Here is a 124588-nt window from a genome sequence, read left to right as displayed (position 1 = left end):
ATGTTTTGTATTGTATTTGGTTTATATGACACTTTGACAAAACATCAGAAATTTATGAAGAAGTTATTCGAATACGCGGTCGGCTGGTTAATAGCGAATGGCAAGCGTTTTATTAACGCTTTACTCCTATCTCTAAATATAATCGAAATAAAAGCTTGCACTTCCTTAAACAAATCTAAAGCGAAAGATGTTTGTTTCATCGAGAATCCAATTTCACAAAAATATTTTAGTTACTTCTCTTGTCCAAGTGTATTCTGGTTCTGATTATGCTACGAAACTGTTAATAAGGATCGTAGAAAACAAGGGATGACGTAGACTTACAATATTTTAAGTTTTACACGAAATTGGATTTGCCTTCAAAATAGAATCACACAATGGCGTTTTTTTTTTTGAGTGTTTATTAAACTGGGACTTTTTCTTTTTCTCCTTCTTCTTCATATGAACACGTTATGTTAAACAACTGTCTGAGTTGCACCGCTAAAGTGTGCACCAGATAGGTCTGGGGAAGTTCAAATAGAGTTTTGTATAAAAAAAAAAAAAGAAGAAAACAACAACTGCCGCAAACCGTTACTTTTCATATTTAATAGGATTTGTCTGGTTCTAGTGCAGCGCAAAGAATGATGAGCAAGGCATGCGTTACTGCATCATTCGAATTGCTTTCTCATTTGCCATATAATTGCTCGCGGCTTTAGATAATTCTCCATGTTGGCGACTCTTTCAGACTCACGGATTTTAATTCACCGCTACTAGACATGGATCGCGCACGGCGGGAAAGATATCGACCGTTCCTAATCGACTGATTTGATTTCTTTCTTTCATTTAATATCCGCATGAGTAGTCGAGTACGTAAGGGTCGCGATTTTAAACCTCATACCTCGTGATACCTAATACATGGTCGTAGGTCGTAGGCATAGTAAGTGCTTAGTCATTAAAAGCATACGCCTACCGATTGAGCATACATTCACTGGGGTGCAGACACTTACACTCTCTTCTTCTTTCCTCGGTCCTTTATGATTGCCACCTTGCTATGTCTTCTTCGTATGTCTAGTTGGAAGCTTATTAAACTCATGTCTGCTGCAAAGCGTCTCCTCCTTTTAAGGAAAACGACAAAAAAATATATGACAATATAAATAACATCATCCGAAAATATGAGTGGGCGGGGAGGATATGTTCATTTAAAACAGTACACTTTCATCGCGACGACCGCTGAATGGATTTGAGGCTCAGAGTGATGCGAAAAGTGTCAGTGTTTCTGCCTAAAAATTGAAAGTATGTGTTAAAGTTATTTATGTTTATTGTAACAAGTACGGCCGAAATAAGCAAAAGCACAAAATTAAACTAAAACATTATATCAATGTATCAAAACAGTTCCACTTGCAAATATGTTTTCGTATCGATGAGAAATTTCTCTCACCGTCGAAGAATAGTTTTTTTGTGGCCTATCCGTCTGTTACACTTACCAATTAAAAAAAAACCTGTATATATCTAAATATGTATGAATTCTACATCAGTTTAGCCGTCTGAGCGTAGCGCCAGTCAATCCGACTGTTATCTAATATTGGCACGTCAGTGGCTCTAAAAGTTAGCATCGAAGATAGAAACTTCTCTTAAGTTAACAGTTAAGAACTGGCTCTAAATCGATTAAAGCCTTCTTCTACTTGCTGCAATTATGAGTGATAAGCAAACCATTTACACCAATTATTGAGGTTTTTTCGGGCACGAATGAAAGAAAAAATTTAATAATGTAAACAATGCTTGCAGTGGGCACATGGACAGGAAACACATGATGAAATTAGTGCAAGATTCGTCTTTGCTGCATACGATCAAAATATCTAATAAGTGCCTGTGATATGGAAAAATACGCAAGAAATGAAAAGTCGGGAATGTTCACAACAACCATCTCATGGCAATTTTTAACTTCTATGTACAGTTTTCAGATCATTTTAGAGGTAGCTGCGACAGCATTCAGCTTCAGTGTCAACATCGTATTTAAAACTTTATAAAGTGCTGGCTGCGAAACTTAAAGCGATATCCGTATATATATGAAAAGACTTAGTTGTAAATGATCCTTCATGCAAAATGTAACTTTCCATCATTACATACCAGATCTTGTCTACACATTGTATTTATTTTCCAGTGCAGTGCACAGGTTGATGGGCGGCCTTTATTTCGTTTTACATAATATTTTTAATGAATATTTTTATCATTTCCTTAATTTTTATGAAAATCATTGGTTTACATTCAGTAAATGCATCACTAATGATAATTATCGATAATTATCGTGATATGTCAGAAGTAGATTTTAACAATAATTATGATGTTGATATGGACGGGTACGGGATACATGGATACACTTGTCGATAAAACTTATGCAATTTAATTTTCAGTTTATTTCGCAAAATGTAATTACGACACACACAGAGAGAGAGAGAGAGAGTGAGAGAGAGAGAAATTGTGACGCGAGGAGGGGACTATATAGGTAGCCGAAAGTGGTCGATCATCATTCAATTGAAAGCTCGTAATAATATAATAAAAAACAATCGAGAAATTATACTCGATACACCTATGCTTAATAAATTGTACCGTAACGAGAAAATTTGTTGGTAAATATTGCTTATACGCGATGAGAGTAAAATATTTGTTGATGTTCATGCGGAAGATTAGAATGATAACAGCGTCAGCTAAAACAGCGTCAGGTGCATCTGATATTTTTCTTTACGATCAATCAAGAAATTTCAAGAAGTAACATCTGACCTGCAAAATTTGGAAAGAGAAAAGGAAAAACAATCATTAGTAATGTTTTTATTTAAATAGTTAGACCTATTATAAGTCTGGTCATATATAATCTCTGCTCACATTGGCAGAAACTTGATGAACTGCTTTGGAAAATTGCATTGGTTTTGATGCGAGCTGAACGCCTGTTTACGTGTGTGCATGAGCGCAATTTTTAAAATGTCATTGCTCTGACATTTGCATTGGTTTTTAATTTCCAGTAAAATTGAGCAAAAGAGGAAAAAAAGAACTCAGCGCATTGCAATACGACAAGACCGACCAATAAATATTCTACTCTACGTTTAAAATAAGATATCAAAAATTGTAATTTGCCTCCACGTAAAGGCATATTTGTCATGCAATCTTCTATATGGGAAGGAAGGATCTCATAACTTGAACTGTTATGGCACGAATTTAGCGAAATTCGTTTAGTCCTAATGAGAAACTTTCCATATAACGTGACATAAATTAAGTTTTATATTCAATTAATTTTATTTTATATAATTTTCATTGTCAGATACCAGAAATTAGCTCTTTTATCCATGTAAAGGCTTACTTCATATAGGAACATTCACACGGGACGGAAATAAAAAAAATACTGTTATTTTTCAATTTTTGCGAAGAAATTTTCAAAACTGAAAAGTTCCATTTCATATCTTAAAACACAAAGGCCTTGAACTGGCAAACAGGCCGTAAAACTGATCCGATTCAATCCATCTGTAATAAGCGAGAGACAGCCTTTTTGCCAACACGTATCGGTCTAATAAATTTTGATAGACTATCTTAAAAAAAGTTACGAATTGTTTAGGTTCAACACAATAATTCGTGCAAACGTCATCAAACAGACAGATGGGCAGTCAGACAGTCAAACAAAATTAAATTCGGATAGACTTAATATGCTCAGCATTAAGAGTGATGAGAGAAGATATGAATAAAAAACAAATAATTAAGTGACTAAAAGTGAATAATTTAATCAAAACTATGAAATGTGAATTTTTTTTTTTTTTTTGGCCAATGGCGATGATTTTGTCTCTTTAATTCTTGTCAAGACGGTTTTCGTCCCATTCGTGAGATTAGATGTGGCCACTCAGTGTTAAGCACCACCAGTTGTCTTTGACAAATCTTCGATTCGAAAGTTATAGAAAACAAAATCATTATAAAGCGACAAAAATATTTTCGCTTATAACCTGACAACAACAAGTTCTCTTTCTATCAGCATACAATTTAGTGAAGTCAATATAATGTAAATAGAAAGCTACGAATTTAGAGTTAAATTCTTTTCGCAATGTTTTGGGGTCCGTGTGCTTTCTGTTTTTTGTGTTTTTTCCCTTTATTTTAAATTTTGAAAATTGATGTTTATCTGCAGCATTGCTTGACAAAAGATCAGCAAGAGAACAGCAAGTGTTTACATTTATTAGAAAACTAATGAAAGGTTCATATATGCGAGTTGAAGCTTACGCTTGGCTAAGTGGCATAGTGAATAAAGAAAATTGTCCATGCGGCGTAAAGAAAGATCACCTCTTGTTCGTGAAAGACGTACATGTCGGACAACCGTCAGAGAACAGAGAACACCACAAAAGCGTGATTTTTTTTCTCTAGGATCATGTATAAATCAATAGTTTATTTCAACAAATCACTCGCATGCTATAAATCAACTAAAAGTTACTCTATGCGAAAAAATGAATGAAATTTGAGGCTCTCGAATTAAATCTATAAAAAATCCAATGGCGACCATTTACACAAAATTATTATTAAATAACTTGAAAAAAAAAAAAACACTAAATTGGTCCACGGATAACCATTAAATATCATACATCATCTCATAATTATTGCAATAATGTCTTTTTAAAATAAGGCTTTATATGCGAAAGGATCGAAAAACTGCTCCAATCCGTACCATTTTCAATAACATTCGTCTTTGAGCAAAAACGCGTCAGTGTCACAGATTCATTCCACATTTCAAATGAAAAATGTATGGCCGCCATTTGATACTTCCCTTTAAGATAGTCAATTACGTTATGAGGAATTTTCAAGTGAGAGAGCTAATGATCGCGAATTATGTACGCATGCGAAATTATTATTTGCGAGAAGCTTTACGTTTGGTGTTGAAACCGAAAAGAAATGCTATGTAAATTATCAGTTTCTGCCGATAAATGATAACATGATGACATAATCCAAGGCAATGAAGAATGATCCTGCGCTGAATGTCTGTGGCTCTGCTTTAAAAAAAAGTCAAAAAAATGTTGTTCGTGTTAACTGGGTTTCAAAAGACCTGACTTTTGTAAATACATTTCCCAGCAGAACGAATTTCATCACTGTATTGATCAATATAGTTAAGGTTGATAAATTAGCATGTAATGTATGAAGCATGTCATGGTAGGTAGCAGGTGATGGTCATTGCTCTTAAACTTTTTGAATCAAATTTCTATTTTATAAGCACTTAAAATGCGGAAAAGTTGAACGCAAATTTCTTCAATTTCTGAGGACAACTTATTGAATATTCAATAAGCTCGGACGACCTCATCAACAAACTGGCAACTCGCAACGAAAATATTCTCTTTATTCCCCTCAATTCCTTATGTCACAGGTATTAAGACATTATGAAGAATCGGCGGTGACCAGAAATTTGTGAAGAAAGTCTACTTATTCGCCTATCACGAAGATAGCAGCAATCATACATTTTCGTTAACTGCATAAAATCAATCAAAAACATTTTTATACGTTACAGATATAGTTGAAGCGCGTACTATTACTCGATTAAAAGATAGGTTTTCACAACTTAAAACATGAAGAGAAACTAGGAGAAGAGAATGAAATGAAGACGAAGACACCGCATATATAGGTTCCAACACTCGCTTGCTCTTTCATTTTCATTATCTGAATGGGTTAATAGTTTCCTGATATGACGTTGCATTCTGTCAAACGCTTCCAAAGTAGATATATTTACAATTCTATGCTTTTAAGCGATTATGGGCTATGGTATGTACATATTAAGTGTGTATGTATGACAAAAATCAAATAAAGTATGCAGCCATATCTTTTTTACACGATCTTTTTTACACGACTTTGACATAGCATGATATGCTAATAAGACCAAATACACTTTTTTACACGACTTTTTTGTTGTAGCACGATTCACAAAAATAACAGAAAATTTTTTTTTTAATTCTAACTTTGCCAGTTTCTCACGAAAACCCATGTATACAGCAACAAAATATATTTGAAGAAATACTATGATCAGAAGTCAGTCGGTTTATGCCCTTATATGTATTAATGTCTATGTGTCAGTTAGAATTGGGTAAGTGATTTTAATTTCTAATCTTAATTTAAATTTTTGCATGCTGTGCTTATGGACCGAATTTACACTTTTGATAAAATTATGGAGAAAGCGAACGTTTGGTTTACCACCTACGTGGCAATTGCAGGGAGCATAGACGCCATTCACTTTAAGGTTCTTATTGGACAAAAATTCGAAATCCCTGGCCCATGCGACCATGCCAATTTAGAAGGCAGATTAAGTTGCATAGGTTAAAAGTATGGACTAGTTTTTAATATTTTATTTAGAACAACTCATGTGTGATAAAGAAAATTGGATAAAACATGTGAAACACTTATGCGTAAGCAAATGAAATTAATAAATATATAAACAAAATAAGTAAATTCGATAAACGATATTAAAAATTAAAAATTTCATCTTATTTCTCGATATGAAAATTTTCATTGAAATTTTCCAAAGCAGTTAGTTGGCAAGCAGAGAACTTAGTTAGAATTCCTTGATTCTTCCAAATAAACGATGAGAAGAAAACAAATTATATTTGCCACGTACAGATACGCTATTAGGTCTTGTTCATACATACGCGCTTATATGTATACCATAGCACATAATCGCTTAAAAACACAGAAGTGTAAATGGTTCTTCTGCTTTGCAAACGTTTGGGATAATTGAACGACTGCCATTGACAACAGATGCGCATAAAAAGCGCCTAAGTTCCTCCTAATCTCAATTTAGAATAAAATGAGAGAAGATCTATGTATGACGTTGTCTCTGATAATATAAACAAATCAAATTGCCAGAGATGCTGTGAAAACCTCTGTACACATGAGATGAAACATTTGAGAATATGTCGATCTTCAATAAATGTAATAAAGTGAAGTCTTCCTCTCTTTCTTTCTTTGCCACATTACGACTAATGCTGCGAGTGCCACTACTACTAATATTACTATTCCTACTACTACATGCCAATCATACATGGACGAGCCGGTCAAAGATTAGGTCATGGAGCCACTTACAGGCACCAATTTTTGCGTGAAAGCTGCACGCAAACTGGAAGCTGCAGGGAAAGCATATATGTATTTAATTAATATACTGTATCTGCCCTTTGTAGACTTATTTACACAAAGAGAAAGAACTGCTTACAGCTCTAGGGCCTATATTTTCCGCTGAGAAAAATTGCTTAATATGAAGAAGAAGAGAAATATGAAGGAAAATCGCGAAAACTGAATATCTTTTTTCCAACGCACTTAATTTTAATGTTTTTTAAATAACAACTGAAAAGTTTTAAAGCATTTTAATAAAATTAAAAGCTAAAAAAAATGAAATAAAATTAATTTATAATAAATAAATAATAACACAAAGATTTTAATAAACGTTTATGTTGATATGATTGGCAATTCAATGAAATTACATATGTGTGTATATGTATATATATATATATATATATATATATATATATATTATTTACATATGTATGTATTAGTATTCATACAAGTCCCTAATATTCACGCATATTTATATAGACATATATGTACATGATTACGTATGCGTGCATGTGTTTGTCTGTATGTGTTTGTGTTTCTGTACATATATGTGCATAAAAATGGAAGTGGGTGAGTGTGCGATAAACGCGATAAAAATTTAATTTCATTTTACGCTCTCTACACTTTTCACGTAATTATAATGGCGCACAAAAAAAAGAAACATACAAGAAGAGGCAAAAGCAAAATAAATTTTTATCGCGTTTATCGCACACTCACCCACTTCCATTTTTATGCACATATATGAAAAAAAACACAAAAACATACAGAGCAACAACGACAGCAACAGCAACAACAACAACGACATTATGTGCAACAAAAGCAATAACCATGAAAAACTTGTGACTAAAATACCAGTGAAAGAGAAAGAAAAGCACACAAAATTATTGCTCTCACAAAGTCGCATAGATCCTGCACACATCTGCATGCATAACATTTTCAAGCACAGAAAGTGAAAAAGTGAGTGAAAAACTAACTGAAGAACAAAAAACAAAGGCAAAAAAAAAAAGTGGAGAAAAATTGAAAGATTTTTATCAACATTTTGGTGAAAATAAAAAATAATAGAAATATAATGAAAAAAGCAAAGGGAAAAGAAAAAAGAATATGTATAAAATGTATGGAGAAAATGAAGAAAAAAAAAAGAAAAATTCTATTTGAGATGAGGGAAGAGTGAGTGCGAGACAAACCCCATAAACAAATGAAAAAGACTCCAAGCAAACGCAATAAACAAACAGCAGCACACGAATGTATTATAAAGTTTCCATCGAGAACGTGTAAATATATTTATGTAGACATTTACATAAGTGTGTGTGCAAGCATGACATTGTGTTTTACTTTTGCCTATATAAATGTATATATATATATATATATATTATATACAAGCTATATGTCTATGAATAGCTACGTATGTGTGCTTAAGCATACAAAATAGATTTGTGTTGGAGCTTAACTTTAGTACCAGTTTCTGGTTCTGCGTTATTTGGAGGACATGGGGGGACTTGTATTTCACTGGCAAGTGGAAATTAATTGAATTGAGAGTTTTGCTGATTCACACACCTAAACATAAACGTGCACACATAAACAAACCACCTATACATACACAAACACACAGGCGCGCGCAAACAAACCGATTCATGCAAATAATAACACAATAAATTAATATTATTTTTAATCTTACACCACAGCCTGACCCAGTACAAATCGTTCTGATATATATACATATATATACAAAATATATACATGTATACATACATTTGTATATATATATATATATATATATACATTAATTACATTTAGATATATACATATATATTTTGTATATATATACAGTATATATATATACAGTATGTATATATACAGTCATGTGCAGATAAATAGCACACTCTTTAACTTAAGAGTAAACGCAAAGGTTTCTTAATGGATTTGTGAAAAAGAAAATAAATAGTAGTAATAAAGTAAATAAAAGAATGCGAAAAAGTACATTTTCTTATGTTAAAGCATCCTTCGAACTAAAGGGTTTTTTTTTTTTTTTTGTTTAATCTTAGAACTTTTCAAGGAATAACTATCCTCCTTTTTTCACTATAAGAAAATTGTTTTTTGTCAGTCCAGATTAATGGGCGTTGACAGCCGAGTATGGAAAGACTGACTTTTCATAAGAATAATGAAACAATGATGTCATTAAAATTCGAATTTAGCGAAAAACTTATTTAGTGAAATTATTTAAAGAAGATGCTGATGTGACCTAACGTTAGAAAAGATTGATTATTTTCTCATTTGAGGAAACGAATGATCCTCAATTATGCTCGATTAACATAACTTCCTTCAAACAAGGAGTGGCTTCAATTGAGTTAGTTAAACATATCGGAAAGAAACTCAAAAAGGTATCTTCAATAAAATTTAACAAATAAAATAACGGTAAATGAATTCCTATAAACCAAATTTCGAATAATTGCAGCAAAAAAAGAAAACGCAATAAAAGCATAAAGTCCTCTGCTTACTAACGGTTTTTTTACTAAGAACTAATAATGAATAATTAAAAATTGTTTTTTAGTTTCAATATCAACAAATAAATTGAATACCGAGAGAAGTAGAATAGATAACGAGGAACTTTCTAGTAAAATACTTTGTCTTTAGCAGCGCGCTGCAGCGTTAAGTCTGGCTATCGACTAAGAAGAAATGTTCACAACTACAATCTCGTGGAAATGTTCTGATTAGAGTTTTGCTTTACGTTTTGCGCTATTTATGTGAGACTTCCTGTACGTACACATGTATATATATATATATACAATACACATACAATACACATGCATATGTTTGAATAATTATTTGAACATAATGAATATAAATCAGATAAGTAATAGAAAATTTTAAAGGCTACCAAATTAGAAAGCAATAGACCGAAGATATATATATTTTTCCGAAAAATTTGTAGTAATATTTCTTGGTATGCAACAAATATATATGGCAGAATTTATGAACTCACCAGAGGATCATAATTCATTTACGTACGTAGATTGGTGGATAAACGTACAGTGTTGGATGCGTAGCTGCTACTTATGTACATTGTATGACACTGAGTTATTATTATATTGAGAAGAGGAACAACACATAGTTAAACAAACGTGAGCAAACGTGAGTGTTCACAACCGTAAGCGAAGTCTCCATATGCACTCTAAAATGAATTCCTCCTGTGAAATACCGACATGCTAAAAAAATTAAAGCAGACCATCTTAATATGCATTTGTCTTTCTCTTCAAAATTGTACTTGTTTTCAGAAGATACTCATTACTATACACCTCACATAGTAAGGGCACTTGAGAGTTACCTATGTTTGTCGTTTTTATTATTATTATTATTATTATTATTATTATAATTAATTTACCCAAAAAACTAAATCCTAAGGCTCAAGTCTGAAAGCAGTCGTATATCTCAGACTATCAGATGCATTGAAAACTCTACCGCTCTTAAGATTTGGATCCATCATTGAATTCGTAGTCGAGATCCCTTGCCTACTAAGCCACTAGGCCGTTTATGTTTACCATGCAAAATTTTACAAATACGTTTAATATTAAAAAAAAAAAAAAGGAAAAAGCATTGGATTCGTCTGATCAAAAATCAATTTCAGGTAATCTTACATCGCGATTTGGTGACTGTAACCACAAAATTGCTTGTTCAAAGTGCTAAGAGGATTAAATGGAAAGATAAGTGTTTTCACTTCGATTGCGTTTTCAATGCTTTGTTGAGAACAGTTCTAAGAGAATATATCTTCAAAAGTACGAGAGTTCAGTGATCCTACAGAGGATCATTGTGGCACTATACACCCTTACACTTGCATTAATTCATTTTGTTCCGCAATTAATTGCAACAAAAATAACATCAAGTGAATAGTAGATATTAGATAATCAAAAAGGGAAAAATATGTGTGTAAATTATTCAACTCATTGTATAGTGTAAGGTGACAGTTACAACTAATAAAGGCTACAGTTGTAGTACAATCTGCTTAGAGTAAACAAATAAACTTTATGTTACATTCTCCGATGCCGCATGATTTAGCGCGATGTTCCACGATATAATTGCGATATCGCGAAATTGCGCATAATACGAGGCGATACACTTTTTCTTTTTTTTTTTTATGAACTCCAATCCAATCGCGAACACAAAATGAAGCATTTATCGGATATGTTCTTATTATAATATGTTCTCTAAGCTAATTTAGCTTATGCTCTCCATTTGTATTTCAAAAGACCTAAAGAGACAAAAAAGAGGCGCAATCACTGAAAAATCTTGGCTTAATACCGTAATGATATTATTACGCATCTCTTTCTTTTTTTCGACTTTATACTTTATAACCTTATACTACATACATATATATATATATATATATATACCGTACACTTCAGACTTTAGATACTATATCCCCCTTTAAACAGCTGTTTAGTTTAAATATCGAAAGTTTTTATTATCATCTTCGTGACCGCAGACATGAATTCATTTCATTTCAAATTCCACTCCTGTTTGTGATTGTCTTGAATCCACACAATTGTGCGGCAACAAGGATCAGAATTGCACTATTGGTAACGGAAAACATTTTTCGGTCACGAATGGGTTAATAAATTAAAACAACATCTTTTTAGGCGATCGCTTATGTAATAGATTATAAAAATTGAATTATGAAAAATACGGCAAAAAAAAAAAAAAAATGAAAATTGGTTATGTTGCGTGCCGGTTCGAAAAGTCATGTTTCGAGGCAGAAGCGTTGGAAGTTTTGAAATGTGTTATAGAACGGTTTGCTTACTCTACGCCACCTGCGTGTGCTAGTAGAGTATATTAAGTTTATGGTCCTAAAGGACTAGAAAGGTATCTATCTTCATTTTTAATACTGACCGATTTAGGATCGCTTTCTGCTTTCACACTTAATTTTATACCTCTCACCGGAGGATGAGGGATATATTCTTCTATATATATATTCTTAGTTAGCATTAAATTGAAAAATAAATTTAAGCATGCCCCTCTGTCCGTCTGTCCGTCTGAGCCATGTCTGCTGTAAGCATTTTCCTGAGCTATCGAATTCAAATTTGGCAAAAACATTGAAAGTTGTGGCAAGCAGATTGCTATTGAAAATGGGGCAATTCAGTTGAACAACACGCCTAGACAGAACTATGTGAACTCTGTTCTTCAAAAGGATTAAGAAATTGGTTTCTTGTTCGTTACACATAAACTACAGCAGATAACAGTCATATATCATAAAATCGTTGTTTTTTCAAAACTTTTACAACGCACTGATGATGCTATGTTCAAAAATCCCATAAAGTATATATATATTTTTGGTTTCGGAATACAATTAAGCATGTCCATCTGTAGATTTGTCCATCTGCCATTCTGCGCATATGTGTAGTATTTCTGGTAAATAATCTCGCGTTAGCGAAAATGAAGATGCCGCCTACAAATTTGCAAAAGAAATTTGAAAGTAACTTCAACTTTTCCAACGACACGCATACAGCGCCCGAATGCCTTTATTTTGAATATAATAAAATCAATCGCACCTACTCCATATTATAGAAGATGAAAATTTAGTTGTTTTACTTTTTTTGTCTTTTTAGGATAACGGTGATGGGTATAAAAGGGTATTCAGTCACGACCGAATATAATTTTCTTATTTGCTTTTTTTTCTTCTCTATTATGAATTCCGGGTTTGAGCTTTGTCACTGATAGAGTGATGCCAAGTCACGTTTACAATATTGACTTCTATTGCTTTTTCCTAGAATTATATTCGGGTAGCATATACTAATTCTGGCATTCCGTTTGTTACGTTAATAATCATTTAAGGGAATCGATATGAAGCGTATATTTACTGTTTCTCTTCGCAAATATACAAAAGTAAATTAAAACCAAATCATTTGTTACTATAATGGATGTTGACGTGCGAACTTATACGGGCGATGGAGGGCGTTTACGATTTATCTGAGGGAGATTACAATTTTTGCACCCACCAAATACAATGACGAATGGTCAAAATGTTCGCAATGACGGCTTCAAACCCTCTATAGAATACATGGATATTCTCCATTACTACCAAACTTTGAATCGGTTTAGATATATCCCTGCCTATGCAATGTCTTTTGATCGCAAAAAAAAAAAAAAAAAAATTATTACAAACATGGGAAGTGCTTGCACGCGGTTAGTATTGAAAGTGAACCATATCAGTTGGAACACGCGGCCACAGTGCGACGTGAAGTGAGTTCGGTCAGTTTTCAAAAACAAAAATAAATTATGCTTTTCGCGTCATTACTCATCAACTACAGCATTATAAAATATTCCACGTATATTCTATCGACGACCCTATAGTAACTCAATATAATACAATGAAGTATCGACATTTCATCTTTTCATTAAAACGTTTACAACGCCGAGAAAATAACTTGCAACATACTAGCAAGTATTCAGCAAATTCTGAATCGATCTAGACATATATGTTCGTATATCTGTCCATTTCTCCGACTACTCAACTATTGTCTGTATTGTCTGTAGCAGACATTCTTCCGGTCATTACAATGAAGATAGAGTGAGTAGCTTGAATGGGCTTGAAATCGATCAAAGGACATATTTACAACGCATATAATGTGAACTGACACGATCTCTGTTTTCGAGGTTTTTTGTTCATTACTCCCATAACCTACCGTAGACACACAATAAAAATTGTCACGTGTATTTCATAAAAAAAAAAAAGAAAAAAATCAACCACGCCTATCCAGTCTTGTATGACTATGGCTAATTTTTCTTTTTTTTTTTTTGAATCTCTTTTTGATAACAAGATGGTGTATATAGAAGATTCAGTTACAACCGAATATAATTTTCTAACTTGTGTTATGTTTAAAACTCGCTTATTTAAAAGAAAAAAATGAAGAAAAACGATAGTTGACGAGATTCATGCCAAAAAAGACAATTTGATAAATTTTTTGTTAATTACTTTTTTTAATTTCTCATTTTTAGCGCTGATAATTAGTTTTCGGTAGAATTGTGACTGGAATTTTTCCCAACATTTTTCGCGCAGAAAATCATAAAATGGACTTTTGTTAATTATCAAAATCGATTAAAGAAGCATTTAGAAGCGAAAATAATAAAATAAAAAACTTGTAAAGACAACTGGAATCGTTAACAACTAATCGCTATCACCAACGAATACTAATAAGTTCGATCCGTTAAATGATTTCCAAAAAATCAAAAAAAAATTGGCTTCCGCAAGCTTTCAAATCAACAAATAATCGTCCATGAAATGGAAGACTTAATCATCAGAGCGTCTTTAACAAAATTCCAATTACGTCGAGACAAAAGCAAGAAAAATTATTATAGCGAGCCACGGCTGCACATTCAAACAATTATTCGCACAACAATTTTTGCAAGGCGATGCGTTTATGTGGGAAGCGATCGAACAAGTGGTTCGATCCGAACTATTTTTGTTTTGTTCGTTTTTGGGCCAAAACACGTCAGTGTACCAAATTGTGACCAATAGGTTGAACGCAAGAAAACAAGACAGGCTGATACGCTTAAATCATATCAAAAAGTTATTCTGAATCGATAAGTATAATAAACTGTTGGTTCAGTTCAAGTCCGCGGAAACTTAATATACCCTTCTACAGCAAGTGATGTAAGGTAATATGACATATGACTATAAATTATAAAGTCAAATTTCGCAATAATGAATACTCGAACCCGAACAGATGACAAACAGTAGGCCAACCAAGCAGAACGCTTCGCTGATTAAGACTATATTATATAGCTTATGGAATTTCCTCGTATGTGTACATCTTGATGTTAGAAATCTGCGGCCGCTGTATAGCCATCCATATTGAAATAAGCTATTGACCTAATAAAAAACTCCGATCAAATTTAATCGATATCGACAGCAATTAGCCCCGGCCCATAGTTTAACATCATCCCATTGATAGTAAACATAAGCATAAGGACTTTTAATTATATATCACTTTGAAGATACTGGCAGAAGAAACCCATCGAGGATAAGGGCCACTTTTATTTGTATTTTTTCTTTATTCCAACGCATTAACAATGCTATGTAATATGCATTATTGATCCGTTTTCCCTCTTTAAGATAGATAGGCGATTAATATCCCAAATGCATGCGCATCCCAAAATTCAAAAATCAAATTCAAATTTCATATTTTTTTGTTGTTTTGAAATATAAAAAAGTTGTGTCACAACTAAAACTACATTAACTTATCGTTCTTAAACCGAAAATTAAAAAAAAAAAAGTAGAAAGAAAATTAAAACTCCCCGCCAAATGATCCTAATTGTAAGCTAAGCATCAACACGCCCGCAATCACTAAAAATTATATATAAATTTTATCAAATTAGGATCAAATTTCTTTACGTTCATCGTACAAATTATTATTGAAACTAAAAAGTTTTTTTCTTCAATGATTAGATATTTTATCATTAATGCAAATGAAGATTTGTATAAAAATATAAACAAAATATATGCGATAATAATCGATAGCATTAATATTGTATGCGATATTTGCATTCATATGATATAAAAAATTATTTAAATATGTCTGATACCTAAAGTAAGACAAGCAAAGATATCAATTCTATAACTTATAAAAGACAAGAAATTAAATAAAAATTAATATATATGTATATGTATATAAAAAGACTAAAAATATTGGATGCTTATATTTGTTACTGTCGAGAGATGGACAAGTCTTTGTCATATTTTTGACATAAACTTGAATTTTGAAAATTAAACGGAGCCAGTAACTCTTTGCCTCTTCATGGGTCACTTTTTCAGGAATGCTTCTTTGCGAAGCGATTCTTCTTCTTCTTCTTCTGTTATTCAGTAAATTAGCGACAACCGAAAATGCGCTGCGACATATGAAGAAGGCCTTCGTCTCGGCCTTAATAAAGTTGGGCTTAGACTTAGAATATAATATTATCATTTATTTATTTTAATGATTATTTGTTTAAAGGTTTTTTTTTTTTTTTTTTTTTTTTAAATTTTGCGTGTTATACATTTGCTACATAATTTTTCTTATAGTTTTTTTTGTTAAAATACACAAGAGAGCGAGAAGTAAATTCCGATGTATAACCGAAACGTATCGTGAATATAAAAACTTATATGAAGGAATTGATGGGTGTGAGAGCAAAAATTGTAAAAAAGAGTAGGTTCATAAATTGACTGACAAACAAAAGATTGAGACGTATGGTGTTAAACTACGAGATACTCAATTCGCGAAGTATGGAATGGCGAATAGCAGTGGTAACGCTCGGAAAGACAAATACGATATGATCAAGAGATTGTAAGACTCTACATGTGCATAAAGGAGTGTTTATTATGTTAATTTTGAATAGACGATCATTAGATTACATGTGATTGACCATCAGCCTGTTAATAAGACAAATAATGTCCCGTCTGAAACCGCCCAAGGGGCTTCATTTACTTGTAGATATAAAGTGTATAAATGGCGACCATAGGGTGAATTATCGCATCGCTGTTGCCAAGAAAGAACTGAATGCTTTTTGTCGATTGTCCTCTTATCTTCAGGAATCGCAGCACGATCATTATAATGAGATGGTCTGGATGATGCAATTTTATCGCGTTCTCACGTGACTGCGCTCCTACAGAAAGTGAAAACAAAATGTGTCAGATTTGAGGCTATAAAGTAAAAAATCTGATTTCTAATATGTAAGGGTGAGCTTGACTTAAGGGAAAGGATTGTAAAGCGGATAAGACAGATTTACCGTTTTATACTACAGAAATACACTGTCTTATGCTATACTATTCCAAAAGGATGTTTCTTTTGTTGTTGAGTACTAAACGGATGGTTTCTAGGATCGCAAAACATTCAACCGAAAATATAGTTCTACATGGGTGGTTTGAGAAGTGGGCTTCTATGTTACTATCTGGAAACGGTGCCGATCTTAGATATATCAGTAAAGATGAGTAAAAAATGTTTCCATTTGGTATTGACTAAGTTCGAGTATCGGTGGTGCGCCTCCGTCGGAGTAACTGTAGATTTTCGCAGGGGTAAGAATTTAGTTACAGGTCGAATATATTGAGAACAAGGAGGAGTCTTGAATAAGCTATATACATCAGTTCTTAGAATGCCAGGAATTATTAATTTTGCCAGGAGAGATATAAAGTTGTTAACGAAAGGTAAGGCCGAGTGATGTTCTGTAATTTTTGAATACGATCATAGACTTGAGTTAAGTTAGAGGAATTGATAGAATCAGTTATCATTTCGTGATCGGAATATTGTCGGCGATGAATGCCACAGACTCGGCATTGAGGCAATAGTCTCAGTGTCTGGACCTTTGATTGATGGTTAAGAAGTCGTAGAGGAGGCAACTTAGGGAAGCTCTCCAGAGAAATTGAAAAATTTGGATTATTTGGGTGTGTGAGCCCACAGACAAGAAGAGTAAATTTGTGGTTCGAGACGTTCTGCTGCGTCACTTTTTTCGATGTGGCACTGGTTAAATTTTGGAAATACAAAGGAGATCACTAATGCATTTTTTAGCGTTATGAGGACAGTTTGCGAAGCAATCGTGGCTTGTGCCACAGGAAGGGCAGAGTGGTTTTTGGCGTGAGCACACTTTATTAATGTGGCCGAAACGCCAATATTTATCTGATTGCAATATCGGCTCGACATATGGTTTAAATGGGTTGTTAATACCTTCCAAACAGATGTGGGAAGGCAGGGAAAACATTCCCCAAAAAACTTAGACAGGCTCAGTCTAGAGGCACACGAGAGTTAGAGAAATCAGATAATTCAAACGGTAGCCTCATCGGAAGAAATCTATTTAATTTTTTTGTTAGAGACGAAAAAAATCCCCAAGTTAGGGAAACCATGATATATAATCATGACCGGATATATACAGTGTACTCACTTCTCGTGTGGGCTTAAGCTCTGGCCTTGGGGATTTTAATGTCCCCACCTTCGAGGGAGATGGTGCGTCCTTGTGGCCAAACCATAATTCGCAGATTGAGTTTTGTAGATTTAAAGATAATAAAGCGTCGAATTATGAAATGCAATAGAGTCGAAGCATGTAGTGATGTTATTTGAATCAGATGAGCTCCGCAGTGGGACGTAACATCGTTCCTTTTCCTAAATTGCGATGTTTCACTTTTTCAGATATTTCCGTTGGTTGTCTGTCTTTCTTTTTTTTTTTTTATTTGGACATAATGCACTTTTCGTATCAGCTACAAACAGTTGTAGAAGCAGTGACTTGTTTTGCTTTTGTTTTCCCTCTTCAAGTGGTTTCGTATTGAATTTTAAATTTCAATTATCGATGCGTTACTAAGGTCTCATTTTCGCACACTTTCACAGAGTTTTTTTTTTTTATCACAGTTCAGCGCAATATTTAAAATAATCGTCACTCGACAGGATCGTTCTGATACGAGAAAAAAATTTTTTCAAAACAAAATTCTGAAGCAGCACGTAGTCGTCTTCTTCTCCTTCTTTTGTTATTCAGCAAATTCTTGTTCAACTGAAATTGGAATTTGTTACAACAAAAATCCTATCTGGTGTTTTAGAACATTCCTTGCTCTTATTTAATTTAATTACATTTCATTCTTTTAACCTTTGGAATATATTCACAACGTCTGGTGCTTGTAAAATTGGTTTATTACGCATACCTAAGCGATTCTGTTAGCGCCTTCAAATTGTTTATTCGTTTTCGTTTCTTTTTATCGTCTCCTGATGTTCATCGTACCGTTATGAAGAACGTTTTTACGTTCAATAATGAACTTTCCGATTCGTTTCTTCATCGTCTTCGTGGTAGACTCTCTCTCACGTCTTGATTATCTTTTCTAATTCTTTGCGCGCTCCCGTTGAATTCATTCATTCGTTCGTCATTCATTCTTTGTCAGGAATTTTGAAGTTTCCAAAGCATTATCGATTCCTCCCACGATTACATACATAATTTTGCCGCAATAGTTGCGTGAAAATTCAGGATAACACTAGTTCGAGTTGAACTTTTAAGAAACGCATCTTTTGCTGTATATTCCACTTCACATAGTGCGTCAGTTTTTTATTCAATTTCAAAAAATTTAGGAAACCCTTGACGAACACTTGCAAGACGCATATCTAATGCGCCCACCAACAGATGGATATTATCCAGTATTTTACAAGTTGCGATGCGATTAAATGATTCCAATGTATTGATATTATAAAAGGCAAAACCAATAATAAAATGATGATAGGTCCAGCATAAAGAAATCCATCGAATATAATCCATAAAGAATTCATTTTTAGAAATTACAAGCCGTTTGAAATTTCCAATAGTGACAAGAAAAAATAAAATATAAAATAAAAACAAACTCGAAAAGCAAAACAAACTTGACAACGCTTTTTAGTAAACTAAGATTTTCTACAAAATTCACACTTACCGGTATTTTATTAATCGCCCGAGGCATAAGACCTCCTTATTATATGATATCCACGAGGAATTTTTTTTCTACAAAATTATGCAATTACTTCTGTCTTACCGCTACGTTACTAATTCAATTAAGTAGAAGAAGACTTTTTCGAACTTTAATTAAAATAATTATTGATTACAGCGATCTGTCAATAATGTAAAATGAATTTTATTGCGGCATTCGAAAAGAAGGCGAGAAAAACCCATCTGCCCAACCATTAAATTGTGGGAAAAGCAACGGGCATCGCTTAGCTTCTAAAATGATGTGAAAGAATGCTATATTAGAAAGGATCATTGATTCTCACGGATAAGGGATTCGACTGAATGCCGTCGCTATTTAAGTGAACGAAAGATAAGAAAGAAAGGAGGATCACCGTACAACACTCTTGCATGGCAAGATTGCCTTAAATTGGATCCTTTTTAAAATGTGGATAATGCAGATTGCATGCATTAGCTCGATCTTCGTTTAAGCCACTTCAAGTTCTCTCTCTCTCTAGTAAGTACGCCCAGTATATTGCAAGAAACAATACCCGTTGTCTCTGCCGATGACATCGCTCAGATCGTTCAGATTTATTCGCAAGAATTTTATATATCTATGACCTAAATTTGTGAGAATGGAAGGCATCAAGCCATGACCCGCTTGTTATTCGATTGCCTGGGCAACGTAGCATAGCCATGGCTACAAATTGGCCACAGATTGATTTGTCTAATATTTATCCGAGCGGTGGTAGATTTCCTTTTTAGTTCGTACACTCTATGTAAGCTAATAGATAGTACGATAAAGAAACAAACAAGTTAATATCTATAGTAAATATGGGCATTATTTAACCGGCTCTAAATTTCCATTGTTGTTACTGATATGCGTAGGTAAAATAGAAGCTTCTCTGTAGACGTCTGCTCGCATTCGCCCTGGAGTTGCGCTTTTAAATTTTTATAGTTTATAAAACGTCTTTCACATGTCGATTACTGTTAAACAGGCACTGGTCGTTTAGATGACTTCCTGGATAGATTTTCGTTCGACGCATGACAAGGTGTTTTTTACTTACTGTTTTAATCTTCGCTCGAAAGCGGGACATTTTCATTGTTTTTTTTTTGGGTGAAAAACTATGCTTTGGGAGGGCATAGATATACCGAAACTCTCACCTCCCCGTGTTTAAGGCGTTGGACTATCAATAACTTTGGCGATAGGTATTATAGATCTTATGAGTACACTAGAAGAAGCTTTGCTTTGCGGACTTCTTTTCTCATGGATTATTGTTATGGAGAAAATACAGACCCGCTGTTGCAGGACTGGTTGGTTGTGTAAAGTACGTTGATGTACAAATAGTCGAATACATTCAGCAGGCCATGTCAGTTGTAGCGCCTAAAGCAAATATATCTTGAGAAAAGGTAGTCTGGTTTAGGCTAACCGAGATGTACTTCACTCTACAAAGAATATTACTTTCGTTTATTTGTACAAGAAGAATATTCGAAAAGAAAATGATATTCATTAGGTCCAAAATTCTCGTATGTGTGTATGTGAAAGAGATATTCGTTTTGGACCGTATGTTATGTTATATATCCATTACCAATAACTTTCATACGATATTTAATTGCGAAATGAAGCAAAAATCGATCATGTATTGTCAAATCATATTTTTTGCAGTATTTAGCAGCATTTCATAGATAATCATACAAACAAAATACTATATTTCCTTAGTGTATTCTATAGCGTGCGCAGCTTTTAGATAATTAAAGCTAAATTCTCGATCCACACATCGAAAAACCTCAAATGGAAAGGTTTACAATTTTGATGCGGTAACTTGGAAACACGAGGGAAAAATGTGTATAGTAATTTTGAATAGGCCTGCATGAGGTGACATTAGGTGACTTTTACAGTTAGAAAGAAGAAAAACACTAAAGACACTTTTATGGTTGAAGATAAAGGCTTTAAATCGTAATCTTATTACCAAGGTATGCACAGCTCGCAGACAGGCCGACAGTGACACACATGTATTACTCATGTTGATCACGTGTATGTAAACGTAATCGTGTCTTCAGGGTATATTTCTTTTATAAGTCTCCAAATATTTGGGAAATCCAATACACTCACTAAAGTGGGTAGCTTAAGTTTAGGATATAAAGTTAGCATTAAATTATAGTTAAAGAGCACATAAAACAATCGGTGGTTTCTTAATGTGATGAAAAAAATAAAAAAAATAATCTTCAAAATTATAACCGAATTTATTGGCATTAAAACAAAGTTATTTTCCTTACAAGAACACAAATTAATAGGATAGTTACATACATATCATCGTAACGGGTATACATAACTTTTACATACGCATATACGTGTGCATTCAAGGAAAACTCGAGTCGAGTGTCGAGTAAGTATTATAACCGCAACTTTATACACGCACGCATAAATACTTACATACAACCATAGAGTATTTTATATGCAATACATCCCTCTGCAATGACTATTGTCACGATTGTAAGAAAGGCAAAAGTGTTTTGGGGGCGAGCAAATGTTTCTCCGCTATATTCCTTTAAATAGCTAATAATCATCATAATTTTATACGTCTGCCAGGCAAAATGATAAACTGCACTCATACTCTTCGCACCGCATACGAAAAACCGATATGAAAATTTATTTGAGTTCTCGCTCTTTTTCTCATATGCACTCGACTATATACTTACTTACCACTTTAGTGATGAGTGCCGAAAATTTCCCAGTATTTTACATAAATAAACCACACCCTACGCAACATATGCTTGTGCCTCTGAAACACATATGAAGTTGAAATGTGTTATGTGTTCTTTCTTTCTCACAATCTTTAAATATCAATTTTGTCGTGCTTCTATAACTATTGTGTGAGGTTCTTGTGTAATTATTTTTTGAATTTTTTCTCTCTTTTTTTTTTTTTTTTTAATTTCATTTTCTTTATTTGTTGTTTATGTTTTTATGATGTTTTTGCTGTTATGGATTTTTTTCTTTTGTTTTTTTTTTTATTTTTTTTTTATTTTTGAAAGGATTATTTTAAGTGAAAATGTTTCTTTACTTGTGCTGTTCTTCGCATTTAACTGCCTTTACAGTTTATTTGCTTTGCTCTTGCATTGGTTATTGTTATCGCACACACCGCTCACTCTAATGATTTTCTATTACAATCACTCTGTTCTCACACTCTTGCTCTTGTCAGTTGTAATTAGTAAGAGAGCAAAGTAAGTTCAACTTTTCTTTGCTTATATTTCAATGAATTTGTGTTCGGATACGCAATCATATTGTAATACACTGGAAATGAAAGCAGAGTAAAAGATAATACGTAAAACTTATAACAATTGCTACATACATACTTGCTACCTAAAATCGACCTTTCTCAATGATTTACGGCTATTAGTTCCCTAAGCAGTTAATATTTGATTTTATTGGGGACAATACTGATAGGAGCTATTTTTGCTTTTGAAGCTAGCTGGTAACTGAATTAACATCTGTGCAATGCTTATTTATTTTATACACAGAACCAACTGTAGCTGGTTGTAGATTTACCTTTTAACTCGTTGCCCTATTGCTTACGTTCGATATATTCATGCTTTCGCAGATTGCCTCGAAACTATTCGTTGCTATAAAAAATTAAACTATCCTTCAATATATACTGATATCACTTGTTTTAAAAAATGACAATCGAATTACTTGCATTCGCACTCTGCGACAGATATTTTTTAACTAAGGGGTGGCAAATGCAGATTTTTAATTTGTGTTCTAAATAATACAATTAAAATTGAACGGGAATTACATATTCATGTTTTTATGTTTAGAAGACATTTAGACATTTTCTTTTATCTAAACGATCAATTAACTGAATATAAAACATTTAGTGTACGATTGTACATAAGTTCGCTTGCATTGCTATGTTTGTTGAATTCATGTTCGACTTAAGAAGAATTTATTTTGTTAAAGTGTACTCTCTGTTAATGACAGTAGTAGAATTTCTTACAGTGTATGAATCCGCATAGACAGCATATACTATAAAAGACACATGAAAAGCAATAAAAAAAAAAATACAGGTGGTAATGGAGTCAGTCGTTCTTGCTCCCTTACATTTAACGGCAATGCTAATAATGATGGTGGTTGATAATATTGATTCTATGCGTGTGTGTGAGTGGCAAAACACTTTAAATTTAATCAACTGAGTTGCTGCCTTCTGCCGGAGTTCGATGCTCTGCTACTGCGCTACAATGTTGACCTGTCATCCCTTTCTTTCGCACGTTAACTTTCAATCAGATGTGAATTCGTATAACTTGTAGCAATTTGTTGTTCTTTAATGGTATGAATAAACAACAGAGAGACAACATTGTGTGTATGTACGCAAAATAAAAAAGCGAAAAGAAGAAAAAAAATAAATATAAATAGAATACAATGGTACAGTGGGGTTTAACTGAGATAGTGAATGTTTGTATGTATATGTGGATACACCGAAGAGAGTGTTGCTTGTTAATTGCAACCATAAACGTTTGTTTTTTCCTTCCCTTTTTAAGAAAACAGCAACACTTGTGAGAGTTTCTCGTGCAAACACATCTCTACACATGCATGTATGAATTCATGAAGGAAGACTTCATACTCGACGTCCGGAGAATATGTTTGTATATAATTGTTGTTGTTAAGTTATTGGTTGCTGTGCAATGGGGAATGAACGTAATAAAGTAGCAATTGTGTGGTTGGCAAAAGTGGTTTCTGGTTTTCTGAACGCGCTTTGGCAAATATTTTCATACTTTTCTTGCTCTTTCTTTATTTGATTTTAGTTAAACTTCTACTGAGAGTATTAAGCGGAAACACTCATACATACATGCTTATTAAGAGGCGTTTTATTTTTTTTTTATTTTTGTGTTTTTCTTTATTTAGAGAATAACGGGTGGTATCAACATCATGATCATCAAGTCTCTGACTCGGTGACTGTGCAGTGAAAACCTTTAATTCTGACAAACATTATGTTTAGTTCGAAGTTGTTGTTAATAGACGGTAAAAACATCAAAGTGGTCTTTTCACTGTGCATGAATCAATGACTAAACGAGCGAGTGAGTGAATGAAAGTATACATATGTGTATCTATATACATATATATATATATATATATATATATACGAATGCTATGAACATATGTAGAGACAGAATACAAGAGTATTCGTGCATTGGATATGTGTGTACGCGTCTGTGTTTGTGTGTATTTACTGATTGTTTTCAAAGTGTAATTGTAATTCGAATCAATTTGTTATAAAACGAGGCAACATTGATAATACGAACAACGAGAGTGTTTTACACTGCCTTCCTTAACCACTAATGTCTGGATTATTACTATCATGACTTGAATGTACGTACGTAGCATTGTATACATATTTGTATAAATATATATATAAAATCTTTCAAACAATTTTATGTACATATTAAAAATGCAGTAACAGTTTCATATTGATTTCCTAAACCGAAAGAAAAATCTGAACGGTAATAAAAAATTCATTAAATTAAAAACAGCTGAGAGCGTATATTTTTAAAAAAATAAAAAACGAATAAAGAAGAAGACAATTAATTAACATATATATATATATTTTGTTTAACGTTCGCCCGGCTAATTTAGTGTTAAACAATTTCGCAATTCATTTTAAGTGAATTTTTTAATCAAAATTTTATTAAATAAATGAAAAATTTTCAACAACAAAAAAAAACAAAAAAATTGAAAAGTTCTTATCAACATGATCATGGATCAAATGGTGCGACACCACCTTCCAAGGAATTTAGCCAATTTAGCTGCCACTCCCTGCCACAATCCTTTAGTGTTATCTCCACCTCAGTCACAACAAACGAACTTGCTATCACCTAATGCATTTAATTTATACGCTGCTGCGGCGGCGGCGGCTGTTTCTCAATCGCGTGTACCTTCTTGGAGACCTCTTTTTCCGTTTGTGCAGCGCTCCTGGTTTATTAACTTGCGATAATAATTAATTTTTAATTTACCGTCAGCGTATATTGTCGGCTTCCGTCGCTCAAACTGCAGATACTGCGGTTTTGGCTGCCTGTGCTCCTGTAGGTGCTCTTGCTGCTCAGCATCATTTTTGCCACTTAGCCGCGTCTAATCATCTAATTTTGCCGGAATTGAATAACAAATCTTTAGCAAGTAGACCATCGGCCGCAACTACTGCTGCTGCCGCTTGCCGACAACAACAAAAAATCGATTTACAAAATAGTATTCTGCCACTGTGTGATGGAATAACGTCAAACTTACCAGCCAGTCCACAAACCGACGGTGATGAATCGAACGAGGGTAAGTGCTTTTGAACTGAAAGAATTTTATTATATAAAATAAATTGTGTTAAGAATCGTAATCGCAATGGTATAAACGAAGAGACATGGTAAACAATAAGGAACCAATGTAGAACATAAGGGAATTTTTAATTTGGATTTGTTTACAATTTATGACGGGATGATTTCAAGTTTAAGCGGCAAAGTTAGATTTTAGTAATAGATTTTTATATTTATCAATATAAATATAAATATATATCGATTCTGTGATTTTGTCGGCAAAAATTGCCTCCACTCAACCAAGTTCTTGTCCGTCTGTACTCAAAGATGAAATATTAATATCAACTTACTCCGATAACAAATAAATTTGCAATAGTTTGAAAATTAACTTATTTGCTCGATACTTTTTCAATAATCTGCATTTGCTAGCAGACATCAGCTGAAAATCGATTAAAGCAGGGAAACCGTTTCGATCAAGGTGAAGCAAGCATTTCTCAGAGATTACATTTTTTTTAATAGTATTATGCGTCTAATGTTTATCCGAAGACTTAAATAGATTGCCTTACGTTCATCCACGATACGCTAGTCATGTGCAAATAAACGCCTCCGATCACGCGATTCATTGAGATGAATCAATTTAGGCAGCACATGTCCCTTTGTTGTTTTTATGTTGCCTCACAATCGTAAAAGTTGAAACATATAGACTTGAGAGAAAACTCTTTTCAATATTAGCTACACTAGGATCTTTGGCAAACGAGCAGCTCTATGACAAATTGTTTAAAACAGCGTTTTTGTTGTCTGGTGATGTTTTATATGATTTCTTAGATGGAGCCTGTTTATCCGCTCTAAGCGTAATTCGATATAGTGTTAATGGGGAACCATAAACTGTTTAGTGATTTGGTCGCTTGAATCTGCGGGTCCTTGGAACTTTAGCGAAAATTGTTAGGATTTAGAGAATTAGAGAGGAGTTTACATATTATGGTTATTCGCAAATAGTAGTAAAATTAATAATAATAATCAAGTGATAACGGCAAGGACAACAGCAATAACGACATCTGTAATAAAAATTATATGGTTACAACAACAATAACAACAATATCAATAACAAAAATACTTGTGATAATAATAATATGAATTAGAATAATAATCATATCAAAATAAGTAGAACAACAACATCAAAAACAATAATATTAATAATAATAATAATAATAATATTAATAATATAAGTAACATTAACCAGTAGAGCAAGAAAATAATCGGATAATCGGATTCGAACTGCAATTGGAACACATCTGAATTGAAACAACTAAAGTAATAAATGCGACGTGATGCCGGTGTTGACATAAAAAGAGGACCATGAATAGTTGGTTAATTCGGTTCATCGACGATTTTATACAAATTTAGAAAAAAACAATAGAAAATGACAGACAGCACAATGATCAGTTGCGATCGCACCGCATATATCATGCAAATTAATATATTAATATATCACGGCCGACATAATAAACAATAATTGAAAAAAAAAAACAACAAATAAATTATTAATGGTAGATACGTTATTGCTAATAAAACAAGGTTGGGTGTATCTCCAATGAAAAATCAACAAATTATGTGAGTGTCACAGAAGGAATTAAACCGAGAAGTGAAGATAGCCCGCCTGCAAAACTAGCCCACCAAGACAGCCCACATTTTTTAAGGCTTGTGTCTTTGCTGACATTGTCTTTCCTAAGGTTCCGATTTATAGCGAACTAAAAAAAAAAAATTTTAAATTACAAAAACATTAGAAAGCATGCACATACTATAAACAAACTGTATATACTATACAAAAAAAAGAAAAACTAAGCCTTTAATTACGAAAGAAAATCTCAGCTATTGTTACTAACTTTCATGCACAATTAGAGTACAAACACTGAAATAATGCAACGTTCAAATCGAGTTGTAACAATTTTCACAGACATATATATCCTGTACATAGTAATGAAATTTAGCTTTTCTGATCTATTGCAGCGTCCTTTAAGACATTTCGAAACGAAGACCTGCAGTTGCTTAAATTCTCGGTATATTGTAACTTTTCGCCGACTATATACATACGCTATATGGTAAATAGTAATAATAAATGATTATTCAATTCTTTTATAACAGCATACATGAATTCATTTTTTATTCATGTTTGTATTTTTTTTTTTTTTTGTTTAGTTTAGTTCTGATTGGTTTTTTACTATTCTTTCAATATCTCTCAATTATAAATCGCCTTAGTAGAGACGCGAGCCAAGTGTGAAGATAGCTTACCTTTTAGCAAAGACAATAAAGCGGCGTACGTACGTAGTGGGCTAACTTCACGCCAATGAACTTAAGCAGAAGTGAAATATGTTTATAATGAAGATTAGAATACTAATCATGGGCGCACGATGAACGATAGACAAACGCTAGAAGCATCGACCACAACGCTAAATAATGATATTAGGATCAATAAATATATTATTATTATTGTTGTTATTATTATCAATTTAGTCCATAACAATATAATATAATAGCATTTTTAAGTTTTTAAAAATCTTATAGCTTATATTTCGGCGTTTAACATGCCTTTTTTTCATTTTAATCTCAAAGAAATAATAAAAGTCTGTTTGTATAGCGACGCCTAGTACTTAATGCACTACAATACTTATAAATAAGTCTAAGCTTCCCTCCCCCCCATCCTTTTCCCCTGTTGTAACAAACACGATTTCTTTTTTGCCAATTAATTTATATAGAATTTTATTACAAATTTCTGACCGATAAGCACTATAGTCTCTACACACAAAAATGTTCAATTTGTCATTAGTAGGTTTTGTTGCGCTTTTAAACGTGTTTTTAATCTGTCAAAAGTAGCTAAGAGTATACCTAATTTTTGCACCCTTCACTGAAGGATGAAAGGCATGTTCACTTTGTCAAAACGTTTGTAACGCCGGGAAGGCCCCACAAAGTATATATATTCCTAATCAGCATCAAATCGTAAATCGGTTTAACCACGTCCCTCTGTCCGTCTGTGTAATGTCTGTTGCAAATATTCTCCCGAACGCAAAAATGAAGCTATCGACTTTAAATTTGTATGGAATTTGTCTGTCTATGCAACCATGTACCGTTTGTGATAAACATTGATTCCGTTAGCGAAAATAAAGATATTGCTTACAGATTTGCGAGAGAATTTGGAACTGACTTCAACATTTATAAGGACACGCCTACAACGTTCCTACGCCTATGCGGCAATGCGCGCATACTCTTTCTCGTAGAGCAGGAAAATCTTCTTCTGTCGTTTCTTTTGTTTTTGTCCTTTTCAGGGTAAGATTCGTTCACGACCGAATATAATTTCCTTACTTGTTTTCTGTTATAATCCCTTTCTAAGTCCAAAACCGTCTAATAAAAAGAAAGGAGGCAACAAACACGACTAGCGGCTTAGCGGCTTGTATTTTTTTTTTTTTTTTTTTTTTTTTTTTTTTAGAATCGTTTGTACAGCAAAGTGTATGTTTTACAGTTACAAACGGAATGATAAGTCTACCTTAACTCTTTATCTTTGCGCGGCTGAAGTACACAACCATAAAAGAAATCAATTTAGCTTTTGCATCTAATTCAATAATAAAATCAAATAACGAAGGCCCCATTCGAAGCAAAAAATTTGATATGAGAAACAATGAACGATGATTTATTAATTTTAATTGCAGGGTGTGAGGGAACTCAGGAAACATCTGTTAGAGCAACAAAAATAAAATATTGTAAGAGCATTATAAACATATATATATTTGATATATATATATATATATATATATATATATAGGAAAACACACCTAATTAGAAAGTTGAACCGCATATCCGTTGCTAAAGATATACAGAGAGACAAAGAGCATAAAACGCATGCATATATATATATATATATATACATATATATATGTACAGATACAAACAGACTGACAAGCTAACAAAAGCATAAAATAGTAATCAGTTGCACAGTCTCAGAAAAATTAAGTTATTTCACCGCATCTAATGGAGGCGTGGACGCGTTCAATGTTCAGCTCATAAAAAAAAAAAAACAAAAACAAAACAAAAAAACATCACTTAAAAATAAAGAAACGTATCAATCTTACGCTTTTATATATCTGTGCATAGCCATGAACACATAAATAGCACACACTCATCATCAAAATAAGAACAAAAAAAATGAAAAAAAAAAAAAATTACATTTACTTTAAAATAATTTAATTCAATAAAAGCAATTTCGCGGTATGAGACCTCTTTGAACACACAGATGTAGCACAAAAAAATGAAAAGATCGGTTTCTAAGTGAACTATTCGTTGGTTTGTAAATCTCTTGTATGCTGAATTAATTATTAGTTTCGTTAGACGCTACAATGGGTAAAAGATTTTAGGTAATTTTTGACAAAAAGGAAAATATTTGTTTTTATGCTCGTGTGGAAGTGCGTGCCATTTATACGCTCATGGCTGTGTGCCGCGTATGAGCGTAAGGAGGATTTTTATTGTGGATTCTGAAACGGTTGTCAGTGGCAGAAAATCAAGAGTAATCGCTTCATTAATACCTGTTTTGTTTTCTTGCATAATCTTCGGTGTATCAAAACTCGCGTTAGAAGTTGAAATTGGTTTCTGAATTGCCGCAAAAACACATAATTATAATTTGTTCTTGTACCTTCCACATTCCGGGCACTAAATACATGAAATTGAATATTGAATAGCTGTGAAGAAAAATATAAAACTTATTTGGCCAGATTTGGTAGAAATCGAACGTTCGTTATACTTCCAAGTTAAGTTGTAAAGAAAAAGTGACGTTTAAGACAACGTTTAATTACATCATAGAGTTGGACTATAAACTTCGTTCTATAAGCTTCACTTCACTTCAGAGATCTTTACACAATGCAGTTGAAAGCCGAAAAAAAATAAAACAGAGCTGAAACAATTTGATGCAAGCAGCACTTCCGATTAGTTTTCAATCTGCACAATGCTTACTTTAGATAGATTCTCAATTTCCTCATTTAACTGTGTTATGAGATGGTGTTCGTCGCAATTTTCTATACGGTCTTTATATTGTATATGCGAGTGTTTTAAAACCAAGAGAGAGCAAGTCTTGAGTGTCTGCCCTACCATGCTATATGAATGATATCTTAAATAAGAACTCGATCTTTAAACTGGCGATTTTCCATGTTGTTATGTATTTCTTTAAGCTTTCAGGACTAAGGAGAAGGACGTAGCCATGTTAACAAAGCACCTAATACTGAGTTTGGTTTATTCGAGCTCAACATTGCAGGTCTCGGTCGTCTTGTGAACGAAATACCATCGTGTGATATCGTTTGGTATCGGCGAGGTGCCGTTGCGTGATATCGTTCGCTACCATACACCTGCGTGACTTTGACCCTGTCATCACTTAGAGCTCTATCTTATATCGTAAAACCTTCGCTGATTTAAATACTTTTTAATAAAATTTACCGAGAAGGAGAATTAATGGATTAAAGAAATGCAGATCCTTTTCGATCCTACGACTTACATGTATGTAAACAAACAATTATGATTCAATTTTATCCTAGCAATCAAAACTGTGTCTATGAACACTGAAAGTGTGCTTAAAGCGAGACTAAATTTCAAAAGTTTAATATGTTTTTTTGCCAAAAACAATCTTTTTTAGTGATCGGCGTAAAAAATTTCATTCAAAAGATTAATTTTAGAGCAAACGGAACTGTAAGCTATCCTAGGGTCCCAATTTACTGGGCGATCATGAGTCAATCACGCAACAGAAAGAAAAAGAAAGTAGACGTTGCTAGAATGGAAGACTTAAGTACTGAGATATATATATATATATAGAACTTTAAATTTAATTTCAACGAGATCCTTGAATATAAAGAATGCATTTCATATATGTATAGACATATTATGAATGTCACGAATCTTTTCATCTGCTAGGGAATGATCTAAAATTACAAATTTATAAAGAGAGCCGAATAGCCTTAATGGCAAACACCATAAGACCAAAAATTTTCATTTCTTCCTTTTGAATTTTTCACAAGTACTTTAATGCAGGATTCTTCACAATAATATGTAGCATGTTTTATTAATAAGGGATTGTTTGGGCTTTGGTTGAAAATTGAAGTTAACTTCAAGTCAATTATTCGCCAATCATACAAAAGTCAAAATTTTCACTATATCTCAGGTATTTCTGTAGCTTTGAAGTAATGAAAATGCGCTTTTTTATACCCTATACTGCTTTGGTACTGATCATATTAAGTTAAAGCGGACGTATGTAACACCCAGAAGGGCTTAAGATAGATCTACCTTTTATTGAACCGCTTGTTTCGGAATCATTTTCATAAATCGATCGATCAAAGCCTGTCCGTCTGATGTCCGTCCATATAATTTTGTGTTCAAGCTGTAGATCGCAAATTTTTGACATATTTCGGTGAAATTTGATATACGGAAGTACTTTGACCTAAGGATGAACGTTATTGAAAATAGTTCGGAACGGTCGATTTGTTTGGCCACTCCCCATATAACGTGATATTGTGAAAAGTCGTTATATGTAAAAAAATTGCAATTTTCAATATTTCTCGGCAAAGGCGGCTAAGCAGTAGTATTTCGGCATTCGAACTTGTTGTGAAAATTTTTGATCAGTTTGGGTAATTTTTTTGACCCCCTCCCATGACATATGAGAAAAACCCTTAACTGTTAATCTTTTTGTGATGAAAATTTTTTTCATGATAGTAATTAAATACAAAAATTAAGTGGACCTAATTTGAACCACGTGGCTCTATTTCGTTTCAGCAAAAAAATTAACGTTAGGAAATTTGGATCACATAGGTCTATTTCTTGCACCCCAGATATAAACACATATACATACATATATATAAATATAAATTTATATATTTGTATATAAAGTTATATATAAAAATATATATGCGGTATCACCAAACGCAAATTCTTCTTATATGGAGAGAAAATCTAACCTTTCATGCAGGCTTTTGTGAAAATTACGGCTTTGCATGAAAATAATGTGTATTTTTTGGTGTATTATTATCAAAACGAGCGAATAACTGTACTAGCCGAAGAGGTGTAGTGCATATAATAGTCGGCATTGATCGACTATAATGTTCTTAGTTGTTTATCTTAAATTCAAGTTTGCATGAGCTACGCTGGTTGCTGCAGAGTCCCTTACATTAAAGTGCACTTACTAGAAAGGTTCTGGTGTTGCCAACTTCCAATATTTTCACAAATTATTATTATTACTTTTTTTCAATTTGAATATACACTAAGTAAACTTTGTGATAGAATTTCCAAAGACTACCAAACAACATTTTATTAAACTGTTCCAGTCTCGGGGTTTCCCCATAACATTTTTGACCGTATACCGTTTGACTCTTGAACGTAAGCTTTCCTATATATAGTGCTATGCATACCTCAAAATCAATTTATCCAAGTGCACTGATTTCTTGCGATTTCTTAGTACAAATATCGTAACTTTTTTCTTTGTTTCTCACCAACCAATTAATTCGTTGTATTTTGCGACCATTTTGCACTGAGATCTACGAATTTCATTATATAGCTTTTGTAACATCAATGTCGGTCGAAAGGTATATTACCTTCTCCAAAAGTTATGTATAAAATCCTTTCTTTAATACCATATTCATAACTTTTTATATACAGGTAGATATTGTATATATTTATCTTAACGGATGGATATCTAAAATTTATTGTAAAGCTGATGTAGATTTTTGTCTTTCATTTTTGGTTTGATGTCTTTATAAAATTTTTTCGTTACTTTTTTGCTTTATTTGTTCGCTTTCATTCACTTAAGTAATTTGATTTGATTGAAAACAATTTGGCAAACTCTTGATATTTGGGTAAATGGTTAATCGTTTTGGCCAACGGCCATATCAACTAAGAAGATACGGTCAAGTTTCATTTGCAAAAACATTTATATGGCTATTCTTTACAACTTGCGGCTTACGTAAGATGTTTACGTTTTGTTGAAATTAAAAAACCAAACGTTAAGTTATTGATTGTCGTAAAGAAAATTATGTTACATTTTTTTTCTTTTTTCTTTGCTAATCAGAGTTTGAACGACAAGCTTAGTGTGCAGAAATTAGAGATTTTATCTTTTTACACTCTTTTAAATTAATGAAGTCTCTGTTCGAATATGTACGCTGTGTATGTACGCCATAGTGTTGTGGTGATTTTGGTATGCTCGATAACCAGCGGGGCCTGGCCACGCAACCGCCATTCGAAATTTAAATTTCGAGTGTCTCGTCCTACTATTTAAGCCTCACCGGCACTCGATGTCGCACTCGTCGACAAAATTTTAAAATATCTCTCTTAATAACACATTTGCTTGCAGTAAGATAAGTTTTCGGGATTATCTAATGTCCTAAATGAAACTTTTTCAATTATATTAACATTAGTTTGTTATCCGCAGATGGGAATAAAAAGCAGCCGTCCAAGTCTAAATCGTGGATGATCTTCTTACGCTGATCTTCTTACGTTGATTTATGACAGAGTTAAATGAGATGGCAGAGAATAGCTTCGCCTACTACATTTCATAGTCATTACTGAAGGATGGAAGGTAGACCTGTTTTGTCATAGTCTTTACAACACTTACAACACAGAGCAAGCTTCAGAGAGAACTCTAAAGTGTATACACTATTGTCAAGCATTAAATTCTGAATTGATTAAACCATGTCTGTCCGTCCATCTGTATACTTGTGTGTATCTGTTTGTTTTTGGATGGTGTGTGTTCCTGATACTCGTCTGGTCGCAAAAATGAAGATGTCGACTTCAAATTTGTTCGAAACATTGGAAGTTTTTGCACGCGGGCAGATAAGCATAAGCAGTGAAGTATAAGCTGAATGCAGCTTTGCTTTTATAAACAAAAATTTGTGCGTTTCTCCTCGTTACTTACAAATTATAAAAGAGAGAAGGCTGAAATTTTCCACATTTACTTTATGAAACACTGTAGTACCCCTTTAAAGGAAAAATCGACCCAAAAGTACCCAAAAATAGAAAAAATCGGACACACCCACATCAAGTTACAAGTGATTAAATTTCTAATCATAAGGTAAACAAGACAGATTGCTTAAAACTACTTTGCCCAATCCTCAAATGAAGATATATATATATATATATATTATATGCCTAAAAGTGGGTTGATTCTGAAATAAACAACAACTGGTGGAATTATTTTCTCTTAATAATACCTGCGATATTTGTATCAAACAAAAGGATTTGGCGAGGGGAAGGCGACAAGGTAAGTGCGTTAATTCTAAATTAATTATGATCGGTGTAGCGACGTACTGGATTAACTTTTTCATCATAATATCGTTGATATCGATATAGGTTAAAATGATTGGGAGAATAGAACGCGACAAGCTAAGTGTATTAACTCTAAATTAATTATGGTAAACACCACGACCTGGTGGATTAATATTTTCTTAGTACAACTTTTTAGGAAAGTAAAAGATGAAAGATAAATTTCATTCCACTCAGTTTTTTATGACAATTATTAAAAGCGTGGGCGCTATAGATTTCAGTGACGGTGGGTATTCTGGTAGACTGTGTTCTAGTCGAAATGACTTCTTTTTTCTTTTTTTTTTTTTTCTTAATTCTCTGAAAACTTATGGGAAGTAATTAATCAATTAAAGATTTTCAATTGATTCACCGAAAAAGCGATTTGGCGACATGTTCATTTTGATAACTCCTCCTTTCGAAGTTCGGGCGAGTTTCGTCCATCCTGAGATACGAACAGATTCAACTCTCTTTAATTCCTATCGGCCTCAATACATGTCCTTACAACGCTCAAGGACTACCGATATCACACCTAAGCAATACAATTAACTAATTAATTAAAAGTCATGTAGCATATGGCGTTAAATAATTGATTGATCAAGCTATGATACATTTGATATATGACCATTGTTGCCAAGCATTCCAGGTTCGGAACCAATAGTCATATGCTTTATCGACGTCGTATGAAATCGATGATACTTAATATAATCTTTCCTCTGTTTGAACAAAGGGAGTGATGGCAACCGCGAATGGCTTCTGTTAACATGTCAATCAAAACACAAAATATCGACGTTGCACATACTGCGCCGAATTAATATATACTGTGGCCTAAGCCGTACGATAATAAATTTGCCTAAGAGTGGTCACAGACTTTTTCTGAGATGAAATATATTTATACACATATCCACCTGAGTGGCCGATTAGGCAAGTGTCTCGACTAGCAACTTAGTGGTCGTGGGCTCAAATCTCAAGTGCGGTAGACTTTTTAATAAAGCCGACAGCCTTAGATGCTAGCGCTTTAAATCTTTGGTCTTAGAACTTACTCTCTAGCTAAATTAATAATAATAATAATAATTTTTTTTTATTTTAAATATTGCCAATAAATCAGAAAATGTCGTCCGCGTGTTACGTGTAATAGAGTGATGGTGGATGGAAAGGAGTGCGAAATAAGAACAAGAGGTACGGATCGGCCACAGGCTAGTGAGGTGTTATGCCTTTACCGATGGAGTGATGGTGGATGGAAAGCAGTGGGAAATTAGAACAAGAGGTACGGATCGGCCGCAGGCTAGTGAGGTGTTATGCCTTTCCCGACTGGGCACAGTCATTGTGGCTACGGTTAAGTATGGCGTCAAACCGGATTTGATAATACTTCAGAAAGTCTTGGTGATAATTAAATGTCTCTCTTGCATTTAGATGTATCGGCTTTTAGTCTACAACTCCATTTAAGCTTAGTGAAAGGAAAGTTGATAACGAACCTCCGTACAACACTACGAAAAATGTTTGCCAATTTGCCGATGCGAGACATAAGCAGATAAGTGTAAGTTGATAGAAATATTGAAGCAGGAGTTACTTCCTATTAAAGAAATCATCTGACTACATTGTTCCATATTACTAATGACAATTAGACCTAGAAACTAGAATAGTTTCAGAATGAATTCACCATCTAGTAACGCAAAGCCTTGAAAATAATTGACACTCGTAGCATAATTCAAAGATCAGCATATGCAACAATACTAAATAAAGCAAATAATAATTTTAAGAATAATTTAACGCCATTTCACTGGTAGGTTAGGTAGATAAAAACATGCGCGAGAGCATATATTTATCGTCTATCTTTTATTAAATTGAAGGCAATGAGCAGAAAAACACAAATTTTTGTTTATAAAAGCGGAGCGGGGCTCAGCTTGGGCTATATTGCGGGCTTGTGGTCTGCTCACTTTGGTTCATTTTCAATACCAAACCGCGTGCAAAAACTTTCAATATTTCTACCAAATTTGGAGTCGATCAGGAGAGTGCCAACAACAAACACCACACAGACATATAGACACACAGGTACGTATAGACATGATTTAATCAAATCAGAAATTCACGATGATCAACAACATACACTTTATAAGCTCTCTGAAGTTTCCTTTTGGGTGTTACATACATACATATTATGGAAAATCACAAAATGAGTATTCCCTCACCCTTCAGTGATGGGTACAAGAGAAAAAACATCACATTTGTTAATTAATTCGAACGGAGTTACATTTTAAATCAAATACATTTTGACTCAAATATCCTAAAAAGGTTATTGTATTTTGCAATCTCACTACGATTACAAGAGACAACGCTTCGCAGACTTCAGAGTGATGTTTTGTGAAAAGCCGTAGCAGGCAAACAGTTTGTTGGTTTCGGTTCTCCGAATTACAAAGTTCAGGACGTGTATTCTGGTCAACCGATTGTTGATAACGTTGATGAAATTCTTCAAAGAAATCTCTGAAAGAAAACTCTGAATCTTTTACGCTGTAACACGGACGGATAACGAACGGATTTGTGTCATCCAAGCGCCATATTATTAAGAATGAAAAACTTAATCGACCGAATGGATTTCCATATGCGAGTCATTCGCACTGTTGGAACGAAGCAGATTTAAAGCATTTTTGAAGAAAATCATAATGAACAATAAAGATTGACCGACCGCCATACGAAAAAAACGGGCAAAAAAGATCACGCACGCAGCCGCACAAACAGCGTCAAAAACCGAATTAACACATACAGTGCTTATGTCGGAAGACGTCGAGGCGTCGTGCCAGTCGATATTGTAGCAGATGAAATGAGACCCATCCACGAATGGCATCGCAGCAACAACAACCAGTCTCAAAAAGCGGCTGATCTCAATGCGGAAATGGTAATCGCAATGAGAAAGAACGAAAAATATATCCGAAATATGACGCGACGGATCTAAAGGCTCCAAGGGAAGGTCAACTATTATCGCGCTAAACTTCCGACCGCCAGGCTCGCAAAACTGCTTGAAATGCGCGTATACAGAAAAAGTTGTAGAGCACATCTACATTTCAATCCAGTAAGCTTGAGTACGATAGAACTCAAACAGGCCGCAATAGGATATTGCACAATATGACTGGCGGTCATGATGCCTGGACTACCATAGATGAATTTGCAAAGAAAGTGCTTCAAGAACTACGGCGCTTAGGAAAAAAGGCCCCGGGATGTAAAAAGAGAATTTGAAAGGCAACAGTGTATGCCACCATGACTATATCGCATAGAGCGCACTAATTACAAGCAGCCTCCGCGAAGCAATCTGATGATGTGTACATGGCAAGTAGTTTTAGTACATAGACGCGACGGATGGTGAAATGTCGATGCTGTTGACAGCGGCTAGTAATATCTTTGGAAGATTTATCTATCTCTAGTTCGCATAGCAAGAAAGCACACACACACACACACACACACATACAGGCGCACGTTTAATAATTTCGTACATATTGACAGAGTTTCGCTGGACAGCTTTGATTTGTTCGCTTTGCTCTCACACTTTTAATGTCAGAAAAATGATTTCAATCCCAAAAATTCCTTCGCTCATGGTATAACGGTTTTATTGAGAAAAATAAAAAAAAAAAGATTGGCCATTAAACTGTGCCGCTCTTCAAAGTCTGTTGCAAATGTAAGAAAAAATGGCTTTGAATTTTGGGGCAAACAATGCAATGCAATAACCATTTTGCCTAATCTATGTTTATCGTTGATACGAGAAGACGATTGCCAATTAAAAGGAAACAATTTCACCGCTAAGCACAACTATTCATACGCAAACTTTTCACCTAAATTTTCGCTTTCATTTGTTTTGTTCGATTAATTTTTTTGGTCTCTTTCTCGTGTTTTATGATTTATGCTTATATATATATATATAAGCTTCATTTTTCATTAATACCCTTCTTCCTGCAACCCCCTTTAGCCAGGTGGTTTTTCAAATTTGTTTTTAAAATGTAATTAATTTTTAACACGCATAGCGTTTATTTCCTTTTGTTAGACTAATTTATTTTTCATTTTTTTTTTACTTTTTATTTGTGTTGTTCTTAACTTGATATTATTGTGTATATAAACTAAATGTTAAATAAATTGTGAAAATTAATAAGAGAATGGCTGCAAACAACGTGAATACTTATCAAGTTATGCGATTAATTTTCATAACCGCCGATCAAAGATGAACGTCTACTAGGTTTGGCAATTCTCCTCTAATCTCCACAACTATACAACACGGAAATAATATAGGATGTATTAGGTTGGAAACTATGAAACGGGCGTTGAATGAAACTAAAGAAGCGAAAAGCGCAATTTTTCCCATTACATTATTATTATGTTTATTTGAAATAAATTTCATTGACATCTACGTCTTCTTGACGAATGATTTGGCAAATCATAAAATAATCGGTCGGTGAAATATCGGGTGAATATGGAGGATGTGGTAAAATTTCATATTGTAGAGAAGTTAATTAATTTGTCAACAGTAATTTTTGGAAGGTTTATATGGTCGTGCGTTATCATGCAGTTATATTGCGTCGTACCGATTGAGCAATGCTGGTTGGTTTTACGTAAGTTTATGAATCTATTTTTTTTTTTAGTTTATTTATTGCACGCAAATGTTTTAACACAGCTGTACGAGTAGTTCCTAGTTTAGACCCAAGTGTTCGACTAGTTGTATGTGAATCGAATTCCATAGTCGTTCTTAATTTCTCGTTATCAATATGGGCCGGTAGCCTTCCTTGAGGCTTATTGACGATAGTCAAATTGTCAGAAGAAAATTTTTGGAACCAACATCGAGTATTGCATTCCATTGATGGATCCATCTCCGAATGCCTGATTAATACTTCTTGAAGCTTGAGCTGCGGTGTGATTTAATTTAAACTCGTACAAGCAGAGTAGAAGTGAATCGTGTTTTGTTTCCATCTGGTTTAGGATAAAAATAAAATAAAAATGGGATACAAACACGAAAAAACGAAAGTTTTACAAAATGAGTAAGAAGAATGCCTTTAAGCTTTGCAAATAAAATAAAAAATCTCTCTCACTTGCAGCTGAACACAGGCTAAGCATATATATATATATATATATATACGTATAATTAATAGGTATGAGATTTTAAATCGATTTAACTGTGCCTCTCATAGATAATTTCTGCTTAAAATTTTTAAAGGTTTAAAAGCCAAAATAAGAAATACTCAGGTAAATCAATTTTCAATTAGATTGTTATGATAGCGAAATTAGTTGCAAATCGCTTGAAGAAACGAATTTATAATGTTTAACAAAGCGAAACAATCGCAAATAAAAAAATCAAAGTTTCCGCATACTTGAAAAATCTAAAAAATATTGAGCTTTCACAACGGATCAATAATAGTCATTCGTTAGCATTCATAATAAAGTTTAGCTAATACATTCAATCCTGAGAGAATCGATATTTTTCAATACCTACAACAAAAAAAAGCAAACCTTTATATTTGTTAAAGGAATATAAAGTTATAGAATAGGAATGTAACAACGTACATGTTTGTCGTCGTGTAATCGAAGTAATGTGAAGTAAAACAAAAAAGGGTAAATTTATTTGTTCCCTATACCCACGACTGAAGAATGGGTATATTTTGTTTTTTTTTTTTCATAATGCATGTAGCACTTAAAGGATAATCCTCAGAGACTCCATAAAGTATACATATTTGATCAGCGCGAATATCTGAATGGATTACGCCATGTCTGTCCATTTGCGTGTCAATATGTTGGCACTCTGCTGGTCGCAAAAACAAAGATATCGGCTTAAAATTTGGTGGAGACTGGGGGCTTGTGCGCGCAGTTTCGTATTGAAAATGGGCCCAGTTGGTCAGCGCAGAAGCCCGCATTGGAGCATAAACTGAACGCAACTCCGATTGTCTTAAGAACGAATGATGCGTTGCTGCTCGTTGCACAGAAATTATAAATAAGTTGCCTACACAAAGTTACAAGTCATTAAATTTTATTTTTAGGGTAGGTATGCAAAATTCGGCCTCCGCCGAATATAACTCTTTGTATGTTTTGTACTTGTATGTTTTCTTTTCTCAATATGACGAATCGTTCACGGCATGGTTCCTTATGCATATAACGCGTGATGATCAAACAGAAGCTGGGAAAAACACAAAGACAGAAGGAGTGGCCGAAGTCTGACGAGCATGTGCCAATTGGGTTAGTGTCGTGCCTTTGCGGACTGAACAATTACTACTACTACAATTAGATTTTTAACTTGTGATCCTTGACTTGGTAGCCGCGGCTCTTACCGATACCCCAATGCGGCAGCACAAATTTACAATGCTCTAACGCCATCTATGTCAGGATCTTTTTTAATTAACAAATACTCAGAACTAGCTTTTAATAAAGTTGCAATGAGAAAGGAGAAATGATTCGATTGCAAGCAATTTCAAATTTAATTAAATAATCAGACTGTAACGGTAACTTCATAAAAGAAGCAAAAGGATTTAAAGCCGCATATAGGCAGCATAATGTGGATGTAGCTTCACATGCAAGAAAATATTTTGAATTTATAATCTATTGGTGTAAAGCAGTAGCAGTAGCTTGAGCAGAACAGAAAAAATTAGTTTATAATTTTATTAAATTTTATCTATTGCAAGTGAAGAGTTAAAATCGATATAATTAAATTAGTTTAATTAGCTAGCCTTGTACACTAGCCTTGGATCGGGCTCGAACGTATATCATTAAGTTTTAAAAACTTTAGCTAAAAGGCATAAAACGTGCTTCTCAATAAGATTTAAGATTTAAGTATTCGAAAAACAATGCATTTAGTATTTGAAGGAATTAAGAAACATTTAATAATATTCAATAACATCAACTGTCGAGTCTGGCTCGATATAGGAGTTGATGTAAATAACATAATAATATCTCGACACGTAATCGACATGGATTGCAATTCGCCCTTGAATCAGGAGCTTCTAAGCGCCTCGGAAGGAATGGACTAGAACGCATTTGTATTTTCATTTGTATTGATGACGTTGGAATTTTCGGATTTGGCGCAACAGTGTCTCGAATTTGAACATTTTCCGATAGTCGGTTTATATACATTAAAATACCAAATCCAAAAAGAATTTGGTAAACATAGTTCTGGAGAGCCGACCTTAAATTTGTTTAGCTTATTTCCCTCTTAGCATTTATACGTTAAGCGGGAAATGGTAAACTATACTAACGAGCGATTCAAATCCATTCTTATATATATATATATATATATTGTGTATTGGTACGAAAAGTAATGAAAGCGATTAATGATGTTTGTCACTTTACTGACTAATCGAGATCACAAATTGAAGGTGCATTGCATTCAGCCGGAGTAGATGAAAAACTCGAGCTCGGCAATGGCAAAGAGTGTAAATTCAACCTGTCAGAGTATTAAAAAAAATTTTTAGAATAAAATTAAGTAGTATTTGTGGCCTGTTTTGAAAGTTTTATAAGCAAAGAGTTTGCTTGAATCGTAGTCTTGCAAGAAAGAAGTCGATCGAGTGCGTTCCCGCACTGTCTGGAGTGAAGTGTTGTAAAATGATAAATTTTTAAAAGCTGTAAACAAGTTAGTTCCTTTAAAACTTTATAAATAATTTTCTATAAATACCTTTTCTAATATTTTGAAAGTAAATTCTACGCTATTGTAAATTTTATCTACCGCATAGCCGCATAAAATCGCGGTTGCTAAGCAAATGTTCGTGGCTTCACATTTTTTGCGCTTTTTAACGTCATACTTAAGGTATAGTCATTGTGAGTGCACTCGTGGTCGATGTAAGGGCGTAACACTTAGTGATAGGCCACATCTCGCTCCACACTACACTACGGCCTACGATAATCTCTTTCTTCACTTCTTTCTAACCAACAGCGCGTTACACGGATAGGTGACATTGCCTGAATTATTGCTCATATCAGCAACCTATTCATAATCCATTGGTGTGAAGATGGTTTAAGAAACATCCGCAATGAGATTTAAGCAAAAGAAATTTTACGCAACATAATTATAGTATTATTAAACATTATTTGCAATGACACCCTTTGGGCGGTTTTAAGCTAGTCTCCGCTGTTTTCAATACATTTTTCAAAGGTCTGGAAACAGCTAAACTTAGCCAATGCTTAAGGGAGAAAATGCCCGAATTTAATTTTAATTTTATTAATTCCTAGACTGAATGAAGACTAAAAACTCATAAATTTCGCCTGAACGGCTGGACTTGTAAAGAACTAGTTCTTATAAATATTTTAATATATTGCACTCTTTATAGTATAAGGGTGTATTAAATTTGTGCTTATGTATTCAACACTGCGAAGGACTTGAGATAGATTCACCGAGATCAATCGATCTTAGTAAGCGATTTTAAAGCTCGTCCTTGCGTCCCCGCTCATCTTGGTTACATTTACCCAATCTACAGATCGCAATTTTTAAGTATATTCAAAAGCCATTACATGAATGATTTTAGGACGGCGTCCACCATTTTTACTTGCTATTTAATGTTGGTTTCAGAAAATGTCAATACAAAATTCCAATATCGGAAGTAATTTCTTTGATGATTTACAATAATGTTGTTTAAAAATTAGTTTCGCTTTAAGCATACGCTTCCTCTGGAGCACTTAATTAGTTTTGCGAGCATTAAAATTAATATTTTTAATAAATAATTTATTTATTTATTTATTTTTTTTTGTGTTCCTTTTTTGTTTGTATATTCGCAGAAATTTCAATAAAGTTTAATTATGGCTAAATACACATAAGCCCAGGGTTGCATTTGATATATATTTTTAATTTCACAATATTCATGCGTGTCTGTAAGTCCCGAGGCGACGAGAGAATACAAATAAAAACAAAATCTCTAACAAATAGAAAATAAATACATTTGTTGCACAGATTATATGTTTATTAAAAATACATTTACATAAACACACACGTATAGAACGAGTGACAGAGGGACGGCGATTTGGTCAGACATGCTTCTACATAATAAAAGGTAGGCATCAATATAATATATATATATATATATATATATATATGCATATATATGAACGTATATATATATATATATATTACACAAATAGTGTATTCATCGCCTGTGTAATAGAAAACTGTGTAATTTCTGAACTCTGAACAAAAATAAATTGAAAAAATTATTGAAAAGTCCATTAAAAGTGCGTTTAAACAACAACAACAGCAGCAGCAACACCGACAACCGAAATATCAATTTGCCGTTAAAGCATACATATTACAGTGAAAACGCAACGAAAGAGAGATATTTGCGGGAAATAATGCTATTGCGCGTCGGTGTAACTAAATGTAATAATCATTGAATGATAATTAAATGCAGAGAATGAAAGAATAAAAAAAAAAAAAAAAAAAAAAATGAAGTCAACTGAAATTACTGTAAAATTTTGTAAAATCCACTAACATACGCGTATACATAAAGCCATTAAATACCAGACTAAGTATATATGCATATGCATATATGACGTACGTACATACGCTCTCGTATCGATATACATTTATCTGTTCAATGAATGCACTTTGTTGTAGCTTTAGTGTTATTGTTGTCTCTGACTCGTTGTATTGTCGGTCTATTGTTATTAAATGACAATAAACAATAAAATTTTAGTCGACCAACAATAAATTTAAATAAAATGCACTGATTTTCAATTTACCAATAATGTTAAAATCGCTATTTTAATCAATTCGCAAATTAAAATCGCTACTGCGTATAGATGTTGTATGTATGTATATACATATACATGCGTATGTGCTCGTTCATGGCTGTGTAAACCATATTTATAGTTGAATGAGTATGAACGCAGAGACGTGTTGCCTTCATTCAACAACTCAACCAATTATATTGATAAGAAAATTGCAAATTTCCAATTTAGATATTTTTTTCTTTCTCTCTCTGTCTCGCTCTCTCTCTGCTTTTGTTTTCTGTCTCTTGCTCTTTTTTTTTTTTTGTTTCTTCAAAATGTCTCTAAGGCCTTTCTTCCGTAAATATTCTTAAAATCGTAAGCAATTCAAATCACAAAAACTGTTTATTACGTGTCTATCCGCCTATCTATACATCGCCCTCGTCATAGTTATCTTTAGATTTTGAGTATTTCCTGATATTGGGTCTCAAAGGTGAGTTAATTCGCTTCAGTCCACTCGGAGACCTCCACATCAGCACCTATTCGTTCCAGTGAATGTAACCCATTCTTCAGGGACAAAATTTGAAAAAATTTCACTTTTTTCTGCCATACAATCTCTTTTACCCCTGGACAGATTTTTACATGAATGCATAATACAAAGTGGGCTAAGCAATTGTCTAAGAAAACAACAGTAAATAGCAATATTCTTTCTCTTTCTCGCCCTCTCGCCCTCTCGCTTCCTCTATTCTATTCCTGCTGGTTGAGGCTAATGCAATCGATAAAAATGAAAAAAAAAAAAAAAATGATTTCGAGTTTCGAGTCTCGGTATATAGCATTTCTTTTTAGTGAGTACGGCTCTGTATTGCATAAATACGGGTAGATATGTATATTTATGTCCGTCTAGTATTTTTTTATCGCTCAAAGTAAAACATAAAAAAAGTAAATAAAACGTGTGTGTAATTAACTATGTGTCATAATAATGGTTTAATTAAAAATTGAATTTTAATTAAATTCAAAAAAGTTATTTTTGCCCTCAAAAAACCGAAAGAAATATAAAAAAAAAAAAAATGAAAAATTATTATAATAACGATTTAATAAAAATTTAAAAAATATAAAATAAAATAATAGACATGAAAGGATGACGAGGAAAGCATTAGGAAACCATTTAGATTTTTTTTTTTTTTTTTTTGTCATTTATATGTAAGTTAAAGTATAAATTTATTTATGGTGAAAAGTTATTAGGTTAAAGGATAGAAATTTTTTGAATTCTCTCTTACGATTGATAGTGTATTATATATGTATTATATATAAGTTGCATCAAGGAATCAAACGGTCGTGGCTTTTCTCCTAATAGATAATTTCTAAAGCTGTTAAACAATTTGAAAAAAAAACAAGCTCTGAAGTAATTAAAAAATCCATAAAAAACCACAAGATTACTGTGATTAGACCGATAACACTTCGCAGACTTTGTGGTCTTTATACAGCACTTTATCATCAGTGGAACTAGACATTGACCAAAAACTAGTTTTGTCCTTCTTGCAGAAGTCTCGATACAAAAAGGAAGCGTGACGTTTGATCAGCCTAAGAATTATTGCTGAAAAATTTAATCGAATATATTTCCATTTGCGAATCGTTACTGATACGCAACAGTGGCGAGCCATTTTTTAACGAGATTGACAGCGAAAATAAAAAAAAGCTCGATATCAAATGGACCCAGAGGTCTCATAAGCTAACGATTTCGATTTGATGGCATTCGTGCTAAATGGACTTTTGGTACCTTGCCAGAGGCTTAAGCCTATCTTCCACTTGTAACTGCAATTAATGCGATTAAAACATGCAACTGGGGTAAAGCGTTCTAAATTCGTCAATAACGAAAGGCTTCGTCTTTCTTCACGCCAATACTAGACTACATACCTATTGGCTCGACAAAAATTTAGAGAGAGAGAGAGAGAAACGAATTTGGTAACAACTTGTAGAGCAATAGACGGCCGATTAAAATAAATACGAAAAATTGCTTTCTATTTTAAAATGCAGTTCAAATTGTATTAGAGAAAAAAAATTGCGTATGTTTGAGTAATTAAAGCAAAGAAATCATTCAATCAATTCAAAATCCGTCTGAAGATGAGTAAATTTATGGAGGTGAGAGAAATCTCAACTGAATTGTAAATGTTGCGTATAACCGGACAAACATGATATACCCATATGGTATAGGGTATAATCGTGTGGGCTCGTTAATAATTATTCTACATCTACACGTCATCCTACGAATTTTGAATGATGTGTTGTCGATATTCGATACCGAAAGCAAAAAATAAGAAAATAACAGTAATTTTTCTAAAATATTATCTTTATTGCATCTAAAATATATTCTCGATTTTAGATTATATGTATGTGAACCCATGGCTGCACATAACTTTTAAACGTATTACTTTCGTTTTATGTACATACACATTTAAAATTAATTAATACAATTAATTACTTTTATTTAAATTTTCTAGATTAAACAAAACAACACTGTAAACTTATAATCATCATATATCTATATATATATAATTAACTTATTAAATAAACTTTAGTTTTTTGAAAAACGATCCAAGCCGATTACCTTATATTATTTTTTATTTCTATTCAACGCCAAGAAACGAAAGAAACGGAGCAAAGCACAGAATAAAAAAAAAAAAAAAATGGAAAAACAAAATCGCGGCAAATGAGGTAATTTAAGCATTCAATTTATTTCATATTATCGCTAAAATCTGAAAACTCCAACCCAGCGCATTTTTATTATTTGGAAAAAAAAATTAAAAAAAAACCCAAAACAAAAAAAAAAAAAAAAAAAAAAAAATTACTTAAGTAAGAAATCTTAACGAGTTAATCTAAAACGCTAAAGAGACGAAAAGGAAGAACAAAACCTAAAATGAAAATTGTTTATAACACATGTAGACGTACAGACGGAACAAAAGTGCGCATACTTATACATATTTATTTATAAAATGCCAAAAAAGATATGCTAGATTATACTTACTTTTGTACATGAATACATACATACATATAAATATATATAGATGCATATATATATATATATATATAGACATTTGTGGGTTCTTTATTAAATGTTTTCAATTTAAGTTCAGCCAACAAAAACGCCTATTTATGGCAGTTCGTCAAATTGTTAGTTAAGATAAACTAAAGAATAAAAAAATGAAAAGCAATAAAACCAAAAACAAACCCAACTCAACATATACCGGGGTTTGCATGTGTGTTCATTTATACGTGAGTTTTTATGTATTCCACACAAACTACTCTATCAAAATATCCAAAATTGCTTTAACGCCAAATCATAGACAATATGCTTCTCCTACTCATCACCTGAAGGTACACAAAATTTGTCCTTGAATACGTAATGCACGCTTCAGCGAATTTACCAGAGGTGCACACAAAAAAAAAAAAGAGAGGAGGCAATGTCTGTTTCTTTTTCTATGATGGCAACGTCAACAAAAAAGCTAAGTAAGAATTAACTTAAGTCAGATCAACTTAGAATTAAATTAGTTAATACGAATCGCGTCTACGAAGTTAGTGTTGTTCATGGGTTCTCAAATCCCGGTGCGATAGAGCATGCTTGGCTTCAATCGGTAAAGGCGTAAACTTTATCGACTTTGACATGCACCCACTAGGCCACTAGGCTACAACCTACTTTCTGAATTTCTTCCGCTCTTCCCGCGCACTTTTTTCTGACCGTCGCTCGTATAGACGACAACATTGCCTGAGTCATTTGTCGTAAAAAAAAAAAAATTAAAAAAAAAACTAGTTATCTACTGAATTAAAATGATCGAATTAGGGACGAGCGAATTATATACAGACAAGGAAAAGAAATCCAATCTTTCTCTAAATTAGTTCGCATAATCGATATCTAATTCTTTATTAGATACGACCGCCAATCCGAGATTTTTGTTAAATATTCATAATCACATAGGAATGGGAGGTTGTATACGATTTTGATTCCCCTTGAATAACGAAATCGTGCAAAGGTGATTGTTCTCTTTATACCCTATCACATTTGTAGTGCAAGGAAAGGACTTGAAAGAGACTCAAGTTTTATAAAATTGTGTATCTGTCTGCTCGTCTTGCGTTTTTCTGTTTAACGTACGGGTCGCAATTATTGAGATATTTTGATGCAATTTGCTTCAACAACATGGTTTGGCTCAGGAAGACACGCTAGTGAAAATGGTTCGGATTGAACCACTTTTTCAACCAAGTCGCATATAACAACTTATTTTGAATCGTCGTTATATGAATAATTGTGTTAAGTAGTAGTAACACATCGATAATGATAGAGTATGTAATGGTCGGCCGTAACATAACTATAATGCATGGACTTGTTTAATATTTTTGGGCGAGCAAAAGCAGGCAAAAGGTAAACTAATTCCTATAAGGCCGTTTATAAATTTTATGTTTCATATGAGAACCTAAATAACCTAAACTTACCTTCGCAAAAATTTAGGTGCCCTGGTCATGTTAAACTGTAATTGTCTCTGCAAATCGTTTTTTAAAAAACCGAAGAATCTTATCCATTCTGCAAAAAGAGGTTCGGTCTATCCTTTAACTCGGTTGTCTTTTTTAGAATACTATATTGAAACGTTGTTTAGTTTTTTCAAAACATATGTCCTTTCTTAAGTTATGAAAACAGGCAGATCTTGGTCGCAAATAAGCTAACAATGACGCAACAATTTCTCGGAAATCATCAATAGGGAATCGGTGGGATTTTTTGTAGGGATGCTCTGCATTTTTTTACTTGAATTATATAAACAATTGAAAACAAAAATTCAAATATGGAAATGTACACCTAACCATGTCCTTGTCACGTTACTCCAAAATATTGTTTGAAGTCTGTTTTTGAAATACCTTTAGATTGTTAGAAGAGCATAAGTAGCCCGGAATATCATGTGGCACAAACTTAATGAAATTAGCTATAACTACACGACAGAGCTTCTATATACCGGTTTTTTGTTTTATATCACGTTTACGTTACGCTCTTGTTTTTCAATCCTTTTTTCGATTGACAATAACGTCCACACTATCAACAACTATGTAAAATATCTTCACTTACATACTGACTGAAGGCATATATATGGAAAAGTTATCGTGAAAAGTAACCATGTAGTTAATGTAACTCAAAAATCAAAAGATTGTCTTCACTAATTCGTCCAGAATCTCAATTTAATCTAAGAAATAATTGATTTTTATTGAAAAGTATCAGTGGGACATGACCAACTATTAAATACCTAACATCATTATACAATCGTTCATATAACGACATTTCAAAATAAGAGGATCTACGGGAATCAGTCAAAAAACTAGTCCCGGCATTTGCTGTTGGACGAAAACGAGTCTGTATACCAGTGTACATATTTCATGAAAATATTTCAATAATTGAGGACTGGTTGAACACAAAGAAACAAGGCGGACAGGTGGACAGAGAAGATTTAACCGATTCACGAAATAATTTTAGTAATGATTCTCAATCAATCGGTGTAATGAAAGGTGGATCTATCTCAAAGGAATGAAAAAATAAAAATATAAACTTTTGTCATTTACAGAGACTTCATATGTTTTATAAAAGCGTCTTACGCCTACAAATATTTCGTGTTCATAATAAAAGAGAGAAGCCAAGACATGATCGGGACATAAAAAGTCGCCTTTGAAGTCGATTTTGAATTTTTCATTGGTTTGAAATGCAAGTGAAGACAGGCGGGAACCAAACTTGGAATTGATTTTTGCTAAAATTTCTGATGTAAAGGCGAAATTTAATCGAATTTTTTAGTTTTTCTGCTTTCGCACACTCTTATATGTATCGTTGTTGTAAGGACAGAGATTAACTTCTTTCGAAGCTCGCCCATGAAAAACAATTAAGGAAATAAGCTTCAAAATCATTATTTTACGGGTTTTAAATTCGGATTTTTATTGAGGCTATCGACCATGGAGAGGAGCAGCGGAGTTTGCATAATGAATCTTTACTTTTATTGTTGTTCAGGGCGTGACTTTTATTTAACGCTTATCTGAATTTACTTTCACTTTTGCGTTGTATGACACAAACAAAATGAAATCGTGTATATGTGGAAAAAAAATTCGCACAGATTGAACGGATTGGAAGCAATAAACGGATGGATGCATTGATATGTCATTGATAAACTAGGTAATTCGGGAGAAATGGGGATCTTATCCCACAAGCCTTCCACAGACGATTACACCAAAGTAATATATGTTCTGCAACCCTTACGACGACAAACGGAAGGACGAAACTTGCTTGCCGGACGGGGCCTTAGACGGCTCTATATCCTGCCCTGCGTGTGGTCTCCATCGGCCCATCGGATTTTATATAGGAGACTTCGATCGAATTTATATCCATTTTTACCACCACCACTCTTCCAGCCTTTCACTCATCGTTGCTGCCTTAATCAGCACGACATGCTACACTGTTGCGTTTGTAACAAATGTTACAACAACAAAATAAAATGTTACATTCGATCGAAAGAAAAACGTGAATTTGTTTATGAATTTCATTATAGTCATCAGTCACCGAAATCTTTTCCCGGGATGGCATTAAATCTTTTCCTCAATTCTAATTTTATCTCTTTAGTCGGCGCGCATATAAATTAGAGATAACAGGAAAGCTTGAAAAGAGTCTGGAATGGATAGAAAATATTTAGACTGATTTAGACTAAGGCGAAGAAGTAACTTGATTGACTATAGTAATCAACTAGGATGGCTAAGAATTGATTAGAAGAAGAAGGAGATATGTCGAAATGTCCGATTTTCATTAACATGGCACAAAAGCGTACAAAATTTGTATTTAACTTACTGCACCCGATTATTATTATTACTATAGACATAGTATTTATTTATATTCTTTAGCAATACTCGAATATTACTCAAGTAGTTTTATCGGAAGAACGTGATGGTTATCCACAAATGCTTTCTTTTCGTATAATTTTTATGTACGATTTTTATTATTCTATCAAAATGCTATATCAAAGTCGAATGTCACTTTTGTGTTATTCTAGCCGTCTACCTTCGTCGTCTTCCTTACCGGCTTTGCTTGGATGTAGTGTTGGTTGTCATTTTTAGTGCCTTCAAAGAAGAAAGCGAAATGTGATATAATGTTGCACACTCTTTCACAAATCTAAATAGTGTTATATTAGAAAAAGTCAGACACATATCTTATACATATATCCATATATTTATAATGTTTAGTTATAGCGTAATTGTCCGTATGCTTTTTATTTTGTGTGCCTGTAGTATAAATTTTTGTCTTCGCTATGAATAGCATGAAAAGCACACTTAACGCTAGGGCTGGCTAAGATGTTACGCCTTATTTCCCTTTTTATGTAAATGAAATTTTTTTTGTTTTTATAAAAATTTCTTGCCTTTTTTCCATCTACTTGCCGGTAAAGATTTCAATCAGTGTTTTAAATGTGTGTGTGTGTGTGTGTGTGTGTGTGTGAGCCTTTTTTAAAACAAGAGGAGTAACGAATTTCAAGATATGTTGAATGAATTGTTTTCTTTTTTATTATGATTTAATTTTCTCTTATTTTTTTTTTTTTTTTTATCGCTATTTAAGTTAATTAAAAGAGGTCGCAATTAAATCAGACAAAAGTTACAAATGAAGTCTAAAACAAAGTAAAGGTTCTTTGAAAGCAACGAAGAACAATTGGATAGAATAAGTCGAGCGAAAAATAAATATTAGTACGCATGTGAAATATAAGCATTTGAAAAACCCTTAAAGTTAAATAGAAAGAATCCTTGCCTTAAATTACTTCTATTACTTGGTTTTCAAAATTTTTACCAAACATGAAATTCCTGACTGATATAGTATGAGATAGTATTTCTACAAGGGATTAATAATCACTTTAAAGCCAATCACTAACATTTGCTTCAGTCAGTCAGTCAATCAGTCAGTCAGTCAGTCAAGTGAAAGAAAAGCGCTAGCAAGTATTCCCAGAAAATGCTCGAATCTTACCATATAAAGATTATAATTTGACCTCATACCTTAAAATGACAAAGACATTTACACTGAATGTGATTTAATTGATTTCGTGAAAAGATTGCCTTGAAGGCAGACGGACGGGCTTACATTGTATTCAAACGTATTAATTATTTAATTTTCAAAATTCTTTATTTACATACAACGATATTTGTTTACAAAGAAGAAAAGGGGAGAAAGGGAGTCAATTTAATGGATTTCAAAGTGATTTTGTTCAAATCATAACATTATCATGATTAACATTGCTATTTAGTATATGACGAAGATGGGATTGTTGTTTTTCAAATTGAAATCACGAAAATGCCCGAAATCACTGAAATCATTTTGAATGCAAAGGCTGCGTTATTTGAGGTAGAAATAATTTTAATAGTAGCGTGGTTAAGTACATTGACATTAAATTTGATTCAAAGAAAAAATATATAAATATTTTCAAGTGAAATTTCAATTTCTTGACTACGGCAGTGTCAGTGGACATACGGTAGGTGATAATGTTCAGCACGAAATCCAAAGCTTTCGATTCTTTATCTCTTACGACGAGGAAGAACAGACATGACCAGACACTTGCTGATGGCAATGTCTTTAATATACACATAGAAGCAAATTCTAGATCTAATAATGAAAACTTATTTTTATTCCAAAATTGAAAAATTTTTATTTTCTGATGAAGCCCCAAACCGAAATAAAGTCAATGAATGCTCTTTATTGGATATACTTCCATTAAGTGAATTCCTTCACTAAATTGCGAAAGTCTGCAAAATAGCCATTTGTGAATGCTTTATACGCCTGCTTTTCTTAAATATTAAATTTTCTTCACCCAAATACAAAAGCAGAGAAAAGGAGAAAGGATGTAAACGTGACATTACGACAATATTCATATTTTGAACGTCCAAGTTCTCCACACTATTAGAGCGTTTTATCAAACAGTTGCGTTTTGCAGTGAGTGAGAAGTAAATTTCTGCTGTTAGAGTCTAACTAAAGAGTCTGGCGGTCGGAGAGCCTTTCTAGTTATGCGCTTGATCCACAAGACTAACCAAGTCTTGGGCTTGTTAATTATCATCACTATTGCCCGCTGGAAAATATTAAACATACTTTAAAGATATTTCATGGGGTATAAGCTTTTGTATGCTTTCATCCATTTCTTAGAAGAAGCCTTACTTTACACTCACAATTATTGCATTAATTTAATGCAAAACTGATTGCTTATGCGAATGTATCGCAAATCTTCCACTCTCGGCTAACAGCGTCCCCTACGTTTAACTTAAAAATCCTTTAAATTACTTGATACGTTTTGTGAAATTATTAATCTCCGCTAACGAAGGTATATCCCTCGCAATTCGGAACGTACTATATGGGTATGTTTTGTTAATTGACCTCCCTCCACCACCCTGTACGTTGAAATTACGAGAATGATCTTAAAATCTTGTCGAAAATTTCACTAGCGACGCTTTAACCTTTTTGTACCCTACACGCCTTATAGCACAAGAGCGTGTCGAAGTTGTACAGATGTATTCAACACCCAAGAGAATTTGAGATAAACCCACTTTTAACATTACCGATCGATTCACTATCACTTGTTCGATCAATCTAGGCTTGTCTGTACGTTTGGTCCTTTGTATCTTTGTGTTTGTTTTGTTTTGTTGGATTCAAACTACAGGCCGTTTCATGAAACCTGATATACTGACGTGTTTTGGACGAAGAACTAGTGACGTGAACTTGGAACGGACTAGTTTTTCAACCAATGCTTATTCCAGAAAGGCTGTTGTGTGCATAATCGCAATAAGCTGAGCATGGTGTAAGCCATTTAATGGTGGACCACGGCCCACTACTTTTTTGTTTTTATTTGTTTCAATAGATTTTTATTTTTAAAATTTATATCAAACATCCACAAGCGATATAATTGATATCTGTTTGCTTTTGCTAATTTTTCCTTTGTCAAAAGTATGTTTATTTCGTTGCGTATTAAACATTCAAAAATCCCCCAATGAATGGCAATTACATGGTTATGCACAGAGATGGCCAATTCGTGAGATAAAGCTAAGCAATACATCAAGGCCACTTACACGTTGCCCCACTTGTGCGGATTTGTTTCGATTATTAAGTCTCTAAGGAGTAAAGAGAGCTAACACAACAGCTTGATATGTATTCAACATGAAATTATGTAAAACTTAAGTAAAAGATGAGCTCGTCAAGAGTTATGACACACAGGGGAATAGAAATGAAATAGAAAGAGAGTGAAATGTAACGAAACAAGAAAGATACAGCAACAGCAACAACAACAACAACAACAACAACAACAACAGAAAAGAGCAATAGCAATAGTAACAACAACCTAAGTAAAACACCCCCGTATGTATGTATTTAAAATAACTGAGAACTCTCAAACTTATAACTAAACTAAACTAAAGTAAACTATGCTAAGCAGGGCGAAGGAAGGAAAACTTAGCCGTGTATATGCTGGGCATAAACAAAAAGTTAACAACGTGTGGGGAGACCAATGAATGAGTATTAGAATGGCGGCAAAGGAAACAAAAATATATATACATATATATATATATGAGGGCAGAGAGAGAGTGAGAGAGAGAGAGAGAGAGAGAGAATGAGAGAAAGAGAGAGTGAGAGAGAGAATAAGAAAGAGAGCGGAAATAATCGTCCACAAGGATAACAATTTATGCTATGTTTTCCGTGTAATGAAACAGATTGCCAAGTTCTGAAATGTGTTGTTGTGGTTTACGTTATAACACTCTTGAACTGAAAGTGGAGAAACTAAATTATGGCAGAAACATTTTGGGTGTAAAATAAAAAGAAAACAAAACAAAAAAAAAAGGAACACATTAACCAGATTTTGAAGCGAAGTAGAGCGAGGAATTATTGAGACTATCCTTGGACGCCCCTCTTTTCCCCACAAAAGTACATACGTACATATGTACATACATGCAACTAAAGAGTTTCACGTGTTAAGTGTTGTGGTTGTCTATGCGGAAAATACAGTTTAAAGAGTGCATGTGTTTTGGACGACGTTGCTGTTTTTTTTTTCGCACCAGACAACTGGGAGTTGGGCAATTCTTCTTTTCTTTTAGTCACTTTCCGGATCAATGTACGCAAAAATTTCTTTCAAAAAAAAAAAAAAGAAAAAAAAAATGCAAATTGGCGCATGTCATGTTCTTTAGTATTTCATATGAACTTTCCGCCACACACACAAACAATGATTTGTTTTTACTTGTACACGCTAAGTAAGTAATTTGTTGCCTTGTCGGGCATTTATCCTTATTGTTGGCGACTTATTGTTAAGTGGGTGGCTAAAACTGGTAATAAGAAAAAGAAAGGGGAAAATAAATAATTTATATATATATATAGAAATTCTTTCGCACTTTAAAATTTTACGCTTCTTCAGTGTATTAGTTTCACGCGTGGGTTAGTGCAGCAAAGGGATATGGCTTGAGTAATTTGATATAAATAAATTTATTTTGTCAAGTGCTTTCATAAGTTGGATAAATTCATTCCTTTTTCCTTCGCGCGCAGAAGGCGTCTCACTTTAACGCTGTCTAAAGGGCCAATAAAGTCGCGTTCTTAACCTATAACAAATAACCACTGCTAGCCTGTCCAATCAGCTTGAAATCAGGTGCGCCCTTTATACCATATAGCATATAAATTTACGCATCTTTGAAAAGGTTTGTTGCGTAATTGTTGTACCCATTAGGTTCACATGTTCACGGTTCACGGTTGTCCTGTTAGTAGTTTCATAATATGAAGAGGGATAAAAAAAAAGAGCAAAAAGTTTTGAATAAAAAATTGGCGACAAGTGGAAAATGTTTCCCAGAAATGTGATGAATTGTCGAGAAATGATTAAAGCACCTCTTTCTAAGCAGGTAAAGATAAAGGACATTCTCAACCAAAGGAGTCAATCGCATTCATATTATTTTTATATTAACTTTCCTTTAATTAAAATCCGAGGAAGATAACTAACTTTTCTTACGCGAGAAAAAAAATGTTGAATAATCGCATCGGCGACTAAACGATTCCCAACAATTCAATATATGTTTTACGCAATTGTTAACGGATTAATATCCCTCATGGTCCGTAAATTATTTGTCAAAAAATTAATTAAAGCTTTTGGTTTCTTTCAAATTCTATTGAACTATCTGAAATAACGTAACGACGCTTTAAATGAAATCCTCCTATTACCACTACTGACAGACGCGATTTATTTAACGATAATCTCATAATCGAATTAAATACAATTATGGGAATCGAGTAGATGAAACGTCGTGCAAGCCGAGCACAAATTCATAGACGCACCCATTGGATCGAAAATGTCTTTCAATTATCAAAAACAATCCAAGTTACGTTAATTTTCATCGAAGCATAATACTCATTAGCGAAAATTGTCCTAGAAATCAAGAGAACATTTTAGCATAAATGATGCTTCACTGAAAAAGAAATATAAACGTTCCCCCTCGCATATATAAGGACAATATATATGGAAAAGCCGAGCAAATACACAACCAATTCTACTTATTTTATTACAGATGAAGGAAGAGAAACAAAAATGTGGATCAGAGTAAGAGATGAGATTGAAAAAATTGAAATGCGAAATGTGAAGACATTTTAATTGCCAGAACGCCGATATGCGATAAGTGCACATATATAGAAAATTTTTGATATCATCAGAAATAGAGCAGTTACTTACTACATTTTACTACTATTATTATGCTAGAGCGCAATAGTGGAGGGAAAGGGAGTCAAGTCAGAGGAACAGTGGAATTCATAAAGTAATGAAATGTCATTAAGGAATTATAACAGGTATTGGAAGAAGCTTTGTTTTACTTGCATTGTATTTAGCAGTCTATTGGCTATCAAAATAGCCCACGACATATATCATTTTTATTGCGTATAAATCTGACTCCAATAAGGGCAAAAAGTCTTATGAAACTTCAAAAGGCTTGAACCGATACTATCAAAGGAAAGCTGTTGGCGGGAGCGTGGGCGGGGGAGGGATGGGGGGGGGGGGGGGGGCTGTTCAGGCGATTAAGTCGAATTCTTACTTCAACTTTTATTTTATTTCAGTGGAACTCAGATTGTAACCCTGCTGAGGCGCTCAAAATTCGAGAAAAGAAAGCAATCCTAACAACTATTCCCTAAGAGAAATGCAGTTGGCTACGAAACGCACACAGACACACAGACACACAGACACAGACAGAACAATTAAATACGTTTTTGTCTTTCTTTTATGAGTATTTATCTCTAATCTTAACTATGTCTACGCGCTTTTTACAAACTTGTCTTCAGATACTCTTTAATGGTAGTATTCATATATGAAAGAGAGAAATCGAAATAATAGCATATAGCGGCAACCACTTAAGCATTAATATGTGTTTTTCTCAACTTACTGAAGGCATTAAGTCATGGAAAATCTCCCTCATAGTCAATTACGGAAGCAATTACTTAACCATTCATAGACAAAGGAACATAGCAGTGTTCAACATATATATATGTATATGTCATAGCCCCTACCTTAAAGAAAAGTATGGAAGGGCAGTAAGCCTTAATGTCTTCTTCATCGACTCTTGAACAAAAAAAGACAACTTTTGTCCAGCGAATAGGTGTTTGCGTAAATTTCAGTCATTGTTTCACTTGAAAAAGGCAATGATTGAGAAAAATTGGTACAACATATATTAATCATTAATCATTAGCTTCCATCATATTGTACACATTGTTGAGCACAAAAAATGCATGAGCGGACATCAGACGTGCAAGCAAACTTAAATCGAATCAGGAAATGATTATGAATCGATTGGCATAAGAAAACGTGGGTCTATCTCAGTTGTCACATGCGTCCGCACGAATTTAATATTCGTTTTACACGCACAATTGGTGTAGGGTATAAGAAGTATTTGATTTATTTGACTTTATGCCTCTTACATTGTTCGTTAAATATTTCTCTGAATGAAAATCGAAATCGTTTGTAGGAAATTTTGCGCGAATCATTGATGTTTTCGTAGAGGATCTTCAGTAAAAGTCAAAGAAGTCTACAACATACGCTGTTATGTTATCACTTTTTAGATGCAATTTATGCAATTTATGAAATTTGGGTTCATTTATTCGAAACGGGGCCAGGGACTGTGAATTTGAATTAAGTTATTTCGAGGGCGATTCTTTTTCGAAGCGTTACAAACGAAGCAACTCGGTCAGCACACCACTCGGACTCCTTGTTCAATTTGATTCTAAGGGCTGCAAATGTAGACTCCGAATTTCTTTTCACTTTTTTTTTTTAGCTCACCAAATTATTCTTACATTGAAGATATACGATAATCGCGGTAAACGTGCGGCTAACGTGCAAGCACTCCCACTGACTGCGAGGACTGTGATTTCTTCAATTACATTGAAAATTTCATTAAGACCGTATTATAAATTGGAAAATTATGATGATTTTTGTTGCCACTACATTGAAATGTATGTTCGTTCAATTGCTATTTGCTTTGTTTCGCCATTTTGCATTGCTTTCATTTCTTGTTCTCTGCTAAATACAGCAACATAAGCTACACGACGTTTACGACTTGTACGAGGAATCAAACATTCAAAAGTCTCTCTCTCTCTCTCTCTCTGCTTCTTGGCACAACCATGCCAGTGTCTGTGTATCAATTACTTTCTCTTCTCTTTCACTAGTTTATGGTGTTAAGGTGCTTTACGGTACATGCGAACAATATTTGCTCCAATATTATCTCCGCTCGCACTCTACGCCCAATAAACTTAAATTAACGCAATTTTGTGGCGCTGTTTTGGATTCATATAGCAACAATAAAATTGAATTTGGTTTCTTTTTCTGCGTCGTTCTGCTGTTGGGGAAGACTCATGGTATATATCACTAAGCAAATTTTTACAATGTATTTCTTAAAGATACTTGACATTAAAGTGACATAAATAATTATGTAATACATCTTATCTTGCCCACTATACACGACACGATTTGACAACATTGAACCGTTTTCATCTCTTCAGAGGTCAGAGGTATATGATATGCATATAAAAAACTGCGTGCTGGTCGTGCCTGAAGCCTGAAGCCTGTTACAAGGAATTTTGTCTTTCTGGCTTACGATCCTCGATTTCTTGATTTTTAATTTTTAACTCCAACACATTTTTGCGGATAGGTCAATATATTAAAAATTTACACATGATGTCAAGCCAATTACGCATGAAATCATTACTTGCGGGTATGCCATCTTCGGATCTATCATTGGAATTGTCAAACAAATTGGTGACCATATTTTCATTGCATAACAAAGATAATTAATTGTATACCAAAAAAAAAATCAACAACCGTAACTTTAAAGTTCTCATCGCTCTCTGATAAACAAGCACATCCGCAGTATATCCAAAAAATTTGCCTCTTTTTTTCTATAGAAATGAATTTTGAAATTGTTTGACGATTTCATGTGTATTCTCCTCTGCACTCGGCTTCGAGTAAAGTGACTAATATTAGTGTGTCTGGGTAACAAATTGAGAACACACTTTTGCTCTGTTTAATTTTTCACTCAATATTTCGTGATTCATATTTTTTGGTTATAGTGAATTTTTACCCGAATGTGCATTTTAGGCAATCATTTCACGCACTTTGCCTGCGAAGCTGTCGTTTGCTTTTTTTTTTATTTTTATACGCGATCCGATTTCAGTCGTCTTGCTAAGCCTCACGTTTATTTCTGAAGGCACTTATATCGGTCTTCTACAAGAATAAATCCTTCTCTTCTAATCAAAGATTTCAAAATTCTATTGAGCTTAAAATAAAATTTAATATTAACTCTATGATCAATTGCGAAGGACTATCATTTTGAAGGCAACATTACCTTGATCCGTAGTTCTGAAGAACAACCTGCTTATGTCGCAGAAGAAATATGCAGATCTTTCAGATTATATATAATATAAATAAAGTGTTGCTAACAGCTTGCAGCCAGTTGAAAAAATTCGATAAGTTTTCGAGCCTACATTGCATTTATATGCCAGCACTGCTCCTATGTTAACTCATCGTTATACGTGAGCTATCAGTAGACATTTCATTTAACCAAATTAAGACGATCAGTACATATACGGCCATGTCTTAGGATGGATATATAATTTTCAGAATCATTTCGCTAAAACCGAATTGTGAGCAAACGTGTGGACTAAAAATAAACGTAAAATCAAACGTGACGTGGGAAATTGTGGTTTCAACAAGTATATGAAAACAGTACTGTGAACTGTTGGCCACCGTGCTTTGTGAATTGATTAAAAATATATATATCTCATATATATATATATATATATATATATATATATATATATCATATGGGATTGTTATCAGCTAGAACTATAAGCATATCAAGGTGTAGAGATGCACTTAATATACTTAGTCTTGTATATATAAAATATTGCTCGTAAACAGGGTATAGGGTTGATCAACTGAACACTGAAGAGGTATACATATAATATTAAACATGAATATAAACATATGCATTAACGTATGGCGTCATTAGCAACAATAAAAAGTGAGGAAATCATAGCATTCAACACTAACAATAACAAAATTGAATATTTCTTTCAATAATTACTGGGATATAAGTCTTCGTTTCTGTGTTGTTGCCGTTGCCGCTGCCGCTGCCGTTGCTGTTGTTGTTGTTGTTGTTGCCTGTTATTGCTGTTATTGCTGTCATGATGGAGATGGGCATAGGTGTTTTCGTTTAGGTTTACCTCTTATTCTCCTTCTTCTCTTCTTTGTCTTTTTCCTATATTTTTACTGCAATCTCAATCAATTTTCTCTGAGTTTTCATGGCATCAAAACAAATTACCAACGAATTAATTTAACATCAAAAGCACGCAAGCGCATTAATACAATAAAAACAACGACAACAACAACAACAACAACAATATTAATGATGATAGCGATGAGATGAGAATATCTATATCTCTGTCACACTTACTCATGTTTACCTGAATATGTTTACTTTAGTTAGTTAGTTAGTTAGTTAGTTAGTTAGTTAGTTAACGTTGCACAAAACGGCTAACAAGCACAAATTCTGTGTGGAGATATATGGATGTCCTTGTGTATGTTTGTTTTTCAGTAAGCGCTTTATTTAAATTCACATATGCAAACACATGCAAGTATATAGTGACGCAGACGGCAACTCATTTAAGCTGGGGCTAAGGGTAGCATGTACTTCGGTATCGTGCCTGACGGAAGGAGAAAGTGCTATTGTGATTAATATTAAAATTATTTAATTAACTGTTTGATGAGTAAGTAGCAAATAACAAGTACAAAGTATGGGGGAAGGAAATTGACTTTTTCACAAAAATTACAACAATGACTTACAACAACGACAATAATTACAACAATAATAACAATTACAATTTATGAGTTCATTAAAAAAAAACAAAAAAAAAAAAATGGAAAAAAAAGAAACAAAAACAAAATCCCCAAAGGAAACAGGTTTGAATTTAAAAGAAAAAGAAATATATATTGAAAGACGCGTAAAGGAAGCAAACCTCTATGCTAACTTTTTCTTCACTTTAACTGACGATGTTCTGAGCATATATGGTATGCAAAGTTTATAGTGCATGCGCACTACAGGCTTAATGCATTCAAATTTTGATAAGTAATAATTTCAACAAAAATCATGCAAAAAATGCTTTTGCCATTTTTATCTGACGTATCTTTTGCAGTTAAATAACAACAACAAAATTCAGTGTAAGAAACAGGTTTAAAGCATATTTCGATTTCGTCGTAACAATTGAACGCCATTGGCGTGAAAACGAAACCGGTGGCATGTGTGTAATTTGTAGCGCTTTTAATTAAATTTTCAATTGATAAAAAAAAAAAAAAAAAAAGACAGAAAACAAAAACCGAAAGCCGAAAGCCGAAAACTGAAAACTGCCTATAACCGGTTCTCCTTTACTGACACTTTTTATGTTAATTAAAACAATTGAAATTAAAATCTGACCGAAAGCTGACCGAATGTTCATTTTGTACCTGCAACGCTGCCGCCAGTTGAAGAAGTAAAGGCGAAATTTTTATTTAATTCACATATCAATATATATGTATACAAATGTATATAACTTAATGTATGCTGCTCATCTATTCTCTATTTATTGTCTCTGATATTATACCAATTATTGCTGTGGTTGTTACTCAATTGTTGCGTCTTCATCGTTTAATTGCAATTATTCTCAATTTATGCAGTAGAGATAATTTGTAATTACCATAATAGACTATCAAGACAAGATCGGCAATAAAGACGCTTCAGTTCATTCTTCTCTTCTTCTATTTGTCCCTTGTGTGTTACGCATAAAAGAAACAAATGGGTGCAGAAAGGGAAACGCAGTGAAAGGGACAGAAACCGATGGAGGATGAGTGAAAAGAATCGCGGCAGAGAGCGGGAAAGAGAGAGACAGACAGAGAGAGAGAGAGAGAGAGAGAGAGTGGAGAAAATACTTTCTTGCCCACGCATTAAGAATAATTGAAAAAAAAAAAAAAGAGTATAAAAATCGCAGGAAATATGATTAAATACATACCATTAGCTAATCATTAACAAAAATATCTTCACATTTTTGCATCTTTTTCGATGTTCATTTAACTGCAATGCTTCTGTTTTAAATCTTGACCGACTGACTGTCTCATATTAAGAAAGCACGAGCTAAGTTATAGCCTGAAACTTTCTATATAAGAAGTTTTTAGTAGTGCGTGAGTTTAGATAGCAAACGAATACATTTAAAGGTTAGGTTTTCCCTTTAAAAATGTGCATAGACTTATTCGAAAAATAAACGAAGCGGTGTTCTTTTCGTAGGTAATGTAAGTTCATCTTTTGACGAAAAGTTTAGTAAGTTAATAACAGAAATAACAGAAAGCGATCTGCTATGAGCAATTCGCCATAAATCCAAATTCTTCAACATCAACTTACAAATACAATCGCGTTAAAAGTTGTGTAAGTTCATTTTCCGCAAAGCCTATAGCACGTCATAATATGTATAAATTTTTTTTTACCTGATAAATTGAAACGATCGTACGTCATAAACTCAAAGCAATTTAATGTTTAGAAAGCTGCGTTCTCCGTTACTGAGATATCTTTATGTGCAAAAAAAAGAGAAAGAATAAATTTCCCATGAAATCCACTTCTTTTCATTTACCTGATCCAATACACTGATGGATTGATTAATTATCCAGTTACTCTCGCATATATTGCAGGGTGTGCGATAGGAAGAGATGATGTTTTGGATCTAAGAAGCAAACAAAATTTATCTTTCCCTCTTGGCAGAACGGCGCTCCGTCTGCCTAATTTACTCTCTCGATCCTGGCAAGTAGGTAGATAGGCGGGGAGCTTACGTTTCAATTGAAGTAATAAATTTACTCATAACATTAACTGAATTCTTGTTAAAAAAATCATGTTCGAATAAATTTTAATCAGATTTCGTAATTCCTCTAAGATATCGGTGTTGTATCATTTATTTGATGCAAGTATTCGCATTTATAATATGCGTAATTCGGAGAAGAATTGGACTTGGTTGACTTCGTGCGACTCCAATGAAACGAAAGACGTTTAGCATGTAATATGCGAACAATGCGAGCGGGAAAGTTTAGCTAAGATTCGCAAATAATGACCGAAAACTGAATTTATTTATAATTTCTACTGTTTTCCTAAATTAATTTTTGTTTTCGTTTTTAAGCTCGTGATAAATTGATTTTTAATAAATTTCTTTCTATCGCAATATCTTTAATGATTAAAGATGAAAAAAAAAAAACACTTGAGAAAATTAATTTAAAAACCGACGAAAAAAATATTTAATTTATTCTCTTCTCGGTTCCTCTTATTTATACAAGTATTTCTTTGAACTACGCACATACACGACCACAAAGGCTAATTAAATATTTTGACGTGTTTGATCAGAGAACAGAGTAAATAGGTGCTCGCTCAGCTTACTTGATCGTATTGCTGTTACTTTTGTGGTTTACCAAAACAGAAGAACAAAAAAAAAAAAACAAACAAACAACGGCACAAGAAACATAAAAAAACATAAAAAAAAAACAACCAAAAAGCTTTTGCAAGCTGATGGCTGTTTGCATTCTTGACCTGTGTCTTTACCTTAGACTTTTCTTTTGTTGCTAGTGTTGATGTTCCTGCAGTTGTGCACACAGAAGGTATTAAATTGAAATATCGCTTTGGCAAATGAAGACCTTAAAATGTTAGGTTCTTGTTATATATTACCGCATTGCGATCGTAGCAGTAAAAATCTTGCCAGTCAGTGTATTAGTCAGTCATTCGAGCAGTCAGTCAGAATAGCCGAGAATGCTGATTGTTACACTCTTCTTTATTCTTTTCGGGGTGTTTTACGATACGATATCACGTACAATGTGCAATGTGCAATGTGTGTTGTACGTTACACTGGTTGGCTCTTTATAACAATGTGGTATTATCTTGACTTTTTAAGTCATATTGTTACTGTTATTGTTGTTGTTATAAGTTAATAAGAAATTAATGTCTTGATCATTTTCGATCGTTATGTAAATCAATCAAGCAAATTATACCTCAGGGGCTTGCCACAATAATTAGACCCTTTGCAAAAATAATATGAACGCAAGTCATATAATACACATGCATATAAACGTACATGCATACGCACATACACATGCGCGAACGCAAAAGCACAGGTATGAATGTATTCGAACAGTTGAAAAAAAAAAAAAACCAAAAAAACTATAAAACATGCAACAAACGGTGCATGGTGAAGTCTTAACATGCAATATATGGCTGAAGACGGAGTAGGTCGGAAGGGATTTTATCAATCTATTGATTTCATAACATCACCATCACATAATCATAATCAATATGTTTTGTTGGTCTTCTCTACATCAACTGTATTATGAATGCGTCCGCGTACAATCCATAGATTTAAAGCGTCAAGCACGAAGTTTTGCGCGGGGGGGGGAGAAGCCAGAAAATGATCACTTTTAGAACGTTTTGTTCAAAACATCTTTATGAAAAACAACAAAACATTTAAAATGCATTTAAAAGTCGCTATGATTAACAACAACAACAATAACAATCACAACAAGCACCGCTAATATCAGCAGCATAAATAAAAATTGCTACAGTTTGTTGATTGAAAACCACAAACGGTCTGCCAAACAAGTTCGTACACTCACTCTAAGAATTGTTGTTGTTGTTATCCTTCCTCTGTCGGGCTTATTCGCTTCGCTTCTTCAGCTAGAAAATACCAGACAACAAATTTGAATTTATAAATAAACAATAGCAGCAACAAGAACAAGAACAACAACAACGAAAATAATATTAACAAGATGCGTTAAAGTTATTGATTCTTTCTGCTATATAATATGTAGATGTGTATATGTGTACGTGTATGAGTTTGTTGTGTGTTTGAGGCCATCAAAATTTAATCATAACATGTTAACTCTTCGTCTTCCTGTTTCTTATACTTCATTCTATAATGTTTCAGTTCCTAGTTATTATTATTATTGTTGTTGTTGTTGTTGTTGCGGTGGATGTTGCTGCTTATATCAAATATTGGTACGGCTGCCGCCACTGCCTTTGGCATATCAATTTTAAAATATCTTTAGATTTACCACACACACACACACATACACACACACATACGCACGCACGCACACACAGGCATACGCACACTCACAAGCGTACTTACATTTCATTTCATACACATTTCAATTTTTGCGTTGCTTTAACTACTTATTGATAGGTTCGACGTGATGGCATCGCTTCACAGCAACATTTTATTTGGTGTTTTTTTTTTTTTTTGTTTTGTTCTCTTTACCTTCTTTCCAATATTATTTATTTGTTGGTTCCATATAACTTAACTTATGTTCGTTTGGATAGGTTTTAAATAGCTGGGGTTTGTGTGTACGTGCAAAATTATTTTAATTTTATGCATTTAATGAAAAGTTATGATGGTGTTGGTACGAAAGAAACACTAAACAGTGAATCCATCGTCACTACCGGAATCGTAAAAGCCATTGCGATAGCCTAAGGGTCTTTGAAGTTTGCGTTATATAGAGTCCTTTATGAAATGAATCTGCTGAAAATTTGAAATCTTTATCTCAATGAACTCAATAGTCAAAGAACTACCGGTTTAGAAAATTTACTCAAGTAGCTTAGAACATAGAAGATCCTCAGTTCTTTCCTTGGTCGCGCCCCTTGCTCGTGATTGTAAATCTGTTTTGCTTAACTTTTAATTAGTTCCCTTGAAAATCCCTGACTTTTAAGGCTTATAATCTTGATGGAGCCGTGGTGCACCATCTATCACCAGCACGGATATAAAAAATAATTGCAATTAACTTTCCCTAAAAATCGATAATATTTAGTTTGTTTCGATATGAGCAAATTAGTTTTTCAAAAATTATCTCATCTAGCTATGGTTGCGTAGAGTAAGTTGTGAGTGTGAGAGGATTATAAGAAAAAGAATAAGAAGACATTATCACAATACACTGTCAGCTCTCCACATATTAAATGATGATGATTAAAATTTTGGTCCTTACACTTATTTTTCTTCTTTAATATGACCAACGAATCGGCGGGAGGTCACTTAGCCCTATAGGAAGGTGATAGTGAAATGGTAAAAATTGAAGGAAATAGGCAGTGGCCGCAATCCCCAATTGGCTGGTGTTATACCTTTACCGACGACTGAACAGTCACTATAGCTACGACCAAGTGTATTCTAACGCACTGAAATTTGAACCCGCCTTGATACATCGACTTGTTAATCGCGACTCTCATCTGCTTACCTTTGCGGCAGCCCAAATGCTTTTAAGCGTCTAGCGTGGTTCGATTACTTGGAAATTAAGTGAAAACATTTGTGATCCCTTAGAAGGTTTTATAAATAACCTATCAAGTACACTGAAGATGTATTCTACGGGGGCTTGGAGGTAAGATAATACCTTTGTGAAGAATTTCACATAAAGATTGGCATTAAGTTTCTCATAAAATCGCTTAATGCAGTTTCGCTGTTCTAAAGTAGTACATCTTCCTTGTCAAAGCTCGATATCAATTCAATAGCATTGCAGCAACTGTAAGCAAATCAAAACTTAAGATGTTACATATATAGAGTGCGAATTTGTGCTGACTTATTGATAATCGTCTGCCAAAGTGTGTTGCGACCGTACCAAGAATTACCAAGATCGTCGATTCTTGTTTGCTCATTGGTTTGAAGTGCGAAGCTGAAGCTTGTTCCTTAGATGTTAATAATTTTATTTCTTGTTTAAAATTAACTCTGATTAACAATTTTCACTTATATTATATGCATTGTACACACACTAAATGGTAATTAGAAGGCATCTTGGTCTAGTTGTTCTTAATGGCAAATAGTCTAACAGGTTTAGTTGAGAGAAATTTGTTGCGTCTACTACAGAGACCTGATCGTAGAATTATTTAAAATGCATAGCATTGGGTTAGCGTCCCTTTTTCAATATTTTTTTAACAAGCACTAAACTAACTAAAAGTTAAACTATTTTTAAATATAATTTGCTAATAATAGCTAATTGAATTATTGTGAGTGAGGCATAAAATTGCTTTTTACACAAATACATAAAGAAAAAAATATATATTAAAAGATTGTTTTTTTGAACAAATAAATTTATTATGAACAGTGTGATAAAATAAATGAATTAATTATTGACAATGTGTAGAGCTGCCGCATTATTGTTATCGTTTAAAATGTTTTTTTACTCAAACTCTCACTATTTCAACTCCCTAACCATATGATTGCGATCTCAGCTGTTTCCGTTTAGCTGTTCCATCGGCCAGTTAGTAGCTAACTAGAAGAAAACTCTTATAATCAAATTAAAAAATCTCAATTTTTGGTAATAGAGTACAATTCATTCACGTCATGAATAGAAGACTCATTTTAAACTGAAATTTCAATTTATTTAACGAGCTTAAGTTGTTAGTATTTACCAATTAGCAGCTTTGGGATTTGGAATATTGTTTTTTTTTTTTTTGTTTTTCATTATTTTGAATATTTCACGCACAAGCAAAACAATTCCGTTTTAATGTATTTACAATCATGCGTTCAATTAAATTCATTAACTGGTTAATTGTTCTTTTTGCTGTTATTGTCATTAAAATAAATGATCAACAATGCATTGATTAGTTTAGATTAAAAGGTGTTCTTATATATTTTAACATTGTTAAGTGAATTGTTGTGGTTGATAAAAAAAAAAAAAAAAAAAAAAAAAAAAAAAAGCGATCACCAATAATAACAATCGCCAAAACATATTGAATTCATGCTTATGGTGTACAGCAATAATAACAATAAGAAAAAGACAAGGCTAAACAGAGCATATAAGCGGTCTTAAAACAAAGCAAATGAAATTGTTTATGCCAATTATGGGCAACATGAGCACCTGCGATTCGTTGCGATTCAGAGGGCACAACGCAAATGAAGACATCTTCGCATAACAACTGCAACGACAGCGACAGCGACAGCTACAACGACAACAGCAGTAAAAAATTTAGCCAGTGAATGGTATGACAGTACATGGCAAAAAAAATAAATAAATAAAAAACAACAAAAAAAGTAGAAAGAAAAATAATAATAAAGTGAAGGGCCAACGATGTTGTTGATTTTCGTTTTAACGCTTATACAGTTCTCTTTATCGATGCATATATGCATTTGTATATTTTGTGTATACATATATATATATGTATACCTATGTGTATAAGAGATATTTAGGTGATAATATGCCCGCCATTTTCGTAATGGAAAATAATTATTATGTGTGTTTGACGAATTATAGTAATCGTCGTGAAACGTTTTCCCATGACTTCCTCAGGCAACGAAAACGAAGAAGATTCAAGCAACTCAGTCATGGCAACTTGAAATCATGAACACATACAAAAAACATTAAGACGCTCTACTTTTCACACAAGTGCACAATCTCATAAAATACGACTGCATGTAGAAAACAATTTAATCTTTTTCAATGTTGGTATAGAGAAGAGTAAATAGGATGGATTCAACGGCCATCCACCAACTTACTTACAATAATTGCTTATACATATATACACTTTACGGCCAAATAAATTTTGCTCTTTTTTTTTTTTTTCTTTATTATCAATCAAGACATGATCCGTAATGATATTTATGTGCGATTCATAGCAACGAAACGGAAACAACAAAAACGACATTCATTAGATTATATCAAATTTAAACGATTGATTGAAAATAGCCGGTTTTTTTTTTTTTTTTTTGCTTTATTGGCGAAGCTGTAGGACATATGTGATTTAATGCAATAGTTGAAATTCGCTTAAGGTGTTAATATAATTCGAGCTAATATACGAAACCCTATGTAAAATTTAATACTCTTCTCTTTCTTTCTGTCTGTCTTTTTTCATCCTAACACCGGATATGTCTAAAAATAATTAACTATCCTTTTGATCGTTTTCTTAAGTAAAGCTCTTGCTGCTAAGTAATCAACGGGAAACGTAATCTCCGCTTAACGCACCCCTCCCCAAATGATTTGACGCCAAGTCACTCGAATTGCTATATATATATTAGATGTTTTTATCCGACACCTTTTGTATCCGCCTAGTTTTATAAAAGCAGCGCTTGTGTGTTAGTTATCGAAAAGCGTTACTTAGTAAAGTGTCCCAATTGAGAAAGGAAAGATAGAATATTTAAAGCTCTGATACTGTTATCAATATCTTAGAGGACAATGATCTTTAAAGGTTATGTAAGGTGACATCAACACCTATAATTACCTTGCTCAGTTAAGAAAACATTATACTAAGTTCTAAAGTAGGTATTGATTAGTGAGTCTGCTATCTGTGTCATGAATATAGATAAAAAAAACTTAAAGCAGACTACTTTAGTGCTAGACTACTATCCAAATTCACGTTCAGTCGGCGAGAAGCGTTAACGCGACTAGAATTCGTAGTCCTGGCCGTTAGTAGCAACGCACGCTACAACGAATCTACTACAGCGATTCACTTAGCTCTTGTTATATTTGCATATGTTGCGGCTTTTTCGCGGATTAACTAACGCGTTACATGTATATGTGGACGAGTTATCGATCATTTGAGCGATAATCAGTATGCAGGCAGCACACCTTTTGATTTTTTATAACATCCTTGCATTACGAATTTTTCGATTTCAACCAACCTACTTAGCCTTAATATATAGAAAAGTAAAACTATCGTTAAACAAAAAGAAGAAAAAATAATTTTTATGCATTTGCTATACTCATCGCGGTCATCGAAATTTTCTACATAGTATTTAAACGAAAGTAAGTAAAATTTTTTATGCTGGTCATTTTTGATCGTTTGTTCCGCGTATCGATTTGTTTCTTTTGATATAATATCTCAGAAGTCCTCAGCCAATATTTCTTCCAACACACATAAAGGTATGGAATTTTCAACTAATCTACGAAGAACTGTAGCATTTATAACCGGAACTTCTGCAAATTCGAGTACTTTTGGAACATTATCCGTTTCTGGCCAATTGCCCTCTTCCAAAAACGATCCTATGTTGTTTGAAAGTTCTTTATCACTGAATTGAATACTTTCGTCGCTGCTTAGTCGTCGCACACGGTTTCGAATAGGTGCTATATCACTATCAGCACTGTTGTCGCTATCGCAGCTAACTCTTACCTTGTCGGCATTATGTGAGCATAAATTTTTTTTCATCTGACTGTTCAGATTCACTTATTTCACTTATAACACTGTCATTATCACTTTCGCACAAAATGTCTCTCATTCTTTTACCCATATCTGGTAATACTTCTACACATTATTACCCTCAGAAAATATATAAAAAAAATAACCGCTATTGCACTTCACGTCCTGTCGTTAATTTATTTTACGCGATAGTGGCTGCATAGATTTATACAAATTGCATTCTAACGGTAACTAGCATGCATGCACACAAGTATATCAAAGCAATAGACTCGATATGACTTACACATTAAAATGCGTTATAACTTTTCAAGATAGACATTTGCCAACATTAGCCTTTCTCTACGAATATCGTCATCTGCCTTAAAAGAATTACCCAAAAAAAAAAAAAAAAAAAAAGTTTGCATATATTTAATAAAATGCTAAACTTAACCTAAGATTAATAATAGTCGACTATATTGACAACTTTGTGGCTTGGGCAATTTTCTGTCAATCTTCATAACTGGAATAGGCATATTTTTGTTTTTTAAGTACTTTTTAATCATTTGTAATTAATAATCAACATTTTCATCATTGCTCAGAAGACATCTGTCAAGTGAAAACATATTTATAAAAAAGCTTAAGGGTCATCTTATTATTGCTCGTGAATATCAATTACTGCCGCACGCATGCAATTTGCGTACTTTTTCCCTTAAATAAATGACATTGAAAATACTTTAATTATTTAATTACAAGAATTATTTCATAAATTCATTTCCTCGCACAAACAATAGCGATACAGTAGCGAAATGGATAAAAAGGCCGAACATGTGATAACACAAGTCTTGATAGCATTAAAATAATTTTGGCTAACGGCTTACAATAAAGGATAATTATTTCATTTCATTTCATTTCGTTTCGAGCTTATACATATATGAAAGTGTATATAGTCCTTTAAAATTAATTACTGAAAGTTGATGATATTCTAATTTTGTCATAGTATTGGGTAAAAATTTCAAATCCCATTTTATTACCACTACATGCTGTCGACTTTTTTTTGTCTCTAGGAAGTTTCAGCAAAAAAGCAGAATTTTCATCTTATTTACTTATTTCCTGGATGCAATGTACACTTAGCACAATTGAGTAACTCTTTTTAAGATCGAAACCTTAAACTGTTATATTATAGAGAAGAACATTAATCGGAAGCGGAAAGTTAACGATTCAAGTGAACAGACTTTCAGACTTTAAGTACTAACAAGCGGACGTAAGTCTAGAGAACTTCATGAAATAACTGCTCCAAGGAATGGTCTACTGCATTGAAACACGGACGCGCGGATAACGATTTTTTTGTCGCGAATCTTATATCCCGGGTCTGTTCGGTACGTAAAAAGGTGTCTCGCAACAAATTTCGAATAATACAGTCTCGTGAAGACTACCTTTTGGAGATATCAACTTACTTGAACTTGTCTCAAGAAATGCTGACCGCAGACACATTTACTTCATAAGTTCGAAGATTAGTCAGTTAATTTCATGCCATTTCCACGGGATTTTCTTACCCCCCCCCCCCCCCCCTCCCCTTTCCCCGCACCCCATTCGCCCTCAACCGATCTTATCTCCGCCGCCAGCCATCTCACTACTTCCCCCGGTCTACCTTATCTTTGTTACTGCCTTCACTCTACCTACCTTGCCCCTTTTCACTCTTTTTCGCACTCTATCTCTCGCTCTCCTACGCCATTTCGCTTTCTCGCTTTACTACGTACAGCATAGACAGTTAACGCAAATGCTGATCTTAAGTTTTCTAAAAGCTTTTTTGAATTTTATAAAAGCGTTGTATTATCACCAATTAAATAAGAGACTTTAAAAAATTGAATATTCAAGGGACACTGGAATGTGTCATAGAATCAAAAGCATTGTATACGATCACAGAGTGTATCCGGCCGGTTTACACGCACGCCCCCAATTACTCTGAATGGTAATTATCCAAAATTCATCCGCAAGATGACTACAATTTTCTTAGTTACTTGTAGACAGGTCTACATGCATATAATATATATATGTATGTATTTAAATTAATGTATTTGCAATGTTTAGCATTACATCAAGAGTAATTAAACTACTGAAATTTGAACATTTACATTAAAATTGTAGCAGTACACGTTTGGTAAGAAACGCAGTCGGCTGGCATAATTGGGGGTTGGGTGTAAGGAGCCGTATGATTATCATATAAAACGCTGGAATGGTGATACCTTTGTTTGTGGTTGTATTTTAAGTTTTACAAAACTCTTCATTCTAAAATAATTGCAAACAATTAAAGTCTATTTATGCACACACATTTCGTAGGGCACGAGCGGTGTATGCATTTCGTGAATGTATTTGCATATATATAAAGGAGCAAAACTATAGGTATACGAATGTTTGTTAGTATATTTTGTAAAATTCGTAATGTGTATATGTAAAGTAGTAAAGAGAGAGAGAGAGAATTACGGTATTTATATATATGTTATATGCTAATATATAACGTAGTCTGGCAGGTTTATTTCTATATAAATATATATATATATATATATATATACTGTGTGTGTGTGTGCGTGTGTGTGTGTGTTAAGTTAACCTAAACCTTGTAATTTATGACGGAGCCAAAAAGAGGTTTGGTCAATTTGCCAAACTAGCGGAACAATTTGCCAGACCTATTATTATGGATATTTACACATAGATAACAACCCAGGCATATACGTAGATACATGCAACATGAAATTTAAATTTCTTTTAATTTTTTTTTTTTTTTTTTTTTTTTTTTTTCATTCTTACCTTAAATAACACATATTTACATAGACAGATAGATAGAGAGTAAACATAATAAGAAACTCACTTGAGTTAACTATGAAATTCTCGGTCATACGATCGACTAAATGTCATTGATGTCCATAAAAGCTTTTATAGTTCTGATGTCGCAACGCCCGTGATTATTTCAAAATATTTACTCCCATCGGAGTCCACCTCTATCTTGTTTTCTTTTTCTTGCTTGAATCCAGAAAAACACTTCACAAAGTTATTATAACATATTATTTAGCCTCTATTATTAATCAATGTAACCTTCTTAGCTCACACTTCGCTTTGTTCTTCTGACTTCTAAGTGTTTCGAATTAAAATTTTGCAAATCGTGAAAATTAAATTAAAAAGTTAAAGTTTCTTAAATTGACCTTAAGAGTGTCTAAAAAAGCCCGAAAATTTTCTTTGATAAATTCCGGTGAATATATATATTTGCCATGAGATTTTAGGAAATAAAATCGTTACTTAAAAGACTTTATGAAATTTCTGTTCAACAAGCATCATCTTTCATTCCCTTTCAAATACAAAAATAAGTAAGAAAGTTATATTCGGCGGAGGCCGATTCTCGCAAAAATCCAAAAATTTTTGTGAAAAAAAACCGAGTTGCGTGCAGTTTATGCGCGCTTCTGCTCGCACCAAGTTGACCCATTTTCAATACAAACCTGCGTGCAGAAACTTCCAATGTTCCTGCCAAATTCGAAATCGTTCATTTCATCATTTTTCCGATCAGGAGAGTGCTAACAACACGCACCACACAGACACACTGACGGACAGACATGGCAAAATCAACTCAGAGTTTCACGCTGATCAAGAGTATATATACTTTATAGGGTCTGTGAAGGTTTCTTTTGCGTGTTACATACACAGTACACCCCCATCTTACAGTGGTGGGTATAAAAAAGTAAGAAAATTATCTTTTATGCTCACAGAAAAAAGAAAATTTAAATTTTCATCCTCTGCAATATTATATCGTGTGTCTATTACAATTTATGGACAGAAAAGGCCGACAATTACTCAATCCATTCGCCAATTTCAATATCAATTTGCGTGCAACGACTTTCAAAGTTTCTGCCAAATTTGAAGCAGGCATTTCCATTTTCGCGATGGTAGGTACGCTTAGCAAAGCAATAAACAAACCGTTGGACAGACGGATATATCTAGAAGTATAGAAGATTTATATGCTAACCAATTATATGTAGACTTTATGGAATCTCTGAGGCTTCCTTCTAGGTGTTGCACAGGTTTTAAGAAAATAAATTCATCTCTGACTATTCGATGATGGATATGAAAAGATAATTGATTGAAAAAAATCCAAAATGATGTAAACAAGTCGAGGTGCGCATTTCCTCGGTGTAAGAGATGACTGGGGATGCATCAGGATTAGGCTTGAATTATTTGGTACCTTTTTCAATAAACTAAACTAGATCGAATGGAGTTACGTTCAACTTGAGTTAAATTTCTTAATACTCACTAGCGTTATGTACAGACTAGTGACTATAGAAAAGTGCATAAGCGGAAATTCAGACGAGCAAACAAAAGTCAAATTAACGAAGTTCGTCTTATTTGTCCGCGTTGCTGGTCCACGCGAAGGATCAAAAGAGAGACCGCAGTTCTTATGATAAATAGTTAATAATAAAAACAAAGTTCATATTCACCTTGTGGCCGTGTCACCATCTCCCAAATTAATAAATAAAAATTGAAAATAATGCGAGAATTTTGGGCAGCAAATCCTCCTAACGAACACTTGCGCAAAGTTTTCATGCGATATCTTTTATAGCATGATATAAAAAGTTGAAGCTTCTTACTTAAGATTGCCGCGATTCTTCCCTACTCGGCAACTTATACTGGTATGAGTACATAAAAAAAAATCAAATGTCAAATTCTCTTCATATAAGTATTCCGTACTGTGCAATATCTAATCTTTACCATGTGCCCCTCCCAATATTAATTAGATGACGTCATGAATATTACTTGCAAAAAGACGAGATGTGAGACGTCAAGTCCGATAAAAAAAACCGCTAAAGGAGATAAATTTGCTACGCTTTAGCGGTGGATATAAATGAAACGAAACTCTTGACAGATTTCAGGTTTCTTGTGGCAACTTCAATAAAAAAGTACCTTCTAAACAAAGACTAAATATCTTACAATTCTTACATCACCACCAAAGGATGGAGATATATTCACTTTTTTGACTCTTCTGCAACACACAGGGATAGGCTTTACAGATACTTTAGAGTCTATGGTATACTCTGGATTAGTATTAAATTCTGAATTGATTTGAGAAAAAATAATCTGCAGACTGCTTCGAAATTATATAAGAACATGACTTTATAAAAAGACGATACACACAAGCAAATCGCTTTTCATTTAATCTCCCAACGCTTGTATACACAGCCGTGGGCATATAAATAGCACATACTTCACCATAGTAATAAACACAAATATTTAAAATACTATTCCAATTTTTAAATATAATTTAAGTTATGTACAAAGAAATTAAAAGTGATTAAGTGATTGAGGCAAAAAATGCATGCAATAAAAACTATCCGAAAGTTGTAAAGATTCGTCGAGCTTGGAAAACTTGTGATGAAGTTATTCTCCATTCTTTATTCTTTTGTTTGTTAAATGAATTACTGGTGTTGCGTTAATTCTTATAGAGATATTGTTAATTTGTGCCAGGAAGGAAAAAAAAACGCAACTGAAGTGAGCCAAATGTATCCTATTTATGTATCCATGCAACTGCAAATTGTATTTGGCCCGTGACAGGTATTTAAAAATTGGACTTCATCTGAATTAAATTTTTTCGTTTTTATGATTCTATTGTAAATTTTTCAAGGTAACCGCAAAAGGAGACGTGATATGCATACAAAAATGTTTGTTATGCACTTGCGAAGACTATTTTTATTCGTTTACTTACATGCGTGATTTTACTGATATAACAGTCACATCTGCGACCTTTACATGCAAAAGCAAAAATTGTTATATGATGTTCTCTCTTGTTCAGACATTGACCGAAAATATTAAGCGATCTCTCACCAATATATGCCGTATACATTCAAAACAACCCTCCTTGTACTTGAAACACTTGAAACATAAAATCAATGGGGAGTCGATTCAGCTCTTTTTTTCAGAAACCATATGAAATGTTAATGCGTATGTTTTCAAGTACACTCATGCATGCACACCAAGCTCATGTATGTTTATTCATATAGACCATTCCTCTAGGGCATAATAAATAAAATTATCTAAATCATTGTCATTGTTGACTTCTCGACTTTGATTGTTATTTTGCTGGTCGGATTGGCCAACTTTTCTTTTTATATTCTCTGCGTACACGTTGTAATTTTTAGTTGTTGTTCTTTTACGTAAATTTGTCTTGTACACATTCATGTAGAGCTTCATATATATATATATATATATATATATATATAAATATGATTTTCTGTATCAAATACCGCTTATTGCGAGTAGGAATCTTATGATTTTATGAAAATTTTTTAAAGTGTAATTCTCTTGTCGAATATATTATCGGGGTTAGTGGCTAAAATAAGCAATTACTACAGCTAAGATAGATGAAAAGAAAGATACGAGAATATGTGCGGATTCGAAAAGAAATTATTCAGGGGGTTCTGCACAACTTTTTCGTTTCCTATGTCCTATCAAGACAGACTCGTCTTTGCTTTTCGCATACATTCTTTATATATATTTCATAATGAAACGGCCCACTTAGAACACTTTTCATTCTTCCTATACATCAATGATCTCCTTTGGATGATTAAACCCAACCACCATCTTAAGGTACATTGACGATCCTAAACCGCACATGTATCTCCTTCAATCTAACGTAGATAATTTGGTTACATGGTTCATATTAAATTTTATGAAACTATATCTAAAAAAAATGCAAGAAGCTTTCGTTCTTTTCTCTTTCGTTCAAATAAATTGGAAAATGCAAACTGCGATTGCTGGGTCTTGTTAAACGCTTGTCCAAATAGCTTGACGATAATTGCTTACTGATAATTGTGTAAGTGTAATCAATCACCGAGTCAGGTTAAACCATATCGTGATGCACAATTCCTTTACAATTCCACCAAACACAAAGCTTTGTTTAACAGCAACTCGCTCTTTGCCACTATTTGTGCAGCTTCATCTATGTCGAAATACCATCTTTTTCAGACTTTGTTCCCAAATGTGACTTATATTCTTTCTCATCGCCCTCTCTTTCAATTTTTCACTGTTAACTCACGCGGGACCAAGCCATTTGGGACTGTTTTAAATGTATTTTTTAATCCCGAATGTTTTGATCTGCATCGTGTCGATCCTCCTCAGTTTCGTCGATTTTATCAACAATTGCTCAACCAAAGTATAACACGTTTTGGACATAGGAATCTCCAGAGGGGCAATGACAAAGGGTCTTTATTACAAATACACCGATTTTCAAGCAAGCTTGGAAAACATCACCGCCTCAGCCCAATAACAATTCAACGCACTACTCTATACTCTATACTGCGCGTAGTGCAAGATGTATGAAATTTGTGCGGTTATATGTAATGCTGCCCAAAACGACTTAAGAGGGAAGCTAAACCTGACATACTATGTTACAATATAACAATAAGTTCAATATTCAATGTAGGATGACACAAAGACCTGGAATAACTATTGATGGAACCCATGTGATGGTTCGATAGCATCAAGCTTCAACTGATAAGTGCCAAAATTTCATGATATTCTGACCGTATACTACACTATAAGAAAGACAATATGTTTTTACGATTGAATCCAAATCAATTTCTGAATTGATTTAAGCTTGTTTGCCGGTTCATATTTTTTGCGTTCAATCGACAGATCGGTTGAAATGTTATGATGAAATTTAGTGCATTGACATGTTTTAACCTAAGAAAGAATCATATTGAAAACGGATGGGATCGAATCACTTCGGCGATTGCCTTCCATACAATACCTTATTTTATTATATTAAAAACAAATGAAAATATTATAGTCGGGCTAGGCAGACTATTAGATACTTTACGTAGATACCTATCCCTAAATGATACGCCCAGTTTTACTCACAATTTGATACTATTGCTTTCTTCTTTATTTACTTAAACGACTGCCGTCTCTTAAAAGAAATCTTTAATCCTTCCGTAGTCGTAAATTCTTTTATTCGATAATTTTCCCAAACAAATCCCTTATTTAGAATCAAACAGCGAGCAGCTTGCAACTACCATTTCATGAGATGGTAACTTTTATTAATGGTTATAACAAAGAATTTTACATAATAAATTTCAATTTTAATTAAGTGAAAATATTATAGTCAGTTGTGGCCGAATATTTTGTATCTACAATCTATATCGTAAACACGCAAAAAAAAAAAAAAAAAAAAAACTGAAAACGCTGACGCTTCCCGGTCTTTTGCAGCAAAGGTTTTCTCAATTGATGATGCATTATAGGCGGGTCCCTTGACTGATGATATCATTCATTTTCTATATTAGCCTGTGTGCACGAAGCTACGCAAATTTTTGCGAATAATTTAGCCGATATTTCAAATTTTGCGATTGGCGGTGTGTCAAACGGACAGACAGACACTCTTGCCTAAGTTGATTCACGATTTGATCCTAATCAATAATACATATGCACTTTATAGCATCTCTTGCAGCAGTCATTTTAACAAAATGAGCATATGCTCCGAACATCTCCCTTTTTTTTGGTGATAGGTGTAAAAATACCAGTACCAGTGATACGAAAAATGATGAAATATTTTAAAGACATTATATGCCGGGAAAACCCTTTGCTCGACAGAAATATTTGATGGGCCATAAATTTAAATGAAGAAAGTACGAATAAGTTATCGGAATAATTAATAGTAAGTAAGTAAGAAAATTGTATATGGCTTGCGAACTTTTCACACTTGCCCTATAATTTAAAACTTGAAGAGATATTGATTGCGATGTCGCTAAATATTGCATTTAATAAGGGCCCTAAGGACTTGAAATAATGACAAACAACTTTTCATATCTAGCTAGTACTTAACGTATTGGCACTCAAAGGCAAATGAATTGATTACGATATAGCCTTATATTCGTATTATGTTGAAAAATCTATACAAATAATTGGTGGTCGCTAAGAAAACTTTATAGTGTTTTGAGTGGACTTTTTCATATTCGTGTTATATTATTTTGGATTTGAAAAAAAAAATAAATAGACCTTATTCGTGTAGAAAATGCCTGTGTTTGCGACATATTTCTCTCCTCTAATTCATACATTCTTACATTTTCCATATTCATTATTATTTTAGCTTTTAAAAGATTATCTTTTTTTCTATTCTCTTTACTCTAAAAGCAGATATATTCAAATATGCGAGATTTCTCAAATATTATCGAGAAGTACATACATGTGCGAACTTGTTTAGCAATCTCGTCCCAAATCGAAGCATATGTATTTATTAGTGTAGACGAATATACATGTATTAATAGATTCCGTAGATAATGCTCTTTGATAATAATCTATAATAAACGATAGTAACAAGCATTTGCGATTTATTGTCTTTGCATTTCAAATACCTGCACTGTTGTAATCAGTTGATTCATTTAACATCATTACATCAATTACTCATAGTTTTTGTGTTTGTAGATATGCTGTCTAATATGATTCATTATATCAAGAAATTAAAAAAAAAAAAAAGAACGGAAAAAACCTTCTTGTAAACAAAGGTCGAAATAACAAAAAAAAAAACGACTGACATTTAGGGCATAGTTCGGACATCAATTAAATTTCTACATTTCCACATTCGGTAATTAATCGAACAAAATGTATTGCAAAGTTTGTTTCGAAATTGTAGTTAGTTACCTTTGTTTGTAAGTAGGCTCTAATAAACCGACTACCTGACTGCTCTAACTCAGGAACTTTGTACGGATTAACGATTAAATAAAGCGCATCTGCTGCGCATTTTGTGAATCTCCTCAAAATCGGAATATACTAAAATTGTTTAACCGGAGATGATTTCAGCAAAGTCACAATTCATTTCGGAAAACTGTTCACAGGTAATCAAAATTTAAAAAAAAAATAAAAAAAATACTAATTTATTGATTCCACACATTCTTCTTCTTCTTTTATGATCCGGCAAAAGTGCCTTTCACTGATTGCTTGCTTATCTCACTTAGAGATCTCTTCAAATTTATTTAAATGTTCTCAATTTTCATGGGTTCATATCTTGTGCGTCAATATGTGTATCTTATCTATGTGTCTATGTATTTTGTTTATATGTTTGCAAATTTTTGAATTCGTACATACGCTATAAAACTGTTGATTTTAAAAGAATTAAGCAAAAGCACCGCGTATTTAGGCATCTTCGTACATGCAAAGTACATTGAATTAGAGAGGTCCGACTATTAAAGCGTCTGCTATTTTGATATGGCCATCTTCGAAAACGGGTAAACCAGACGCAGGATCACTCGCATTATCCGTAGTATCATCCGATTCCGAGTCTGATTCCGAATCGCTGTTGTATTGTTCACTTTGCGGTACTTGCAATATCTCGGCCCCGCATTTTTCCAACATGTTTTGCAAATCCAATTTTTCAAGTTTACCGGCTACTTGATAAGCTGTTAAACCACCAAAAGTAATCGCTTCCAAATCTATTTTTTTATTACATTCGTTCAATAAAAATTCCGTTAATATTTCATTGCCGCGTTCGATGGCAATATGTAAAGGTGTACGTCCGCATTTCTTTTCTCTGGCATTGATATCAGCTCCATGCGAAACGAGACGATGCAAGATGTCGATGAATCCCAGTTTGGCGGCTACATGAACACAGCTCTCGCCGTTGTAGTTGCGAAGATCTAAATCTTGAGAGAGAGGAATAGAAAAATTTCGATGCTCATATTGATGCGAAGCTTCCTCTATCTCATCTTTATAAAATGGTTTAATCAAAGAATCAACGCATTCTACCACGCCAGACCGACAAGCAAGATGTAATGCTGTATTACCTCGACGATCGCGTACGGTTGGATCAGCTCCCGCCAGCAGCAACATTCTCAAAATATTTGGTCGTTTAGTTAGGGCGGCCAAATGCAATGGCGCCTGGCAATCATCGTTAAGGATATCGTATAGGCAAGAGTGAGGAGTCTTAGATAAGATTGTTTTAACTAGATTTTCATCTTTCATAATGCAGGCTAAATGCAAAAAGGTATCACCATCGTCGTCCTGTTGATACCAGTCAGTCCAGTTAGTCGACGATTTTGATGAGTCTTCCTTGACTGAAGGCTGATCTGTATTAATTAAGGTTCTTGCTTCATTTTCAGCGATTTTCTCATCATTTACTTCTTTCTCCTCGTTTCCATTATGCGATTCAAAGCCGGAATCAGTCATTAATTTACTGATGGCAGTATTTAGTTTTTTGTCTTCATTATCGCTGCCGTTACCATCTCGTTGCATAGACTTACCGGGAAGATCGAGCGATGAGTCAGAGGCATCTGATAAACATCCTGAATCAAGATTTTCACTCTCGAAGGATTTATCTTTATTGAGAAACTCCGGAATATCTTCAATTTCATTTATTAAACTCATATCTTATGCCTTGGTTTTTTTTGAAGAACAAAGAATATATTTTTCAACTTGGTCGTTGTTCGCACTTTTGTCGTTGAAGGCAAATCTGTGTTTGATGTGCGAGCTCTCTTAGCTTAAAATATATATCTCACTTAAGTTAAGTGCTTACCTACATTACCTAAATATGTTCAGCTGCTGCAAGGTATTTCGCAGAAACCTAATAAACATTGGAAAAATCCTTTAAAGATTCAAGTGGCTATCATTACCTTCGTTTATGAAGGCACCTGATATTTACTAAACAAAATGGAAAATTTTTCATTTATAACCAACAGCGTATTAAGCGTAAAATTAGAACGCATTACGGCAACGCTATAATAGGTACATCATAGATCACTTCATAGAGATCAAAACCAGACGTGTCTCTCTCTCTCTCTCTCTCTCTCTCTCTCTCTCTCTCTCTCTCTCTTTCCCTCTCTCTGCCTGTATGTGTATGTATGTGTGTGTATAAATAATTATTCTTAAAAGCCGTAATGACAATGGAATTAATTACCAACAAAAGTTCTACAAAACATATACAATAACAGATTAGAAATCAAATGTAAGGCTTATAAAAATCGTTGCAAACATATCAGTATGCAGTCGGGGATAATGACAAGGACTTTAGCTAAAAACCAATCTCACAAAAAAAAATTCCGGATGACAGGTTGCTTTATAAATTGAGTTAAGAGAACTGTTCCATAAAAGTGAGCAAGAAAGGAAAAACAATTGAGCAAATTATATTCGATTGTGGCCGAATTTTTCGCACACTTTCATCTTTATCTTAAAGATAAATAAAAACACGGGATTAAGTAAAACTTCGCATCTCTATGAAATTGAATGAAGTGGGCATGGCCGATTTTTTTTTTTTTTTTCATTTTTTACAGATGTCAACCCTTGCCTAATGTCTATATTCGGGGATTTTTATTGAAGGAGATGTTCTTCGTATTTATCGTGCAGTAGGAGTTTCGATCTTGTTCGATTTGCCTCATTCTCAACACAACAACAAGTTGCATAGAAGATTTTTCAGCGTTTTCACAATGGTCGCCGCATATTATTGCGACTTGTGAAGGGTATAATATGAGCAAACAAACAAACAGACCTGGATCAATTTAGAATTTAATATTTATATCCAAAAATGCATGTAGCTTGTAAGTGTTTCCTTCTAAGCGTTGCAAACGTCTCAACAAAGTAAGTACACCGCGATACTTCGGTGCTGGGCATTAGAACAATTCAACGCAAATCAACTTAATACATACCATTGGTATGCATGGTGTTCTAGTCATCATGAAAAGATAAGGGAGTAGTAATTCTGTTAACTCGTAAGTAAGTTATAAGATGTTTATGATATATTAAAAAAAAAAAATAATCTTTTTCCCTCGCTGATGTCAATTCTATCCACATAGAAAATGTAAATGTTGAGAAATGTTGAGAAAGGCGTGTTCGAGTTAAAAAAAAAAAAAGGAGAAATTGATTAGAAAAATAAAATTTTTTTGTTATTCAGGGCTTTGTTAATCCAATTGTCATAACTTGTTTAGTGATATTAATACACTTGTTCCCACTGTACACTTTCCTCCACGGTCATATGGAATTTTGTTATCTATTGTCCGCTGTGAGTTAGTTGTAAGTTGCAAATGCTTCAGTGATTTTACATTTATTTCTTCATTCATTATCTGCTCATTGTTCTCCTTAACCTCAATAAGAGGTGACAATTACGTAGGCCGCGTTCGATGAATATATGGACTGAAGCATTGCAGCGATGCCTTCTTGCCACGATGTTAAACGTTCATCAGCAAAGTTTTAAAAAAATATTTTTTATTGCAAAGTCTGTGTCCAAAATACGGGGACAAATTGCTTAGTCAATCATTCGCACGCTAGCTTTATCTACAATTTCTCTAAAAATAATCATTAACGTCGACGATCGATAATTGTTTTCTCAACGTTTTCGGGTGATTACTACCGATTTTCGATTCTAAAATTGCTTTTTCGCCATTTCAGCAAAAACAATATCAATATATATGTAAATATATATATGTATTGTCATGTCCCCTACTTAAGGTTGCAATTGAAGTGAAGATGATTAATATGCGCTGTACCAAGCCAATGGTGAAGGTAGTAATGAAATTAGGTTTTCCTGATAGGTTTGAGCTGGCGTTTAAAACATAGCGGAGAACAGCAATGGCACAAGTTCGTTCAAATTTTTTATCAAGAATGATTTCTTTTTTCACTTATGCTGGCTGATGGTTTTTATTTTTAATTTGTATATTAATTTTTTTCATCATTTTCAGTTATTCTTTCAATAACGTCCACTTAACAATTGCCTTAGCAGACAGAGAGAGAGAGAGAGAGAGAGACACGAACCAAATGTGAAGATAGGCCACCTTTTAGCAGAGAGAAAAATATGGGCTATGTGGACAGTGGGCTAACTTCACGCCAGTTAAAAATTGTGATGAGTATTTAAGAGATAAGCTGCTTCCTTTGAGCTCGAATTCTGTCAATTTTTATATAATAGAATATAGCATAATACAAAAGGTTCAATCTCGATAGTCGCATCTCAGTTTCATGTGAAGAGACGGTTTTAAAGTATATTTTTTCACTTTTCATTTCGAAAGCATTAACTAACTAACATGAGAACAATTTCCCAGAATTTTGCGAGTAAAATGTAAATTATTCCATGCTATGTGACGTGCATTACAAAGCCAAACCGTCATCAATCATTTAACACTCTTTCTAAGCCTAACATAAGTCGAGGTATGAAATCTAAAGAAAAAAAATTTTTTTTTTTTTTTGCTTAAATATAACAAAAGAGAGATAGAGCACGAAAACATGACAGGGTTAACAAGTAAGCAAAAAAAGAAAAAAAAAAAAAACAAAATTGAGGAGTGTGCCAGCGCACAACTGTCACACAAAAAGCAATTGGTTACACAACAAAACCTATCAAGAAAAAAACGACGCTAACAATTTTTGTGAAAAAACAAAAAAAAGAAAAGAGTTCGCTAATTAGATGATAATAAATTTTCTAAATAATTTTTTTTTATAAATTTATTGTGTAAAAAGCTATAAATTTCTCACGAAGAAGAAAAAAAAGCTTTTCGTCTGACAAGCTTCTAATTAACCCATGGAATCAACAATAAAAAATGTAAAAAACAGCAAAAAAAAGAAGAAAAGAAAAACAACAAAACACCCAGAAAATTGTAAGTATTGACTGACCCACAATAATGGCTAATAAAACGATATAATAAAGCGAATTCTTGTCTAAATAAAATAATGGAGAAAGCAAAAAAAAGAGCAACAACGCCAGAATAGAGTTATTTTCAGCTTGATACGAATCCTTCGGTACCTTGCATTCAGATTGCTAACGATAGAAGATAAGATAGTAATACTACTTTTGAAAATCCTAGTTAGAGAACTTTAGGCACTAGAAGCGAATCTAATATCTCTCTCGCTCTCTAATATCGATATATTTTGTAATTGTTAGGTTTGGGGGGGAGGGGGCTTTTCACTTTTAAGCTGTTAGCTAGTATATGTAGTGGACTTTTGCTCTTAAGGTTACAATTATTATCGCAAATTGTCCGCTTCAAGTCCAGGGAGGTTTAAACTGAAGCTAGTAAAAATTGGAGAGAAAAAAGAGAAGAATAACAAAAAAGAGGTCATCTTATTATATATAATTCAGGTGACTATGCGTACAGCTTAAAAAATTTAATATACCCTTCGCTAGGGGATAAAGACTATTCGATTTTTTTCGATAGGATTTTCACTTATTTATTATTATATTTGTTTTTTTTTTTTTTTTTTTTTTTTTTTTGTTGGTTACTTTAGATTTTTAACGGATTTTTTTCATTTTGCTTTTCTTAAATGATTTTAAAAACAAAATATGTCCCTTTGGGAAAATATCATTTACACTAAGGCTCGAAGATAATTTTGAGGGTTGTTTTTTTTTTTTTTTTTTTTTTTTTTTTTTTAACCAAAAAAATTTAATAAAAAAAATGAAAAAAAAAAAAAAAAAAACCTTTGCTTTAGCTTATCAAGTAAACTGCATAATGATTTTGTAACTGATTGTTTTGGGCGCGTGTTACGCGCTACAAAAAGACCAGACCAGATTGCCTACGTAATAGCGGTGGTTGCGGCGATGGTGATTGGCTGTGTCGGTACTGATGGTGGTGGCGTTCTTTGGTTAATGTTTGTCGTTATTTTCCGTAATTTTTGGTTCCACTTGAGTTTGTTTGCTTAACGATCTTTGAAATTAAAAATTATTATAAAGAGCAACACAAGTAAACTAGTTCGGTTTCTCTACCTGTCCCTCTACGTTAACCTTATTTGCATATCTGTTACGTCTCCTTTGTCGTTTATAAGATTTATGCCTAGCTAGTGAAAAAGTACATATGTATTAAGGTTTATATATTAATATATACACATATATGTAGACATATGTATATCAGTTTTCTAGTCTGGTAAATCTACTATAACCCGAACTGTTGTTGTTTTGCGGGTGGCATTTAAAACGTTGTCTTTTCAATTTTGCATCCATTCTCCCTCCACATCGAAACTAACGCAATAAACATGAAATTTTGAATTCTTTCTATTGCATTGAAAAAATTATTCACATTACTCGATTTGTCTGTTTACAGTTTATGCTAACAGGATATCTATAGTAAATTACTAAGAAATCTTAACTATGAAAACAAGAAACAAATTGTACCGCATCGAAACTGAACCTTCCGATATTCAAGAGTCACTTCATTTTTTGTGAATTTTTAAAGAAAAAAAAAATATTAAAAAACAAGTAACAACGTTATAGTCGGGCCAGGCTAACAATTAAACAGGCAACATCAATTCATCAATCTTTACATAATGATCGAACATCAGATATTATACCTTGTGAAGGCATAAGCAGACTTTGTATGGGAGGGATCCCATGAACATGAACTAACATGGCCCGAATTCAGCAAACTTAGTTTTCTTTTTATCCTCTTACAAAATAAACCTTATCGTCGTATAAAGACTTATTTACTTTTAATAAAAAGTTTTATAGGAGTCGCAAGCGAAAAAAATTAATATATACGGTCCAAACTTAATATAATTCATTTCCATGTTAGATTAACAATTAAGTGTGGACCGGATTCACAATTGACAAAAAAGTTCATAATTTCGCTATTTAAAGCCTTATTTTCCGTAGTGGCGCTTATATGGGAAGAGATTCAAAATTTTGATATATCCGTTCTTAACTTTTCACATCAATTTTGTATTTTTTTAAATTTTTTAATGTTACGTGCTACTTAGAAGATGTCCCCTATATCTGTAATATGGCGATAACCAGTGAGATCAGAGGGGGAAAGAGAGAAGAAAATCAGCCCAAATCGATAAGTGTTAAGTCTTTATCGACTGAGCACTGACTGTAGTTGGAACTCACGAAAATTGATTTGTTAGTTGCGATTGTATGCGATTTATCGATTTATCGCTTACCTATTTTTCCCGTATAATGGGAGAAATGATCGAAGAAATGGTCCGATTCAATCTATTTTCAATCGGATATTTCGGGAAAATGTTATAAAAATTGCAGCCTATTGGTTGAACGTGAAAACACTTGGGCAGATATAAGACGAATAGTGAAACAGACAGACATACAAATTGGAATTGTTTCAGAAACGATCCTAACCCATACTAAATTTGAAAAATAATAGTAGAATCCATCTTAGGTCGCTTTATCCGCACAAACTTAATATACTCAGTAGCGTTACAAGGTGTAAAACGTAGTAAGAATGGAAAACCTAACGTGCAAGGGCAGACTGTAAGCGTATCATAAATAAAATGGCAGCGTAAACAGCCCACAAATGTTAAATATAAGTACGCATATTTACACACATTTATACACAAACAACATTTATTTATACAAATAACACTTCTCATTACCAAATGCCGCTTTGTTATGGACGACCTTACCGAGTGAATTTCGAAGTGTAGATATGGCGAACCGGAAAAGTTAAAAATTTATTTATATTCGTTTAATAATTCAAATGAGTTGTAAAGATATGGCGTAACTATGTTATCAGAGTATATCGCATCCGATAGTAGCGCGACAAAATATATTAGCATAATGGGCGCGGCCACAATTCATGTATGTCCCCTCATGTTGTGGCTAAGCGACTTTATATAACTTTCGTCTGTCTCCTTAATAAATACAGCGTTAGCAAGGGAGAGAGATATAAATTTTAAAATAGACTCGAACAAATTACAAATCTACCGATCTCAATAAAAAAAATCTCGATAAAATAAAAATTTATTGGTTGGTTTTGGTTTAATCTAATTTTAAATCTATCGTTCGGATAATAAGCAGAAATCTTATATACTAGCTATGTAAGTATGAAACCGAAACTTGTGCATAGATGGCCCCAAAGACCGTCTATAGAGTGCATACATCTTTGAAGCTGCGCTTTGTTTTACACATTAGACATCCTAATACGAACACATATCACAAGACAAAAATATATTTTCTAGCAACAAAGTGGCAAACGAGCAGCATTTATGGCAGCAATTTTTTTTTGGTCCCCACGAGACACGCAAAAGCAGTGTCTTTTACACTGACCAAATAAATATGCACTTTACAAAGATTTTAATGGCTTTTTTTTGGTTGTTCGTCTTGTAGCGAACGATTTTTGTTGTAATCGTTTCATGAAAATGGACCGAATATGTAAATATGAAAACGGAATTGGCCCATAGACGGCCCCAGCACCACATGTGAAAGACACAAATGTCCAAAGCTGTTCTTTTCTTTTCTAGCTTGGATATCTGGTAGCAATAAGTATTCCTAACACCAATACATATCGCAACGAATCCAATATTCAAACAATTATTTTTCTCATTATGTAAAATATTTTGAATTAAATAACGGCTTCAGTTATAAACAATTGTAAGATAAATACTTTTAGATGCTACACCACTTGCGATACAGCGCATATTGAGTTCGTATGAACGTATGGTATGAACCTTTTTAACGGGACCGATCAATTTAGAATCATTTTCTAAACCGATTTAAATATGTGTGTCCATCTGTCTGAACGCTTTCTTACCGGTTGAAATTCTAGCATTAGACAAACGTGTTTTATTCTTCTGGTGCAAGGACAAACGCTATGAAAACCACTGAGACCCCTGCCTATTTAAGGCATTTAAAATCGTCTTTATGTGAAGAAAATAGAAATTGCAATTTTTTTTAGAATTCTTAACGAAAATAAGTAGCATCCACTACTGCGACATATATAATGAAAGTAGAATATTTTTGGATCGAGTGGAACCGTTTCTTGAACCACTCCTCATGCATTTATTCGTACGAGAAGTAAGCCTTGGGAATACAAATAAGTTCAATTTTTAATAAACTATGATGACACAATTTGCACTGGCAATAGCTTGATACCAAAGTAATTCCAGCAAACTTGCAGCCTGTAGGTCTATTTGCCTATTAGTGCTTATTATTTATATCATTGTGGGGGTAGGAAGGTAGTAGTAAGGAAACGATATTGTGTGTCGAATTTTTCTTTCTCTGTGCCCTTTATTCTATTATTCTGTTAATAGTCTTTAATCATGTTTTCTTTTCTTTTTTTTTTTTTAGCTTCAACATGTGATGATAACGAGAGTAATAATAGTTCGAGAAGACGTCGATGCCGCATTAACTTCAATGCGTGGCAATTAGAAGAATTAGAGGAAGCGTTTTTAGTGAGTCACTATCCTGATGCATTTATGCGAGAACAACTTGCCTTTAGTTTGGATTTAAAGGAAAGCCGTGTATCGGTAAGTTAAAGACAGAGATTAGCAAACGAACAAAATTCAAAAATAAATTTCGTTCCGTTTCTATATAAGGAAATGATTTTAATTTCTCACTTATTACTTTCACTTAATCCAATGATTTTATGATCTTCAGCGATTAACATTGACGAGACCGCACTCATCAAACTCCTAGTCCTTATCAGCGAAAAACTGAAATTCATATAAATTCAAGTCATCTCATCACTAGTGATAGCTTTGCGCAAGAATTTTTTCTAATTTCAAAGTAGATGATAATCAGATGGCGGCAAGTTCGCATCGAAAGAAAAACGCAAAACATCAAATTTGAAAAAGCCACTTATTCTAATATTATTCCCCTGAAGTCTCGTATATACATATATGTACTCTTGTATTCTGCTTCATTCAATTCCATCAGATGATCGTAAAAGGATCTAAGTTAGATATTTGGGAGTAACTTAATACACTTACTGAGCAGCGTTCCAACTTGATCAAATATCCGCTTTTCATGCAATTTGAGCTTTCGATATCGTTTGTTCTACTCCATTACGCTTAGACGATAATCATCTTCATATAAACTTAGAATGAGGCATTTTTCATTTCATTCTTTTGAAAATAATTTTCGCTTATTCCATATGTTTTTAAAGTGACCATATTTTTATATTGGAATGCGAATGCAAAGTGTTGTATTGTGTTTTGGCGCTCCTTTCGGCTAGAGATGCCATAATTTATTTATCTATTTACATTTTTAATCAGGACAATGGACCAACTGCCGGCCAATTTTTCTGCTCTTTGGTAAATTTTCTCAATCTTTCAAAAACTTTTTATGCATTCGGTTTAACGCCGATTTATATAAAAATGATTAAAAATAATAAATAATTCTACAAAGTTATGAAAGAAGCTCAAGAAGGATTATATGCTAGAAACTTGATATACATAACAGCCAGAAGGACCTGAGATAGGCCCTCCTTTTGTTATAACAACGACCGTCTCAGAGTCACATTCCAAACTTCTCTGTCCATCTGTCTGTCCAATGTCTTTCCATGTATTTCTGTTTTCATTGCATGTCGAAATTTCGTACATCGATATGTTCTGACCCAAGGACAAACGCTATTGAAAATGTTTCGAACGGATAGAATCATTTTGTCGACCACTCACGATATAAGGCCTTATTCTAAGAAGTCGATTTATAAGTAACTGTATTAAACGATGTGGCATGACAACCACATTTGTATTTAATTTTTGTTTCAATTTTACTCAACCACTTCTTAATTATTTATTATATTTTAAAATGTATTCGAAACCTGTACGATCTAAATGGCGAGCATTCCCTCCTGATGACACATGTTAACTATCGGATTAAAGCCTTTTCTGGGTGCTCAAAATATAACTTATGTATGCCTCAAAGTATTGTTAACCGTAGAGCACGTTTTGTTTATAGCATCAAATCTTTTTCTTCGTTGATGCTTTCTTAAAATTCCCCGTCTTCGGTTAACTAAAATTAAGTTGCTTACTTACCTCAACAAAGTCATTCAGACTCGATCCCGAAGCGTTTCAATTGAACGCCTGCAGTTCTCTACATCGAAGAGAAACGTTTTCATATAAATACCGCCTTTGTCTTAACTTATCAGCTGAACTGTTCGTATTAATAAATATTTGAGCCGCGTTACCGCGGAGTCTATAACCCTTCGAGGACTGTTTGAATACGTTTAGAAGAAAAGTGACCAGAGTGGTAAACTCATACGGTGCATTTTGTTGCCAGTAGGAATTACGGTGTTTGTGAAGCAAGATGACTACATTAACAGGTGACCTATATACTGCATACATTTACGTTATAGTTTCTTTTTGCACATGATGTGTATCTATATAACTAGGTACTTCATTGTTACTTAATAAATGAATAAAGAAAAAATATTAATAATAAGTTTGTTGCCTCGTAATCTTGTAATCTTACGAAAACTTTGCGTTTACATCCATAATTAAAGGAACAAGCTTAAAATTTCGTGGTGGCTCTCAGAGATTTGCCCCAAGATGAATCAATATGTTTCAATATGTTTGCAGTTTTCTCAAAATATGTACAAATTTCCCGAGAGATTTTTACAAGTTGTATCCGGTTATTTAGAGATTGAGGTCTGCGCGGAAACAAAGATGAAATGTTCAACAAAAAGAGAAGGTTCTTATCACTTTTGTTCGGTGTGAAAACTTCATCTCCTTCTTCAGATTTCTTACTATGAAGGCAATTTCTTGCCACACCGCAAGAAGCTTCAGTATCTCGAGATTCTAAAGGAAAATATGTGAGAACATTATAGTGGGATAAGCCGACAGATATCCTATTTCACATAGCCTAGCAGAGTTATTCGCTCCTCTTGGCAACAATAGACCAAAAATCACATCCTGCTCTCATAGAATGGCATACTTCTCGCGAAAGCCCACATAATGGATGAACATACTAAACATGATATGGCGTGGCCGAAATTTACCAAATTTAATTTATTTCCTAAAAAATTACTTACAGTTTTGAGTTCCCGACGCAAGAAACTGGAAATTAGATTTTCTCGCCCTATAAAGGCCTGCTTTTCTACAAAATAGACCTATGTAATCCAAACTTTTCTATCGTTAATTTTTGTGCTAAATTTTTATTACGTAAATTTTTTTTTATGAAGGGATGACGGTTCGTGAGAAATCCATGCTGTTCCAATATCTTAATCCACTTAATGTTTATGTCAAAAACTTTCCAAGCACAAAGCAGACCTTCTCGTCTATAAAGGTTTACATTTCTTAAGAATGCTTTTCATGTGGCGGTGTCCGCAAAAAAGTGGGCCTACGTGGTCCACGCTCGGTAAAGCTAATTTCTATGCCAATTTATTATTAACAATCAATTTTACCCATGAAATATTGAAAATTATATCTTTTTATCATGTAAAGTTTCAATTTTTTTTTATAGATCACAAAACAATATCTCATTGTGACTTTGTGAGTCAATCTATCAAAACAATTGCAATACTTTTCTATATATATAATATAATATAATAAAGAAAATATTTTCCTTAACAATCGACGCAACGATGTAATAAATTAGCATGATGCAGTGATTTTATGTGAACCCAACTAATCAAAAATGGTAATAAAATAATGTTTAAGTTAAAATTAAAATTGATAAAGAGACTTTCCAGTCGACATGTAATGAATGACATTCGAATTGATTGTAATAAAATTACAAATTATTATGTGTTTCTGTGTTTAGGAATATTTTATAAATGACAATAATCATTGCAATTATTATATATTCTCTATACGAGTATAAAACTATAAACAATCATATGATGTCTGTCGGTATGTCCGTACGCTGCTTGCTGACATTTGTTGGTCGATTTCATGTCATTTGTGATTAACGTTAAATGACATTTAAGCTGAAATTGTTTCTTAACATGACACAATATATATTAATAACAATAATAATTCTATCATACTCTGCCACCTAAACCCTTTCTTCGCTTCGCTTCTCTTCAATTCTTATTTCTCCCAAATGTCGAAAGGGTTTCACTTCTTCGACACAATATGCCTTTAAGATGAGCTCGAAACTAAACGATTGCCATATACTGTCTGTGAGACTACGTAGATAAATAAGTATAAATAAAACAATTTTGTTTTGCTTTTTTTTTTTTTTTTTTAATTTTACCTTTTTATATCACCATATATTAAATATTGCATGTATACTGCGCTCGCCTTTCTCCGTATAGGACAAACAATGAAAAACAATTTGCTGCACATCAGCAAAAAAAAAAAAAATAAAAAAAAATAAAAAATTAAATGAAGAAAAAAAATATGTTTATATTGAATTTAGTCATTATATGAATTTTTGCTTATTGCTTATATTCAACATGCAAGCAATTTCAGTTTTTTGAATTGTAAAGACTTTACGGTGCTTATACGTTTGGCATGTGTTTGTGCGCGACATGTAAGTGCTTGCAATGAATTCATTGCGGAACCACCGTAACAACAAGTTGAAATGCAATGCTTACATCCATGCAACGCAAATACGTTTGTATATCGTTCATATGCATTTAAATGAGCGCCATTTGCTTTTTCTGTTTCAGCCTATTAAACGTCTATTTAGTTATGCTTGTATGCCTGAGCAAATATACGCGTATGTAAATTATTATTATTATATATATATATATATATATATATATATATTTTTACCGGTAACCATTGGAAAATGTGGAAATTAGATTTACAAGCCAAGTCTATTGGTTACTGCGCGTAAATACACGATTTGCACTAAATTCATTAAAATCGATGGCCAGCGAGAGATAAAGAAAAAGCGAAAGACCTCGATTCTTTATAATGCAAATTTTGTACAACCCACCCATCGCTGACACATTTTAAGTAAAACTAAAACCAAGATTTATTTTCAAAATTTTTCGATTCTTTTCTACTTTAGATAACATAATAGTTTCGAACATTTTCATGAGGAAAATCATTGACTTAACATATTTTTAATCCCATCAAATGTCCTTCTTCTTTCACCTCAGCAATATTCCTTATTTCTAATTCTACTTCAGGTATGAAGTGGAGTGCAAGTCACTAAAGAAAGGTACAGGCCAGGGGAAACATCTCGCATTTATTTTTATATAGCAGGGTTGCGGGTGCGGCTTTTTCTCGGTCCTAAGTGCAGTACCAATGTATAACTTGTCACTATTACATACTTTTTCTTTCAATCAGGACGTTGTGGATGTTCGTCGGCATGAAGCACTGCTTTTTCCTGCTGTGGGAATGTACGAAAATGTCTTTGAAAACAATGCTAACATTAAGTAGATTTAAGTAAAGTCGCGGAATTTTGTAATTAGTTCGAATCACACTTCGAACTTAGTCAAGGCTGAGGGCCAGTCATTTACAGCGTTGTCCAGCAAATTTAAGTGCATTGTGCTTCCCGATAGAAATATTGTATGTAAATGAATTGGAAAAATTTGGTACAAATCTGTTCCAAGCAAATTCCAAAATATAATAATTCGAAAGATTGCTATCTCCTTTTAGCGTTACGATCTATATGCCAACTATAGATGTAACTTTTGTCGTCAACCACTGCCTAAAAATTTCTCCGATTTTTATCTTTAATCTATTCCAACCAAGACTGCCGGCAGATGACAGCATGCGCAGGCATATAGATCAAGAATCTTATTAAGTTTACATATTATATGAATAGTGTAAGATTCAAAGTCGTGTAAATCACATCCGTTTATGTATCGTCTAGTGTTAAAACATTTACTACTGCAACTTGGCAAACATATCCTAAACTATGGGCCGATGGTTGATATCCGTACACTAATTAAAACATTAAAACTGCTGAGAAAGTTATGTAACTTTTGAATACCCATCACCGCTCCTAACCAACTTAAGTACTATTGCAGAATATTTTGTTAAGCGTAGATGCGTCATTTAGTTGATAAGAAACATTAGCAACTGATCTTGCAGCATCGTAATTAACAATTTGCAAGCGATTGTAGGATTGTTGTATTCCTTGTTTTGTTTGGTTGTGCTCAGCTAGACATTACCGTCTAGCATGAATTTTAAGGTAAAATATTTTTTTCCTCTACAGCTTGAATGTGACCACAAGTGCTTGCTTTCATACTTAAGTTAATGGCCATCTACTCAAATATAAATTTTATATCTATAATTGGTGGTCTGTCGGATTCGTATTTGTGGCAATTGCAAACGGAATGACAAGTCGAATAGATACATTTGTAAAATATTTAAGATGTCTGCCATGAGATATGGTACTTTTCTACTTCTCTCTCAGCAAATCACGCGTAGCATCAGTGCGTGGCGCCTAGCGTCATCCTGCTGCCACAACATGTTTTCAATATCTATGATCACAAGTTGTCGAAATTCGTGTAAGATGAAAATGTAGCGGGTATTATGGATGGTGATGATTCTTCCTTCTTACATCACCTCGAAAGATTTTAAAATTGGTCGTAGCTACATAGTAGTGGGTATGCGAGATTCGGCGCCCCGCTAATATAACTTTCTTACTTATTATTAACGGGATGTAACCATATCGACACCCCATCTATTTATCTTTTGTTGTAACGAACACTGGCTTTGCGAGTCGTTGTTCTTGCATACCCGGTTACTAAGAGGCCGCTTACGTTGAGTAAGCAAGAGGAAAAGAAAACCTAAATCAACTCCTCAAACATAAATAACATCTGCTAAAGTACGATTGTGACATGGGTTGCACGTGGGTTCCTGTCCTGATGGCTTAACCCCACGATGGCCCAAGCCACTCGGATTATTTAAGCGTAATCCACGCCCCCTGGCGAGTTAGACAATCCCTATAAACTAGGGGCCTAAACAGCACCAGAGTCTAGTTTGTTTATTGCGTATGGTTCAATAAACCCACTCTGGCCACTCTGGTTGAGGCCTATCCGCAGCTCGATTTGTTAAAGTTTGGCATGGAACGGGTGAAAACCACAACCACCACGAGTACTCCCCGAAGGGCCGCACCCAAGCATTCAGGGCTCACAAATTTATCAACTTTATGCGTTCCAAAAAGGGAAAGAAAAATGCGCTTGCTTCCACCATAAGGTTTCCACAAGCGATCAATTAGTATAAAGTAGGCAAAAAGGGTACAAAAGCGTGCCGTCAAATCCCTTTGATATCATTGTTAATTCATGCAGAAAATTCTCAATTTTATCTAGAGTAGAATTTAGTAAAATAGGCCAAAGAGTATGCCTTCCGTCGAATCCCTCTTATATCATTACGAGAAAATTCTTATTTTAGTTTTAGTTACGACTTTTTAAAATTTCAATCCCATCATATACCCGCAGGCATACGTGGCTATTGTGAGCGGGCCCCTGACCCCCGTGGCTCCCAATTTAGACTATAAAGCCTTAGGCATACTTTGCGCAGCTGAAAACAGACCACTCTTGACTTTGGATTAGCCATACCATCCCGGTTAGCCAACCCCAGAACAACCCTTCATCGAGATATATAAGTTTCGGGCATTGCACTGACATGCCAGGGGCGATCTACGATGCACTCACTAAAACGATGATTAGTTCAGAATGGCGAGAACTAATCGTACCCAGCGACGGATAAGATATCGAGCAATCAAATTGCAACAAAAAAAAATAAAAGAAAAAAATTCCTTTAAAATGAACTAAGGATGCAATAATATAGGAGGAGGAGAAAGTGAATTCTCCTAGAGAATACAACTGAAGATTTTGAAAACTGGATTCAATGTAACGTAATCTACGTTCTACTGAGCGGAGTGTGTGCTTGAAACTTGCATTAGCGTTATTCCGCAGGGCGAACTATAGCTCATTGCACAAAGTTCGCTCTCGAAATACTGATAAATTCTACAAGCACTTAAATGAAAATTTAATGTAATTTTGTGTGTCTTCATTTATTTTTTTGACACTTTTATTGGACGGTTCCCTGTTTTCGTATATATATGAGGCTTTTAATAAAATATTTAATGTATTTACATAAGTATTTGTTTTTTATAATTGAAGGCTTGCAACGGGGACTGTGTTATTATTGTTATTCTCCCCTCCGACTCCCACTTTCTCTTCCCATCCCCCAATAACAAAGTATATTTAATAAAAAATTGCCCCGATTTAAAATAATCACTCAACATGATAAATAAACGGTTATTATTTAATTATTATTTTATTTAATATATTTATAAATTTTATTAAAAATTTTGCACGCGTAAACACACACAAACATATACATGTATATATATACATATATATATATATATATACTCGCATGCACATTTATATCAGAACATAATATCGAATTAGTTATGCCTATGGTCATGATGTCATTAATTAATTAATAACATATTTTTATAATAACTACCAATATTTCACTTGAATTGAGTGCAAAATGTTATTAATATCTCTTGTGCACTATATTTCACCTAGGAACAAAAATATATAAATTAGGGGTCTAAATAAAATCTTTATATATATATACATAGAGAGAAAAATTTAAACGTTAGATAAAACATACTTAATAGAGAATTACTCTGATTGATTTATGTAATTCATATTAACATCAAAGCGTAGTCGAATGCTGCCGAAAGGAAAACAAAAGAGAACATCTTACTATTTATAAAGATGAAGCTCCACAAGCAAAGACAATGGAACAAGAAAGAAGACAAGCGAATACCGATATTTCAACTAGGACAAGACGACGTCACGTGCCATACAACCGAAGGAACATTTCAATTTACTACACGATGCATTTCGAGAGTCGAGTAATTTCCCCCTTTCATGATCAGCGTTGACCGTCAATGTTGTGCGAATTATTGTCATTGACTTTTTGCTTGAGGGTTTTTGAGGTTTTTGAAATTCTACCGTTTAGGCCAACAGGCTCACGTCCAACTACGCCAATTAAGGAGGAAATTCAAGGTTATGCCATTTACCCAAAACGCTATTCGTACAGTGCATAAATGCTTTATGAAATCAATAAAAAAGTTCACAAGTTTTAATAATTGTTTCCTACGAAAATTACTTCTTGAGCAAATTGTAATATACGCTTCTTATGCGTCTCAATTTGTTCACATTTTCCCGCGGACTTGAGGAAAGGGGAAGGGTTGACCGAGAAAAATTTGAAAAAGTTGTCACCATATTATCGCCGCTTAATTATTATGCAGTGGAATAAAACCGGCTAAAGAAGGAGTAGGATAAGATAGAATGGGAAAGAGAAAAAAGAGGCAAAGAAAGCAAGGGAAAAAGAGAACGCTTTTATAAAGAGTTCTCCTCTTCATTGACCTTATGAAATATCTTTATTCAGCGTGTAAAGATGAATTGATTAAAGTAATATCTTTCTCTCCATCGATGTGCTAAATCAATGATATAGCGCACAAAACTTTAAATAAAAAAATTTACAATTGAAGATATATAGCCTTAGAGAGGTTCAGTGTGCCATGAGCAATGAAATTATTTTAGTGCAAGCCGTCATAGCTGAATTTGTCATCTCTGGATGCAATCTTTACGAATGAGAATTAGTTGGGCGACCCGAGTTGGCGTAAACCAATGCCCGTTATGTATGTTTTACATATTGTAATGGAATAAACATTAAATCGCCTTCCATAGTAGTGCCAATGAATTTACATTAAAAGGAAAAGAAAAGGTAAGAACTTTATAGGCGGGAAAGGCCGTCTATTAGATACTTTAGATCACTCCGCCTTATCCAGTTATTCGCTCGTTTTAGTAATAACAACAACAAGCAGTTACACATTATTTTCATCCAAAGGCATACTTTACATAAAAGCTCGCATATTTGAGGAATCCTTATATGCGCCGGCATCTAAAAAACACACCTACGGGATGCAAATTCAACATAATCGATTTATATGGAAATTTACTACTATGAACCCATGAAAGATTAAAAACGTATACCTTGTTATACCCTATACCGCTTGTGGTACAATGTTTATGAAGTTTGTGCGGATATATGTAACACGCAGAAGCGCTTAAAATAGGCCCATCTATTGTTATACCGATTGATCCAGAATCGTTTTCTGAGTTGATCTAAGCCTGTCTGTTCGTCTGATATCTGTCCATGTAAATTTGTGTTCAAACTGCAGATCGACAATTGTTGAGATATTTTGATGAAATTTCGTGCGCTGGTGTCTTTTGCCCCGACGGCAACGCTATTGAAAATGATATGCACCGATTCACTTTTTTGACCACTCCCCCCCACATAACGCCATATTTTCAAAACTGGTGGTTATATGGAAAAAATTGCAATCCTCAAAATTTCGCGAAAAAAATTGACTAAGTAATAATATTTGAACATTCTAATTTTTTATATAGAGTCCCATAACAGCAGGTTCCTATTAAAACCGGGTATAATTCTTGCGTTCTATGACAAAAATAAGAATTGTGTTAGACAATGCGGTGTAATAGTTGGCCTAGCTCGACTACAATGTTTTCAATTGTTTTTATGAATAGGTTCAGTTTTCGTAGGAACGATAATTATGAAAAAGGCCTCAGCTGAACCAAATTTTTCATACCAATTTGCAATATCTAAATACTATTACAAAGAAATTTTGACAATTGAAATTTTTTTCCATAATTGGACGTTATATGGGGAGTGGTCGAAAAAGTGAATCAATCCAAATCATTTTCAATAGCGTTCGTCGTCGCGTCAAAGCACGTCGCTGCATCAAATTTCATCAAAATATCTCAACAATTGCGAATTGGACGCTGAACACAAATTTACATGGTCAGTCATCAAACGGACAGACGGGCGGACGGACAAACAGATAATGATTCTGAATAGATGAATATAATAAAGAGGTGCATCTATTTCAAGCTCTTCCGCGTTTTACATACGTATGCACAATCGGTGTAGGATAAAAAAACTAAAAATCGGTCTTAATAATGTGTTAATGCAAACGCGAGCATATATGTATTGTTTTCTGCCAAAATAACCTTAAGACAACACAATGAGGTCATTTTGGTGTTTCTGCGAACTTTCGGTAAATTCCTAATTCCTTGCCTATATAAGAGCTTTGGAGATTTCTTATCGAAGTATCACGTATACCACATGATGTTCGCAAGACGCTCTTTAGCGCAACACAATGCCATTATAAGTTCTATAGAGGCCAAATCAAATCGAATGCTGATGAAGCCTAAAAGTTTTCTAAATTCTTCTTTTATGAATTGCGTGATGCAATCAGACGTTGCCAATGTAACTTGCAACAACTTTTTCGCCTACTTTGGTACATTCGTCCGCAATAATTTTGTTTCTTTTTTTTTTTTTTTTTTTTTGTCTTAAGATCCACGCTAATGGTATACTCGTTTATATCAGTTGGTGCTGCTTTTTTTGCGTTTTCATTCACACATTTTGACAGTACCTTCTTAACTTGCTAATACATTTCCATTTAGCGGAGATATCTAAACAACTTTTTATCTGCAGTCGTCGTTTAATTTCACTTAACAGTGAAATTGATGACATATCAATAATTAACAAGGAGAATCTAGCAAACATGAAAATACACATGTAGAATATTAAAGGTTTGGTCCACTTGATCTATTGTAAAACTATGGCTGTTACTGGCAACTGTAGGTACAACTAGAATTCACATCGAAAGCTATAAGATCGTTTTCAAGTTAGCGGTAATGTGCGCGCATATTAATAATATACTCCTTTTATGCGAAAGTTAAGACAAAAAAGGGGCGGTAAACATTGGAATAGAGGAGGAACAACGATACATTTATCAAGTTTCTTCAAATTGTACTGCCGTGAAGTTAGCTCTCTGTGCGTAGACCGCATTTTTGTCTTTGCTAAACGACGGCCTATCTTTACTTTTGATCGGCCGTCTGCTAAAGCATTTGATAATTGAACGATATGTTAAAAGGTTACAAAATGATGAGAAAAACTAAACGAAAAATATAAAATACGGGCATAAATAAAAAGCGGAATCAGCGGAGAATAGCGGAGACTACATGTGAACAACGCGTTGCTTACACAAATCGGTTTAGGTGAAAGGGAATGGAAAGAAAGTACAAGCTCAATACAAGCGGATAGAAACAAAATTATTACACATAACATAAGATAGGTCGATAAATAGGAGAGTTTCGTTCGTAAAATGTGCGCAAAGAAACTCGGAAAAAGGCGAAATAATAAATTTGTAACTCGTTAAATTTTTTTTATAATTAATATAGTATGTAATATAATGATGTATATGGAGAGGGGATATTTGGGGCGATTTTTGCGGCGATAAATTGAGGACATAGTAATGAAATTAGGTTTCTCTGAGAGGTTGCCAAGAAAGTATTTTCCATGACATATCAAAAAAACTGGAATTACGCAATGTCCATCAAAATTCCTGCAACTTGGGTTGGGCATTTCATTCTTTGAGTGTTTTGTACTGAGAGAGAGTTAGTAGCAATCGTTTGCGTTTCTCTTTGGGTTTGTTATCGTAATTAACGGCTTTTAGTCTGCTTTATATCAGCAAGCAGCTTTATGTTTTTTTTTTTTTTTTTTTAATTTTAATGCTTAATTTGTTTTCTTATTTTATGTCGCGGCAAATCGTAACTTAGCAAAGACGCAACCCTTAAACCCTAAAATAATTGGATAACTTCATATTGATCAAATTGTGCCCATCTATCCGCGTTCATGAACGAGCCGATTAGTATTAAAAATTTTCAAGTCATATAAATAAAGAGCGAAAACTGCCGGCCACTGAGTGCATCTGTTTGAGACGATGAGTAAGACAGGCGCACAGGCGAAGATGAACTGTTCTTCTTATATGTTTTTTTTTGATTTTTGACATCATTTTACATTGCTTAGTTCTGATATTTCGGGCAATTTAGATTATAACGAGTCCCTGAAGCGTGGCCTGGTGGTCTTTTGTTTTTAATTTTCATGTGATACGTTTTTGCATTTTTTAATCTGAAGCCTTAAACGTACAACGTTAGAACACAATGCCCGTAACTTTTCTCATTTTATTATTGTTTTACACAATAAAAATATTTAATAAAATTAATGGATATAAAGATTCTCTTTAAACTTTTAATAACTGAAAAAACTTACGTTCATAGGAAAGTGAAAATCAATCTTCCACTAAGCAAAGATTCAATAAAGATTATAAAAACTTTTCTTTTTCCTTTCTCGTGTTCAAACAGCGCATATTTCACTTTAACTACATGTTTACTGTGTTAGTTATGCCCGGTGCTCGAACGGTTTTGTACACTGTCTGCTGCACAAGTTGCTAACAAGCGTGTTTTAAAGATACTATCGCGTAAAGAAGCAAAAAAAAAAAAAAAAAAAAAAAAAAAAACGGTGAAATGAAAATGAAAATTACATGCTTAGCTGACGTTAAAACTCTTTCACACGTGTTCATATTTAAAACAATTACTGCCATTTTTCACATATTCTGCAACATTTAGTGTTATCGTTGCAGAACTAACGGTAAAATTCCTGAAGAAAAAAAAAATTTGTATAAAGATTTCTTTTATATTTTTATTTTATTTATTTATTTTTGTTTTTTTTTTTGCCTTTTTATCATACATACATGCAGGTTTGGTTCCAGAATCGTCGCGCGAAATGGCGTAAGAACGAAAACACAAAAAAAGGTCCTGGGCGACCCGCCCATACTTCACATCCGCAAAGTTGTTCTGGTGAACCGATTCCTTTGAATGAATTGAAGACAAAAAAAGAGTAAGTGTATACGTAATGTAAATAAGAGAAATGATAAAAAATTGAAACATCTCCTCACTATTCTTGCAGGGCTGAAAAACGTACAAGGATCAACGAAGCCGTGGAACGTCAAGCACGTAAGCTCCGCTTGAAGGATATCGAAGTAAATACGGAAGACTTAAGAGTTGATTATTTAACAAAACATGGAAAATCAGGTCGTCTAACAGACTCCGATAATGAAGTTGACGATGATCGATTGCATATCGATGTAGTGGGTGATAGTGAAAGTAACCAGGATAATGAGTTCGATTCTGAATGCAATTATGCGTTAAGTTTCGAAAGCACAAGCCAAAGAAGCTCCCTAAGTACTGCAAATACGTTCGACAATACGAGTATTGAAAATGGCATTAACGATCACCTGGAGGATTCCGTTCCGATTCCGTGCCGCAACTATTTGTAGCATATATATTGAAAATTAGACGAAGCAAACATATTCTTTGTGATATTAACATTAATGACGATTTGCAAGCTGCCACTGTCCAGGACACAGCAAAAACAAAACAAAATTCTAAATATCGTAAACATATAAATAAATAAATAAAGAGGAGAAGAAGTGGAATCATACTTAGCAAAATTGTACTCGGATTCATGTCCGGGTAGATTGAATAATTTGATTCGAAAATTACGAATCCTCAAATTGTGTGCAGACCTCCAATAGTAAGAAAATAGCATTCGGTCGAACGAACCTTTTATTCCCATTACCGTTATCCTATGAAAGACTAGAAAAAAGGAAGAGATCTAAATTTTTTTATTTTCTATTACGGGGGCGTAGCTGATCTTTCCAATTTTCAGAATAAAAATGGAAATTTAGATGGTGTTTAGTAAGTGTTGTACTTTATGAGTTACAAGCAAAAAGCACGGAAAGGAAAGATGTTTGCAGTTTTTGCTGGACAAGAGTGTGAGCGTTGTAGGGATCGTTGTTCTTTGATCGGTCTGGGTCATTTTCAAATTATTATGCAAATTTGTACGCGATATCTTCTGGGAGCATGTTTATCACACTTACTACACAAATGCGCAGGCCTAAGTTCAAATTTTTGTACAGTTATGTGCAGTACTGTACGAGTAACGAACAAAAAACCAATCTATTGTTGCTTTTGCAAAAACAGAGTAGTTCTCAATTGACGTGGTACTGTAGGCGTTTATTCATTTTTGGAGTCACATCAATATTTGCAACAATTTAATGTTGATCAAGGATATATTTATATATACATATTTATATATATATATTGTAGAGTTTCTGACGCTACTCTCTGAAATATAGACGGCACTGGCCTGTGCAATCGTACATATTCATTACTCATATAACGAGGTGGGTCTACCTCAAGTCCTTTTGGACTTGCATACATCCGCACAAACTCAATATACCCTTGTATCACAAATTGTGTAAGTTCTAAGAAACGAAGAATTGTATTATGCGTCGACGCTGGCGATTAAAAAAAGCTAAAGTATTAAAGACGCACTTGAGATACGAAGTTCACTTAAGACTTGAACGTTCCATGTTATTTAATTATTTAAAAGCTGGTTATTGTTACATTGCTCTGGTTAGAATCCTACGAGGTACAATGATATCGCTTATATACAGGCTTAGGGTTTAGGATGAATAAACTTCTATCAATCCGCGAACGATTTCTCTAACTTGAATATTAAGCGAACATATGGGCTGACAAGTTTAGTTCGATTCGGAGTCATTTTATGATATCTTCAGATCTTCTGGGAGTTACATGCGAACGCGAAACCGGAGGTCAATGGTCACATACTATTTTATTAATTACAGGCGTCGTAGGTTACTTACTTTTCAAAAACAAATGCATTGTTAGGTCGCCTCAAAAACGAAAGAAAAATTTATACAGTATACAAGGGCTGTGGCCACTCACTATCTTTTTTTCCCCACTTCTTTCTGACCATCGCCCTGTCGCGCTCATAGGGTATATCTCCTGAGCGATTGGTCATAAAAAAAAAATATTATCACGATGGCAATTCGCGGCGATGTTGGAAAGCCTGTGCAAAGGAATGGAAACAAATTATAAGAGGTTGTGTCTATTACAACCGCAGCATTCACTGTGAGGCTTTGGTCTGTTTAATGTGCACCCACGACCCTTACTCCCTCTGAGTAAGTAGCCTTCTCATGCAAATAACGATACCAAAAAACAAAACAAAAAAGGCGATCCAAAAGGGGATATATCGAAGCCCACTTATTACCAGGAAAATTAGACCAAATAGTGAACAGCGATGAACAACACTCTTCCGCTATGAAAACATAAAAACATTCCTTTGCATATTCTGCATGAGGTATGTAAAGCGCATTTCTTAGCATTACATGAGATGAAACAATGGAATTAAGAAGCAAAAGTATTGACAGAAAAGAGTGTGATCTTATGGTCCTAACTAACTCCCCACAAATATTTGAATGTTTTGTTCGCCTACTAAATTAAGTTTAGCTACAAAAGCACTGTGCATCGTTTAAACAGAGGTGTCCAGAAAAACATTTATCCCAAATTTGTTAAGTCTTCGACCGGAATCTTTCTTCATTTTACCAAAAATCATAGTGGCCGTCTGTTTGAAAAAATAATTCACACTAATTGTATAGATTTTAAGATCAAATTTTACACGATTTCCTTGTAGACACGTTTCTAACGGCATGTATAGTTGGCGTTTAAGAATTAAATTCAAATAAGTGCCTAAACAACAAGTAAGAAAATTGTATTCGGTGGGAGTCGAATCTCGCATACCCACCACTATGCTTTTCGCATTCTACTTTCGAAGTTCTTTTATTTGACACCCAAGTCGCTAGTATTATTAAAAAGAAAAAATTACTCCACCAGGTCGCGACGTCTACCACGGTCATTTTAGAATTAATCCATTTTTACGCAGATAATACACATAATAACACGCATTTGAGAAATGTACAAAATAGTTTTAAGCATTCTGTCTTGTTTGCGTTATGATAAATAAGCAAAAAACCCCAAAAAAAATAAATAAAATTCGACAACTTTGTGTGTGTGTAACTTTGTGTGAGCCTTGTTATGGCCGATTGTTTCCATTTTTGCACGTGACGAGCACAGTGTTTCGTAAAGTAAATGCGGCAAATTATCAGCCTTCTAACTTTCACAATTCCGGAGTAACGAGGAAAAATCCCACAAATTTTTGTTAAGAAAAACAAGGCCGCTCCATTGCAGGCGTCTCCTCTGACCAATTTGGCCCATTTTCAACACCAACCTGCGTGCAAAATCTTCCAATGTCTTTACCGAATTTGAAGTTGATACCTTTATGTTCGCGACAAAGCAGACGACCGACAACAAACACCACACAGACACCCAGACGGACAGACATAGCTTAATCAATTCAGAATTTCACGCTGATCAAGAATGTATATATATATATATACATGTGTTACATACATTAGTTGTTACATATATTATGAAAAAAAAAAAAAAAAACAAAACAAAACAAAATGAGTAAACCCCTATCTTACGGTGGTGGTGGTGGGTATAATAAAGTAAAGTAAGTGAAAAACTCATATCATCAAATGTATAGCAAGTAATTTAATAAAAATCAAATCACTAGTTTCCAATTACAATTGAATGAATAAAAATCGTCGGCCACTACAACTGTTGCTACAACAATATCTTGAGAGTTAAGCTAAACGAATGAAACCTATTACTGTAGCTGTAATGTATCCAAAGAAATTTCTGATAAAATGCTGGTGGAAAGACGTTCGAAGTGTAAAGAGAGAAAGAGAGCCATCGAAAAACACATTGAGAGCGAGAGAGAGAGAGAGAGAGAGAGAGAGAGAGAGAGAAATAGGGTTAAAACGATATTGTTATGATGGAATTAACGCCTCGAGGTGATGATGACTTTGCACAATAAAGACGTTATCTGTGTACGGTCAAAGAAAATGAATGGCTGCCTGGTTTACCGGACTGCAGACGGAACGTTTTGCTTTACTGCTGGATGTTTTGCTGCATGCACTTGATGTTAATGCAATGCCTGCATATGTGTTACCCTATGTATTCAGATATGAATGTGCTTTCGAGTAGTTCGCTGGCAAAGATCCATATATGAATATGCAGCCCGTAAAGCAGTTTAGCTAATCGTAAAAGTATGCAAGTTTCTTCTTTTCCTTTTTTATTTATGTAATATGTTGTTGCTTGTGATGAGCGCGCGCGTTTGTTACGGCACGTTAAAAACTGAAGGCGCGAAATTAATGAATCATTCACACCTGCATGACGGATTGTATTGTGCATGGTATTCATTTATTGTTTACGGGGTTTGTGTAAATGAATATCTATCTCTTAGTGCCTTAGTCTCAGTCTCAGTCTCTATTTGGCTCTCTTACATTCGCGTTCATACACGATCTACACGCAGTATTTTAGTCTATTAGAAGAAAGTTCTAATCGGTGTCAGAGTGTAAGAATGTATGTAAAAATAATGTTTCACGCCTGCGTGCTTAAAAGGAGTTGCCATCTCATTTATTTGCTTGATGTGTATATTACGGTGTATGTACAATGACATATACATTAAAAATAAAACAGACTTTTTTATATATATATATATATAAAGCATGCGCGCACAATATATAAATATATATATATTTTTAAAAGGATACTTTTTTTTTTTTGTTATTCTTTCCTTTTCGTTTTTAATGCTTTGCAATTTTTGTTTTTTTTGTTTTTTTTTTTTTTTTTTTTTTTGAGTTTTTAAGTTCTTGTTGGAAATTACTGCAACAAGTTAATGTCATGTAAAGTAAATGAATCCAGCGTTCGGTTGTTTGGAAGGGAGTACGCATGTTATTGAGAAGTCAAGTACGAAAAGAAAATTAAGCATCAAAAGCCCTGCAGGATTCATTCACACATGTTATTAAACTGCAGCAGAAAAAAAGTCATGAAATTTATTAAAATAATTTTGTTTTCCTCAAAAGTGATGAGAATGAATTTAAGAAGACACTTTAATATCCCCCTATATCTGACTTGATTATGTAAAAGAGAGAAGAAAATATTTCGTAAACATTAAGATAAACTTTATTTGATTTATTTCCTTTTCATTGGAATCGCATCACTTGTCTCCCCCCATCTAACCATATAAAAATCGCATATTCTTTCTGGCACATGCAGCTTAGATCTTCTTCATAAACGATATTTTAGCAAGACTTTGATAAACTTTGATTTACATCTAAATTCAAAACGTCAAATAGCATAAAGTTTGAAGTAAAATTTTATCCCTTTATATCGAGGCAAGTTCGTTCATACAGTTTTCCTAATAAAAATTGATTTCTTTGGTTACCGCAAAAGAGCGGCATAAAGCCGTACTTTACTTCTGTTCAATATGATGAAATAATATGCTGGAAATGCATCAATATGTACAATAGCTTTGTCTAACGGTGATAAAATATTTACGTATAAATATTAATTAAAATAAAAACGCAACAACATCCACTAAATCGAATTTATTTGAGAACAGTTTATTGTAACTGCAACGTGGGTAACATGTATAAGATAATTTATTTTTTTCAAAGCATTTATAAGCGATATGTGACTATTTTGAGAAGGAGTCTACGAAATTCAATCAAGAATGCATGACCTGAACTTAAACGCTTTATTTTAAATTGCGTTGCGTTAGGAAAACACCGATGTACCAGCATATCAGAGTATCCTGTTGAGGATCCATTTAACGCTCTTCTATTTACTAAGGAATAAGGCGCAGTGGGCAAAAAATGTTTTTTTTGATAGGTAACGTTTACCGTAATAAAATCTTGTAGACATTTCGAATTCTGCTTTTATTTTAACATATAGCTGAAGCAGAGATCAGCTTAACTTAAAGGAGATTTCTACGTTCCCCTTAGCCATCCAAAAAAACAAAAAAAAAAAAAAAAAAAATACTTGCGAACAAAAAAAGAATTCAAATAAAAACAAATTCAAGTTTTCGGTTCCTTTTGCTGGTTTCTTTAGTAATTTAGAGCGTATTTGAGAATACAACTTAACAGACTAAGTACATTAAAGCCATATTTTATCGCATGAAATAAAACGCTTCTGTCGCTAGTATTTTTTAATCTTTCTGATAGAAAATTTGTAAAATATCTCAAAAGAATCACAAGTAATCGCATAGTAGCTCATAATGACCGAAGTATAATTTATTTTGAAGGCACATCTTATGCATTTATTATTATGAGTATGAGTTCGTTTGCAAGTTATAAAATTGAATTTGCAAAAAAAATGTAGCAAAAGTACTTTGTATCCTTGAAATGTAGTACGTCGAAATAATTGATTTAGAGTGGTCCAGCTATTGAACCGTCCGCCATTTCGATACGGCCATTTGTGAAAATGGGGAAACGAGAAGATTCGGTAACGTTATCCGTTGCGTCGTCCGTTTCTGAATCTGAATCGGAATCTGTTTCATTACTGTCGTCATCGCTGTCTGATGCTGACAAGATTTCGGCTCCGAGTGTTACTAACTTATTTTGTAATGCTGTTCTCCTGAACTGTGATGACAGTTGATAAGGTGTTAAGCCGCTAAAAGTTCTTACTTCTAAGTCAATTTCTTCACATTCATCTAACAAAAAATTGGCTAATAATTCGTTTCCGCTCTCGATAGCAATATGTAACGGTGTGCGACCAGATTTGTATTCTCGAGAGTTAATGTCAGCTCCGTGCGAAGTGAGGAGACGTAAAATGTTTATAAAGCCCAATTTAGCGGTGAGATGCACGCAACCCTCACCGTTATAATTACGCATTTCTAACACTTTTGAAATGCAAGTGGAAACGTTATGATTAATGTTGTCGCGTGAAAACTCCGCTACCTCGTCTTCACTAAATGGTGCAATTATGGCGAGAACACTTTCTTCGACACCCGATCTACAGGCAAGATGTAAAGCAGTATTACCTTGACGATCACATATAGTAGGGCTAGCTCCTGCTAATAATAATGCCCTTAATATTTTTGGTCGCTGCGCAAGAGTGGCCAAATGTAGCGGTGTGCGACAATCATAGTTAAGTGTATTATAAAGGCAAGGATGAGGAGCAATAAATAATAGCGTTTTAATCATATTTATATCAAACGAAACGCAGGCCAGATGCAATTTCGTATTACCATCATCGTTTTGTTGATAAGCTTCGCTCCAACTTGTTGACGGTTTCTCATTGAGTTCTGCTTTTAACGTGGGATCATTTAAATGATATAAAGATTTTCCTTCATCGCTTTCGGATTCTTTGCCACTTAATTCCGTTTCCTTACTTGGGCCGTCCGAGAAAAAACCAGAATCACTCATAACTTTGGTGGCGAATTTCCGATCAAGATTTAAATTTTCTTCTTCACTCTCATCATCATTACTCTCTTTGTTCACAAATTGACTCACAATATCCAAAGAGGAATCCGACGAGTCTGACACGCAACCTGAATCAATGGTTTCGCTTTGAGACACTTCATCTTCACTGTTACAATCTTTGGTTTCTCGGTTGGGATTTCTTAAACTCATCTTGCAACTGTTGGCGATTTCAAGGCAATGCGTATATGAAAATTTGTCTTTCAAATTTCAATGGTGCAACAGCCGATATGCGCGAAAACACATCTATTGTTGAACATCAACTAAAATTTGATTTTGAAACTTTGCTATTTCGTTGAGCGAAGTACACTTCATCACTAAACATGAAACATGAATGCTTGCTCGTTCACCTGCTCGTAATACAATAAAATTCTTAGAAATATTTATAAATGCATTTAAATAGACGTTGCATAGTTCAATGGCTACATACATATTTTCTTTCGTTATGGCACTTGAAGATTGAAATTTTCGTAATCGCAGGTGCGTTTGACTCGACGTAAATTAAAAGATGACAAATTACTGGAATTGAATAATTACACTAAACTGTAGATGAATGAAAATGATAAGTGACACACGCTCCCGAAAACTGTACAGAAAGTTATTTTCGGAATATAAAAATAAACTATAACCAATCAACTTGGAAAGGTAAAATAAACATTGCCTTACCACAATTCAATTTCGTTTTAATTTTTTTTTTTTTTTAAATATGATAAATAATAAATTCAATTATTAAATTTTTTATCAAAATATTTTATATAAAAATATTTCATTAAAGTGCGTAAAACTTGTATTGTATCGATTAATTCAGGACCACGTCCGTGTCCGTCTCGCAGTCTCATGTCCTTTTGTTTACACTTCAGATAGCACATTTTTACGATATTTTGATGAAATTTATTTTAGTCGACGTGTTTCGATGTAAATACGAACGCTATTGAAAATGGTTCGAATCGGACCTCTTCTCATATAATGCGTTACTGTATGAAACAAGGTTGTGTAGGGTATTGAACGATGCGCCTCTATCGACTATACTGTTTCTACTTGTTTTCCCTTAAAAATTTCTGAACAAACGAGGTATTTTAAAAATATAAGGACATCGAAAATCACCACTTATTTCCTATTAAAAAAGTGAAAAACGATTTCAATTTGAATGAAAAGTAGATCTCACTAATAATCTTTGGATGATAGTTGGTCATTTCAAATAAAGTATGAATATAATTCCATGTAAACAATAAAGATATATATTTATAGGTTCAGTCGATTTGTTATGCGCCATTTGTAAAAAGATTATTGGTAGCATATTGAAATTTATACATTTTAGCTTAGTTTCAAAGTTTTATAGCCAGCATCAAACCAAGGCGGTATATTATACTACTTGACGTGTTTGCGGCGATTACAAAAAAATTCAATTTTCAAACCTTAGATATATAGGATACGAGCACAACCTGCTAGTACATGCTCATCAATTTAATGGAGACCTTTGGATCTAATGCCTGAGAAATTTTTAAAAAATTTTTTCGATATTCAGATAATCAAACAATAATCGGATGCTTGATCAACGTCAAATTCTGCATCGATTTAAGCATGTCCGTCCGTCCGTCGGAGTAATGTCTGTTGTAAACGTTCTCCTTGCCCCAAAAATGAAGCTATCAGTTTACGATTTGGCAGAAGGATTGCAAGTTCTTCCATGAAGGTTGGTATCGAAAATGGGTTAAAGAACATGCTCACAGCGCCACGACAGTTATATGGTATAGTATATAGTTTTTTCTTCTTTTTAAAAGGACGTAAGACCGATCTTTGGTATAATATGTACTATATATTGTATGTCGCCATACTTTTAACTCAGATAGGCCAAATAATTGATTTTTGAATTTGTTTAATTTCAGTCATTTGCCAAGTTTATGATCTATTGAAATACGGGTTTTGTGTACATTTATTGCACATTGTCTCAACATGTACAAATCAGTTCTGTGTAAATTACTCTGTTACAGGTAGATGTCGAGTTCATGTTGGGACAATGGGCACTGCCCTGTAATTTCAATGTATTTTATTATCGTTTGCTTTAATGTTTATTATCATACCCTGTAGATTAAAGAGTAAAGTTTATTGTTATATCGGCAAATTTTGTTGTAACAAAAACAACTTTTATTGTACAACAAAAAGAAAAGAAGCAGAAATTACATTTTACGAAGTTTAAAAGACCCTAGATGTCATAGCTTTGGTCAGATCGATGACGTGCAACGAACTTAAAATTTTTTTTATTCAATATTGCACTTGACAGATGTGTTAACTTGACGAAGAATACGGTCTCCAACCCAACTTCCAAACAAATCTCTCGTCAAATTTTGCAAAAACATTAGAAACGCTAACAAGCAGATTCGACTTGAGAATGAACCAAACTGGTAAAAATATATGCCCAAAGTGCTAAGTAAACTGAAAACATCTGCATGTTTTTCAAGCGTGAAAAAATTGATTTTTGTTCGTTATTCATAAATGGATAAAAATTTGAACGCAAATTCTTTGGGCGATGCTGTAACTTTTTTGTCTAAAATTGGAAAAAATTGACCAGGCCTACCCGATATTATAGTGTATCAAGATTTAATTGTTTTTTTGAATAACGCGCAGAAAGGAGCTTTAAAACTTCTATGAATTATATAAACTCTTGGCCAACTTCAAGTTTGGAATGCACCCAACATATGTCCGCCTGTTCGTCTGTCCATCTTGCTTGTAGTATATGCGGTAAAGAGTCGCCCGTTAGCGAAAGTGAAAATTTGCAAAAGAATTTGCAATTTACGTAAACATTTTAAGGGACACGCCTACAACAAAGGCCAAAAACTTTTATTAACAAAATATTAAAAATCAACTGCCTCCTTGCCTTTTTGGGATAACGATGGTGATCAAATGATTAAATGGTGAAATTATGTATGACATAAATCTTCAGACTATGCAATACAACCATTCTACGGTAAAAGGTAGACTGGATCATTAAGTAGGCATAAAATTTGGAAATCTTCAACGAATGCGAATCAATATAAATAGGCAGCAATACCGATTGACTTACGTCAATCTCCCTGATTTTCGTCCTTTTTACAAACACGAACACAAATGCAAGCATAAATCTAAGGAAGCGCAAGGAGAAACACTCACAAGAACTTCTACTATAGCCATAAACCATTAATGCACACATCTATTGAATAGCTTACTATCATACACACACATTCAAAACGCATACCCATGCATACCCAAATATATGTCGCAAAAAAGTCGACAATTTCACTCATTTTACTTTTTTTCGGGCTCTTTCGGACTTTCGTAGTGTTTATTAAATGTATGCAATGGTTTTTGACTTCGCGAAAGTTCCCAAAGCTATTTTTCATACGAAGATTATTGCCTACTTATAGGAAGCATTTAACTCAGATCTAGTAGATAGAAGCGTAACGTCGCTCATACGTCAAGATTGGCCCGATAGTTCTTACTAAGGAGAGGCGCTATCCATCGGACACGCATTTTAATAAAACATCTAAGAAAGTTATATTCGACTGAGATGGATTCTTACGTAAGCACCACCATTTTTAATACTTAGTAATACATGATGATCGTGGCCGCCTGTTTCCATTTTTTAGGTGAAAAATCTGCACAATACACGATGCCCTTTCTAATAAATTTGAGGGTAATGAGTAAAAAACATGAAAAATTAAAGCAACCACATTTTGATATTTTAGACGTGGGCGTGTTCAATCGTTTTTAATTAAGGACAATGTATTGTATTTTCATGTAAAGAATGCTTCACTGTGAATGTTTCCTCTGGGTGATCTAGCCCCCACTTTCAATACTAACCTGATTACAAGAACTTCTAGCTTTTCTGCCAAATTTAAACTTTGAAATCTTAACTTTTGTAACAACACACATGCACACAAACACACAAACAGATAGATATGGCCAGATCGATTAGAAATTTGATGCTGATGAACCAGAAATATATTTTACTCTCTCTCTCTCTCTCTTTCTTTCTGATGGGTGGTTCATACGTGCGTTTTTGATAGCGAGAGGCTCGTGATATCGCAATGAAATTCGATTTTTCGGACATCTTTTCACGCTTTCTAACAGACACCTAAAATCTCGACTTGCTTCTTTGCCTATCTACTTTAACGAAGACGCGTACTCGTATACATGTATTTTATTCGCTTTTTTGTTAATTAATTACAAATGTTGTGCGATATATAATGGGGTCGGTCATTAATCAGAAGAAATGTATGTTTCCTGGTTATAGTTTTTTTGACATTGCATCAACTTTGACATTCCCAAGGAGTAGTCACAATAACGCTACAACATCAATTTTTTTATAAAACAAGGTTAGTGACTCACGCAAACCGCAACAATAAAAAAATGCGTTTTAATTACGATATACAAGGCATCGTTAAAATAATACGAACACCTTAAATACATACAATACTTATTTATTGATAAGCTATTGGGCCACCATTTGCAAATAAAACACCTGCAATTTTTCGTGGAATAGATCTCGAGATTGTCTGGTTAGATTGGAAGGAAATATTGTCCGATTTTTGTACCAAAACTTGCGACAATTGCTTCAATGATGTTGGAGATGGAAATCTGCTGCTCACTCTCTGCTTTAAAACTTCCTATAAGCGTTCAATTATCTAAGGTCTAATAACTGACTGATCAGGAAAGATGTCTGATAATACTCTAATGGTCCTCACACCAAGACTGAACCTTTTTGTCTGTATGTATAGACGCATTATGATCTTAGAATATGGTTGTGCTAGGCAGCAATACGCCAACCATCTTGAGAACTTTATCATTGAGGATGACTAGACATTACTTCACAATAATTGGACTAGTGATGTGACAATGGGAATGTGAATGAGACGCTTAACTGAATTCCATGTCACAGCTGCTCAAATCATTAACGGAAGCTATTTCAGGCTTGACTGTGATACGCACGCAATTCGGACCGTAGGCTCCTCTCCGGACTCTGCATACATACACCCGGCCGTTTATAGGAAAAATTGCGAATGATGATTGATCGGACCACACGGTATCTTTCCAATCATCAACTGTCTAGGCTTTATGATCGTGGCACCACCTCTTTCGCAGATTAGCTTCGGCTTCCATTAAAAAGAATTTCACAATAGCAGTGTTTCCATGAATATTAACTTTGCGAAGGTCTCGACCGAGTATTATTCTGCGTTCTGCTGTCTGTTTGCCGTATCAGTTTTTTATGCTTTTACGGTGGATACTATCGCGCTTGAAACGTTAAACAGTCTAGCTTTTCTTCATAGATACTCTCACTAACCGAGTACCGAGTACTATTTGCCATCTTTCGTAGTGTGAGAGAGCACACATTTACCCGATCGCTTGTTCTAACTGTCACAGAACAAAGCGTGCAATACAGTGAAATATGACCTACAAAACTTGCTACGTAAACTGTGCAATATTTGCTCGTCGCACTATTTTCACGAAATCAGTGTTGCCAAAACGCAATAACATTGTACTATATTGCATAGTGTTCATATTATTTTGTCCATCCCCTGTATCCCAGATATTGCTCGGAAAATGGATCAAAGACTAAGTTTTTCCTTTTTTCATTCTTTCTTTTGAAGAACAATTATGCAAACACAACAATGAGTGGACCAATCACGCGACACTTTTACTTGTAAAGGGTTTTCTTTATATTATTTTATATAATACTTTATTTACACACGAAATTGAACTAACATAGAAAACAGTCGTATTTAATTTAGCTCTCAGATATGCATCTTATGCATCTTATGCATCGTTATTAATAACGATTAAAAAGTATTTAAAGAAAAGTAAAAAAAAAAATGAGAACAAAAAAAAGACAAAATTGATGTATAAATGAACACAGGGGGAAAAGAAAAAGAAAAAGTGAAAAGCATGTACGCACCTAGCATAGAGGCACATCCATAACCGGCGTAAATCGGTGTTGGGTGTGAATCCACAAGCCATTGCAAACATGCAAAAACTTGACAACCGAAAATAGTGAAAAAATGTAGTCCACTTCTCGAATCCCATAAAGATATCGATATTAGAATCTAAATACGATATTGCCAAACCGCGCGTAGTCCCAAGACTTGATTTGATAGTTTTTAATGAATCCGATATTGAGATTAAACTATAGTCTTATTTAGATTATTATATCACTTCGATTTTTGCAAAGGGCACTTAAACGATTGAAAAGCGCGTAATTCTATCTACATTGTCTGCTAGTCCTTATGAAAATAAAGTTCCTAGAGAAAGAAAGATTCGCGACATTGAAGTTTATCTCCCCAAGTAATGTCGGCGGATCGATAACTTAATTAAGAAGGAAATACTGGGAATAAATTTACGTTTTTCAACTGACGGCAAGGCTAGCAAAAGCAACTTATTTTCGTAAGAAGGCAAAGAGACGAACGGGTCCCAATATAACTTCTTAACAGTAAAGAGCAGTAATTGATTTTAAACGGATTCTATTGAATGTACATAGCGCCTTTAGGACGCGGATCACACAATCAAATGCATATTTAAGTATTGATCCCACCAAGGTCAAGTGTAGAATTTTTGTTATGTAAAGATCGTCAAGCTCTTTAGATCACCATTTAATGGAACCAAGCACTGAGAGAATAATGAGCAAATTAAAACAAAGACTATGATCGAGTGAAAACCCCCAAGTCCATGAACGAATCTCTATTTAAAAAAATTTTTTTTTTTTTGATTCAATGAAGTAATCAGTAGTGAATAGAGCCAGCCCTCCTTGAAAACGAAAGATTTTTGCATTTTTTTAAATTTAGTTTCATCAAATTTAGAGAGCACCACGTAACCAAGTTTTCTGAATCAGATCGAAGAAGATACGAGCGCGATAACAGAGAACGGTTTAACATTGTCAGCATTAATATATTAAGATATAAACTGGATAAAACTAATCGATCAAGTTAAAAAATGGACCTCTAATCATGACCCGTGTAATCGTATAATGTCACGTATAACGTTATTTTTTCTACATAAATTGCACAATAAACAAAATGATGTAAATTGAATAGCAGTTTAAACGGCGAATTGAGTCATACTTGAGTGGTTGAAGTTGCATGATTTCTTTTTCAGTTACCTATATTTTATCAAGCTCATAATTTCATTAAAGAATACCATCAGTTGTTTTTTTTTTTCAAATTCAAGAAAGAGAAGAAAAGAAAAAATAAAATAAACTGCTAAAATAAAGTACGGGTAAGCCCTCTACACCGCCTACAAAAACAAATTAAAACATACAACACATACATTGGTTTTTGAAAAACATTTTTTGATTGAATTTTAGTTGAAATCACGTTTTAATGTCAGAGTTCCTAACTTTTTTCTTTCGTACCAAAAACGAAAAAAAAAAACAAAAATGCAATAAATGAAATACAACTAGACAGAGATATTAACACGAATAACGATTAATTAATTATATAGAAAAGTAACTCGAAAAGAAATCCTGTTTGGAGGGAGAGGGACAGAGCGCCGATTTAGTTTTTTGTAGCTTGTTCAATGGCGACCACTTAATGAGCACATAAAACAGAAGAGTAAGGACAGGAAAAAATTGTTCACTTTGACGATCAAATTGTACGTCATGCTCTCGTCTAACAACTCATATATGGTCACTTTTTCTACACAACCTATTATAGACCGGAGTTAAGTTTAAAAGCTAAGCAAAAGTAATGGGGACTGATTAAATCGCTTGATAATTTCATTATATCTAGTTGAAAAACTATATTTTCGGATAATTCAAATATTACGAACGGACTGATGAAATAAATACATTACCTAAAAGTGAGTAAAAGAAAAAGAAAAAATAAGAAAAAAAATTGAATAAAATATAAATAAAAAACTTAAAAAGCAACCCAAGAAAAACTAGATGACCAAAAATACCAAATGAAATGCAAACGTGCACTGAGAAGGTGAGAAATCAATTTTCAAAATCTCTCTTTAGCTGTTTGCTGACTTTAAGTAAAACTGAAAAGTGAACACAAAACTAAACTGAAACTAAACAAAACCGAATTGAGCTAAAAGTTATACACTGGGACGGGATCATGTGGAATATTAAGGCATTTCTTTAAACGATGGCATAACAAACAGGACAGAAGTGTTTGTGAATGTCTGTTTTGATTTTAATGGTTTACCCTCATTATTACTGCTTGCGGCATTTCAAGCAAGCAAGCAAAGCTCGCACAACTCTATCTGTGAACAGAGCGCTTTTTATTGTTTTCTTTTCTTCTTCTTCGTCTTCGTCTTTTTTTTTTGTTTTTTTGTTTCTGGTCTTTGGTCTACTTATGATGGTGATGATAATAATGATGATGATGTTAATGATGATGATGTTAATGATGACGATGTTCTTGGCAGGGGTCCTGTGGCGTGTAAAAATTGTTTTCTCAACTTTATCTCCATGTATTGAGAGCGCAAATTAGGATAACCATGCACCAGCGCAAAAAATAAAACAAGAAAAACAAAAAGCAAAAGAACGTTAATTATGAGCAACCCGATCAAACCGGGCACCGTGAGTGAGTGAGTGTTCTAGGCAAAATGATTTTTGTCTTGACTTTTGGCTGTAATAAATGTATTAAAGTTGGTTAACGCCCACTGAGAAAGCCTTACTTGCCACTCTGCTCATCTTAACTTTATACTTACTTTCTATACCCGTCCTTATAGTCTGCTCGCGCGCGTCTTTATGAATGCGCGTTTCTTTATGTATGTGTGTGTGTGTGTGTGTATGTATGTATGTATGTATGTGTGTGTGTATGTTTATGTGCATGAGCGTTTTTGGCAAAATACATTTTTAACTGGATTAAGATGCATGCGGGCTGTGATTTGAACTTGCACAACGTTTTCGTTTCGTTTAAAGCTAAAACAAAATTTTATGGTGCGTTTAGCTTCTTTTATAGCACAACTCGCACTTATACCGACCGACTAACACCGACCTAACCATAAATATATGTATTTTGTTTTCAATTCAATACGCCCCGTCATAACTTTTTTTTATTGCAGTTGCTAAAGCACACATAATAGCAACAATCGCATGAATAACAATAACAATAACAACAACAAATCGGGTAACATGCATATCGATAAATAACTTAACGATAATTGAAAAATTATGAAGTCCATCGTCTGTCGTTCTCAGAAATTGCAGCTCTGAAATATCAAAGCAAGCAGGGATTATATCATTCGGTCGGGCACGCATAGATACACACACACACACACACACACACACACACACACACACACGAGCATATGTCAGTGGCTTATGCGCTCTCGTTCACATTTATTACACCAGAATATATATATATATATGTATACATATATATTTACGAAGGTGTTTTCGGTTTTATGACATCTCTATCTTGAAATGGTCATCATCGATGGCCTCAAAAAGTGTGAAAAAGTAATGCTTTTAAAATATATTTTACCTTCTGGCATATTGTGGAGTAATTTCGTTAATTATTCTGATGGCCGTTTATTATATTATTTCTTTTGTGGAGCTTTCATTCGTTACTTTAACCACGCAGATAGGTCTGCGCATACGTGCATGTTGGATGATTATTATTATATTATTTCTCTCGTTTTAATAAATCAATTAAAAAGAGTTCAAATGGGATATTAATAAATGAAATGAGGATACGCGCGTACAGACGAATTCGAAGCATACTCCACTCTACATAAGATAAAACTCAAAGTCATGCAATGCGTTAGGCGAGGCCAACTTCAAGCTTCATGCGATAGACTTATTTTATAAGCACAGCTCAAGAAGAGCATTACGCATTAGTTTTATTGTCTTTTTTTATATATATAAATTTCGCTAAAAACGATGACTGAATGAGATACGTCCCTCTGTCTCTTATTGCAGAAAATTTACCCAAGTATCCTTTATTCGTAAAATTCGCTTACAAGAGCTAAAATAATGCAACGACTACGATAAAAAAAAAACTTGTCGTGATAGCAGATATTAAGTTTGTCTTGATTTGCCTGCTTTCTAATAAGCTGAAGTGGTCGAAGTTTAGCACATTTGACTTTCTTTTCATCCGTCTTATCTTATATTCTTATTTTCCCACTATTTGCGTCATAAACAACTAAATATTCGAATTTTTTGTCATCTAAAGGCCTACATTTCGTGAGAAGCCTTATATTGGAGAGTATAAAAAAAAAAAAAAAAATCGACCTACTTTGTCTAAATTTATTGCTCCTCTATTTTATGGCGCAAATTATTTTGGACTAATTTTCATCATAAAATATTAAAAATTCGAGCTTTCCGAGCATCAGCTTATCCGATCCTAATTTTTCGTAGCAATTTATTCCACGAATTTTTGTGGAGCAATTCGAAAAGTTACAATCCACAGTTTCATCCACACACAACACCTCCTTTTTAAAAATAAGACGTTACACGAATATGATAAAAAATACTTCAGCCCAATTTTGTCGAAATTTTTCTCATATATTGTGGTCTACTCGTGGCGGACATGAATCGATTCATAAAATGTTCTTGCGTCAGCATATAAAAGATGGATCGAATGCAAATCTTTTCGGATCTTGTATAGATTTGCACCAAATTATGACGAGTAGTGTAGATTATCATTAATCCCGATTAGTGATTTTTCGTGCTTCACGACCTTCCCTCAATACGTCCACATACGGACGGATTGATTTCATTAATAGTAAGCGTTTATATGACGACAAAGTTTAATATCAAATTGTTATAGTTAAAAAATTGTATTAGACGAAATAGTCGAGCTTAACTCCCCTTTAAACGTTTTAATATTTTTCAATTCCTTATATGAAATCAGTTGGTGTAAAAACTCGGCTATTTTTCTTTAGAATGTATTGGCGGCTAGTAAACCAGTTTTTGCAATCGTACAACGTTACATTTAGTTAATTTAATCGTATATTCAATAACATTAGTTTACTAATTGTGTCGGTATTAACGTTACCCACAAATCCTTTATAAAACATAATACTTTAACTGCGTAAAGAATCTAAATTACTGATGACTTAAATCATAAAACAAATCATAAAGAACATTTTTGTATAACTCGTTACAAAGCTTTAAATTAAGCAAATATTTTTATATTGAAAGCATTAAAGCCGTGAATTCATTGATGAAATAAAAAGACGCTCAGAATGTTGCATCTCGGCGAAATCGCTTACTAACGAATAAATGGTCTTTTATTAAGAGTGACACAAGAGTGGCATGAAATTTGGTTGAAGACTACTCACCGCAGTTATATATATTCGAATTGAAAACTCGTTCAACTTTCCAGGTACCCTTTGAACCTGTTAGCGCACGTGATGCTTGCAATTGTTAGTTACTCTATTCAATATTAGTTACGTTATGCTTGGCACATCCTGACTAATGTTCGGCTTCAAAATGTTAGATAGGTTTTAATTCGTCGACATAGACCTAGACTTTGGGACAAGTCCAAAGAAAACAACCATAGGTATTGCATCGCACGACGATGGTGGCCGAAACAGAGAAACGCTAATGCCGATCGAATTCTGTGATGAACAAACGATAAGGACTCACAATTGACATTAACGCCATTTTGTCTACATTTCTTGGTAATTTAATAAAGCTACAAACTTAGCTGTATATGTTTACAACTAGAGACACACAAACAAATGCATATACTGCAAGACTCTTTATAAATAAATGTATTTGAATAATGTAAATTACGGTGCGGCGTAACAGCCTACATACAATATTAACTAAATAAATGAACAACGATCTCTAGATCTATAGTTGTATTAGCGTCGGTAACAATAATTGTTCAAATACAAAAAAAGAAAAAAAGGAAAAATATATTCGCTGTTATCCTCTACCCTAACTTAGTATATTTTAATTCCAAAATATTTCTTGTTAAAGATGGACGTATCAGTTTGACGATTTTTACTCTGACTATTCGGGCGCTTTTCTAGGAAATACCGAATATCGAATTTTAAAACAATATCAAAATAGCAATTTTCCGTCTGTTGGCGATGTAAAATTTGTAAACTGATTACAAACATTTTTTAATAAAACTTATTGTTATATTCATTTGCTTAGCTTGCCCGAGGAGGGAGTTGTTACGGAGGGAAAGCACAAATTTCCCAAGTCGGCTTGTAACGAAGAATGCGTAGACCAAGCTCCAAATATTCAGTTCACTTTTTGCGACTATAAATCAGAGCATGTTACAGTGTACAAGTTATATATGATCTCTGATACATATTATTAGGTCTTACAAGTAAAAACCTAAATAAAAGTATAAAAATAATAAACATTTAATTTAATTTACTTGTGTAGTCCACGTGAAATGGCAATTATTGAAGAAGCTATCAATAACCGAGAGTAACGGAGTAAGCCGAGAGAGTAATAAAAATACTAAGCTTCTTTCTGCATCGATCTTAACTTAACTGTCCGTCCGTCCGTCTGTTGTTTGAACAAGCGCTTTTGTGCTCAATTTACGTATCGCAATTTTTGAGATATTTTGACGAAACTTGGTGCACCAATTTGTTTTGGCCCAAGGACGAACGCTATTGAAAATGGTTCGGATCAGAACACTTCCCATATGAGACTTTACTTTGAAAAGTAATTATATGGCTAATTGTGTTAAACGAAGCGGTGCAGAGTATTTAATCGCGGACTGTGATGGAGTACGTCAAACAAAAAAAAAAAAAAACATTATTCCAATAGGCGAAAAAATTAAATAACTTCAAACACCAAGCGTCATTAACATTAGGTTCTTTTCATATAACGAAGGCTACGAAGAAAAACAAAGCGTATTATAAAAAATTAATATTTGGTCGCGTATCCTTTTTGCGTAACAACGTCATTTAAATGTTTTAACGTATTTTGTATAACTTTTCTTGTCTGTGAACAAGGATCTTCTTGTAGTCTACGATCTTGCACGGGAGAGATTGACTGTTTTCGCATCTCACGGCGGTCTAATTCATCCCACGTATTTTTGATGGGGTTCATTCCCGGTGATTGGGGAAGAGGGTGAAGCACCTTGCGGCAGTTATATAAAATTCATTCTTGAGTAAAGCGGGACTTACGCTTAAGGTCGTTGTCTTGGTAGAATTTTAATGTTTCCAAAATACCAAGTTTGTCGGGACTTTCTATCAAATTGTCATTCAATATCCTTAAATAATCCAACGTTTTTAAAATGCCGTCGGTAAAAATCAATTTGCCGACTCTATTGTCTCCAATGCATATGCAAACTATAACATGACCATTGCCATGCCGTAAGCCATTCGTACAAGAACGTAGTAGAAGGCTAAAAACGACAATTTTGCGAGAAAGCGCCCACTTCTTAACTGAACTGCGCTATATTAAGTCTCACCAATAAATATAACGAAAAAATGAACTTAGAAACGTGTTTTCTCGCATTACTCCTATTCTACTAGAATGATGTTTTGTTC

The 124588-nt window shown here is 33.7% G+C and overlaps 3 protein-coding genes across 3 annotated transcripts; 1 reads left to right on the top strand and 2 right to left on the bottom strand.

Annotated features, from left to right (window-relative positions):
* Positions 1 to 25241: 25241 nt before the first annotated feature.
* On the top strand, positions 25242 to 104236 carry LOC119637196 (homeobox protein unc-4-like). Its single transcript, XM_038033050.1, has 5 exons — positions 25242 to 25421; positions 25510 to 25810; positions 90443 to 90621; positions 103658 to 103797; positions 103867 to 104236. Exons 1-5 carry the CDS (start codon positions 25242 to 25244, stop codon positions 104234 to 104236), a joined length of 1170 nt encoding a protein of 389 aa, XP_037888978.1.
* Positions 81437 to 82863, bottom strand: LOC119637134 (NF-kappa-B inhibitor cactus-like). The gene has a single exon (XM_038032974.1). The coding sequence runs from the start codon at positions 82822 to 82824 to the stop codon at positions 81631 to 81633; it is 1194 nt and encodes a 397-aa protein (XP_037888902.1). The 5' UTR covers positions 82825 to 82863; the 3' UTR covers positions 81437 to 81630.
* Positions 104237 to 109987: 5751 nt separating the features above from the next.
* Positions 109988 to 111304, bottom strand: LOC119637195 (NF-kappa-B inhibitor cactus-like). The gene has a single exon (XM_038033049.1). The coding sequence runs from the start codon at positions 111302 to 111304 to the stop codon at positions 110099 to 110101; it is 1206 nt and encodes a 401-aa protein (XP_037888977.1). The 3' UTR covers positions 109988 to 110098.
* Between the last annotated feature and the right edge of the window lie 13284 nt (positions 111305 to 124588).

This window comes from Glossina fuscipes, unplaced genomic scaffold, assembly GCF_014805625.2.
Source record: "Glossina fuscipes isolate IAEA_lab_2018 unplaced genomic scaffold, Yale_Gfus_2 43, whole genome shotgun sequence".
NCBI classification, from domain to species: domain Eukaryota; kingdom Metazoa; phylum Arthropoda; class Insecta; order Diptera; family Glossinidae; genus Glossina; species Glossina fuscipes.
Note: the sequence above shows the minus strand (reverse complement) of the source record. Positions and strands in the feature narration are given on the sequence as shown.

Bases quoted from the DNA above. Each gene is read 5' to 3' on its own strand.
- LOC119637196 (XM_038033050.1), top strand. From the start codon at position 25,242: ATGATCATGGATCAAATGGTGCGACACCACCTTCCAAGGAATTTAGCC. The intron at 25,422-25,509 runs GTACCTTCTTGG...ATTTACCGTCAG, and splicing joins CGGCTGTTTCTCAATCGCGT to CGTATATTGTCGGCTTCCGT. The intron at 25,811-90,442 runs GTAAGTGCTTTT...TTTTTTTTTTAG, and splicing joins CGGTGATGAATCGAACGAGG to CTTCAACATGTGATGATAAC.
- LOC119637134 (XM_038032974.1), bottom strand. From the start codon at position 82,824: ATGAGTTTAATAAATGAAATTGAAGATATTCCGGAGTTTCTCAATAAA.
- LOC119637195 (XM_038033049.1), bottom strand. From the start codon at position 111,304: ATGAGTTTAAGAAATCCCAACCGAGAAACCAAAGATTGTAACAGTGAA.